Source organism: Heterocephalus glaber, unplaced genomic scaffold, assembly GCF_053883595.1.
Source record: "Heterocephalus glaber isolate CG9 unplaced genomic scaffold, H.glaber_assembly_v1.0 deba00001732, whole genome shotgun sequence".
Lineage (NCBI taxonomy): Eukaryota > Metazoa > Chordata > Mammalia > Rodentia > Bathyergidae > Heterocephalus > Heterocephalus glaber.
In genome coordinates this window covers 725,854-870,032 of record NW_028258443.1, presented here as the reverse complement: position 1 = coordinate 870,032, position 144,179 = coordinate 725,854, and the positions used below count along the sequence as shown (strand labels likewise).

Sequence of the window (144,179 nt, the reverse complement as noted above, 5' to 3'; positions counted from 1 at the left end):
GCTCATGGCCAAGCCAGGCTCTGTCATTGTGATCTAGGACCGCATTCCAAAGTTGCCTTTGCTGGGTACCACACAGCATGCCTGTAACTCCAGTTACTTGAGCGGCTGAGGCAGAAGGACTACAAGTTCAGGGAAGCCTGGGCAACTTAGTGAAATTAAAAAAAAAAAAAAAAAAAGCTGAGGATATAGATCAGTGACAGAGCGCTCCTAATCCCCAGTACCACATAAAGGTCTCTTTTTCTAAATCACATGAAGGCACTATACAGATGAGCAGCAGCTCTATTCTAGGGGTATAAGCAGGGTGTGACTTGATATAATTGGTTAAAATAATAAGGAAAAGAATCTCTGAATTAGATGAGAAAGAGAGTAATTTGAAGCAGTCATCCTTAGAGAAAATGACTATCTTCTTATTTCCTATTATAAATATGTAATGATGTGTGAAAACACAAGGTTGGTGTGAAAATAGTTTAACTGATCTAAATGTTGTAGGTAGTGAGCTCCAGAAGGATTGTAAAGAATGGAGTTGGGGGATGGAGATGTAGCTCAGCTGTAGAGCACACACCTAGCATGTACAAGGCCCTAGTTACAATCTCTAGTACCACAAAATAAACCAACAGATAAATAAAAAATAAAATGGAAGTTTGAGATTCATGTAAAAATAGGAGGGTTGGCTTTGCCAAATGGAGATATATGTAAGTGGTGGTTTACTTGAGCCTGATGGGAACCAAATCCAAACTTGGCTTCCAGGAATGCTCCACATTGGATGACTTTGTGTTACAGAAATGTGCAGCTTTTTACTGATACATTTTCATTGTTTATTTAGTTATGTTCTATATTAAAGAAACACACACATGATTTTCTAATTTTACACAGTAGACTAATGATTCCTAGCAACACAGTTCCCCAGGCAATGCTGGTGTGCAAAACTTGGTTAAGATCCAGAGAGTTTAAGGAGTATGTCAGTTGTCCTGCATGGGGAGTCAACCCCAAACCATTATAAACCAGTTTCCTAATTTACTAGATAAGACTGTTCACCCCTCACCTGGGGCCAAGAGCTCTAGCTCAAGAGTAGAGTGCTTACCTAGCACGCATGAGGCCCTGGGTTGGATCCCCAGTATACAAAAAAATATAAGAATACATCCAGCACTTGGGAGGCTAAGGTGGGAACCTGAACCCATGAGCTCAAGACTATCCTGGGCAACACTGTGAGATGTTTCTCTAAAAAATAAAAATTAAAAAACAAGGGCTACTAAATGAAGGTATGTGGGACTGAGGACATTTCAACGGGATGAATTTAGAGAAAATGGAAGAGCCAAACTTCAGCCCAACTCTGAGGCCACATGTATGCTCTGGCAAGATACCAGCACCAAAATCAGGCAGCCACCCAACTCCTGGATAAGGCTTACCTGTAGCCAGTTGCATTAAGAAGACTTATCCTTTTACGTGTATAGCTTATCCTTGGCCTTGCTTTCTGTTCCCTTCATCATGGGAGTTGCTTTTCTTGGGATCCTCTCCAGCTCTTATTATCCTGTCTTGTACACAGACTACAACTTTAAAATTTAAAAAAAAGGGGGGGGGCACAGGTGGATAGCTCAATGATTTACAAAAATACAGGATAACTGTTTACTGTCTTTCCCTCCTAGTTTTCTTTTCCTCTTCTCTTCTTTTCTCCTTTCTTTCCTTCTTTTCTTTTCTTTTCTTTTCTTTTCTTTCTTTCTTTCTTTCCTTCTTTCTTCCTTTCTTCCTTTCTCTCTCTCTTTCTTTCTTTCTTTCTTTCTTTCTTTCTTTCCTTCCTCCCCAGGCTGGCCTTAACTCCTGGACTCAAGCAATCTTCCTGCTTCAACTTTCGAAGTAGATGTTATGACAGGCACATGCCCCTACACTCAGCCCAGTTCTTCTACTTTTTTTTCTTTTCTTTTTGTTTTTTTGAGACATGGTCTCATTAAGTTCCCCAGGATGCCCTCGAACTTGAGATACTCCTTCTTCTGTAGCCTCTAGAGGGCTGGGATTATAGGTGTACACCATCATGCTCAGCTTCTTCTATTTTTCATAATGAAATTCCACATTTTTCTATTTTTCGTCAAAGAAATACTCTAGCATCTGTCTTCAGGAGAAGGTCTATAGGGACTTTCGGCTCCTTTTCCAGGAATGTAACACTTCAGAACTCATCATTGTAAAATATGATTGAAGAAATGAAGTGAGGAGATTTCACAGGTGGAAACACATGTGATCTGAAAAGACAATTTGAATAGTGATGTTATTAGGTTGAGCTTTAAGACAGAACAAAGAATGGGGGTAAATATTTATAACTGAGGAATAATTTTGTCTAGCTAGAATGTAATATGAGTAAAGTCATGATGGAAGATAGGGATACAAATATGAGTTGTATTTAGTCTTAGTAACTTTATGTCACTAATCTGGAAGCATCTGGCAACTTTATAATGTGTTCATGTACTTTTTCTTCAAATATAATTTATGAAAATGATAATTTAGGCCAATCCGAGGGCTAATTCTTAGAAGATTTTGCCATCAGCAATTGAAATGTCTGTCAACTGGCATAATAAAAGTTATGCTATTTTCCTCACAAGAATGTTATGATAACCAAATAGTACAAGGAGTGTGGAAGACCTTGGATAACTGACATGTTACATACAACTGCAGATTGATGGTATTGCCTACAAAATACTCTGTCACCTATTCATCAACAAGCTTTTATATTACATTTCCTACAATATTATATTGACTATAATTAAACACTCCTTGGCTTAGAAAATTTCAAAGACATTTCATCAGAGTTTAAAGTCTTTCTATTTACAACTCCTACTCTTGTATCTACTTTCTACTATCTTGTGCTCTAGAATATTATATAGCATAATTTCATGTTATAGAAATCAATCAGGTTTTTACCCCTCACATTCTGTAATAAGCAAGCGCTCTTCAAGTGAGCTACACCCAAGCGCTTACTCTCTGTTTAGCCAGATTACTTAGTAGAACATGAAATTATCTGGAGTCCATAGTTTCCAAGAGTCTCCAGTAGTACTAATCTTGCATTTACTCTGAACAATGCTCCCCTAGAAATATTTCTTTTAATTGATTGACAACAGATTGTCAAGAGTGTTGGAAGCAACCAGTATATGCCTCAGTCACACCTGTGGGGAGGCTGAGGCAAGAAGATCACTTGACCTGGGAGGCCACCCTGGGCAACATAGTGAGACCCTGTCTGGAAAGAAAGAGGGAAAGAGGGAAAGAGAGACAGGGATAGGGAGAGAGACACAGAGAGAGAAAGGAAGGAGAGAGGGGGAAAGAGAGGAAGGAAAGAAAGAAAGAAAAGAAAAGAAGAGAAGAGAGGGGGGAAGGGAGGAAGGTAAAAAGGTGAAGTCCAATGGCTAAAAGAAGGGTCAGATTGATTTGATCGGGAGCTATTGGGCTGGGGATTTAGCTCAGTGGTTCTGCCACCTGCCTCGCAAGCACAAGGACCTGAGTTTGATCCCTAGTACCAAAAAAAAAAAAAGATCGGGAGCTATAGCTCTGTGTTTGGGGGTTTTTTGGGGGGGTTTTGGTTTTTTTTTGGTACCGGGGATCGAACTCGGGGCCTTGTGCTTGCGAGGCAGGCAGCAGAACCAATGAGCTAAATCCCTGACCCAAGGAGCTGTGTTTTTACCTGTATCCTCTCTATGACAGTAATAATAATAACAAACTCATAGGGATTTTCCAATGATTGCATTAGGTATACAGGGAAATGGGTTGGCATCAGGCATTTTAATTAAGGTTACTTATGGGCTGGGGTGTAGCTCAGTGACAGATCAACTGCGCAGCACACAGGAGACCCTGGAGTCTATCCTCAGCACTGCAAAAGAAAAAATTAGTTACATACTACCTTTATTATAGAAGGTATATTATTATACATTCATATAGCATATGAACTATAGGTATGTTATTATTGTATTTATTATTATAAAGTTGACTCTTTACTTTTAAGTATTTTATATGAAAATATATTTAATATTATTTAAATCTAATAAAGAAGCACAAGGCTACCCTGTGTTACCTATGTGTAGTCCCATTACATATGTTCAAGGCTCACACTTCAGAAAACTGAAAACCCACAATATTCATTGTAGTCACTGTTTGGAGAAAATACCTCATATTTACATAATCCTTTATGGTTTAAGAGTGTCTTTCACATATGTTTACACTTAACCCTGACAGTAACTCTACACAGAAAGGTAATGGATGATTCCAATACTATACTGTAATTATGTAATGAAACTAGTAGTACAAACTGTCTGGATCCTTATTTTGTGATAGGCTGCTCTATTATTATTAGACTATTTCGGACCAATATGACATCACAAAACAAGTATTTTAGACAAGTTTTTGTTTCAAAAAATAAAATCTAAAAGTTTGTACATAAATATGTAAACAAATTCATGAGACTTAAGGTTACCAATGGAGAAGGCATAATAGAAAGACCTTTGTTCACAAAGCCTGAAGAGAATGTAGGGCTCTTTGTGCTATGGTAAATTTAATAGTGATTCAGGCTCTAAAACATCAGTGGTCAGAGATGCTACAAAGGATTTGAGGGGAATTTTATTTAAGATCGTCAACTGTAAAATGCAGCTAAAAATGCAGGAATTTTATAATTCAACTTCATTTTTGATGAAAGATGATTTCACTTCATGCTGGGAGCTGTTCTTTTTCCATCACTCAGATTACTTTATGAGCCATTTGCTTTCCCTGTAAGTATTTTTTTCTCTTTTAATGGAATGAAATGGTACAAGATTCAGCCTTGTTACCAAATTGGAATGCAGAAGCAACATCAGCCAAACTTAAATTTGCCACTCTAAAATTGTAAAAAAAGAATATGTGTATATATTATATAAAATGACTTCCATATATATATACATATCAACTTTAGTAAATTATTCACTCACTGAAACTTGCAAATGAAGCAAGACATTTTGTATTTCCTGAAATTTTAACGGTCCAAAACAATTGCAAAACATTGTAAGGACAATCTCCCTATCTGTGTGTGAATATGAAATTATCTAACAAACTGAATATAAAGAAATCTTTATTATTGGATGTGAATAGGTAAACAGATCAAATTAATTGACTGGAGTGTATGAAAAAAAGAAAAGGAAGGATAATTGTGTAGCACATCACCTTGTCTAACATTCCTATTTTATATGGAATAGCACATGTTATATCACTTTTTGTTCTTTTGCTGAACAGTAAAGGTGTCAAAGGAGTAAAAGATTAATGATTTTAGGCTATAACAACTCAGTGGGCTAATGAAAGAATCGTAGGGAAATAAAACTAACATTGTTGGTAAGGCGTGTACACTGGCAATTTGGTTATTTAACTTGGTTAAGTATAAGGCTATAAGTCTCCTCAAAATAGGGCTCAAATGTTTAGCATAAAAATAAAACTGCAGGTACTTAAAAATACTACTTTAAAGACCTTTTACAATTTTGGAATCTGCCCTGTCAATGCCTCAATGTCTAAATCAGAAGACTATAAAAACCAGCTTTTTCCTTACTCTGCAGTGGAACGGATGGAACCCAGGGCGTCACTGATGCTAGGCAAGTGCTCTACAATTGAACTCTGCCTCCAGCCCCCAAAGCCCACTCCTGTTTGAATTTATGAAGCATTTCATTCTGCTCTTCATCGTTCAAGTTGCAGCAGTGAGAGTGTGCTCGGTGCTGACAAAGTGAATGTAAAAGTCTCTATGTGTCATAAATAACAAATATTAGACATAGAACAGGAGTAGGAGTGATCATCTATTAATCACCTCATTTCCTCAGTGAAGGTACTGACACCCACAGAGTTGAAGTGTATTCTCCAAGATCATGAAAATAAATGCAGGCAAAGTGAAATACAAGTCTTCACTTTGTTGGTCTAGTGTACTTCTGACTTCAAAAAACTATCTCAAGTTTTAATTGGTGTGACATTTATGCCTAATTGTCCACTTGACTGAATTGGAAGTTACCTATGGATTAATAAAACACACTTCTGGGTGTGTCTGAATGGGTCATGGAGGTGCAACCTTGGGGTCTACACCTGGTCCCTCTTCCATTCCTCACGGCACTGTTCCCCTGTTGTGCTTCCCAGCCTCCATGAATTGAGCAGCTTTGCTACACCACAACCTTCTGCCTTGGAGCCAGCTGACCATGAAACCATGAGCCAAATAAACCAATCCTTTAAGTGGTGGGTATCAGGTAATTTGTTTCAATAATGAAAAAGTTAACCAATAAAATTGGTTACTGCCAATTGTAATAGAATTTTCTGATTTAAAAATGATAATAAGAACAATTTCTCGAAATTGCAGTAGATAATCTCTCTGTACTAGCTATCTTATACTACTGAGAATAATTGACAGTATAGCAAGTTTCCAACCAATAGAAATGTGTATCTCTCCATATACTATTTTAAACAATATTTGGGCTCTTTTGCCAGCTAAATCAAGTCAAATATCTCTGTTAACATCATTTCCTTGGCCTTAAATTATTCCATGTTTTCAGAAGTTATGTGTTAGCTTTTGGTCACTATGACAAAAAATAAGTTGAGGTAATCAACTTATAAGAAGGAAAGGTTTGCTGCGAGTGGTGGTGCAACCTGTAACCCCGGAACTCGGGAGGCTGAGGCAGGAGGATCACCATGAGTTCAAGGACAGCCTGGACTACATAGTGAGACCCTGTCTCAAAAAAAAAAAAAGAAAAAGAAAGAAAAGAAAAGAAGGTAAGGTTGATTTTGGCTCAGGGTTTTAGAGGTTCCAGTCCATGGTGAGACTGTTGCTCCTGGGTCTGTGGCAAGAGAGTACATCATGGCACAGAGCCATGGTGTGTGGTGGAGAAAGCTGCCCACCTCCTAGTAGCCAGGAAACAAAGAGAGAAACGAAGGAGTTGAGGTCCCAATTATATAGAAGATATAACTATTTTTCTGATGAAAAATATTGAGATTAGAGACATTAAGTATTTTGCAGGAATATAAACAATAATATCTATCTGAGCTGCCTCTAGAAATCACTTTCACATATAATACCATACTGTATCTGCCTTCTCAGAAATCATTCTAATGGAAAAACATTCCTTTTGTAGAGTTGGTACATGTATTCACAGCCAGGGCTTTTGGAATGTGATTGGATCATGGGGGCGCTATACTCATCAGTGGATTAGTTCATTGATGAGTTCCTAGCTGAATGTGCTGGTAGCAAGTGGGGCCTTCATGGGAAAAGGCAGGTTACTGGAGGCCTGAACTGGAAGGGTATGTTCTTGCCTCTGGCTTCTCCCCAGGCCCCCATCCTACTTACTAGCTGCCATGGGTTGGCACTTTTTCCTCTACCACGCCACTCTACCATCATGTTTCTGCCTTGAAGCCAGCCAACCATGACTAAAATTGTGAGTCAAAATAAACCTTTCCTCCTTTAAGTAGTGGGTGTTGAGTACTTTGTTTCAGCCACCAGAAAGTGACTAAGACAGGCATGCTAGGCAAATGCTCTGCCCCTGAGCTGCATCCTGAGCCCTCACTTCATATGTTCTTAAAAAAAATAACATATAGACATTAATGATTCAAGCACCAAAAAAAGAGCGTGTATAAATCATATTATTTTTAGACAGGGGCCCCCTGTGTAGTTCATGCCGGCCTTAAATTCACTGTGTAACCCAAGCTGGCCTTGAACTCACAGAAATCCTCCTGTCTCAGCCTCCTGAGTGCTGGGATTACAGGTATGTGTTGCTACATCCAGCTCATAAATCATATTTTAAATTAAAATGTTAAACCATTCTAATATTTGAAAAGTAATAATTTTTAAATAGAAAATGACATTTTTATAGGAAAAACAGCACACAAAATTTATTACATGCCTAAGGCATGGGAGTATTTAACTCCTAAAACAGAGTTCAACTTAAAAATTATTTCATCCCATATATTTGCCCTAATAGAGATAAACTTTAATGACATGATGTTTCAGTGTATCATAAAAACGTTTTCTCATGACACAATAAAACAAATGCTGAAAATTAGTAATATTTCTCATAAATTTCTTTTTGCATAATTCAATTCCTCTACCAAAATTGCTGTAAGTTTAGATAACAGACAAAATTATTCACATTCACTGGTACTATTTGTCATACTTACAATCTGCCTTCACGGAAAGCCTGGTGGGGAGGGAACTAAATTTTCTTTTGAGATAAGGAGTAAGGAAAGTGATTGGGCAGGCCGACATCAAACTATTTGAATGTGAAAAACATGCATTTCTTCTTCTAAAATTGCTAAGAATAAGTGCATCAATTTCTCATACACTTTTGAACCCTCTGACAGAAGTGTGAATTGAATGTTCATAAAAATGATCAGAACAGGTAAAGCAACTGAATTATATTTGAGAAGGTGAGATTCTTTAACTATAAGAAACTGCAAGAAACAAGAAAGTTAACTACAAGAAACTGTGTGGTCTACATAACTATTTTTGGTGCTCCCTAAATTCTCATTTAAAATAATTCTAATTTTTTATTTTATGAAAAAATAAAACTAAATTTCATACCAAACTAATAAGAGAATAACAATATTTAATACATTATATATCATTATCTTCAGAGTACCATAGTTACTCACAGTAGAAGACACAGACCAAAAAAATTCTTACAAAGAAAAAACAAATACATAATACCACAAAAATTTATTTTCCATGAACTAAGATAAACTAGTAATAGAAATGAAACAAATTAGCATATATTAAAATATTTTTATTTAATAATAACATATGCTGGCAAGGATATAGAGAAAAAAGAACTCATATATTATTGGTGGGAATATAACCTAGTAATTCTATTTTTTTGACTCATTTTCATGATCCAAATGATCTTGGATCTTTGCTCTAAGCCCCTCCCTATTCTGGCCTATAATTCATACTAAGAGCAGGAGAGAGTTAAAGCATTTAGGGTCCAAGCACTTGTCGAATGAGTAAACCCAGATCGACAAGTGAAGAACAATTGGGATAGCACAAAAAGGGGATCAGCGGGGCTTTTTATTTATTTTTTTCTTGCAGAGGGGTTCAGGGCTTGAAAATAATTCCTTTATGAAATGAATGGTCTTCTCCACAGAAATATTTTCTATTCATTCAAAAAAAAATTATTGTATACTGAGGAAACATGCAGAAATGAGAACCAAAAGCAAACTTGCCTCTTAAAAGTTAACCAGCCCAATCTGAAATGAACAGACATTTCTCAGACAAAGAAGTAGAAATAGCAAATAAATACATGAAAAAATGTTCAACATCACTGGTCATTCAAGAGATGCAGATGAAAACAACGCTGAGATTCCACCTCACCCCACAAAGAATGGCTGCTATCAAGAAATCAATCAATAACAAATGCTGGTGGGGATGTGGGGAGAAAGGAACCCTTCTCCATTGTTGGTGGGAGAATAGACTGGTGCAACCACTGTGGAAATCAGTATGGAGATACCTCAAAGAACTAGGACTGGAAGTCCCATTTGACCCAGCTATTCCCCTGCTGGGTATCTTCCCAAAAGAATTAAAAGAATCATACTACAGTGATCTATGTGCACCCATGTTCATAGCGGCACAGTTTGTAATAGCTAAAACTTGGAAACAGCCCAAATGCCCATCAACTGGAGACTGGATAAAGAAAATGTGGTTTTTTTATAAAATGGAGTACTACTCAGCCATAAAGAACAAGAAATTAGAGATATTTATAGCTAAGTGGATGCACATTGAGGCCATACTCTTAAGTGAAATAAATAGGACACACATGTGTAAATACCGAATAGTTTCTCTAGTGTGAGAAAGTGAAAGTGTAAATAAGGACCAAAAGGTATAATAGATAATGTGAAATAGGAAGAAAAGGGGCAAAGGGGAAGGGGAAGTGGGAAGGGTAGGGGAAAGGAAAGAAGGGAATGGAATTAATATGGGAAAAGGAAAAAATGGAAACAAAGTCTTTGTCAATAGGGAGGGATCGAGGGGTTGGAGGGCAGGGGAATGGGGAACAAATGAGAACCAAGAGAGATTATGTAAAGGTGCAAATTTCCAATGATGAATGTCATTATACTGTATACCTAAAATGTACCAATAAAATTAATAATTTAAAAAGTTAACCAGCCCACTGGAACATTATATAATCAATCACACAATGTTTTCTAAGGTTGAACCAACCAGATATTGCATAATACTAAAGTATTATTTGTCATATACTTCAAATTCAGATTTAACTGGGTCAGGCTGAGGACTTAGCTCAGAGCTAGAGTGCTGGTCAAGCTTGTGAAGAGCCTGAGTTCGATCCTAGACATTACAAAAAAAAATTAACTGGGTACTATGTAATTTTACTTGCTAAATCGGCGAGACTAGAAAGGTGTCAGAGCATCATATCTGTGACATTTAAATTTTAGAGTCAAGCGTCGTAATTTAACATTCTTTAAAGAACAGAGTTTTTACACTGTTATGTGGAGAAAAATGTTTTTCCTTGATTATAAAAAAATGGAAACTTTAATCTTCCACTATTCTAAAAGTTTAGGATGGTTATACTTTTATTTACAAAATTTACATTCTATGTTGCTGCTTAATATCGATATCAGTGTAAGAATAAGTCCTAGGATGGCTAAATTTTCTAGCTATCCGTGATTCTTTGCCTTCTCAATCAGGGCCCTGTATTTATTACCAGATTTTCTATTTCAGTTAGTTTGAAGAAAGGGGGAAAAGTCTGAAATATGACTTTGCTCTTGGCTCTGGTACAGTGAGCACAGTATGGGCTCTGTATCTGCTTCACACTTCCTAAGCAACAGAGGGTTAACATCTTTTACAATATTGCCACTCAAATTGCTGTTTACCATCTAAAGTACAGGGTACAGAGGGAAGAGAAAGGCCACAGGGTCATTATGCTTTGGTGGCAAAAGACCTATCATTATTTTCATTCTATTCAATGCCAACAAGCCATTTATTAAAAGACAAAATTGGAAATTTTCCACTTTACTCTTTTTGAGGACCGTCTTATTTCATCTCCATAACCTGAAAAAAAGAAAGAAGGCTTTACAGATAGTGCGCTGCAATTGTCAGAGCCTTTAGGTGCCCACAGGCTGCTGCTGTCCAGTGACACTATGCCCGTTGTTAAGACAATTGAATCACATTTCTTCTCTGTAGTGAGTTGAAATATTTTAAAATCTTGTTGCTGGGGCTGGCTTCATGAAATTGACATATCATTTGGTGAGTTACTGGAAGAAACTCATTACATGAATTTTTCTGCCTGGAGGAATTTCTTCCTTTTTCTGAAAATGCATTCTATTTCATTTGTACTATTCATTCATCCTTTATGCTGCATACTATAGTTGTCTATGTGCATGGCATATTTCCCTTATTCAACCATAATGTCCATGAGACCAGTCCCCATAGTTAACTCATTTATTTATTTTTTTTGTTTAAAGATGCTGTAGATGGAACCCAGGACCTCCCACATGCTAGACAATCATTCTATCACTGAGATACAGCCCCGATGCATATTCATCTTAATGTGCTCACTGAAAACTTTAACTTGGACATCACAGGTCTTTTGATAGATATTTTTCAGTGACTGAATATATGTGTGAGCTGTTTTTATTTTGTGCTTACTATAGCATGGTCAGAGGCATACTCAGATGAGTGTAAGCAAATAACTCAGAGATCTTCTCTTTCATAGCTGGAAATACAAGGCTTTGGAGTTCTGTTATCCAGGATTACTTGAATGCAAAAAGAAAGAGAAGAAAGGTTTCGACATTTTTCCCCTGACAAAAATCTAAAAAACCCAGCAACTTAAAAGAGGTTTTGGATCCTTGTGTGTAAGTAGAGAGGTTTAATTAAATTAATTAAAATCAAATAAGAGGGGTAAGAAATGACTATCAGGAATGTCGCCCAGGGTAGCACACTTGCCTAGCATGTAATAAGTCCTGGGTTCCATCCTCAGCACAAAGAAGAGAGAGAGAGAGAGAGAGAGAGAGAGAGAGAGAGAGAGAGAGGGGCAATGACTTTCAACCAAAAAGTACAGTTTATTCTAGGGTCTTAAAACACATTTCTTGGGCTAGGGATGTAGCTCAGTGGGAGAACACTTGCTTAGTATATCATATGCAAGGTTCTAGGTTTAATCCCCAGCACCATAAAAACAAAACACAACACAACAAAAGGCAGGTCTTTATCTACTTAAAGTCAGGTGGTAAAAACTCCAGCCTAGTTGGGACATCTTCCGTCATTAGTCAGATTGTAGGCCAGTGTATTTTTCATAGCTGCAGGACAACCTGATTGTGGCCAGGAGATGACACACTCCAGAGGGCTAGAAAAGTTGCTAGGGAATGAAGGGAGAGAGATGTGAAAAACCTTCAATGCAACAGCAGGAAGAATCTACTAAGAAAGATTAGGAGGGGCCACTAAACAAAAGTGGAAGGCTAGTTTAGATGGATTCCTCTGAGTAGAAGACTAAGGAATTTACATTTACTTTTCAGGAAGCTGAAGACAGTATTTTTAGACTACATAGAAATGGTCCTAGATTCCAGATCAAAGGGACTCTCTTTCCTTAGAAATAACGATGAAAGGAAGGGAATGAACATGAAAGAGAGAAAAAAAGGAAGAGATAGATGGTGAGATGAATAAAGCTAAAACTAGCTGGGAGTGGTGGTGCACACCTGTAATCCCAGCACTCTGGGAGGTTGAGGCAAGAGAATCATAAATTCAAGCCCCGCCTGGACAATTTAGCAACTTAGCAAGACCCTGTCTCAAAATAAAAGGTAAAAAAATAAACAAAGTCTAGGGATGCTTCTCAGTACAAAGGTGCTGGGTTTAATCCCTAGTGCTGCAAATAAACAAATGAAAAAAAGGTGGGGAGTGGAAGGCTAAAACTAGTGAGGAAGAACTGAGGATCCCACATGATCAGGGCTAAAGCAATGAGTACAAGAATGATATTAGGAAATCATAAAAATGATTAACATATGATTAATCAATTTTAAAAGAATGCCAGGCACTCACTATGTATTATTAATTATACTGAGTTCTTTTTCTTTTTTATTCATTAAGTTTATTGATACATTTTAGGTGTACAATATGATGACATTAATCATTGGAATTTGTACCTTTACATGATATATCTTGGTTCTTATTTCTGAGTTCTTTTTCTACTATAGTTTATTCAATCTTTCAACAACTATTCAAGTAAAAATGTTTAACCCCAGGTCTGGGGGTGTATCTCAGGGGATTTAGCTCAGTGGTTCTGCAGCCTGCCTTGCTAGCGCAAGGTCCCGAGTTCAATCCCCAGTACCAAAAAATAAAATTTAAAAAAAAGAATGTGCAAAGCCCTGGGTTTTATGCCTAGCATCTCCCCTCAAATATTTATCTTCATTTTCCAAATTTCAAAGATGAAAGCTCATACACATCATATAGACAGAAAGAAATTAAGAGGGAATTCCAATTTAGGAATAATTGAGGCAGTTCCTTTCAGACTTTAGGCCCATGTTATTTCCACTATACTTAATGAATACAGCTTGCATCAGACTGGCTTATAGAACTATATATATGCTATACAATTTGTTACCCCATGATGCTTGATAACACTGTGATAAATAAAAGCAACTGACATCCTGTAGAGAAGGGACGTTGAAAGGGAAATTACACTGTTTAGAAGACCTGGTTCCCATTTTCGAAACTTGTGACAACAGAAAAATCATACATACTTAAACTCCTTCCACCTTCTCTCAAGCCATATATCTCTCAATCTTTTAATTCTAGGATTTTTGTTTGTTTATTTGTTTTGTATTGTTTGGAGACAGGGTCTCACTATGTAGCCCAGGCTAGCTTTGAACTCACAGCAATCCTCCTGCATCAGCCTGCCAAGTGCTGGGTTCACAGGCATGTGCCACCATGTCCGACTTCAATCTGCTAATTCTAGGAATTCATTTTATTTAGCCACCTCAGGCCAGCCTCAAATTTGCTGTCTTCCTGCCTCAGCCTCCTGAGTAGCTGGGACCAAAGGCATGTACCACTGTGTCACTTTACAGACATGCTCTCACCATATTCCTCAATCCAATGGATTCTAAATGGTTGAGAATGGTTTTTCACATCACTCAGTTTATGTCACATCACATCACATGACTCAGACAGAGACCACTGCAAAAGCCTCCCAGCTTTGTCCCTTCTGAGTTGCAGGTCGCTCAATAACTTGTGCCGGTTCTAACCTGAAAATAGCACTTCACTTGAAGGGGCTCCTTCTCCTTCCTCTCTCCACCCTACTTTTCGTCCTTCCAGGGACTAGACCATTTTGGCCCTAAACTCTACACTTGTGTCACTGAGTGCACGGCGCCCTGTGCCCCATCTAGATGCTGACCGCCATCAGCGTTTCCCTTGATTCTATTCTCAGTAATAAAACTGAGGAAGTTTACAGAGCACTGTTCCATTCCATATTTCAGTCAATCCTTGCAATCTTGTAAACTTGGGTACATATATTCCTTTGTATATTTTTTTCAGTTCATATATCTAAGAAGATTTCACATTTCATTAACTGTGTTAATTCATTAAGCCCAATTAGACATGTAAAACACAAAGTTAATGACCAAAGTAAAAAAGTGAGATCTGGATTCTAGAGAGTCTTTATTTGCAATACAGAGCATTAAGTTCTAGAGAAATGGCTTGTTTATTCCTGAAGATTCTTTCTCTGAGTTAAGAAAAACCCTATAGAATTCCTTGGCATAGAATCAGACCTTCCAGAGTCTTCTCGTTCAGGTACCTTTTTTTTTGTTTAGAGGAACTTTTTTCCTTGACGCTGGGCATAAGACTCAGGTCCTCACTCATGCTAGGCAAGTGCTCTACCACTGAGCTCCATTTTAAAGTCAAGAAGCCTAAAGGAGGCTGGGCATTGACCCACAGGTCTGTAATCCCACCACTCAGGAGGCCAAGGCCAGAGGATCTCCAGGAGTTCAATGCCAGCCTGGGCTACATACTGAGTTCAAGGTCAGCCTGGACTACAGAGAGAGACCCTGCCTCAAAAAATAAAAACAAAAACAAACAACCTTCCCAAAAAAGAAACCTAAAGGACTGAGGCTTGTTCTAAGACACAAGGATATTAAGTTTGCAAAGCTCCTTTTTCTGATTTATAGACCAGTGCTCTTTCACCTATGCATTTTTGCATTCTGACCATCCTTCTGGCTATTGACTGCTTTCAGATATATCTTTGATTTCAAGTCCTCAGATCCTTGTTGTTTTTGTCTTTTGCCTCCATGGTTCCATTTTTGTTTTTGTTGTTGTTATTTGGTTTCCTTTTGTGATACTGGAGTTTGATCGGACCTTTGACTTAGCTACATCCTCAGCTTTTAAAAACAATTCTTTTCATTTTGGGACGAGGTCTTGCTAAGTTACTAAGTTGCCCAGGATGGGCTTGCATTTGTGATCCCCTGCCTCAGCCTCCCAGAGTTCTGTGACTACAAGAGTGCACCACCACACCCAACTTATGATCCATTTCTTAAACTACTGTGCTTCCTTACCCCAGAGAGTCTCAAACATTGGGTGAACCAAAATCATCCAGGATGTTTGTTAAATTGTAGAATCTGGGACCTCAACCCCAAAGGATCTGATTTAGTTAGTGTATTTAAAGAAGGAAACTCGGGAATCTCCATTTGAACAAGTAATCCAGGTGGCTATGATGCAAAGAGTCCAAAGACTGCTCTCCAAGAAAAGCTGTTTTAAGTATCTCGAAATAAGGCTACAATTAGATAATTCTCAAAGTGAAAATGGAGGATTCTTTGGTTTGAGTGTTGTGTTGTCTTTAGGGCTTTTACACAATGTGAAATGAATAATGTGGAACATTGAATCAATACAGTTTTCACTGCAATAAAATGTCAGCATTTCAAGTCTGCTTTTTAAGGGCTTCTTAAGAAATCACTTTTTCCACATACAGTCCCATTTAAAAGGAATTATAGCTGCTCCTACTTTAATAACTAACACTTCCAAATATGTCTAAAAATATTTAAAATGAAAGGGCAGCTATATCTATATTTGCAGTTGTGTAGAACAAATCAATTGCCTTCATAATTATAAGCCTGACTCATTAAAACTAGCAAAAAAACCTCTACCGAATAAGAATGGAACTTTTAAGCATGTAAGCAATGGAATAAATCACACATGGAAAAATCAATAGATTTGGACTACACAGAAGTGGAAAAATTTGAAGCTCAAAAGCCATTATTAAACAAGAAAAGCTAAGAGACAAGCCACAAACTGGGAAAATACTTGCAACAACATGAAAAATGGATGATTGATCTTAAACATAAAAAGCACACAAGTTGAAATGGAAAATAAGTAACAAAGAACAGAGAAATATATAGGAGACAAGTTCAAGAAAAATGGATTTGTTTTGAAATGTTCAGCATTTTAAAACACCAGTGATATATACCATTTTGTCAAGAAAATTAAGAACATTTAAGTAATTAAATTGAGAGACAGTTCAGTGAAATGGATGGGAACATTCAAACACTGCTGGTAGTTGAATAAATTGATACAAACTTTTTTGAATTCAAACTTTCTTATAATATTTCTTAGTATAATATTTTAAAAATAGTATATTTGGACCCAGTAAGTTCCTTTCTAGTATTCTAAGTCTAATTAAATAATGAACAGTTCAAAGGAATAAGTAGAGAATTATTGTAAGACAGAAAACTTAGAATCCAACAAACTGCCCGGCAATAAAAGCATATTTTAAAATAAACAACTATGGTATATACACATGCCAAATTGTTATATAGTAATTTAAAGTGGTGTTTTCAAAGGCACTTAAGACGTTTCATATGTAAGGACAGTGAGAAAGCAAGATATAGCATTTTGTACATAATATGATCTGTTTTCTTTTTAAATATTTTAATGTAGCTCAAAAAACTGTAAATATTATGAACTGTGCCACTATAAACATAAGTGCACATATATCGCTGGGGTATGATTCTTTTAAGTCTTTCAGGAAGATACCCAGCAGGGGAATAGTTGGGTCAAATGGGACCTCTAAGCCTAGTTCTTTGAGGTATCTCCATACTGATTTCCACAGTGGTTGCACCAGTTTGCACTCCCACCAGCAATGGAGAAGGGTTCCTTTCTCCTTAAACCCCGCCAGCATTTGTTATTGGTTGAATTCTTGATAGCAGCCATTCTTTCTGGGGTGAAGTAGAATCTCAGAGTTGTTTTCATCTGCATCTCTCGAAAGACCAGTGACATTGAACATTTCTTCATATGTTTATTTGCTGCTTTTACTTCTTTGTCTGAGAAATGTCTGTTCATTTCAGGTGCCCATTTTTGAATTGGGTCTTTGAATTTTTGCCCATCAACTGGAAACTGGATAAAGAAGATGTGGTATTTTTATAAAATGGAGTACTACTCAGCCATAAAGAACGAGAAACTAGAGACATTTACAGCTAAATGGATGCATATTGAGGCCATACTCTTAGGTGAAATAAATAAGACACACGTGTAAATACCAAATAGTTTCTCTAGTGTGAGAAACTGAAAGTGTAAATAAGGATTAAAACAAGTAATTGATAATTTGAAAGAGGAAGAAAAGGTCCAAAAGGGTAGGGGAAGTGGGAGGGGAAGGGGAAAGGAAAGAAGGGAAAGGAAAAATTATGAGAAAAGAAAAAAAATGGAAACAAAGTCTATGCAAATAGGGAAGGGTGGAGGGGGTGAAGGGTGCACAGGGAATGGGGAAAAAATAAGAACCAAGATACATCATGTACATGTACAAGCACACAATGATAAATGTAAATGTATTATATACCTAAAATGTACCAATAAAAGAATTTACGCAAAAAAAACTATACATAAATACAAATACATGAAAAGGCTAACATTTCTTATCTCTGGGTGTTGAGATTTTTGTTTAGTCTTTTCTGTGCTAACAATTCTCTACAATTACCATATGTTACTTTTATAATCAGAAAATGCAATAAAGGGTATTTTGAAAGTCCCCCTGAAAACATAACATAAAAAGGAGAAGTTGTCTATTTAATTAATAGTTTGCAAGTGACAGAACACTCACCAGGTGTTTCTGTAGCAGGCACTGAAATCCATGTATGGAGTGCCAGTGCCCTTCTAGTCTCAAGATAACTGCTTATCTGTCTCTCTAATTGAAAGAGGAGGATATGGAGAAAAGGCAACAGTCTCTCAGAACAGATGTTTGAGGAGAGATAAAATAATTATCAGGATAAAGTAAAAGGAAAATTTTACTAACAATCCTTACTCTAACTCTATTCCAATTTAATACTCTTAGATCAAGACATTTTTCCTTGTAAAAACTGGTACACCAATGGAACACCCTAACTCATGGTGTTAATATTTATGAGTGTTTTTGATTTAAGAAGGAAGACTTTTCTACAAAATTTAAAATTGTAATCATGTGAGAAATGTCTTACTTCTTCCTTGAGGCCTGGTTAGGGAAGGGTTAATTTTGATAAAAGATTGAAAAGGAAAATGACACATTCTGAGTTATATATCCACCCCATTAAAAACCAACCTTGTATGAAAAGTACCAAAGAATCCTAGTGAAGCATTAATATTAATTTGGTATGAGAATGGTTGGTAGACAGACCAAGGGAACCGAAATAATTCTAGTATACTATTTGCTAACTGGATACTGAACTAGAACTCAAGTTACTTCCCATTAAATTCAGTACAAAAGATAGTCTCTTCTTGGTTGCTGGGCAAATGAAACCAGAATGAGGTTCACGTTGGGTGATTTGGAAGGGAGGCAGAACCAAAATTTTCTCCCATATCCATAGCACATCAAGAATTGAGCATTCCCAAACTCAAAGGGGGAAATTTTCTTGGTTAGTTTAATTCTCCATACTTAAGAATACAGGTTCAACCTTCTTCATTGTTGGTGGGAGTGCAGACTGGTGCAACCACTGTGGAAATCAATATGGAGATACCTCAAAAAACTAGGATTAGACATCCCATTTGACCCAGCTATTCCTCTGCTGGGTATCTTCCCCAAAGAATTAAAAGAATCATACCACAGTGATATATGTGCACCCATGTTTATGGCAGCACAGTTTGTAATAGCTAAAATTTGGAAACAGCCCAATTGCCCATCAACTGGAAACTGGATAAAGAAGATATGGGTTTTTTTATAAAATAGAGTACTATTCAGCCATAAAGAATGAGAAACTAGAGACATTTATAGCTAAATAGGTGCACATTGAGGCCATACTCTTAAGTGAAATAAATAGGACACACATGTGTAAATACCAAATAGTTTCTCTGGTGTGAGAAACTAAAAGTGTAAATAAGGTTCAAAATGTATAATTGATAATGTGAAATGGGAAGAAAAGATCTAAAGGAGTAGGAGAAGTGGGAGGGGTAGGGGAAAGGAAAGAAGGAAAAAGAAAAAATATGAGAAGAGGAAAAAATGTAAACAAAGTTTTTGTAAATAGGGAAGAGTGGAGGGGGTAAAGGGAGGGCAGGGGATTGGGGAAAAAATAAGAACCAAGATACATCATGTAAAGGTACAAGATTCCAATGATGAATGTAACTGTATTGTGTACCAAAATGTACCAATAAACTTAATGGAAAAAAAAGAAAAAAAATACTGGTTCAAAACTGCTGGATTCTTATCATTTGTACTAGAATACCCAAAAAATTATGTAATATATAATATATAATATGTAATATATATATGTCCCAGAGCTTTCTGTCTTTCTTTGTGGTGGCCGGATAGAAATGCTGGCCCATTTGTAGAAAAGAAAAAAAGGGATTTCACAGGCTGATGCACTGTATCTAATTTGTCACACCCCTTCCCAGGCTAAATAAGTTGAAAGACACACTGGACTGCTACTGCACACAATTGATCTAGTAACTGAATTGAGGCACTGATTGGGAGAGATAAGCAAGGAATTAGTTAAAAATACATTTCCATAATTCAGATTTATCCTTTGCTTTTTTCTCTTTGTACTGAGTATCAAACCCATGGGGACTCTACCACTGAGCTACCTCCCAGTCCTTTTTCTGTTTCTTATTTTGAGACAGAATCTCCCTAAGTCACTAAATTGCCCAGGCTAGGCTCAAACCTGGGATCCTCCTGCCTCAGCCTCCCAGAGTGCTAGGATTACAGGCATGTGCTACCAAGCCAGGCTCTTTCATTTGATTTTTGAGACAAGGTCTTGCTAAATTGCAAAGTCTGGACTCCAAGTTCTGATCCTCTTGCCTCCACCTCCTGAGTACTTGGAATTATAGGCCCATGCCACCACACCAGGCTCTTGCCTTGGAATTTGGCAAAAGAAAACAGAAACTGAGAGCACCCAGGGAAAAGCAGACAGTATAAGCGTCATGTGAAGAAGGGGAGAAGAGTTACTCAAATAACAAAAAAGAAGTGGTGAAAACACCCTAAAGACAGATTTTTGTCTATTTTAATTCAAAAAACATCTATTGAGCTAGGCGCTCTGTTGGCATTGCAAATACACAGGAAGTGGTGTATTTTCTTAAAAATGTTCTGGTTCTGAGGGAATAGATGTGCGAATGAAAAGGTATAGTGAAACCAGGTATGGTGACACAGTCCTGGAGTCCTAGCTACCCAAGAGACTAAGACAGGACGTTGGCATGAACCCAGGAGTTAAGGCCAAGCTGGGCAACATATTGAGACCCTGTCCCAAAAAAACAAAAAAAACATAATCACATCCTACATTCTAGTCAAGGTTCTGGCAGACAATTCAGTCTCTTCATGTTTCATCAAATACTTGTTTGCTCTAACGCATACCTGGGACTTAGAAACTACGAGGTGTGTTTGGGAGCTGTGGTGCTCTTTGTGCTGTGGTTGTCTCTATGTCCTGAGCCAACTCAAAATGTCCACCTTCCATGGTAATTTTGACTTGGGGGAAGAGCCCAAAGTTACACAGTGCCAGATCCAGTGAATTAGGTGCATGAGGACACACTGTAATGCTATTATGAGCCTGCCTTTCTGTTGGACGCACTCAGTAGCGGCATTCACCATTATTTTTGAACATGCATCATTGTAAAGAGGCTCACAAAAGAAGACTTCCAGAATTGCTTCAAAAAGTGACAGGAATGATAGAGTAAGTGTGTCTGAAGCGAGTAGGAGTATATTGAAGGTGACTAATGGTACTGTGCTTTAACTATAATACAATATTTTAATTTAAACATTTACCTTTTATTGTGATCACACCTTGTGCTAGACTACAATAAGCTCCTTCAGGTAGTGACTCTTTACATATTGGTCTTTGCATCTGCACAAATCTACAATGACAATGGCGATGAGAGCTAGATGGAAGATGTCATGTGCATGGCATAGAAGCATCAGCTCCCCTGGAGGGGCTGGAGTGTTCATCACCAAAGACATGCCATTTGATGTGGGACTTGAAAGAGGGTTACTAAATTAAAAAGAAACATAAAGGCAGACCTCACAGAGGGGCAGAGGGTAAATGATAAGAGGTAAAATTTACCAATAACATGTACCAGGCACCATACTAGGTATGTCATTTAAGTTATATTTGGTCTTCCACTCAGTAACAATTTATTGTCCACATGCTATACTTACAAGACCGTGCTGAAGTGTTAATCCTCCAAATTTTCTCATGATAATACCAAGGTGCACAGAAACAAAAGTGATTTGCCCAAAGCTACACAGATAGTAAGAGACAGAGACAGATTTAAATTCTGACTCTCGGCCAGGCATGGTGGCACACTCTTGCAATTCCAGCTTCTTGGGAGGCTGAGGCAGGAGAATCACAAGTTTGAGACCAGCCTGGACAACTTAAGGAGACCCTGTCTCAAAATGACAAAAAAACGGGGGCTATAGGTTCAATTTTCAATGTCACAAATATAAATAAAAGAATAAATATTCTGACACTCTCCTAAACATGTTTTTACATTCTACCCTTCAAACTGGATTGTAGAGGTATACAAGCATATTTGGTAAATGATGGAGTATCTGGTTTAGCTGGAATATATAAGGGAATGTGGGAGGTGGGGGGTTGGTAGAGAAGTGGCAGAAGAAAGTCTGTGGAATGTTCCACTGTTTTGCATGTTAAGGCTTAAATATCCGATCATTTGCATTTGATTTTTGAAAAGGAGAATAATTCCTTTTTTGTATCTTTCCAAGAAGATCCTGGAACAGGTAGAGTAATTTTTTTAAAACTTTTGGCTCCCACAAAGTTGAGAGGGAAAAAGAAAAAGAAAGAAAATTGATTCTCGATGCAACCATGGTTTTGCAATTTATTTAAAACATGAATCATGGATATTTATCACCCAGCTCTCCAGATTATATAACAGGATCTGACCAATGATAAGAGAGCAGCTTTTTGAAGGAAATGTGGAGAAAAGTACAATTAAAAAAAATAACTAGCCAGGTGTGGTGGCGCACAGCTGTAATCTCGGCAGTCTGGCTGACTGAAGGCAGGAGGATCCAAAGTTTGAGCCTAGCCTGGGCAACTTGACTACTTAGGGAGACCCTGTCTCAAAATAAAAAATTTAAAAAGGACTAGGGAAAAGCTCAGTGCAAAGGACTTGAGTTCAATCCCCGGGGGGAGGGGGGCGCTGAGGGGCTGGTGGGGAGGTCATTGAGTACTAAAGACAGTCATTTTGGGGGATTTGTATTATGCCTTCGTACATGAAATGACTTACCTTACAGTTACTGAGAAAGAATTGTACTCTGTATTGAGATTAAAAATTCTACTTTAAATTGATAAATGCTAATGTGTAAGCAATTACTTAATTTCTACCTAGTATCAAGGCATCCCAATTAATTTAATGACTTTTAATAGAAATAACTGAAAACAAAAATTAGCTATGAAATGGCAGTATCAATTTATATTACTTTTAAATAGCTAAAAAACTAGTAATGGTTATACATTTCCTGAACTTATATAATATTTTATGCTTCCAGGCATGTTATGTCATGTATTAATTTCCCTTTTAGAAATGAAATTTGTTTCTAATTATTAGTAAAACACAGTGAGACATTTGGAAAACATCACAGTATTACTGATCAGCAACTAGCCCAGTTTTCTGACCCTGCACAATGGAGGCTGAGTTCTTGCAAGCCTTCAGAGGATTTTCTTTCCTCCACAAAAATATTCAGTTGATATAAATATTAATCTTCATTAATGTGAAGGTACTGATTAATTTTTGAAAAATTTATATTTAATTTTAAATGGACAATAAGACATAGGAAAGGCCTTAGTGTTCCAAAACATTTCTGGTATAAAAAAATGTTATGTATTACTATCTTAATATTGGAAGTCAAATGTAAAAGAAGAAAGAATCCTAGACAACTGTTTCTAGTCTTGCTCATCATTCTTTGCATCGGGGAGCTCCACCTAGAGCTTCCAGCTGCGGGTTGGGAGAGGCTATAAATCACATCAGATTTACAGGTATTACATGCTGGGGGCACAGGCCAGTGGTAGAGTGTTTGTTCCACATGCATAAGGCCCTGAGTTCCATCCCCAGAACCAAAATAAAGTAAATAAAAAATAAAAGAAATACCACCAATTATTTGCAGTCTGTTACCTATGCTTCTCCTCTTGGTGGATTTTCTGCTTGAAATTTACACTAATTCAGAGATTCTACCATTTTAATGAGCTGCATCAACCAAAGGAAACAAAGAAATCAGAAAGGACAAATAAGGTTGGAATTTATTTCTCAGATTGTATAAAGAGAAAGAGCTTCCTGCTCTTTTAACAGAAAAGAAAGCATCTTGTTACTCAAAGATAAGGTAGGGGAGAAAGGGAATGAAAGAAGCAAAGCAAATGAAGTCTGCTCCTTTGTGTAGCAGAATGACCCACAAGAGACCTCTGCAGGCACACTGAATTGTTTCTAATGATGTGAATCATTCACACCAGCCTCCCAAGGAACAATGTGGTGAATTTCACAGCTGCTTAGTACCAGAGTTATTAGTTACAGAACAGACTCCAAGAGCCATTCAAGTAAAAGATCTTTGCATTGTGTCACAGGGCAGGGGCACTGTCTCAGAACTAACAATCTCTCTGTTTATGTGCTTTTCAGATTTCCTTCCCTTATCCGGGTTCCTTCTCAAACTCTCATCTTGGATTAGATCCTTAAAGCTTGGATTTTGCATTTCCTTTGGTAATAGCTTATCTGCTATTTGGACACAGCCAATCTCTTATTATTTTTCTTTTTTTTGGGGGGGGGGTCTCTCTTTGTTGCCCAGGCTGGCCTTGAACTCCTAGGCTCAAGGGATCCTCCTGCCTTATCCTCCCTAGAAGCTGGGACTGCCAGTCTTCTACTGTTCACTTTTACATGAAACTGACAGCTAGAAGTAACTTCAACCTTCAACTTGCCATGAGTTATGACAGTGTCATGGGAATGGATCCTTATCTATCATATTTGCAAAGCCACACTTAAAATTGAAACAGAAAGAAAATTACAATCCCCAAAGTGCCACCTCTTAAAGTAACTTTGTAAGAATCATTTTGTTCCTGCAAAATGAAGGAGATGATTTATGATATTCCCTCTAATGTAACAACTTTATAATTTTAATTATCAAACTATTTTACTTTTTTAATTTGATATTTCAGGAGGCTATATATTAAATAAAATTAAAGGAAATGTCAATTATATATGTTGGGTGTTTTTTCTTATAGATATCTATTCTATAATTATTTAATTTGCTTAAAATTTCCCTTCTATAATGATTTATGTGATCTGTGGTTCACAGTTCATTGGATAGGACAAATTGGGCTGTAATAATGTTTTTCCTGGAAAATTTGATAAATTATATCTGTGTATATTCTGCTTGGTGAATAACTGGTAATCTGTTATTCTATATTGCTAACAAATAACTGATTTGATGAGCCATTCGCTTAAATTATCCTAAATTTTAATATCTTCTAGAATACAACTTCACAATAAGTCACTCTTTCCTTCTAGTCTTCAGAGTACTGGGCCATCTGTATTATTATTCCTGAGCACCATCTAAAAATATTACTAAACAATAAGGTAGAACTATATTCTTCCTGTGGCCAATGGCATAAATTGCTATTACACGGATCTATTAAATTATTTTTCATAATCAACAGTTTCATTTGGTGAAAAGAAAATATTATGGGTAGAATTATGAGAAAAGAAATACATGCTATTATACACAGCTAACATAGATCAGCCATGAGTGTAACAGCCTACTTGTGTTCTTACAACAAAACACCTTAGAGTGGGTAATTTATGAACAACAGATTTGTCACTCACCATTCAAGAGGTTAGAAAGTCCAAGATCAAAGCTCTGGCACATTCTGTGTCAAGTGAGGGCTCTCTGCCTTCAAGGATCCTCACGTAGCAGAAAGGCAAGGCAACTCTCTGGGGCCTCTTTTTTATAAGGTCACTAATCCCATGCACCCTCATGACCTAATCACCTCTCAAAGACCCCACATTCTAGTATCAGCACTTTGGTGATTAGGTTTCAACATATGAATTTATTGAGGGAGGCATAGACATTCACATCATAGCATGAAATACATGTGCCTGCCTATCTAAGAAATGTACTGCCATTGGGCTAATTTTCAATGGAAATGAGAAGAAAAAGTGAACTCATGAGCATTGTTTCATCTGTGCTTTATTTCTTGGGGAAAGCACAGTACATATTTCCTGTAAAATCCTATAGCTATAATCACAGGCTACAGAGTCAGGCATGAGATGCAGTCATCCCCCAACACACCCCAGCTCCTGCACCACTGGCCAAAATGAGCTTGGGGGGAAAGTGACTTATTCTGTAAGCACGCTTTCTCTTGTGTGAACATGGAATTAATGTTTCTATTCATTGGAGACGTATTAGCATTAAATGGGATAATATATATGACTAGTATAAGGAGATCTGCTACATAGAAGCAACTTAATAAGCAGTACTTGCACAGCTGCTATTTTTGTGCCCCTTTCCCAGTGGAATTTTGTCATTATGATTACATGTCAAAAGGTGAGAAAGAAAAGTGAATAGATAATCATCTGTTAGTTGTTTGGTATGAAGATTGTGAAGAACTAAGTTAGCAATAAGGGAAGCATGCTAATTTCTATTTTGTTTTCATACTTTCAGTCATGAACCAGCTCCTTAAAAACACAGGTCTTGGCCAGGGATTTAGCTCAGTGGTGTTGCCACCTGCCTCACAAGCGCAAGGTCCCGAATTCAATCTCCGTAACCAAAAAAAAAAACCAACCTCACAGGTCCATTGGACATAGTAGTGCACACCTGTAATTCCTACTCAGGAGGCTGAGGTGGGTAGATTGCAATGTCTAGGCCATCCTAGGAGTAGAGCTCAGTGGTTATGCACTTGTCTGGGATATTTGAGGTTCAATCCCCAATACTCAAAAAAAAAAAAAATAAACAAACTAACAGCAAATAAAAAAACACCACACAACTTCATCCAGATTCCAGGAGCATACTGGAATCTAGACAGTGGTTAGCAAAGCACATCCTACAGACCACATCTGTTGTTGCCTATTCTTGTAAATAAAGTTATAGTGGCACACCACCATGCCTATTTGTTTATTTTCTATAGCTGTTTCCATTCTACAACAGCGGAGTTGTATGATTGCAAAGGAGACTGTATAGCCCATATGCAAAAAAACTTTTTACTATCCATGGGCTGGAGGTATGGCTCACTGGTAAAGCACTTGCCTAGCATGTGTGAGAGTTTCATCCCCAGCACGGTATGAAAAGGAAAAAATGTTTGCTATTCAGTTCTTTACAGACAATAATTGCTGAGTCATGACTTAAAAATAGTACTTAGTAGTTTGGTCTCATTTCACATAATGTTCTTTCCAGAAGACTTTCAAATCTCTAAAAAGAATTTTTAAAAATCTTTATTAAGCTTAGTTACAGTCTTACTCCATTCCATCCTCTAAATGGTTCATTATTGAACCATAATGCTGCTCCATGTGTGAAAGGGAATGCTTTTCTGATCGTCGCTTTACATTCTAGTTGCACCCTGTTCAGGTGATACTGTGACACTGACAAACTAGTGAATTATTGAAGACATTTGTTAATTCAAAAGGAAATTTCCTATCCTCAACTTTTAATGCTTCCTAAAGAACTTCTTTGTGATTTAGACCAAATATCCAGTATTTTTTGCCTTTGAATATATTCAACTTATTATTAGTAGTAGTAGTAGTAGTAGTAGCAGTAGTATGTGTTGGCAGTACATGTTTCCATTCCTCGTGTGGAGTTGGCACATGTACATAACACATCCCAATTCTATTTTTCATCTCCTCCTTCTCTCCTCCCCTCCATCTCTTGATGCCCTTCCCACTTGAGAGAGATCTCCCCACTTCTATTATGTAACTTTCAATTTGCTCTTTATAATTAAACCATGCCATGATTTAAATACTGAGATCAATTGTCATATGATAATTCAAACCTTTCTGAAAGTATCAAAGAAGAAATATATCATCATTTAATATCCCAGTCCTGTTTCTGGCTTATACAATTTAAAGTGCTATTGTTACATTTCATTTACATTTTTGTGGTAAATTGAAGTGTTTTGTCCTTCTTTCAAAAATGATAGCAAAGAAGGGATCATGCTGACCTAGAGAGAGATTATTTCATCTTTCGAGGCCCTTTTGAAATCTATTAGATTAGTTTGTCTCCTGCAATTGCAGACACTTTCTCTACTTGTTTTCTACCATCACAAATAATATCCCAATTAGTGTGGTTTTCCTTGTGCTTAAGCAGCCTAATAATCAGTTTTGCTTTTTGAATAACAGCTTTAATGAGATATAATTCTCATACCATACAGTTTACTTAATTAAATGGCAAAATTCAATGGTCTTTAGTCAATTCATAAAGCTATGCAGCCAGCACAATTGATTTTAGGAGATTTTCATCACCCTTAAAAGGAACTTCATTGCCATTACCAATACCAACCTATTTTCCTCCAACTCCCGTTCTTCCCGGCTACTGGCAAGTGGTAATCCACTTTCTATCTCTTTGGATTTTCCTTTTTCATACATTTTATATAAATGGATTCATACACTATATGATCATTTGTAACTAGCTTTCATTTAGCAAAATGTTTTAAAGATTCATCTGTGTTGTAGCACTGTCAATCTCTTTTTAAAGTCACATTTTGCATATTTAGTAGACACAGACTCAAATATTTAACTGAACATTCTTTTTTTTAGTACCAGGGATTGAACTCGGGTCCTTGAGCTTGTGCAGCAAGCAGCGAAACCACTGAGCTAAATCCCTGGCATAACTGAGCATTCTTGAAAGAATGGTGATAGCATTTTAAGATGTGATCATATGACTTCTCATTGTCTTCTCTCTTTCTCTCCGTGTGTGTAACACACGCACGTGTATGCATGCTCAAACATGCATGCTCAAGCACACACTCCTAAATTCACCAAAATCTTGTCTAACGCAGTTTAGAGTTAAACAATCAAAACTGGTAAATTGGACACATCTGTTTCTATAGGAGTCCGATTAGTGGTATGGAGAATAATAAATAATTCTTATAAATTTTGGAATGTACTCTACAATTTATTCCAAATAATTTTAGCATATCTTTAGCTGATCCTTCTCATCAGAAAATTCCAATATTTAGAGGCCGGGGATTTAGCTCAGTGGTGCCGCTGCCTGCCTCGCAAGCGCAAAGTTCCAAGTTCGATCCCCAGTACCAAAAAAAAAAAAAAAAAAGAAAACAAAAGAAAATTCCAATATTTGAAATTACATTCTGATGTAGATTTAAGTTGGATATTTCACCGGAAAGAATTCTTTATCACCCAGACATAGAAAATGATAAAATCAAGATGTGTGTATAAGCTAGTGCATTCACCTACCTTAACATTCCCATAAGTTACATTACTAATTAATCATGTTGACTTCATGGGCATTAGGGGAGTGGGGTGAGGAGAGGATTAGTAAGGATATATCTAAAGTAACTGTCAAAATTTAGGCAACCAAAAGCAAGACTTCCTATAAGTTGTAGTTCAATTTTTATGACAAGAGTCATAAGTCTTTTTAATCTCTAAAGTGAGCATGAGAAACATAGAGTCTTCCCTCAATATCCACAAGAAATTGACACTAGAACCTCTGTGGGTACCAAAATCTATGGCTGCTCTAGGCCCTTAGGTAAATCATAGCGTTTGCATTTAACCTGTGAACATACGCCTGCGTACTTTAAACCATTGTCAGATGACTTACAACACTATGTAAATGTAGATAAACAGCAGTTCGATTGTATTGTTTAGGAAATAGTGATAAGAAAACAGTGTACATATTCAAGAGAAACACAACTTTTTGTATTAAATTCTTTTATTGGTACATTGTAGGTATACAACACAATTACATTTCTCATTGGGAATTGTACCTTTATATAATGCATCTTGGTTCTTTTTTCCAGATTCCTAACCCTCCCTTCACGCCCTCCACCCTTCCCTATTTACAAAGACTTTATTTCCATTTTTTCCATCTCTCATCATTTTTTCCTTTCCCTTCTTTCCTTTCCCCTGCCCCTCCCACTACCTCTAGCCCTTTGGATCTTTTCTACCTATTTTACATTATCGATTATTCATTCTAATCATTGGTATATTTTAGGTATACAATATACTGACATTCATCATTGGAAATGTGCACCTTTACATAGTTTCTCTTGGTTCTTATTTTTCACCCTTGCCCAGCCCTCCCTTCAACCCCTCCAGCCCTCCCTATTTACAAAGATTTTGTTCCTATTTTTCCATTTTCTCATATTAATCCCATTCCCTTCTATCCTTTCCCCTAGCCCTTCCACTTCCTTCCCCTTTGCCCCTTTTCTTCCTATTTCACATTACCTATCATACATTTAGTCCTTATTTACACTTTCAGTTTCTCACACCAGAGAAACTATTCGGTATTTACACATGTGTGTCCTATTTATTCCACTTAAGAGTATTGCCTCAATGTGCATCCACTTAGCTATAAATGTCTCTAATTTCTCATTTTTTATGGCTGAGTAGTACTCCATTTTATAAAAAAAACCCCACATTTTCATTATCCAGTCTCCAGTTGATGGGCATTTGGGCTGTTTCCAAGTTTTAGCTATTATAAACTGTGCTGCTATGAACATGGGTGCACATATATCACTGTGGTATGATCCTTTTAATTCTTTGGGGAAGATCCCCAGCAGTGGAATAGCGGGGTCAAATGGGACTTCCAGTCCTAGTTCTTTGAGGTATCTCCATACTGATTTCCACAGTGGTTGCACCAGTCTACACCCCCACCAGCAGTGGAGCAGGGTTCCTCTTTCCCCACAGCCCCGCCAGCATTTGTTATTGGTTGATTTCATGATAGCAGCCATTCTTTTTGGAGTGAAGTGGAATCTCAGCATTGTTTTCATTTGCATCTCTCGAATGACCAGTGATGTTGAACATTTTTTCATGCATTTATTTGCTATTCTACTTCTTTGTCTGAGAAATGTCTGTTCATTTCAGATGCCCATTTTCGGGTTGGGTCTTTAAATTTGGGAGGTCTGATCTTTTTAAGTTCTTTATAGATTCGAGATAGTAGACCTTTGTCTGAGGAAGAGCAGGTGAAGACTTTTTCCCACATTGTGGGTTGTCTCTTCACACTGCTGGTGGTATCTCTTGCTGTGGAGAAGCTTTTTAATAAGAAGAGATCCCATTTGTTGATTGTTTGTGCTAGTTCACAGGCAACTGAGGTTTTGTTCATAAAATCTTTTCCTCCACCGATGTCTTCAAGGGTTCTACCTAACCTCTGTTCCAACTGGTTCAGAGTTTCTATTTTAATATTTAGATCTTTAATTCATTTTGATTTTAGTTTAGTGCATGGTGAGAGATATAGGTCTAGTTTTAATCTTTGGCAAATTGAAGCCCAAGTTTTCCAGCACCATTTATTAAAGAGGCTATCTTTCCTCCAGTGAGGGTGTTTGGCTCCTTTGTCGAAGATGAGATGGCTGAGTGTGTCTGGCGTTGTTTCTGCATCTTCTAATCTGTTCCACTGGTCCTCAGGTCTGTTTCTTTGCCAGTACCATGCTGTTTTTATCACAGTAGCTTTGTAGTACAGTTGCAGGTTGGGGATTGTGATACCCCCTGCCATATCTCTGTTACCTAGAATTGCTTTTGCTCTTCTGGGTCTCTTCTTGCTCCAAATGAATTTTTGGATAGTTTTCTCGAGGTCTATGAAGTATGCTGCTGGGATCTCAATTGGAATTGCATTAAATCTATATAATAGTTTTGGAAGTATGGCCATTTTCACTATATTAATCCTTCCTACCCAGGAGCAGGGGATGTCTGTCCATTTTCTGATATCATCTTCAATCTCTCTTTTCAGAGTGCCATAGTTTTCAGAGAAGAGGTCTTTGATTTCTTTCATTAGGATGATTCCTAGGTATTTCAGTTTTTTGGATGCTATTGTGAAAGGAATTATTTGCCCTATTTCTCTCTCAGTGAGTCTGTCATTGGTGTAGAGGAAAGCTATTGATTTTTGTGTGTTGACCTTGTAACCAGCTACTTGACTGAATTTGCTTATTAAGTCTAGAAGACTTTTGGTGGAGTTTTTGGGGTCTTCTGTATAGAGTATCATGTCATCTGCAAATAATGACAATTTGACTTCTTCATTACCTATCTTTATTCCTTTTATTTCTTTCTCTTGTCTAATTGCCCTGGCTAATGTTTCCAGAACTATATTGAACAAGAGTGGTGATAGTGGACATCCTTGTCTTGTTCCTGATTTGAGTGTGAAGGATTTCAGTTTTTGACCATTTAGTATGATATTGGCTGTTGGTTTTTCATAGATGGCTTCTATCAGTTTGAGGTAGAGACCATCTATTCCAATTTATTGTAGAGGTTTTAATCATAAATGCATGTTGGATTTTGTCAAATGCTTTTTCTGCATCTATGGAGATAATCATATGGTTTTTGTCCTTGGCTCTATTGATATAGTGTATTACATTGATTGATTTTTGTATATTGAACCATCCCTGCATCCCTGGGATGAATCCCACTTGATCAGGGTGTATGATCTTCTTGAGGATCTTCTGCATTCTATTTGCCAGTATCTTATTAAGGATTTTTGCATCTATGTTCATTAGTGAGATTGGCCTATAGTTCTCTTTTTCAGTTGGGTCTTTCTCTGCTTTGGGGATCAAGGTGATGCTTGCTTCCAGGAATGAATTTGGGAGTATTGCTTCCCTTTCAATTTCATTGAAGAGTTTAAACAGTAGTGGCAGCAGTTCCTCTCTAAATGTCTTGTAGAATTCAGCAGTGAAGTCATCAGGGCCCGGGCTTTTCTTAGTTGATAAGTTTTTAATTACATTTTCAATTTCATTGGCTGATATTGGGTTGTTCAGAATTTTTAGGTCTTCTTAGTTCAACTTTGGTAATTCATATGTATCTAAGAATCTGTCCATTTCTTCTGTGTTGTCCATCTTATTGGCGTATAGGTTGTGGAAGTAGGTATTGATGATCCTCTGGATTTCTGCTGGGTCTGTTGTAATTTCACCCTTTTCATTCCTAATTGCATGGATTTGGGCCTTTTCTTTCCTTTTTCTGACAAGGTTGGCTAAAGGTTTATCAATTTTGTTGATTCTTTCAAAGAACTAACTCTTGGCTTCATTGATTTTTTGTATCATTCTCTTAGTCTCCATTGCATTGATTTCTCCTCTGATCTTTATAATTTCCTGCCTTGTATGAGCTTTGGGGTTGTCCTGCTCTTTTTTTTCTAGAAGCTTGAGGTTCAGCATCAGGTTGTTTAATTGGGCTCATTCTGTTTTCCTAATATCCATATTCACTGCTATGAATTTCCCTCATAAGACTGCTTTCATTGTGTCCCATAGATTCTGATATGTTGTACTGTCATTGTGATTTAATTGAAGGAACTGTCTGATTTCTTCTTTAATTTCCTCTGTGACCCATTGGTTATTCAGAAGTGTGTTGTTCAATTTCCACATGTTTATGAAATTTTTTGAGTTTCTTTTGCTATGGATCTCCAATTTCATTGCACTATGGTCTGATAATATACAGGGGATAACTTCAATTCTTTTGCACTTACTTAAATATGTTCTATGTGTGAGTATGTGGTCTATTTTGGAGAATGACCCATGTGCAGCTGAGAAGAATGTGTATTCTGATTTTGTGGGGTGGAAGACACTGTAAACATCTGTTAAGTTCATTTGTTCAAGAGTTCGATTGAGTTCTAGTATTTCATTACTTACTTTTAGTCTAGTTGATCTATCTATTTGTGACAGTGAGGTGTTGAGGTCCCCCACTACAATTGTATTAGTGCATATATGACTTTTCATGTCTGTTAGTATTTGTTTTATATAGTTGGGTGCACTAGTGTTTGGTGCATAGATATTTATGATTGTCATCTCTTCCTCTTGGATTGTTCCCTTTACAAGGATGTAGTGTCCTTCTTCGTCTCTCTTAATCAGTGTTGGTTTGAAATCTACTTGATCTGCCAAGAGGATAGCTACTCCTGCTTTTTTGGGGGTTCCTGTCACATGCAGTATTGTTTTTCACCCTTTAACTTTCAGTCTATGAGTTTCCTTTTGAATTAAGTGTGTTTCTTGTATGCAGCATATTGTTGGATTTTGCTTCTTGACCCATTCTGCCAGTCTATTTCTTTTGATTGGTGAATTGAGACCATTAACATTGATGGTTATAACTGAAACGTATTGACTTGTCATTGCCATGACTTTTTCTTTTTGTTGGGTTCTCCCCCTTTACATTTAATTTCTTGTCATGCCAGATGGGTTCATTCTGCTTTGCTTCCTGGGGTTGTGATCCTCAATGTCTGTTCCTAGGCTATTGTGTAAAATTCTTTGGAGTGCTGGTTTGGTATTCACGAAGTTCCTAAAGTGTTCTTTGTCATGAAAGTATCTTATTTCTCCATCCATTTTGAAAGATAGTTTTGCAGGGTACATCAATCTCGGCTGAAGGCTGTTTTCTTTTAGGGCTTGGAATATGTCACTCCAAGCTCTTCTTGCCTTGATGGTTTGTGTTGACAAGTCTGCTGTGTTTCTGATGGGCTTTCCTTTGTATGTGATTTGTTTCTTTTCTCTGACTTCTTGGAGAACTTTGTTCTTCTTTTGTGTGAGAGACACAATTTTTTTTAAAAAAAATTCTATCCACGATTGATTGAATCTGGCAGATGAGAAGGGCCTGATTTTTCCTGTTTTGTTTTAGTTCAGGTTTTTTTGTTTTGTTTTTTGTTTTTGTTTTTGTTTTTTGGTGGTTCTGGGGATGGAAACCAGGGACTCTCACATGCTAGGCAGGTGCTCTGCTATCGAGCTGCATTCCTAGTCTGTATTTTATCTTTAAATGGATTAAGTAGAGGAAGTCTCAGGCAACACTCTTTCCTGTTAATGTTATCACTGGCCTTGATTTTAGGCAAATTCTGTGCTGTTTTTTTCAGATGATGAAATAGAACCCCCGAAAAGAAGCCCAATCCCATAAACTCACCTGGAAAGTTTCCTTTTTGTTTTCTGCCAGGATTGGAATGCTCTCCATCTCTATTTAGTCTTTCAAAGTTTTACCCATCTTTCCAAGGCCCCTGGAGTCCCACTGCCTAAAAAACAAGGACTGCTTCAGCCCCATCATTCTCTTTCTTCTCAAACCCTGCAGCACTAGTCTATCTTGAATTGTTTGCTCATTATTTCACTTATGCTGATTTTGCCATTGAATTAGTATTAGACTGAATTTCTTGTGTTCACGGACCATACTTTTCTATGTTGCTTATAATAATTCAAGGCTACAACCTAACAGGCATTTAAAAGAACGTTGTTAATTGTGTATTTGACAGACAGCAAACCCAGGGAAAACATTTTAATTTTAAGAATTTCTAGTGATGATAGTGACCTTCATTGAATCTACAAAATAGAAAGTTAATGTTGATTAAATATCTCCTAATTCTATTAAATACATTTCAATTGACTCTTTGCCTTTCATTCTTTTTAACATATGCAAATCTGAAATAACCTTGGACATGCACAATAATTTATGACATGTTTGTAAAATAACTGGCCTGACTTATAAGACATTCTGACTCATAGTCTGAGTCTCTGAAACTTGAAAAATATTTCACAAGTTGGTATTCAAGGGATTAGCCTTTGTGTGTTACATATGTGTATGTTTTAAGACGGAAACATAAAAAACATTCTTCATTTAGTAAATGATGGTAATAACTGTTCAAATTTTTATATTCTAGTTCAAAAATTTTTAAAGAATTTCCCAGGTCTACCAAGATTTCCTCCATGCCTGATATCTTAAGGATAAAAGAACCCTGTAAAATCACAATTGATTTTAATGAAAATTTCATGGCATAATATGCTGAATAAAAACAAGAATCAAGGGCCAGGGATGTAGCTCAGCTGCACAGTGCCTGCCTGCCAAGCATATGGTCCTCAGTTTGACCACTGGTACCAAAAAAACAAAACAAAACAAGAATCAATGATCAATCCAAGAGCTGGGCATGGGAGTACATGCCTGTAATCCCAGGACTCTTGGAGGCTGAAGCAAGAACATCACAAATTCAAGCCCTGCCTAGGCAATTAACAACTTAGTAACTAAATTTAGCAATTTAGTGAGGCCCTGCCTCCAAATAAAAATGTTGGGGATGTGTAGCTCAGTGTGAAGGTCCTGGATTCAGTACCCAGTACTAGAAAAAGTATCAATCCAATATAATAAATTAGCATAACATAGAACATAATTATGATATAGACTATAAGATGAAAGAAAAATAAAAGAATTCCTGGAAATAAACTGACAAAATAAGAAATATTTATGGGCATCATGGTGAATGTCTATAATCCTAGCACTCTGGAGGCTAAGGCAGAAAAATGGTGAGTTTAGGCCACCTAGGGCTACATAGTGAGATCCTGTCTCAAACAAAATAAAACAATTAAAACAGAGCCGCACACAATTGTACATTTGCAGACTGACAAAGGAACTGGTTGAGTTAGAAAATGATTTAATATTAAATTGATCAAGACTTTTAAGGTAAAATAGTAGTGTTTGCATACAACCTATTCATTTCTTCTTTGGTTATATAAAGTTTGTATAACAAAATTGCACTTTAATAAACTATAAAAAGGACATTTTAAAAAGTAGATAAAAAGGAAACTGACGACTTTCACTAGAAAAATTTCTTAGACTATCTACCTATCATAAACTATGGGCAGGACTGGTGAGAGTGTTGATAAAAGCAATAGGAAAAATATTCAAAGAAAGGAGCATGTGCATGTGGAAAGGACAAAGAAAGGTAAGTAGGACAGAGGGGAAGTTGGGAAATGGGAGCCTCCACTGATGTTCAAGGAGGATAGGAATAAGAGATGATTTCAAAATTTTGAGATATTGCATCAGAAAAACAGATTGAGTTCAAATAAATAACATAATAATGGACCTCAAGGTCCTAGAAAAACAAGAATAATCTAAACCAAAGCTGGCATGAGGAAGGAAATTATAGATCAGAGCAGAAATGAATGAAATTGGGTCTAAAAAACAATAAAAAAGAATCAATGAATCTAAGAGTGTGTTCTTTGAAAGAACAAGCAAAATAGACGAACCCTTAGCCAACCTTACCAAAATAAGGAAAGAAAAGATGAAATCCATGCAATTAGAAATAAAAAAAGATGAAATCACAACAGATCTGCCAAAATCTAGAAGATCATTGGTAACTGCTTTGAGAACCTGTATTCTAATGAAATGGGAAATTCAGAAGAAATGGATAAATTTTATATACATATGAACTAACAAAGCTGAGCCAAGAGGAAATAAAAAATCTGAATAATCCAATATCAGTAACTGAAATTGAAGAAGTAATGGAAAAAAAAACCTACCAAGAAAAGACGAGGTCCCTATAAATTCAATGTGGAATTCTGCAAGGACTTTAGAGAAGATCTAAAGCCAATACTCTTCAAACTCTTTAATGAAATCAAAAGGGAAGCAGTACTCCCAAAGTCATTCCTGGAAGCAAGCATTACCCTGATTCCAAAACCAAAAAAGGACCCAATCAAAGAAAGAAAACTATAGGCCAAACTCTTTGATGAACATAGATGCAAAAATCCTCAATAAGACACTGGCAAACAGGGTGCAGAAAATCACCAAAATGATCATACGTCATGACCAAGTAGGAGTTTTTCCAGGGATGCAGGGATGGCTCCACATATACAAATCAATAAATGTAATACACCATACAAACTGAAGTAAGGACAAAAACCACACAATTATCTCAATAGATGCAGAAAAAGCATTTGATAAAATCTAATATTCATTTATGATTTTAAAAACCCTGAAGAAAATAGGTATAGAAGGTCTTCATCTCAATATGATAAAAGTCATCTATGACAAACCAACAGCCAACATTACTAAATGGTGAGAAGCCAAAAGCTTTCTCTCTAAAATCAGGAACGAGACAAGATGTCCACTATTAGCATTCCTGTTCAATATAGTTCTTGAAACATTAGCCAGAGCAATTAGACAAGAGAAAGAAATCAAAGAGATATGGATAGGAAATGAAGACATTAAATTATCATTATTTGCATATAACATGATCCTCTACATAGAAGATCCCCCAAACTCCACCAAAACACTCCTAGAGCTAATAATTAAAAGGTGAGTTGTGGATTTAGCTCAGTGATTCTGCTGCCTGCCTCGAAAGCACAAGGTCCAGAGTTCAATCCCCAGTACCAAAAAAAAAACAACAAAAAACAACAAAAGGGCCAGGGATTTAGCTCAGTAGTTCCACTGCTTGCCTTGCAAGCACAAGCACCCGAGTTCGATCCCTGGTACCAAAAATAATAACAATAATAATAATAATAAAATTCACCAACACAGCATGATACAAAGTCAACACTCAAAACTCAATAGTATTTCTGTACACCAGTAATAAACTCACAGAAAGAGAAATTAGGGAAATGATACCTTTCACAATAACATCGACAAATAAAATACTTATGAATTAACCTACCCAAGGAAGTGAAAGACTTCTACAATGAAAACTACATTACTCTAAAAAAGGAGATTGAAGAGGACATCAGAAAATGGAAAGATACCCCCTGTTCTTGGATAGGCAGAACTGATTTAGTCAAAATGACCATACTCCCAAAATTGTTATACAGATTTGACCTAATACCAGTCAAAACACTAGAGAAAGCAATCTAAAATTCACATGGAACTAGAAGAGACCTAGAATAGCAAAAGCAATTCTGGGCAACAAGGGCAAGGAATGGAGGCATCACAATCCCAGGCTTTAAGTTATACTACAAAGGTGCAGTAATAAAAACAGGATGGCGGCAAAAAACAAAACAAACAAACAAACAAAAAACAGATTTGTGGATTAATGGAATAAAATAGAGGACATAGAAACAACTCCAAGCACCATCAGTAACCTTGTCTTTGACAAAGGGGCCCAATACTTACACTGCAGGAAAGAGCCTCTTTAAGCAACTTGCTGAAAAAACTGACTTTCCACAAGCTGAAGAGTGAAGCTAGACCCATATCTCTCACCATACACTAAATTAAAATCAAAATGTATCAAAGATAAACATTAAAATAAAAACACGTAATCCGCTGGAAGAAAAAAATAGGTAAAACTCTTGAAGACATAGGTGTAGGCAAGGACTTTCTGAACGAAACCGCAGTTGCACAAGAAATAATACCAAGAATCAACAAAAGGGATTGCATCAAATTAAACAGCTTCTGCACAGCAAAGGAAACAACTAACAGCATGGGGCAGATATGCCTACTCTTCATCTGTCCATTAAACTTTGAAACATAGGACTAATCCAAAATATTCTGGCAATAAAATGATACAATTAGGATAGGATTGGCAAGGTAGAAGCAAAATCTTTATATGTAGATGAAATGATCATCTACAGAGAAAATACTAAGAAATCTCTAGGAGTCTCTAGAACTTGTATTTGAATTTAGCAGGATTAGAAAATACAAGGTACATATGAAAATTCAGGTCTATGTATACTTGCTATAAATGAAGAATTAGATATTGAAATTTAAAAGTTATGTAGGAGTACAAAGGACCTAAAAAAGTAAAAAGAAAAAAAACAGTGTTGGAAGACGTTTAGTACCTAAATTTAAGACTTCTTCTAAAGCTACAGTAATCAAGGCAGTGTTGGTGTAAGGAAAGACATATAGATCATTTGAATAAAACAGAGAATCTAGAAATAGAATCACACATATATGGTCCACTGAGTTTTGAAAGATTATTTAACATTAACATTTTATAGAATATAAACTCAATTCAAGAGCAGAGGAAAAGAGTGTTTTCAGCAAATGGCACTAGAACACCTGGTATCTGTATATAAAAAATTAACCTCAACCCTTTATTTCCATACATAAAAATAACTTGAAAGGATCTATGAACCTAAATATGAAAGACTAAAACTATAAAACTTCAAGAAGAAGTTGTAAGGGAAAATGTTTCTGAATTTAAGGTAGGCAAAAACTTCCTAGGATACAAAAAACATAATGTATAAAAGAAAAAAATCGATAAATGAGATTCCATCAAAATTTAGAACTTTAAATGACATCTTTAAAATGGAAAGTAGTCCTTAAACAGACCATATTTAGAATGCATATAACCTATGACCAGAATATATAAAGAACTCTTACAGCTCATTAATAGAAATCCCAATTAAAAAGAAGACACAAGAAGATGATAAATAGCCAGTGTAGCACAAGGAAGGGTGTGCAACACTGGAATCAGAAAAATACTAATCAGCACAAGAAGATTGAATTATACACTCATTAGGGAGATGAGGTCAAAAGTTTTTAAAGCCTTGTCATGACTTTTTCTTTTTGTTGGATTCTCCCCCTTTGCGTTTAATTTGTCATGCCCAAAGGATTCATTCTGCTGGGCTTCCTTGGGTTGTGATCCTCATTGTCTTTTCCTAGGATATTGTCCAAAATTTTTTGGAGTGCTGGTTTGGTATTCATGTATTTCCTAAGGTGCTCTTTACCATGAAAGTATCTTATTTCTCCATCAATTTTGAAAGAGGTTGCTGGGTACATCAACCTGGGTTGGAGGCTGTTTTCCTTTAGGGCTTGAAATACATCACTCCAAGCTCTTCTTGCCTTGAGCGTTTGCACTGAGAAGTCTGCTGTGATTCTGATGGGCTTTCCTTCGTATGTGATTTGTTTCTTTTCTCTCACTGCTTGTAGAATTTTGTTCTTCTGTTGGGTTTCTGGAATCCTAACAATTATATTCCTATGTGTAGACTTTTTTTTGATCAAGGCAAGTTAGAGTCCTATATGCCTCACTTATCTGTATGTCAGGTTCTTTTCCCCTCCTTGGGAAGTTTTCTGCCATCACTTCTGTGAACAGGTTTTTAATGTCATCTGGACTCTCTCCTGTTTCTTCATTGACTCCAATCAGTCATATGTTATTCTTCTTTGCATTGTCTATCAGCTGCTGCATTGATTTCTTGTGGTCCCTTATAATTTTAAAGCAATTTTTCTTTTTCCTGGTCACTAATTGCAATCTTGTCTTCTATGTCTGAAGTTCTGCCCTCACATTGGTTCATTCTGCTGTGTAGACTTTCAATTGAGTTTTTAATCTCCTGGAAATTTGTTTGCATCTCTTTTATGGATTCCATTTGTTTCCTACGTTGGGATTCCATCATGTTCCTCAGATCCTCTATTTTTTTATCTGTGTCCTCTCTAGATTAATTAATCATGTCTTACACTATGGGCACAATCTCTGCTGTTATCTGAGAAATATTTCTGATTTCATTTTTCCCAGATCCTCTTTTGTTGCCAGTTCAGGGAGTCCAGGTGGTTGAGTATCAGATTGTTCCATCTGGTTTCCTTTTGAGGTTGCTGTAGGTGATCTGGAAGTCTGTTTTTGAGGTTTGTTTACATGTCTTCTCATTTCCACAGGCGGGGTGTGTGTGTGTGAGTGTGTGTGTGTGTGTGTGTGTGCTGGTGCCCACAAGGCTCATCTCCTCTATCCTGGGAGCAGTGGAATGGCAGCTGGGGAGCCTCTTCCTGGGTGCTGGGATTGGCTCACCTCCTCTGGGCTGGGAGTGGTAGAATGGTGACTGGGGAGCCTCCTCCTGGGCGCTGGGATTGGCTCACCTCCTCTGCCCTGGGAGTGGTGGAATGGTGGCTGGGCAAATAAAAACCTTTTAAAAGGGGAGATGGAGAAGGGAATAAACAATGTGATGTGTTATGTACATGTACCAATTTCCTACAGTGAATATACTCATATACTGCAAATATATCCTAATAAACATAAAGTTTAAAATTTTTGGATAGTGATTTAAAGTTATTTACTACAAAGGTTGTGTGGGATTAAAAATTGGAGATGGAAGGAAAAGATGTAAACTCTTAGAGTCTGTGAGAGACATATATATATATATATAGAGAGAGAGAGAGAGAGAGAGAGAGAAAGAGAGAGAGATGTTGCTATTGTTTCACAATAATAGATCCATAAAATAACCATTACTTCAACAAACATTTACTGAACTCCTAGGTGCTGGGCATTATACATGGTGTAGTTAAGACAAATTAGAGCCTATAATCTGTCTCTAAAGAGCCAGAAGGGATTCTGATGACTATCTGTGCAATTTTTTATGTAAATAAGAAATCTATCAATCTTGGTGGTTTTTTTATTCTAAATGAATTAAACTGATGGTGTGAGAGATCATAAAGAAATGCAGTCTAGGATCCCCGGTACCAAAAAACAAAAAAACTAAAAAACAAAAGCAGAAAAAAGAAATGCAGTCTAGGGCTTTGACAGACGTTTTTTTTTTTAAGAGCAAAGTGCTAAACCGTGAGTCTTTAGCTTTTGGGCAACACAAAGGTAGCTTAGTTACATCAAATTGGCTATCTTAATAATGCTTATTAAAAAAGGATTTCTACCTAGATTATATTGTTGGGCTTGTTAAACAGGAATCTCAACCAAAATTCAAATACGTGCTTCTGTGCCTAAGGTACACTTTATCTGCTGTCAAGTTACTGAGACAATAAGTAGTTCTTTCCCCTTAGTACCCCATAGGTTTGAAACAATGGACTCCAACATTTACTATTAAAATAGAATTTGAATTCTAACATCTTCAGTGTTAGTGATGATGGAAGAGTTTTATTAAAGTAAACCTTCCAGGTAAGCTTTTCTGAATAAGAAACAGGAACATGTAAATAGCATGTGCATAGAATTTTTATATTTTGACTTATTTTAAATGCTAAAACTTTAGAAGCAAACCAAAATCAAATACTAAGTTAAATCAGACAAAGAAGTCTGCACTGGGAGACAAGCAGTCCCTTCAGGCTACTGCTACTGTAATTTACATTTAAAAGCAGGTAGAAGTTCTCCAAGGGTGGCTGGCAGACACCATAAAAGGTGAAACCTTGGAGTATGCTATTCAATGTAACTAAAAATTTTGTGTAAAGAATTCCCAAAACCATGCCAAGCCTTGGTCCAATTCCTGAAAAACTAGAAATCTCATTTTAGAGCCTATTGTTGAGGTTGGTATTTTTGTACTGTCTCAAACCTGATCCAGTACAAAACCTCTCAAACAGAAATTTAATGTTTCTGAAAGCATGATTGCCCTTTCATTTCTTTTTCACCTTCCTGTGCCCTTCATAAGTTCATCCAGCGGGTTAATCATTAATTAATATTTAACAAGGCTTTTTCCCACTGCCCAAACCCTCTCTGCTAGTCTGGCCTTTCCGAAGTGTGTGAATTAATGTTCCTCGTGTGAAAAGCCCTAACACTCACTGCAGGTTCATTTCTCTAAGGAGACTCATAATAGCAGATCAAGTAGGGGTTTCCTTTACAAGAGCGTTCAGTTTTTAAGTTTCTCTTAATTTAGGATTTTCCTGCTGTATGTAAAATGGGTCTTAACTGAAACGATTTTAAAAATTTACAGAACTTCACAAGTGCATATTTCCTGAACAAAAATGGTTGTGACTGAAACAGGAAAGAGCTTAGACTTCTGTACTACAGCTGTCCCACAAGCCAGCTTCTTGACCTGACCCTGCAGAATGCCTCAAACTCTGACCCTCCAGAGCTGATTTTGGAACTGGGATGAGCCAAAGGATTGGAATGCAGATAAGGAGGGAAAAACCTCTGCATGCATTAATGAAAGAGGTCAGTTCTGAGGAGGAGGCAATCAATTGGTTAGGCAGAAATAGAAGAAATGGTATGCTGGGACCCTGGAGCAGTCTCCAGGTTTTCTCTGGTGAAAGGAGATTTATGAAAATAGAGTGGAATGAAGGAGCTAGCGGAACCAATGAGCGGAACCAAGTTACTTCCACCACCTCCTCTCACCCCTCGCTGGACAAACCAGACAGGTGATTTTGGTCAACAATTTCCTAAGCAGGAGAGCCCTGCCCTGCCTATTGAGCTCTCTCCACTTCTCAAAGAAAGGGACGGTTGCTGAGGTTTCCCTAGGCGTCCTTTGGCACCTAGGCAGATCAAGGCAAATGAAACAGCATTGTCCATTCCCACGCGAGATTCTCTTCACGATTCCAGGAGCAACTGTGTTTCCCCTCCTCCATAGACATAACTAGGCAGTGTTAAAATTCGAGTACCGACGTTTCCATCTTTTCATTTCTTCCAAAGATTTCTTGAATATGTACTCCAACCCAAGCACTGTGAACTTCTTTTACTTACCCCAAGCAGACAGGGGAGAATTAGGTGCGGAGAACCAGTACATATCTGCTCCCCACCTCAGAGTTACAGATCCCATCCCTCGCGGGTGCCCATCCTGGTGCTTATTCTCCCAGCGCCCCACCCTGTTGATGTGACAGGCTCGAGGCCCAATCCCCTTCCCGGTTCCCAGGCCGACTGCTAGCTCCACCCGAGCCAATGGCGGCAGCCAGAGGGCGGAGGGGCTGGCAGGAGGGGAGGGAGCGCTGGCTTCAGAGCCACAGCCGCAAAGAATCTAAGGGGCAGAAGTTGTCTGAGTGCGTTGGTCGGAGGTTGTCTAGCCAGACCGGGGACTCTGCGACTTTACGTAAGTGCTTTGCAGGCCCGGGCGGGCACGAGGGGAGCGAGTTTTCTTGGTACGGGCAGGGGTGGATCCTGGGGAGAGCATCTCCGAGAAACTCGGCAGGAACGTACCTCGCACCGGGGAACCGGTGCCCGGGACCGGCAGAGGTAGGAGACTTTGCAGTCGGAGCCCTTGGACGCTCCGGCGGTCTCTCGCTACGGGGATGGGTGGAAGTGACCGAGGGCTCCCCACGCCCCCCACCCCCCGCCGCAAGCACTTCCCCACTCTAGAGGACGGTGCTTTCTCTCAAGTTGTTCTTAACGTGTTATCCATCTCGGTCTGGGTTCCTTGACGCCAACCCTTGCCCAGATTACCTTCCGCCGCCGCGGTCCCGAAGTGGAAAACGAGAGCCTAACTTCCCTCTGCTGTCCTTTTCCAGCCACTGCTATCTCCCTCCCTCCCTCCCCGACTCAGGAAATCCCGGAGCTGGCAGCCCGCGACGCCCCCGTTCCCCGCTAGCCCGCTCGGGTGACCTGGAGGGTCTCAGCCGACACTGAGGCTCGGAACGGGGCGGGGGTGGAGTGCCGTGGCCGGGGAAGGAACTTAGTTTAAGTCGCCTGCCTTCTGCCTTCTTCCCTCCCTTGCCAATACCCAGAGCGTCGCGATCGCCCCGCGTCTCCCTATGAGTAAGCATTTTTTTTCTTTCAGTAGCACAACATCCCCGGGCCACCGGGGCAGCCCCTTTCCGTTCTTCTGTCTCCGGACTCTTTCCCGCGTGTGTGCTCCCTGCCCAGCTCCTTTGGCTCTGCAGCCCTGAGCGCGTGGTCGCGGCTACAGCAGCCCGCGACCTATCGGGGCTCCTGGGAAACAGAACAGGGAGAGGGGTTAAGTCGCCCCTTCCCCCGCACAGCTGCACTTGGCCCGTGTTTACTTTTCTCCACCCACAGTACTTAAGCGCTCTAACTAGGGGCTGGGGGGGCGGGTGCGCCGACCACCCCCGCCCTGGCTTTTCTCCAGTCCCAAAGTTGCCGCCGCCACCGCCTCAGCTACCATAGAATGCTGGCAGCTCCTACTGCCCGCCTGGCTCCCGGCGAGAGCTGGCCCTAATCGGGGAGGTGGAGTGGGTTTAACACCAGCTGGCACTTCCGTCCGAGATGCTTCTTCCTTCTCTCCTAAGCAGTTAACATCCCCAGTGATGCAGAGGTCCGGCGTGGAACTGAGTTGGGGGGCCTCCCCATTTAGGGTCAGACAAGGGATGCTGGGGGTGCTTGGCCTGCTAGGACGGATGCAGGGGGGAAAGGGAACGCGGCTGACCACAGTAAGTAGGAAACGCAGATGAAATTAAAAACTACTGAGGAATAAGCACTTACACCACATGGTTGTCAAAATGTAATGTATTTAGGAGCCTAAACTTGATGCCTGAGATGCAGTTTAGAGTGAATTCCAACTAAGTGGACACAGACCCACACAGCCCAATTGGCATCACACGCCCCAAGTCCCTGATGCCCCTAGAGTAATGATCATATGACGTCTTTTGACTTTAAAAATGGAATGTAATGGCTGAGGCCCATATTCCAAAAACTCTGCCACAAGGCGGGGGGGTGGGGGGGTGGGGGGGTGACCTAGCCTCCACTCAATGGAATTTTTGCATTTAGATGAGGGCAACAGAAAGGGAATTTGATGCTCCAATTTATCCAAAATGAAAACAGGAGCTATTTTTAAAATAAAGTCTTGAGTTTTTTTTGTAGTGGTACATATTTCTCTCCAGTTCCCTTTAAAGCTCATTATGTCTTTTTGAAATTTTAAGAATATCTTTTTAATTATTTTCTAGTAAAGTCGTCCTTTTACTCTGGCCCATTGCATTGCTAAATCCTAGATTTGAAGTTACAGTCCATGAGACAATGTTTTCTTTTTTAAAGGATCTACCCAGATTCCTTGGTCTGGCCTATATTTTAGCTGAACCATTCTATATATTGGGCATCTGCTTAAAGGTGGTGGATAATTCATCAACTAAAATTAACCATCAATTATTTGTGGTTTGGAATGAATCAAATCAGAAATCATACTCAAAAACAGTTCACACTAAATTTGTCAAATAGAGTTGGTTAGGTTTTCGCCCATCCATGGTTTGGTTAGAATAATGAGAGGACCTGAAACAACATTCCCATGTTGTCCTATACCCATCCATGTGGCCCAAGTTAAGATTACTGCTGGAAAAGTGTGACAGTTTTGTTATTTAGATTATATATTGCACAGTACAGAAACAGGCAGAGGAATCTCCAAGGTCAGGAGTTTAAAAGCTTTAATTATTTGCAAAAAGTGGATCCATTTAATACACAGTCTTGAAAACAACTAGGGCAGAAACTATAAAAATGAAACTAGGAATATTTAAGAGGGTTTGGCTTTGTTTTTTTTTTTTTTTTGGCCCCAAGTCCTTTTTATTTACAACAGTTACCTCTGAATGACTTAAGGACTCCATTTTCTTGCTGTACATAGGTTTCTGAGCCTGAAAGCAAGAAGTACCTGAAAACACATAGTTCTGACCCCCAGGCTAACCTTGTGACACAGATTGGCTGGAAATGGATTTAAACTGTACCCAAATGACTAGAGTTAACTACACTGGTAGATAGACCACCTCTAGTGGATGTGAGGTGACAACATAATTTTAAATTGAACTCTTAATAAATGCTTAACCTAAAAAAAAAAAGCAAATTCTACTATCCAACTAGGTTACAGTACTAAAGAAATAAATTCCCTTCTTTCTTTTGTTTTTTCTTTCTTTCTTTCCTTTTTTTTTGGTACAGGGGATCGAACTCGGGACCTTACACTTGCGAGGCAGGCAGTGGAACCACTGAGCTAAATCCCCAGGCCCCTCTTTCCTTTTCTTTTTACTTTTTTTGGTACTGGGGATGAAACTTGAGGCCTTCCACATGCAGGCAAGCACTCTACCACTGAACTACACCCCCAGTCCCATGAGATAAGTTATTCTTTCAATGTTATGAAATCATATCAAAACAGAATCATCACTAGGCTCTAGTCCACAATGTTTCATTGTCTTGGGGTGATCATGGATTTAAAACCACCTTCAAGGGCTGGGAGCATAGCTCAGTGGTAGAGCACCTGCCTGGCATGTGTTGAGGTACTGGGTTCAATCCCTAGCACTATCAAAAAACCAAAGACCAAACAAAAATTAAAAATACCTTCAATATTCCTGACTTTATTTTATAGTGGTATGATTTAATGAATTCACATTTTTTAGTAAATTTAGTGAGTTGTGAATCTAATTCTTAATTTCTACTGTTAGATACAGCCAGATACCAACCCCTTTCTTTACCTGGGATGGGGAGCTGAATACATTATGTTCTGCCTTGATTTAATATAATCAGTGTAAAAGTCCTAAGTCTTTAGCCTGATGCTCTTTAGATTTAATTGCCAAAAAATACCAAGCTTATGGCATTTTGGGTAGAAAGATTAATTATAACTGCTGAGTAATAGTGTGAGATTAAATGTCTTCTACAAATGGTTACATGCACATTAAACTTGACCATGACTATTTATACTGGCAAAATGTCAGTATCCAGGGCACTATCAGAAACCCAATGAAATGTTGCTCCTAGACAAACAGTTTGACTATTACTGAAAAGGGCAGCTTGGCCGTGGTGCTCTAAGCACTGAAGTGATTCTCTTTGGTGAAACTAACAGGGAAAAAGAAGAAAGTCCACTAACTGTTATTGCATAATTCGGTTTTAGGCATTATTTCTGCTTGGCTTTCCACAGAATTTATTGACACAATATTCTTAGCACATATGATAAAGGTATGAATTATTCGATCTGGCATGATCTGGGTGGAATGTATATTCCATACCGTATCTTGATTTTGTTCTTTGGTACAGATTCTAAAAATAATTGTTATAAAATAAAATTTGAAAATGAACATCTATCAATAACAGGACAATCTGTTTTTAGAATCATTTCGGACTTCCTCATGACAGTTTTTCTTTTGTTGAACAGTGATCTAGAGGAGAAAATTTTTGATCTGTGAAAATAATAAAACTCAGGTTAGAAGAAAATATCTGGGTCATGTTTTGAGTCTGCATAATTATTCAAGAGAGCAATATACCATGTAATGTACGTTCAATGTGTTTGAGGCTTCAAAAGCATTTTGGATGCATTACAATGTTGGAAGCCCACTTGTTTCTTTATTTTTTGGTTTTTTGAGACAGAGTCTCCGTATGTAGTTCAGGCTAGCCTGGAATGCATTATATAACCCAGGTAGGCCTCCCACTCCTGGTGATCCTCCTGCCTCAGCCTCCCAGGCATGCGCTACCATGCCTGGCTGGAAGCTCGTTTAGATACCTGTGGTTACAACTGGCTGTGTTTAGTTATGACGGAGCTTTAGTTAAGGTTATGGAAACTATCTAATCATTAAATGTCAGTCTTATGACTCTTTACATGGATTGATTTATTTTACTTATGAAGGAGAGACAAGTTTTTAAAATTCACAATAAATTTAATTTAATTCACAATGAATTTTGCCATATTCTTAAAGAACTTGAAAGAAAAATGTGAGTATAAACTGTTTTAGGGATGGAGTACCATTGGTGGTCATGTGAAAATATTAAGGGAGAAGTATGTTGGACTTGGTTTCAGAGGAACTGGATTTTATACATAGCTCTGGCACTGAATTAGAGTTTGCCCTTGAGAAAATCATTTAAAATTGTTATATTGATAACTTGCATTGAATATATATGTGTGCCAGATACCAAACATATTCTCATTTATAAAATAAGGAATGGCTCAAGGATTTTGGTTGGCTAGGATTGCTTTCCAAAAATACTTCTAATCTGGCTTCTTTCAGTTATATTTATCAGTTGATTTGCCAATTGTTTTTTCCTTTGCAGTACTAAGGATGTAACCAGGGCCTTGGCTCTTGCTAGGCAGGTGCTTTACCACTGAGCTACATCCCCAGACCCTGGTTCTCCATATTTTGATGCAACTGTATTGAACCAAGCTAAATAGCTTGTTGACAAATTGATGACTATTCAGGAAGGTGACAGCCAGAGACTTCTCCATGACTGATGTTAGTTCTATAAAATATGGACATGCCATTTATATCATTCTTTATCAGAGGTTTTTTGTGCAATAAATTTACTGATTTTTATAATATGAAAAAGCTTAAATTTTCTTAAAAGCTTAGAAATGTGATTGATGATAAGAAGGTAGTGCTGTTAATTGGAAAAGACATTGGGCATGGAATCTGGGATCTTTTAGGCTTCTGTAGCCTGGACAGACAGGTCATCTTCAGTAAATCACTGAGGATCTCTGTGGTTGTATCTGGATTTTACTTAATTTTGAAGCCACCTGTTTCCAATCTACACACTTCACAGGCATGCTGAAAGGATAAGTGAGCTATGTGAAGTCTTGGCTCTTCAGCAGACGGGTGCTATAGAAATTTAAAGTACTGTAGTAGTATATCATCCCAATACTGAGGCCTTAACAAGAGTTTTCAGAGAGGCAGGGGTATGGCCTAATGCTCTAGCACAGGCAAGCCCTGGGTTCAATTCCCAACACTACAAGAAAAAAGATGAGGAAGAAGAAGAGGAGGAGGAAGAGGAGGAAAGAAGTTGTTTTCAGAAATGGCAGAGTTGTCATTATGTCTTTCCTTTTTTTTTTTTTTTTGGTACTGGGGATCGAACTCAGGACCTTGTTCTTTGGAGGCAGGCGGCTGCACCACTGAGCTAAATACCCAGCCCCTATTTTGCCACAATTTTACATCTCTGTAATAAGTCTCCAGCCATCGAATTTTAAAAGGAAAGGCAAAATAGTGCCAGATATAATGTAATTTAAAAATAAGAGAAATAGATGATGACAAAAGAATAAAAATCTGCATGTTCTTAACATTTCTTCCATCAAATATTGTGCAGAGTAGCCTGTTGAAGCCATTAATTTGTTGATTTTTGTCCTTTTTAATTAACTACTAAGCGGTATTTTGTCCTCCACTGGTAAGCATTACAGTGTTAGCTTATCATACTTCATTCTTAGTTTCATAATTGCCCATAACAGGAAGTTTGGTGCAAAGTGCTCATGAAAAATTAAGAGTTTCTTCTCATAATTGCATTTGTAAAAGGATAAGAGGTAAGCATGGAAAAGCACATAAGGAGGAGCTAGTCTATATTTAAATGGTACACCATCAATAACAGAAAATGTGACAAGTTAATGTGGATTTTCTCTTTTTTAAAAAAAATATAGAAGATCACTTCTGATCACTTCTGAGGTTATTTTCAACCTCCACCCTCGAAACTGTTAACTTGGAATTAATTTGCAATATTCTCATTTTGCAAATTATATGATGGTTCTATAACTATCATTCTTTGAATTATTGTGCTTTTTGTTTTATCAGTTAAAATTATATTTAACATTTGTGAAAGTGTCATTTGTCAAGTGAGAGTACTTAATTAAAATGAAATAAGCAAGAGACTCTGTGTTAAATGACTAGAAAATAACTGGGTATCTTATAAGTAGTTCTGAAGAGTGGGTTCATTTTTCTACTAGAAATTGTTTTCTTTTGTAAAGTCTAGTCTCTTATTTTTGCTATCTCTGGTTTAAAAGATTCAGTACAAAACTTATTTATAATCTTTTAACCCATTCATTGAAAATAGAATTTTGAATATCTTAACCTATAATACACACATAGACATGAATGTATATGTGTGTATATTTTACTATCTATAAAATAAAATGCTAAGGCAACGTAATAGCTTTTAATATTCATATTATTGTGTTCTACATTATATGTCCTATTTACATAAGTGTTGCATTTATACATTCTGCTATTCGCACTGGATAATACACTGTCTTTCATAGATGAGTGTAATTTTTAATGTTGGTGATTGAAACCAGGGCCTCATGCTTGCTAAACACATGCTCTACTACTAAGCTACAACTTCAGCAAAGATGAGTATAATTTTAAACTTTTCTGTGTCTTACTTTGCTTGTGTGTACCCATTTTTGCCACTGATGATTCTTTTTGGGCTGGTATATCAAGTCAGGGAGAATTACTCTTACAGGTTGCAAAGTGTTTGCCCAGAGGTGAAAATGATATGAAATTTTTCCTAGGGCGCATTCTATTGCTATAATATATGATATGTAGGAATTAATCTGCTAGCAAAGTATCATAAGTAGTCCAGGCTTAAGAAGTTTTGGTTGTTTTTTTCTGTGGGGGTTTTGGGTGTTTTTCTTTTCTATTTTTTTGAGACAGGGTCTCACTATGTAGCCCAGGCCAGGCAAGACCATTATAAAAATTAGAGGAAAACATGAATTTATAATGAGGAAACTGAAAATACTCACAATTGTACATGTGCTTATATTTTTATTTATTCATTTCATATAGGAAGAGATATTTTTAAAAATTGAAGGCTGGGCATGTCACTCAGTGGTATCAATACGTGCCTAACATGAATGAGGCCCTGTTCAACTCCCACCCTAGCCCCAAAAAACAAAGAGAAAAGAAAAATACAAGTATACAAGCTGTATATTCATTATGGGTTTTTGAGTTTTGTGTGTGTGTGTGTGTGTGTGTGTGTGTTTTGCAGAGCTGGGGCTCACACCCAGGGCCTCACACATGCTAGGCAAGTGCATGGTCCTGTAAACATTTTTTCAAGTAATTAAGTATTTTTGAAAATATTATAAAATTACCATATGATATACTATAAATGGACACTTAATAATTTTATTCAATTAATTCTTTGTTTAGGACCTGTAAGTTGTTTCCAGTTCCTATTGATAATATTTTGGGCAAAAATAATTTTACAGCTCTTTGATTATTTTATAAAAGAGAAATTGCCAAGATCATTTTAAAGATGAATTCTTTTGATGGTATTTAAAAATTAAACATTGGCTTAAACAAAAAGATAGCATTGGGCTGGGGATGTAGCTCAGTGGTAGAGCACTTGCCTAGTATATGTGACAACCTGGGTTCAATCTCCAGCACTAGAAGAAAAAGGGCTAGGGCTGGGGATTTAGCTCAGTAGCACCGTGCCTGCCTCACAAGTGCAAGGTCCTGAGTTTGATCCCTGGTACCAAAAAAAAAAAAATAATAATAATAATAATAATAAAGGGGCTGTTCTTCATATAGTATGCTCTATGATATGTGACTCTAAACTGGGCCTGGTTTAAGTAAAATATATGTCTTTGGAATATTTTAGTTTCCTCTGAACCAATTAACAGGTGCATAGCAAAATGAAGTAGGATCCTGTAGAGTGTACAATTATAGGAAATTCTATTTTTGGAAAGGAACTGTTAATGGAGGAAGAAAGACAGATTTGTTTTTAAGTAGTCTTCATATATCAGGTTGCTATAAAACTCAGTCCAGTATCCTAGAGACAATTTTTATTCTGGAATTGATTGGGTGACTGCTGTGGTTGGGTGACTGCTGATAGGCCCTTTTAGCTCAGGCAGTTGATCTCTCAAATTACTTTTTTTTTTACACTTTACCTTAGCCAAAAGGCTGAGAAGTGATAAATTACTTTTTTTTTCTGGTACCAGGAATCGAACTCAGGACCTTGTGCTTGCCAGGCAGGCATGGCACCACTGAGCTACATCCCCAGCCCTCTCAAATTACCTTGATATTACTCAATATGTTTTATTCGGGTTGCTTAAATAATATAACAAGACCGATAATGGTAGAAATTCTGATGCTGCCACTTGCTTTGTGCCTGGTTTCAGTACATATGGTGACTCCCTCAATTACAAACAAGTGAATTAACAAACATCTTGTGTATTTGAATCATTCCTTGTAGACTGCATATCAACACCCCAGCTTATCCCAGTTGGTCCCCAGACCTTTCTCTGGTGTTTCCTTCCTGTAGTTCATCAACCTCACCAAGGACCTTATTGGTTTGGGCATTCCATGATGACCCAGAAGAAGATTTGCCTGACCCAGTAACACATTCTTGCTGCCATTTTTTGGTTTTGTTCTTGTTAGGGGTATTGTGTATATGTGATGTTGTGTAAAATGGATTTTAGCATAAAATATTGGTTCCAATGGCTTTGCCACCTCATACCTCTTTGGCATAGGGGAGGTTTTGTAACTCCTCTAAACCTCAGTTTCCCTACCAATAAAATGGAGATAATACAACTTGATTTTCAGTGTTTTTCTTACAATTAAATGGAACATGTAAAAAGCAATTAAAATTTAGTAGGAGCTCAATAATGGTCACATTTACAGGCCAGGTACGTTGTCTTAGATGATCCTTGTCAGATATCTCTATTCCTCTGCATTTTCCTCTAATTTGATCCCTTTTTCCTCAAATATCAAATCCAAGATAAAGAAAAGAGTTACTTACCTGTTTTAGTTTATAACATCATGAAAATAATGCTTTCTACTGCTTTTCATTGTGAATATAGAGGATATTAGCAGTGTTCTAGGTTAAAAGAGCTACATTGCCTAACTCAGAAAACTGTTTATCATTTAATTCATCTTTTCGTGAGGATATGCCACCCAACAGTTTAAAGAACTAGTCTTCAAGGGAAAATTGGAAACATGATTCTTAATAAGTTACAGACACCATTATAAACTCATTGCCACTAACAAATATAGTTTAAATAAGTATGAAAGGTATAGGTAGTGTCGATGCTTGATTTGGGGGGAGAGGGAAAAAGCTTTGAGTGTTTCAGTATTTTCACAAGAGAAATAGTAGAAATGTGAATGTTAGAAATTTTTCTTTTGAAAAGCTAGAAGAAAAGGGAAAATAGTGAAAATATAAAATACTGGGGAAGGCAGATGGTTATAAATTAGATCAGTATCATTCCAAGATGACGTGTAGCCTTTAGAAACGGGTGAATCTAAAACATGTAAATCTTAAATTTATTATTCCCACTATTTCCTGTAATGGATGCTTTCAAAAGCAAAAACCAGGAAATGAACCATATTGACACATTCAACAAATATTTTAAGCAGCTTGTAGGTCTCCAGTTTAAAGCTAAAATTGAGTCATTTTTGCAAGTTGTTATGAATAACTTTTATATTATATAATAATTCAGAAAAAAATAGAGCCAAATTGTCATTAAATGTAGATAACAAACAAAAAATTATATTAACAGATGTACAAACTCAAAAGTACAAGCCAACCAATGCATTTGGTATCTTGTCCTAAATCAAAGTGTTCCAGCTTTAGTTTGTTCTTAGAAGAAAAGCAGGCTAGAATATATTTGTAGGTTCTAACAGAAGGGAAAAAGTTTCCTTAACTAAGAGATTTGTATAAGGGTGAAGGGAACATTAATATGGTGGGTTGAGTACCTCTTGAAATACGTATTATATAAAAGACGCCCTATAAGCCTTTGATCAAATAGATATAAAACTCAGGAAAATTTTTTAAAGTGCCTACAGTTCTCAAGTACATATTGAGATAGTACTTAATACACACAGAATAATAGTTAAGCAAGGGGTAACACAGGCAATACCTTAGTCTATATGTAAATGGTTTCATCGTTCATTCAACTGTGTGTGTGTGTGTGTGTGTGCGCACGTGTGTGTTACTGAGGATTGAACCCAAGACCTTCCCATTGAGATATATCCCAGCCCTTACTATTTTTTTTCATTTTAGGTGGAGGCTCACTAAGTTGCGTAGGCTGGCCTCAAACTTCTTGGGATCTCCTCCTTCAAACTCTAGAATAGCAAGGATTACAGGATTGTTAGGTTGTAAAGCTGCAAAGATAGATAATGTACTCCTGCAGTCTACTGGAAGGGAAAGGCACAAAAGTAATATCGGTTCTCATGAAACCTAAAAATATTTTTACATGTAGAAAATGAACTTAAATATGACCTTTTTCTCTTAACATAAAATAATTTCTAAATTTAAAACATGTGCAAAGACATTCACTTATAACCCAACATAATCAAATCTAAAACAAGAACAAATCACATTTAAACATGGTTATTTCTTTGCAATAATTATTGTATCCTTTTAAAAAAAATAGCCCACTGTGAGTTAATTTTACTTAAATAGGACACTGCTCAGCCTATAAATGAAGGTCAGCAGACATCAGTGTCTTGGAATAAAAAACCCCTTTGGCAAGAAAATGAGCCACACCCCATTTAGTTTTTACAAAAATAAAATTCTTTCCAGCTTTACTAAATTGTAGATGTTGTGCACAGCATGACTTCTGCAGTAGTTGGTTCTGCAGCTGTGGAAATATCCATGTATGCAGAAGCCCTAAAAAACAATTCTACTCTGCGTTACTTGCTCAGCAGATCTCAGACTTTGTGGTGTGCTATTCCATTCAATTTTATCTGCTTCATGGATAACAGCAAGTAACTATACGGATAGCTGATGCCTTAATTTCCTGCCTTGAACTTCATGATGGCCATAAACATTAAATGGGACAGGAAAACCTAGGATTTCAAGTCTGATGATTGTTTCATCTGGTAAGAGAGGATCAAAGCAATGTCTTCTCTCTGCTGAATATGGTTTTCTTTAAGGGGAGTAATAAATTCCTGCCATATACTATGGAAGAAATCTGTACATCTAAGGATTAAGGAAAGAAACCCTGAAGAAAAACTCTATTCTATTAGCTCCTTCATAGAGGCCTGGCACATAGCAAATACCCATAAGGGATTAGTTCCAAGGACCCCTTCGGATAACAAAATCCTCAAATGTGATGACAGTTGAGCTTCATTGTCAATTTGATTGCCTTGGGAGCTATCCAGGGAATTAGTAAAGCACACATCTAGGTCTATCTGGGTGGGGCATGGAGGTCTGACCTTGGGTAGTATGATACCTAGCCCCTTCTTCTCTTCCCTTCTCCCCTGCTGTGCTTCCTATGAACTAAGCATCTTCGTCTGGCCACACCTTTCTGTCATGATATTCCTGCCTTGCTGGAGCCAGCCGACCATGGACTGAATCCTCTGAAACCATGAGCCAAATAAACTTCTCTTTAAGTTGTGGGTGTTGGGTATTTTATCTTAGCAGTGGAAAAGCTGACAAAAACAGATACCAAGTCCCTTATATGAAATGGTGCCACTGAGTGTGGTGGCACACATGCCTGTAATCTCATCTCTCTGGGAGCCTGAGACAGGAAGATCATGAATTTAAGCCTAGTCTGGACAGTTTAGAAACTTAGTATTATGGCTCACCAAAGCCTCATGTGGTCATAGGTGGGGCTTTTTCAGAGCTAGCTGGATCTAGAATGTGTAATGCTGAGACTGATCCATGGTGCAATGCTAGGCTGAAGGGTGCTAGGATTAAGGGTGTGAGTGCTATCCACCCTAAGTAGTCTGGATATTGGTTTGGGTTTTTTTTTGATACCGGGGATCGTCCTTGTGCTTGCAAGGCAGGCAGCAGAACCACTGAGCTAAATCCCCGGCCCCCTAAGTAGCCTGGATATGATACAAGGCACAGAAAGATGCTGTTAAGGTCCCTAGTTGTTTTTGCTACCTTCTGCCTGTCATAAACTGTTTCCCCTCTGTGAAGCCACTCTAACTTGGAGCCAGGTGATTATGGACTGAAACCTCTACAAACTGTGAGCTAAATAAATCTTTTCCCCTTTAGCTTTGGGTGTCAGGTATTTTGTCTCAGTAACGAGAAAAGTAACTAAGACAGAATTTGGTACCAGAGAAGTGGGGTTGATGCTGTGACTGTACCTGTGCGTGTGGTTTAAGAACCTTTGGAGCTGGCTTGTGGGAGGGGAAGAGTTAGGAAAGGTTTGGAGATGCTGGCTGAAAAAGTAGAGCTGGAATGCCTGAGCCTGTACTTGATGGGAAATTCTGGTCAGAAATCAGAAGACCAGAAGGCTGATAGAAATCCTGCTGGTAAAGACCAGGCTCAGCAGGTTTCTCCTGGGAAGAAGAACTGGATTGCTGTTGGACTCCAGACAATGGGTGTTATACTTTGGCAGAAAGTTTGTCTGTATTTTTGCTGGTGTTCAGACACTTTGCCTGAGACTGAGATTAAGGGTGGAGGACTAATTAATATTGCAGAAGAAATTTCAAGGCAGCCAAATGTTGAGGCCGTGGCATGGCTGCTTTTGGGGGCTTTTAGCCAGGTTTGTGTTGAGAATCAAGAGCAAAGAGGCCATTGGAATGATTTAAAACTTTGTGAGTTTGGCAAGAAAGGAAACTTTAGTTAAAGCTGTGGACTGCAAAGTTAGAGCAGAGGAGACCTTGTTTGCTGAGAAAGAATAGGAGAACAGAAAAGATGGCATGAGGGCATCACCAGAAGCAGCAGGACTCCAAATTGCAGCCTCAAAATTGCAAAAGTGAAAGACTTGCTTTGAGAAGAGAGCCCCAGAGCACCATGTTCAGGAATGGTGGTGGCCTAGGGAAGTTGTTCCTCAGGATTTGGTTTATAGGCACTTGACCTCCTTAGTAATAATTTTACTTGAATGATGGTATATATATTTGAAAGAGTTAGAATTAGCTGGGCAGGATGGTACATGCCTGTAATTCTAGCACATGGGAGGCTGAGGCAGGAGGATCTTGAATTTGAAGCCAGCCTGGGCTACATAGAAACTTCTTGTCTCCAAAAATAAAAAAAGAGTGAAAAATAGATGGCCATGGATTGTCCTTATGGATAATGGTTAAATTAGGGATCTGGGGTGTAGATTGCATGCTGGAGTCCCTGGCTTCCACCCCTAGCACCAAAGAGAGAGAGAGGAGAGAGAGAGAGAGAGAGAGAGAGAGAGAGAGAGAGAGAGAGAGAGAGAATATTAAAGTGAGAATGCCTAGCCAAATGGCTTTCTTTACTTTTTAGCTGTTTTAAATGAAAGAATATTATGGATAGCAAAGAACCGCTTAACTTTAGAATCAAAAAGGAAATTGGGATATATTAATATTTTCACACTTTTTACCAGCTTTATTGAGATGCAATTCACATAACATACTATTGACTTAAAGGTAGAGAGTTTGATAGATTTTAGTATATTCCAAGATATGTGCAACCATCACTATGGTTAGTTTTCAAGCTTTTTCATCAACTCACAAAGGAACCTCATCTCCTTCCATAGCTCCCCATCCCCCAAAATCAAGCAACTACTAATCTACTTTCTTTCTCTATAAATTCTCTATTCTTTGTTTTTTTGTATGGTACTGGAGTTGAATCCAGGGAGTCCAGAGCTATATTCTCATTCTTTATTGCTTTTAATTTGAGGCCAGGTGATCCTCCTACCTCAGATTCGTGTAGCTGGGATTATAGGCATGTGTCACCATACTTAGCTCCTGTCCTAGACAGTTTTATGAATGGAAGTATATAATATGTGGTCTTTTGTGTATGACTTTTTCATGTAGCATAATGGTTTCAAGATTCACTCACATTGTAGCTGTATATCAATACTTCATTCCTTTTTATGACTGAACGATATTTGAATATAGACCACATTTTGTTTGGTTTTTCACTCATTGATGGACGTTTTGCTTGTTTCCTACATTTTAGCTATTATGAATAATAGTACAAGTCAATATTAAATGTTTAACTACAGGTTAGCTAATGAGGTGGTACTGACAAGATAACATTTATTACTCATCTGCTGTTAATGTAAATCCTTGCTTCGACTGACATTGAGCACTACTTACTTTCCCACCTATGTTTAGCTACATCTTTTGTTTCCTGATGCTTACTGGCTTATTATCATAGGCTTCTTCCCAATAACTTTTTCCTTAGTAATAATTTTGCTTTAATAATGGTAAGTCTGTAAAAGCTGCAGAATCACCTTTTCTGAAACTTATTATATATCAGATATTTACAAAATTCTGTTCAACACATTTTTAATCTCATTTTTTTGAACACTAAAGACAAAGGTATGTAGTATTAAGGGTGCAGAAACAACTAATAAACCCTTGTAAACACTGTGGTTACAGTCAACTGCAAATATAAAATATATTCACATAGAACAGAATTCAAAACCCATAAAAGAACATAATGAAAAATAGATAAGCCACTAAGCTGTGATGTTTTCAGAACAATTTGGTGCTTTGCGTTTAAAAAATACATTTGAGGGAATTTTTCTTTACTTTTTGACTTTTAGGAATACAAAAGTGATGCATTTTCAAAGGACCATAAAAAGAGTCACATTGGAATTTATCTTTTAAGCACCCTTGACCTCAGATCCACCTAAATGGCATCAAGTGAAAATAGCTAATGCTTCCTAGAAATCTACTCTGCTGTTATCTTTCAGATTCAACCCACAGAATAGGACCCAAAGTGGAGCTTAGTGGTAGAGCACTTGCCTAGCATGCACAAGACCCTGGATTCAATCCCCAGCACTGAAAAATAAATAAAGGTACACATTTCCTGGAAATCTATTTAGAACTTCCTATGTAATTAGTTCTTTTAACAAGGCCTTGTTAATTCTTAACAATGGAACTCACTATGTAGGCCAGGCTGGCCTTGAACTCAGGACAATCCTCCTGTCTCAGCCTCCCGAGTGCTGGGATTCCAGGCATGTGACAGCAGGCTTGGCCTGTTCTCAATTTCTATAATTTTATCATTTCCATTATATGATATGATATAACCTTTGGAGATTGCATTTTTCACTGAGCATGATTCTCTGTAGATTCATCCAAATTTTGTTTGTGTCTATACCTAACTGTTCACTGCTTAACAGCATTCCATAGTGTGAATATACCGCAGTTTATTTTACCACTCACCCATTAAAGGACGTCTGAGTCATTTCATTTTTTGTGGTACTAGGGATTCAATCAAGGCCCTTGTATATGCAAAGCACATTCTCCCACCAAGCTATGAGGCATGACTGAAAAATGGTGAATGTTTAAATTTTAAAATTATTACTGTGAAAGACATATTGTCATTAATCCCCCACAAAAATATTCTTCCTCACTTGGAAAACACTTATCCCAACATTTTTGCCACCTTCTGAAGCAGTTCTGGGAGTCCTCTTTCATGAGTGTCTTTAGTTGCACTGTCATGGCTGCCTCGATGTTCTGAATCAATTCAAAACGTTTACTCTTTGTGGTTATTTTGACTTTGAGGAAGAGCTAGAAGTTGCAGGGTGTCAGATCCCTGAATAGGGTGAATGAAGACGACACTATAATGTTTTTATAAGCTGACCTTTCCCATTGAATGGCATTCCGCAGCAGCATTCACTGTATATTTTGGGTATACCAGTATACCCCCAGTCCATTTCCAGTTTTTTAGCAGTCACAAATACAATTACTATAAACATTTTAAACAAGTGTTTGTGTGAATGTAAATTTTCATTGGTTTGGGATTAATGCCCAATGAATACAGTTACTGGATTGTATTGTAATTGCATGTTACTTTTTTTTATAAGAAACTGCCAAAATGTTATGCCACAGCAACTGTACCATTGTGTGTTTCCACAAGTAATGTTTGAATGATCCAAATTCTCCACATCTTTGCCAGCCTTTGGTGGTGTTGTTTAGTCATTCCAACAGGTGTGTAGGAATATTTCACTGAGCTTCAGTTTTCATTTCCCTAATGGCTCATGATGCTGACCATCTTTTCATTTGCTTATTTCCCACCTCTATATCCTCTTTAGTGAAACATCTGTTCATGTCTTTTGTCTGTTTTCTAGTTGGACTTTTATGTTGAATTTTGAGAGATCATTATACATACTAGATACTAGTCCTTTGTCAGATATGTGATATACAAATATTTTATCTTACTCCGGATAAACAAGGTATTTCACAGAACAAAAGTATTTTGATGAGGCTGAATTTATCAATATTTTCTTTTTTGTGTTGTCTTTTTGGGGTCATGTCTAAGAACTGTTCTTGAAGTCTGATTCCTGAAGAATTTTCTTTTCTAAAATTTTATGGTACTAAGTTTTACATTTAGGCTTTTGATCCATTTTAATTTCATTTTTGTGTGAAATGTAAAAGTTCGGGTTGAGGTTCTTTTTTTGTTTATTTTAATTTTTATTTGCCTGTGCTGTTCAGCTACCCTACCCTACCCTACTGATGGGCTCTTGTAAAGTTAGTTAAACATGGGGCTGGTGGTAGAGTGCTTGCCTAACATGTACCAAGCCCTGGGTTCAGTCCCGTGAACACACATGCACGCATGCGTGCACACACAAACACATACACACACACACACAATCTTTTGAACATACTATTTCTGAATTCTAGTGTTTCATGTGTCTGTTGCTCTGCCAACATCACACTATCTGATTACTGTAGCTGCATGGTATAACTTAACATTAGGTAGAATGATTCCACCCACCTTCTTTAACAATATGTTTTAGTTATTCTTAGGCATGTTTAGTTATTCTTAGGCCCTTCTACATAAATTTTTAGAAAAAGCCTATCTATAACTACAAAAAACTTGTTCTACGATTTTGTTGTTGTTGTTGTTCTAGTACTTTTAAAAATATATTTTATTTTATCCCATTTGCCCCCTCAAGCCCACTCCCCTCCCTATGTATAAAATCTTTGTTTCCATTTTTTTCTTGTAATTTCATGTTTTTCCTTGGCCCCTCCTTCCTTTCTTAAGAGGAATTTCATTAATGAATTTGATTTTTGAGATTACATATGTAATGCTAATAAAGCTTAAAATGGTAATTCCATTAAGGAAGACAATGTAATTTCTTCTCTAGTCTAATGATAGTTTTATTAATTTTTTACTGATACATGGAAACAAACTTGTACATATGTATGAGGTATCATGGAATTTTGTTTTGTTTTGTTTTGTTAGGGTTTTTTGTTTTGTTCTGTTTTGTGTTTTTTTGAGACAGAGTCTGTGTTCCAGACCAACCTCGAACTCACCGTACTCCTGCTTTAGGCTTTCAGAGTGCTAGGATTAATAGGCACTTAGGAATGTTTTAATACATATGTACATTGTGTGATGTTCAAAGCAGAGTAAACATCTCAAACGTTCAACACACAAAATCTGTTTTTATAATTTTGAAATTGTTGAATGAATATTAATTGGCAGCTTTCTTTCAGGTATAACTTGAATGCCTTTTATATATTGATAAAATTAAAGTTTTAAAAAAATGCATTCTTAGGTATGTAACGATCACATTTAAATCACTGATTTGTTTTTACACTTTAAAATTTTTTCAAGATTTACTTCTGAAATTTTTAAAGACCACTTGTTATAAGACTCCCAAACTGCTTAAAGAAAATATCCTTTACTCTTTCTGTTGTCTAAAGCAAGTTCATTTTCAAAAGCAGCAAAATGGAATATAATATTATAACATTGGGATTTAGGATATTAGAGTTTGGGCTGTGTTTGCTATCTCTGAACAGTAAATCAACAGTTTTTACATGAAAACACTTATATATTCTTTTGTTTCAATTATTGATTCTACAAAATAAAATCTTTAATATTACAAAAACCATCAGGTAAACCTCTTGACTTAAAAAAAAAAACACTTGGAAAATGTTCTGTCAGGTTTAAAAAAAAGGGGGAAAGGGGGGCTGTCAACCTGACTATGACTGAGGAAGAACTGAACAGAAAATGTTACCTTGTTGCTTTTGAGTGAGGGAAAATAAAATGACATCGTGCTTTCATTCCTATCCTGCTTTCTCAAGATAAAGCTTTTCCACTCTTTTTGTTTAGTGATTCAGGATGGGAAGCACAAAAGAAAACGTTCTGGTTCTTTTTCCCATCTTGTTTATATTCTAGATTGGCTTTTATTGCTTTAATAAAACATACAACTGTTGGCCTATAACATTATGAATATGGAACTAAGTGGCTAGGCTTAGCAGGAGTAGGAAAAGCACAATCCAGATGTACTTCCCTAAATACAGTTAGCAGAAGTCCTTTTCTATAATGATAATTTCCCTAAGTTATAGCACATGACTCACAGTATTATCAGTGATTTGTTTCTTCCCCCACTTACTCCTAACTCTATTTAGGTAATAGCTACAGCTACAGGAAAGCCTATCCTATAATTGAAAAAAAAATGCAGTATAAAGAAGCATGTGGGCAGGAGGGTAGTGCAGTGGTAGAGTGCTTAGTCTTGTGCAGGGCCTTGGTTCAACCCCAGTACCACAAAAGATGAGAAGGAAAGAAAAAAGATGATATAATGGTACTTATCATAAACAGATATCCAAATTTATTTATTAATTATTTTTGAGATAGGATCTTTCTTTGTAACTTAGGTTGGCCTCAAACTCACAATCCTCCTGCCTCAGCCTCCTGAATCTGAATACTAGAGTGCTAGGATTACAGATGTGTGCCACCAAGCCCTGACTTTCTTTCTTCATATATAATTTATTTGCATTTTTGTGTTGATTTTTTTTCTGAAACCAGAGCCTCTACCACTGAGCCACACCTCCAGCCCTTCAACTTGATCTTCTCATTCTCAAAAGCAGTGAATTCTCAGAGCCAGTGAGTCTACAACAGTCTATCCCATCCAAAGAACTCTGTCTGCTAGTGGCTTTAGCCAATTTCTGAGCTAATAAGATGGTAGAGAGAATATGTTGGTTACTCTTTATTTATTTATTTTTTGCTAATGATATGATTTTTAGCAAGTGAAGACCATGAAAGTTTTTTTTTTTTTTTTTTTTTTTGGTACCGGGGATCAAACTCGGGTCCTTGTGCTTGCAAGGCAAGCAGCAGAACCACTGAGCTAAATCCCCAGCCCGCATGAAAGCCTTTTGACTTGTGGCAAAATTCATTATGATGAGGTCTTTTGGCTGTACCAAGTAACAGGTTGCCAAATAAAATACCAAACAAGCATGACTGGCCAGTTACAATTCAGTCGTCAATAATCTGAGGCAGCATCGGATTATGTTTATGGTTTCTACTCTAGTCTCAAAGAAATATAATGAAGTATCTCATCAGCAATGTCATAAATAAAATGTGTAAGACATCTCCCATACATTTGAATGGTAAGGTCATATAGCAACTTTGAGATCATAGTATTTGTGCAGCCACTCTAAGAATAAATCCACATTGTGTTCGCCACTCTGTGTTGAGCCAAATTTAACAATGACTATTATGTGTAGAAAATAACAACCATTGTTGTTGAGTGAAACTCTCTGGAGATTTAAAAACATAAATTAAGCTAATAAAACCTTAGTGGGAACATGAGCAAAAAAACATTAACGAGAGAAGAGTGGTTAGAAACAGCAGAGGGATATTGTTGAATTATACCTGGCAAAACAGCCCTGAATTATATATAAGGCATAAGGCTGGGTTCTATTTACTTGTCTAAAAGAGTACAGTAATTCCAAAAATACACACAACACATTTTGGATCTTTCAACTAGACATTCTTGTGAAAGAACACACACACACACACACACACACACACATATTCAAAAGAGATACTACAAAGCAGGCTGTTGATGACCAACTCCAGCAAAATGGAATTTATTTATATTGTGTTTTGAAAGTTTATATATGTTTGCAAGAAGTACACAAGAGAAGTCTGGGGCTGTAGCTCAGTAGTAGAGGGTTTCCTTGGCATGTGCAGGGCCCTGAATTCAATCCTCAGTACCTGAGGGGGACCAAAGGAAACAATTACATGAGAGAATTAGACTGACGTGGTACTTGGTGGTCCTTGAAGTGAATATTAACAATCTTCAGGACCTTTTATTAGACAGTGAGGCAATAATTTTTCTCTGTGAACATTTCTCCAGAGTAGTAGCATTAAGTCAGGAAATATTTTACATGCAAATATATCTAAAACACTTCATTGGGTGCATTTAACACTTTGAAGTAATGGCAACATCTGGTAACAAGTAGAAACCAGCATTTTAGAATCTATGGCTTCATGTTACCACTTCATCTGAATTAGTCATTTAAAGGGGATTTTATGTGTCTCTCTAAAAACTGACAAGGTTAATCTTGGACTAGGGAAGGCTGGCAGGAAATGCTAAAGCGGCTTTTTCTTTTGAAGATTTCTTACGTTATTCCTGATGAGGTAAAAAAAGTAGTCATTTTAAAGTTTGGAAAGATAAAGCAGCCTTTCCAAGATATTGACAGCTAAACAAGATTTTTATTTTTGTGTGTGGCAAGTTTGATTGATTTGTTGAGCGCTCAATATATTCTAGGCACTGCATTAGATGCTAAATGAAACAGACATAAAAATCACTGCCCTCATAGAGTGTAATATATATTAAAGCTATAGAGCATTTTCAAATCATTTCATGCTGTCACTCAACTTTTAAAGACTTCACTGAGAGAGTTTTGAGACCTTTTGCACATGTTATCTGAGGTTTTAATAGGGAAAAACAGACTATATGTTTGGAATGAAAGGCAAGAAGCTAGAAACTGATAACTAAAGTAAATATTTTCTTTTTGAATTCTTACTGTTCTGTTTCTCTTAGACTGCTTGAGTAACTGAGGAATGTTACTAGTTTAATTTGTAGATTTATTCTTTCGGGTGTGCTTACTTAGCATGAGGGGGTATGAAATGACATGGTGGCTTCCAACTTAATCAAAAGCCATGGCACTTGTGAGTGAGTCTTCTGCTGTTTGAAGAACTACAGAGCACTTAAGTGTTTTGCATGCCCACCCTGGAGAATGAATGTGTTGCTCAGTTATTTTTGCCTAGATGAGTAGTAGGGAGCTGACTCAGAGGAGATGACAGGATGGTTCCTGTCCTGAAGTGAAATGAGATGACGGCTTGTGGTGGAAGTGATGTGGTCCTGCCCTTATTTGCTGACATCTCTTGTTCATTTTCTTTCATAGAGGAAAACCAGGGAGAGTTTCATTTCTTTATTTTTGTTTCCTTTCTATATTTTCTTTCTCTTGCCATATTTTCTTTCCTTTTTCCTTAAAATTCCATTATGATTTGCAATTCAGTTGGCTCACGTGCTTTGTAATAGAGTAAGTGCCTCTAAGAATGGTCACAGTGGAGGTATCGTGCCCATTTTGGGGAATTAATATTAATATCACTAATATCAAATGTCCATATAATCCTAATATGGACACAGCTACTCTATGCTGCTTGAAAATCTGAAAGGTGGCATGTTTCGTAAATCCTTAGATTTCCTGATGTCTAGTGGACGATAAAGCAGTATTTGTCTGTTGAATGAATATGAGCCAGGAATTTTAGTTTTGCTTTCCAAAATACTATATATTTTTATATAAGAATTTTTTAAAATTTAATTTTATGGAAATGTTCAAACACAAAATAAAATAGCATAATGAATTCCTAACTTTAACAGTTATTGATGTTTTATTCTTTTAAATTTTTATTTGCTTGCTTGTTTGTTTATCTTTGCAGTGCTGGGGATGGAACCTACAGCCTCACCCATGCTGGGCAAGTGCTCTACCACTGAGCTACATCCCCAGCCCTTGATGTTCCTATTTCATTTGTTTTTCTCTCATTCTTTTGGTTTGATATTCACTTCAGAATAATATATATATTATTTTACCTGTAAATACCATAGTATACTTAGTTTTCGATATTTTAAGATAGTCATAACTTTTGCGTTGCACATGGAGTTTCACTTTCAGACATTTCTGTGCTACTTTATGCTAGAGAAGGACATTCTTACTGCTCATCAGAAGGAAAACCTGATATGCCACATATGAAGTGGGTGTTACTTTGTAACAAGTATAATTCCTTCCTTAGTCTTTTAAAGAATTAGTAAAAGTTTCTAAACTACACTTCATATGGATACGTGATGGGCATGTCTTTTGGACATGAATCCAATTCAGGAAAATGTGCCTGGACTAGATAAGCTGTAGATTGGCCCTCCGAATTGACACTAATCACATGGTTTTGCTTTTTGAAGTTTATCAGCACAGAACTCATGTTAAAACCTAGACATGTAATTTTGATAGTTTTAGTCCTGATTTTAAAATTCTTTTTAAAACTTGTTTTTGTGTCTAAAATTGGATGGCTCTATGATAAATATCATTAATAAAGCACCAGTTCTCAAAAATTGTAGTGCATGGGCTCTGGGGAGTCAGAATTACCTTTGTCAGAACACTAAGATATTAGTTGCTTTTTCACTGTCTTGACATTTGCACTGATGGTACAACAATTGCTAGAGCTTCCACAAAAATCAAGGTGAGGCATCACACTGTATTAATGGTGATTGTGTTTCTTAACACCCTATCTTCACTATTAATAGATAAAACCTACAACATGTGTTGTGTTTATGAATATACTTGATGAATCAGGAAAAACTTAGTTTTATTAAGTCCCAACTCTTGGGTATGTATCTTTTTAATATTCTGTATGAGAAGACGAACAGACCCATAAAATATGTTGGCTGCATATGGATATATGATGGCTGTCTTGAGGAAAAGTACTGTACAGTTGATGGAGTTGTGAGCTAAAATAGCTACCTTTCCAAAATCAAAACCTAAAGCTGAATTTTTGACATATTTTACCAAAAGTGAATCAAGTGACTCTCACTACAAGCAAAAAACTAAGAGTATTTGGTGCTGATGATAAAATTAGAGCCTTCAGGGACTGGGAGTATAGCTCAGGGGTTGAACACATGCCTAGCTGTTCTAGGCCCCAGGGTTCCATGCCCAGGACCACAGGTAGGGATGGAGATTGAAAGTTTTGGAAATTTGCATTGGTCACCATGAAGTATTTTCAATACTTGGATATCTCTCCCCTACCCCTTCCTGGGGATGGACCCAGGACCTCACACCTGCTAGCAAAGTACTCCATCATTAAGTTATGTCCCTAGCCCCATCAATACTTAGACTTTTTCGAAGGAGATCTAGAAAACCAATGAATATGATTTGTTAGCTATTGTATGATGAAGTGTGTTGAAGATCTGTGTAACCGAGTGAAACAGTATTTTTCCAAGTGACCAATGCATAATATAACAAAACCAAGCATGGGTAAGAGGCCCATTCAAATTACAACATAAGCTGAGCATGGTAGCACACAGCTGTTATCCCAGCATTTGGGAGGCTGAGACAGGAGGTTTATGCTGTGACTTCGAAGCCAACTTGAGCTACATAGTGACTTCAAGGCCAGCCTGAACTACATAATGAGACACTGTCTCAAAAAAAAGTGTAACACAGACCAAAGGATTTTTATTTTTGTTTTTTTTGTAGGGAAATCCAACAAGGGTCTCCTGCTTACCAGGCAGTCACTGTGCCGCTGAGCTCCATCTCCAACCCCAAAGAATTTTTAAAGTAACAGAATACAAAAAAAAACCGATTGAAACATATCAGATTCCACATTGTAACCAATCTTTAAGAAACCATCTCTTCTAAAGTTTTGGTATAGTAGTAGTAGTAAAGAAAAATATCTGTAGTTATCTGCAAAGGCTTTTAAAATATTTCTTCCTTTTAAACAGTGTATTTGTGGGAGGCCAAATTTTCTTCATATACCCCAGCCAGACCACATATTATTGTAACAGACTGCATGCAGAAGCAGATAGGAAAATCCAATTGTCTTGTGTTAAGTTAAATAATGTAAACAATGTTCAACAGATGTCAAACTCAGTGCAGCAGTGTAAACAATGCTCCTTTGCTCACTAAATTTCTGGGGGTTTTTTTCCTTTTGTTTTTCTTCTTGTGGTACTGAGGATTGAACATAAGGCATACTGCCTGCTAGGCCAAGTGCTCTACTACTAAGCTACATCTCCAGCTTAGTGGGAAGTTTTTAAATTTTTCATTTTAAAAATTTTAACTTTTAAAATTTTCATTTTTTGTTTTTTTAAATTTTCATTTTGAAACTAGGCACCGTGGCACATGCCTGTAATCCCAGTACTCAGCAGGCTGAGGCAGGAGAATCGCTGGGCTACATAAGAAGCTCAATGGCAGCCTGAATTACATAGTGAGACCCTGTCTCAAAAAAAAAAAAAAAGAAATACAAATTTTAAAAGAATAAAATTTTTATTTTGAATCAGGGTCTCACTAAGTTTTCCCAGGTTGGCCTCAAAGTTTCTATCTTCCTGCCTCAGTGTCCCCAATGCTGTAATTGCAGGTGTGTGCCACCATGCCTACCTTAAATTTGTTTTTGAAAATAACTATTTTTCATTTAAAATGTTATCTTTGTTAACATGTAATGGGCTTCCTGTGATTTTTAAATAAATAACTATCTTGAAAATTTCCAAGATGTAATTTCTAATAAGATATATTGGTAGGGTTAACTCATGTATCAGAAAGTTCTTTGGGCTCTTCAGGTCCTGATGCCAAAAAGTTTAGGAGCTGCTAAGTTATTTGGGGTTTTTATTGTTTCCTTCTCCACCTCTCCCTATTCCAGTTCCCTCATCCCTTTCCTTGTTTTTTTGAGTAAGAGACCCTCAGGATAGAAAGATGTAGAGCGTATGTGTTGTTTCTTTGTATATTTTCATTAGCTATGAGCAGAATATACATGCCTTTTAAATTAGTCCCTGCCCCATGTGTACTGCGTTAAAGGTTTTTGGAGAACACATACTAAAAATTATCTTCAATTTATTTCACCTTTTTCTTTTCCATGCATTAGGTGAAAGTATATACTTTAATGTACAATAAATCTCATTTAAAATTTCAATTACTTTGTTACACAAAGCTAATAAATATATATTGTCGGGGAGACATCACTTGCAAGACTGAAATGAAGACTTTTTTGGTGATGTATTTTTTTCCATAGTGTGAAAAAAAAAAAAAGATTACAGGAAGTGTAGCTCAGCGGCAAAGTGCTTATGTAACAAGTGCAAGGCCCTGAGTTTTCTCCCCAGCACTGCCCCAAAAGATTACAGAAACCAAGTCTGCTTGATTATTAAAATTGAGACATCTGTGCAACAAGGAGTTTGTATACCTACTACTGCTTCCAGTAAAAATTTTCTAAACTCTCCAGTATGGTTCAAAATTATAGTAGCCATTTCCTGCATGTTTGTTTGGTACCTGTTTTATGTTAGATTTCTTTGTTTTGAAGCTTCATTCACTGTGGGTGTTACTTGTTTGTTTGCTTTGGGTTTTTTGTTTAATTCTTGTTTTTATCTATTTGTTTGAGATGCTGGGGGTGGAACCCAGGGCCTCCTGCGTACCAAACACACTCTGTACCACTGAGCTACACATTAACCCCAGCCGTTGCTTTGTTTTTAACTCACAAAGATGGGAAAAATACTATCTCACGAAAGGAAAATAGATGGTGTTTGTGAGGTATGTCATTAAACACAGCAGGAGTGCCCTCCGATGTAGATATCACACAGGAAAAGAGTATGCCTAGTGCTGGGTGTGGTGGAGAGTGTGACTTTGGATGAAAGTTTGAAGAGACCTTAAAACTACTATGTCTAGATCTTGTGTTCTCACTGCATATTACATTGATACATCTGTGAAACTCTCACGTGGCCTCTTGAGTGTGCCACTTTCCTTTCCACCCTGAGAGGTGTGTGTGTCCGCAGGTGTGCATGTGTGGCATTTATGGTTTTGTTTGTAACATCTAAGAGACAGAGAGCTTGGTTTCCACTGGCTTTCCTTAGCATTCATTATGATGACTTTGGAGAGCAATGTGAAAGTTGCTTTCCTTATCTGGCCTGCTTGTAAAACTGTAAAACTTATTAAACAAGCCTTCCCATCACATTCTATTCCCAAGGCAATTTTCATAACCCGTAGTACAGATTCTCTTCACACAGTCACACTCACACAAATATACAAACACAGACCCTTCTCCCCTTTTCTACACACCCCCCCACACACCTCAGTTAGTGAGTGAGATAGAAGTAGTTTACAAAAAGAGCCACAGACAAAAATTGGTTGTACTCTGATATGGTAAAGCTATTATTTAGGAAATGTTCTACCCAGCATTTGCTAAGTAAAAGATTTTTTCCCAGTTCTGGGGATCAAACCCAGGAACTTGCACATGCTAGGCAAGTGCTCTACATCTGAGCTATACCCCCAGCAAATAGTGGTGCATTTTTAAAAGAAATATCCATTCCTAGAACATTGACTAAAATGTTCTGTAGTTGAAATCAATTCTATAATGTTATGGTGAATAAATAAAATCAGTAACTTGATGATGACTGATTTTACTCTGGTCTAAGACTAGCCTTTGAGTTTGGAAAGCTGAAAAGCATATACATTCCAGGTGATCAAGAAAGGTGAAACCATAGGGAGAATTTAAAATAGAGAAGTAGACAACAGCAGCAAAATATAGCCTCTCTGGGATCTGGAACCAAGATACCTAGGAAACAATAACTTGGTGGTGAGAAAAAATGAAGTAGATCTCCAGGGATTGGGAGGGAGCTGCAAGGAAAACTAGAAACTACAAAGAAGATTGAAAAACAGAGCACAGTGCAGAGAAAAGAGGAGAACAGCATGGAATGCTAATCACACTTCCTGGGATTGGGAACCTGTCTCCCCTGACAAAAGTAAGTCCAATGAGGGTCAGCAGCTCCAGGGAGAAGCAGCAGCTATAGCCTCAAGAAAATCCAACAGTTATTATAAACTGCAAAAATAACATGAGATTTTACTCTCCAAGTGAGTCTTTCCACAAGACGGGTTAGAGATAGAGAAGAAATCCAGTTCAGTGCCTACCATATTCAAGTGTTTAATCGAGAGTTTGGGAAGGAGTTAATCGCTTAAGAGTCAGCCACAGAGCAACTATACTACAGAGTTTCTGGTGTTACCATACTGTAAGTGCCTGGGTGGGAGACAGCTACAGGAGACAGTTGAAGAGAGGATGTGGGCTATACATAGATACTCTGAGAAGTTTAAGCTCAGGCCCAAAAGGATGCAGGAACCCTACCCTCCCTGGTGAGAAGTCATGCCAGTCTTGTATGGCTTTCAGAGAAGGCTAGGTCTGAAACTACTGGCATAAAATCCAGTGCTCTGCTTGAACTTGAGCCACACTGGCTATATCTGGCACAAAGCTCAGTGGTCTGTGTGCTTTTCCAATCTACCAACATGAACAAGGATACACAGGGGCTTGGATGGTTGCCACAGCCTGGGGTGTATGGACGGTGGGGGGGCTCTGGGAGGAGGACAGCTCACAAACCCACAGGCCAAAAACTAGGCAGAGAAAGCCATGACATGGGGCGCATAGAAGGACATATAACAGAGGAGCTGCCAGAGAGACTGCAGCCTTAGGGTGGACACCACTGACCAATAATGCCCAACAGGAAAGAAAGGGGAGGATTCAGCATTCACACACGAAGATGTCAGTGTGGAAATAAAATAGGTCATAACAGCAATTCACTATCCTTCCCCAATATCTGCTGGATTATAAGACTGCAGATCTTGGAAAGAAACCATTAAAAACCATAGAGGAATTTGGGGGGGGGGGTACTTTTCTTTTTCCTTCATTGCTTTTTTAAGGATTTGGGTTTCTTCTTTTTTTTTTCTTTTGATTTTTTTCATCTTTTACTTCTCTCTTTTTGTTCTTTATTTTGCTGTTTTTTCCTTTTCTTGCTTGTTCTTTTCTATTGTTTATCTAATTATATTAATTTCCTTTTAGTCCTTAAGAGAACCCTTCATCTCACATGTCTATCTTCATTTTCCATTTCTTTATTTTTCAAATTTTACTTCTTTCATTCTCTTGTTCCTAACCCCCTCTATCTTTACTAGGATAATGATTAAGCCTTAATAATATTTAGATATTTAATTAACTATAATGTTACTATTGAATTCTTTTTCTATTGTTAGTGGTGGTGTGATTGTTGTATTTAGTAGGTATTTATTCTATCAATATTTGGTTTCTTTTTGTGTGTGTACTATAGATATAGAAATCTTTTCTATGGTTAACAGTGGTACATTATTCATATGGTATGTCAATATGCACTTTGTCTTTAATACTATTATTGTTGCTGATTTTGTATTGCCATGTTGATACAGTTCTTGCTATTAATTGGATTTTCTGTATGCCAATATCTGGATTGTTTTTATGGCATTAACAAAACTGCAATCTATTCCTGGAGAAATTGACTGCTTTGACAATTAAACAGAGCTCTCCCCTCCGAAACTAATGGTAGGGGTTGGACCTTGGGACAGAGACAAAGGCCAATCATTAACCATGCCCAGAATACATCAATGAAAAGCAAGCACTAACTACAGAGATTTCTATATTAGCATCAAAATCTTTCCACTATAGTTGACCTGCAAAACCTGAGTAAAATAAATGAATAGAAACATGAGAACACATAGCAACAAAATACCTCCAATAACTTGCAACTACCATAAAGATGATTCATAGGGACACCATAGACAGGGAATCAAAACCTACACAGCTGAATTACTCAAAATGATGAAAGAAGACAGATTTTTTAATGTCAATAAGGTGCTCCATGAGTTCAAAGAAGTTATAATTAAACAGATACTAGACTTAATTAACAAAATAATTGGTGAGTTTACAGAAGAGACTAATAAAAAGCTAGCTGACCTAAATAAAATGATACAAAACATGAATGACAATTTTAGAAAATATTAGAGTCCATGAAAAGGTACCAAACAGAAATCTAGGAGATTAAAAGTTTATTGATGTGCCAAGGAGCAGAGCTGCCCCAAGTGGAGAGGAGGTAAACGTTCCACACCACCATACCACAACGCCCAGGGCCTGGGAGGTGAGCTGCATGGGAGCCAGCAGAACAAATTGCACCCCCCCACCACTGAAATGAGAAGACACCTAAACAAGTCTCAAAACCATACTTCCAGATCACCTAAAGCAACCATAAAGGGAAAATAGATGGAACAATCTGATACTCAAACACCTGGACACCCTGAACTGGCAACAAAAGAGCATTTGGAAAAATTAAATCAGAAATAATTTCTCAGATAACAGCAGAGATTGTGCCCATAGTGCAAGACATGATTAATAAATCTAGAGAGGACACAGATAAAAAAATAGAGGAAGTGAGGAACATGATGGAATCCCAACATAGGAAACAAAAGGAATGCATAAAACAGATGCAAATAGATTTCCAGGAGATTAAAAACTCAACTGAAAATTTACCCAGCAGAATGAGCCAATGTGAGGAGAGAATTTCAGATATACAAGATAAGATTGCAATTAGTGACCAAGAAAAGAAAAATTTCTTAAAAATAGTAAGGGACCATGAGAAATCAATCCAGCAGCTGCTAGATGATGCTAAGAAGAATAACATAAGACTGATCAGAGTCAATGAAGAAACAGGAGAGAGTGCAGACAACATACAAAAGCTGTTCACAAAAATGATGGCAGCAAACTTCCCAAGCAGGGGAAAAGAACTTGCCATACAGATAAGTGAGGCATATAGGACTCCAAATAGCCTTGATCAAAAACAATCTACACATAGGCATATAATAGTTAAGGGTCCAGAGACCCAACAGAAGAACAAAGTTCTACAAGCAGTTACAGAAAAGAAACAAATCACATACAAAGGAAAACCCTTCAAAATCTCAGCAGACTTCTCAATGGAAACCCTCAAGGCAAAAACACTGTGGAGTGACATATTTCAAGCCCTAAAGGAAAACAGCCTCCACCCCAGACAGATGTACCCCGCAAAACTATCTTTCAAAATTGATGGAGAAATAAGATACTTTCATGACAAAGAGCACCTTAGGAACTTCATGAATACCAAACCAGCCCTCCAAAAAATTTCAGACAATGTCCTAGGAACAGACAATGAGGATCACAACCCAAGGAAGCCCACCAGGATAAATCCATTGGACATGACAAGAAATTAAAGCAAAGGGGGAGAAACCAACAAAAAGAAAAAGTCATGACAATGATAAGTCAATACATATCAGTTATAACCATCAATGTTAATGGTCTCAATTCACCAATCCAAAGAAATAGGCAGAATGGGTCAAGAAGCAAGATTCAACAATATAATGCATGCAAGAAGACCACTTAATTCAAAATGAAACTCATAGACTGAAAGTTAAAGGGTGGAAAACAATACCCCATGTGACAGGAACCTGAAAAAAAGCAGGAGTAACTATCCTCTTTGCAGATCAAGTGGATTTCAAACCAACACTGATTAAGAGAGACAAAGAAAGACACTACATCCTTATAAAGGGAACAGTCCAACAGGAAGAGATGACAATCATAAATATCTATGCACCGAACACTAGTGTGCCCAACTATATAAAACAAATACTAACGGACAAGAAAAATCAAATAAGCACTAATACAATAGTACTGGGGGGCCTCAATACCCCACTGTCACAAATAGAGTAACTACACAAAAAATACACAACAAAATACTAGAAATCAATCAAACTCTTGAACAAATGGACTCAACAGATGTTTACAGAGTGTTCCACCCCACAAAATCAGAACACACATTCTTTTCAACTGTATGCAGGTTGTTCTCCAAAATAAACCACATACTCACTCATAGAACATGTTTAAGTAAGTGCAAAAGAATTGAAGTTATCCCGTGTATATTATCAGACCACAGTGCGATGACATTGGAGATTAATAGCAAAAGAAATCACAACAATTTCATAAACACATAGAAATTGAACAGCACACTTCTGAATAACCAATGGGTCACAGAGGAAATTAAAGAACAAATCAGACAGTTCCTACAATTAAATGACAATGACAATACAACATACCAAAATCTATGGGATAAAATGAAAGCAGTCTTAGGAAGGAAATTCATAGCAGTAAATATTCATATAAGGAAAATAGAGTGAGCCCAATTAAACAACGTGATCCTGAACCTCAAGCTTCTAGAAAAAGAAGAGCAGGACAAACCCAAAGGCGATGCAAGGGAGGAAATTATAAAGATCAGGGCAGAAATCAATGCAATGGAGACTAAGAGAGCAATACAAAAAAATCAATGAAGCCAAGAGTTGGTTCTTCAAAAGAATAAACGAAATTGACAAACGCTTAGCCAACCTTATCAGAAAAAGGAAAGAAAAGGCTCAAATCCATGCAATTAGGAGTGAAAAGGGTGAAATTACAACAGACCCAGTAGAAATCCAGAAGATCATCAATACCTACTTTGAGAACCAATATAACAATAAGATGGAAAACACAGAATGGACAGATTCCTAGACACTTATGAATTACCAAAGTTGAACAAAGAAGACCTAAAATTTCTAAACAACCCAATATCAACCAATGAAATTGAAAACGTAATTAAACACTTACCAACTAAGAAAAGCCCAGGTCCTGATGGCTTCACTGCTGAATTCTACAAGACATTTAGAGAGAAACTACTGCAACTACTGTTTAAACTCTTCAATGAAAGTGAAAGGAAAGCAATACTCCCAAATTCATTCCTGGAAGCAAGGATCACCTTGATCCCCAAAGCAGAGAAAGACCCAACTGAAAAGAGAACTATAGGCCAAGCTCACTAATGAACATAGAGGCAAAAATCTTTAATAAGATACTGGAAAATAGAATGAAGAAGATTATCTAGAAGATCATACACCCTGACCAAGTGGGATTCGTCCCAGGGATGCAGGCATGGTTTAACATATGCAAATCAATCAATGTAATACACTATATTAATAGAGCCAAGGACAAAAACCATGTGATTATCTCCATAGATGCAGAAAAATCATTTGACAAAATCCAACACATATTTATGATAAAAACCCTACAAAAAGTTGGAATAGATGGTCTGTACCTCAATCTGATAAAGCCATCTATGAAAAACAAACAGCCAATATCATACTAAATGGTCAAAAACTGAAATCTTTCACACTAAAATCACAAACACGATAAGGATGTCCACTATGACCACTCCTGTTCAGTATAGTTTTGGAAACATTAGCCACAGCAGTTAGACAAGAGAAAGAAATAAAAGGAATAAAGGTGGGAAAGGAAGAAATCAAATTGTCATTAGTTGCAGATGACATGATACTCTATATAGAAGACCCCAAGAACTCCACCAAAAGTCTTCTAGACTTAATAACCAAATTCAGTCAAGTAGCTGGATACAAGGTCAACACGCAAAAATCAATAACATTCCTCAACAGGAACAATAGACTCACTAAGACAGAAATAGGGCAAACAATTCCTTTCACAATAGCATCCAAAAAACCGAAATACTTAGGAATCAACCTAACGAAAGAAATCAAAGACCTCTTCTCTGAAAACTATATCACTCTGAAAAGGGAGATTGAAGATGATATCAGAAAATGGAAAGACATCCCCTGCTCCTGGGTAGGAAGGATCAATATAATGAAAATGGCCATACTTCCAAAACTGTTATATAGATTCAATGCAATCCCAATTGAAATCCCAGCAGCATACTTCACGGACCTTGAGAAAACAATCCAAAAATTCATTTGGAACAAGAACAGACCCAGAATAGCAAAAGCCATTCTAGGTAACAGAGACATGGCAGGGGTATCACAACCCCCAACTTGAAACTACAGTATCGAAACAGCATGGTACTGGCAAAGAAATAGACTTGAGGACCAGTGGAACAGATTAGAAGATGCAGAAACAACTCCAGACACACTCAGTCATCTCATCTTCAATAAAGGAGCCAAGCACCCTCACTGGAGGAAAGATACCCTCTTTAAGAAATGGTGCTGGAAAAATTGGGTTTCAACTTGCCAAAGATTAAAACTAGACCTATATCTCTCACCATGCACTAAACTAAAATCAAAATAGATTAAGGATCTAAATATTAAAATAGAAACGCTGAATCGCCTGGAACAGAGATTAGGTAGAACTCTTGAAGACATTGGTGCAGGAAAAGATTTTATGAACAAAACCTCAGTTGCCTGTGAACTAGCACCAAAAATCAACAAGTGGGATCTCTTCTTATTAAAATGCTTCTGCACAGCAAGAGAAACCACCAACAGTGTGAAGAGACAACCCACAATGTGGGAAAAAATCTTCACCTGCTGTTGCTCAGACAAAGGTCTACTATTTCAAATCTATAAAGAATTTAAAAAATCAGACCTCCCAAATTTAAAGTCCCAATCCAAAAATGAGCATCTGAAATGAACAGACATTTCTTAGACAAAGAAGTAGAAATAGCAAATAAATACATGAAAAAATGTTGAACATCACTGCTCATTCAAGAGATGCAAATGAAAACAATGCTGAGATTCCACTTCACTCCACACAGAATGGCTGCTATCATGAAATCAACCAATAACAAATGCTGGCAAGGCTGTGGGGAAAGAGGAACCCTGCTCCACTGCTGGTGGGAGTGTAGACTGGTGCAAGCACTGTGGAAATCAGTATGCAGATACCTCAAAGAACTAGGACTGGAAGTCCCATTTGACCCCACTATTCCACTGCTGGGTATCTTTCCTAAAGAATTAAAAGAATCGTACCACAGTCCATGTTCATAGCAGCACAATTTGTAATAGCTAAAACTTGAAAGCAGCTCAGTTGCCCATCATCTGGTGACTGGATATCGAAAATGTGGTTTTTTTAAAAAAATAAAAAGTATTTTTATTCAGCCATGAAAAATGAGAAGGTAGAGACATTTGTAGCTAAATGGATGCACATACAGGCCATACTCTTAAGTGAAATAAATAGGACACACATATGTACATACCAAATAGCTTCTCTAGTGTGAGAAACTGAAAGTGTAAATAAGAACTAAAAGGTATAATAGATAATGTGAAATAGGAAGAAAAGGGGCAAAGGGGAAGTGGAAGTGGGAAGGTTAGGGGGAAGTGGAAGTGGGAAGGTTAGGGGAAAGGAAAAAAGGGAATGGGATTAATATGGGAAAAGGAAAAAATGGGAACAAAGTCTTTGTAAACAGGAAGGGATGGAAGGTTTGAAGGGAAGGCAGGGGAATGGGGAAAAAATAAGAACCTAGAGAGATTATGTAAAGGTTCAAATTTCCAGTGATTAATGTCATTATATTGTATACCTACAATGTACCAATAAAATTAATTTTAAAAAATTCTATTGCAAGTATGGGCAAGAGAAATGACCAGTGTGAACAGAGTGTCTAAATTAGAAGACAGGGCTGATGCCAGGGACTATATACTCAGAGATACACAGAAGCAAGGACAATAACCATATGATCATCTCAATAGATGCAGAAAGCTTTGGACAAAATCCAACATTCATTCATGATAAAAAAGAACATTTGAAGAAAATAGATATAAATAAATAGGTATATCTCAAGTATAATAATATTATCTCAATCAGATAAAAGCCACTTATGACAAACCTCCTGCCAACAGCATTAGTAAATTGGTCAAAGCTGAAAACTTTCCCCCTGAAATCGGGAACAAGGTAAGGCTATCCACTATCACTACTCCTATTTGATATAGTACACAAAACATTAGCCCGAAGAATCAAGAAAGAAAGCAAGAAAAGGAATACGTATAGGAAATGAGAAAAGTCAAATTATTATTTGCAGATGACATGATCCTAGAAGACCCCCAAATATCCATCAATGTCAGGAGCAATCCTACATAATTTTAGGGAAAAATCCTAGTTCTCCTGCCTATAGGCCAACTATGGCATTTTGAGACATAATTCCATTTTGGCCCCCGGTCACAACTGAGACCTCAACGATCCCGTGATGCTGTGATGCTCCAGGACAAGATTACACCACCTGAAGACATCCTTGGAGGAGCAAAATCTTCATCTACTCAGTTCCTCATTGTTCTTGGATTGTTACATTGTTTATCCCTATGTACTGAACTATCTGCAAGTCATTTGTTACATCTGTTTCTCCTGATGTACTGAATAAAAGGTGAGGTAAGCTGGGAGCTTTCGTCTTTGCCGCCCAGAGCAGCACTGATCAGACCCAATGCTCAGCTTCTTCTCAAAGTCTCATTTTTCTACCTTTCCTGTGTAATAAGTTAATCCGCCTTGTGTTGCCATGGCTCACAGGAGACTAGGACTTACTGGAGAGGTTCTAGTAATGTCCCCTTTCCATGTTCCCTACACATCAAAAGACTTCTGGAATTAATAACCAAATTTAGCAACTTAGCATGATATAAATCAATACACAAAAATCCTTAGTGTTCCTTTGGGCCAGGGATTTAGATCAGTGGCACCACACCTGCCTTGCAAGGGCAAGGTCCTGAGTTTGATCCCCCATAATAAAAAATTTATTTTTAAATAGTGTTCCTGTATAACAATAATGAACTCATCGAGAAAGAAATTAAGAAAACAATATCATTCACAATAGCATCAAGAAAAATTCATACTTAGAAATTAACTAAACCAAGGAAGTGAAAGACTTCTGTGAAATAAACTACAGCACTCTGCAAAAAAGATCAAAGAAGAAAGACATCAGAAAATGGAAAGATATTCCCTGTTGCTGGATGATAAGCAGAACCAATATAGTAAAAATGGCCATACTTCCAAAACTGATATGCACGTTTAATGCAATCACAATCAAAATACCAATAGAACTAGAGAAAACAGTCCTAAAACTAATGTGGAGCCAGAAGAGACCCAGAATAGGAAAAGCAGTACTGGACAACAAGAGCAAACCAGGAGGCATCATAATCCTGGATTTTAAGTTATATTACAAAGCTATAGTGATATAAAAGGAATAATACTGGCACATAACAGACATGTGGATCAGTGGAGCAGAATACAGGATGCAGAAACAACCCTAGGCACATTCAACTATGTAATTTTTGACAAAGGGGAGAAAAACATACCTTGGAGAAAAGATAACCTATTTAACAAATGGTGCTGGAAAAATTGGCTGTCCACATGCAGAAGATTCAATCTATACCCATATCTCTCATCATGTACTAAAGTAAAATCAGAATGGATTAAAGATCTAAATGTTAAAAGACTTAATCTCTAGAAGATAAAACAGGTAAAAGTCTTGAAGACGTAGGCATAAAGTAAGGACTTTCTGAACAGAACCCCAATTTCACAGGAAATTACATCAAGAATCAACAAGTATGTTCCTATAACATGAAAAAGCTGCACCACAAAAAAATAACCAACAGAGTAAAGAACAACCTACAGAATGAGAAAAAATTTTGCCAGCTATTCCTCAAACAGAGGACTACTATCTAGACTGTATAATGAACTAAAAAAATGACCCCCCAATATGAAAGACCCAATCCAAAAATGTGCAATTTGAATGAATAAATACTTTTCAGAAAAAGAAGTACAAGTGGCCAATAAATACATATATGAAAAAAATGTTCAACCTCTGTGTCCATTACAGAAATGCAAATGAAAACAACACTAGAAAGAATGGCATCAAGACATCAAATTATAACAAATGCTGGCGAGAGCCAAGGATTTAGCTCAGTGGTTCCGCCGCCTGCCTCGCCAGCACACGGTCCCGAGTTTGATCCCTGGTACCAAAAAAATAAATTAAATAGAATAAAGAAATCCATGTGAGAACAAATGCTGGCAAGACTGTGGGGAAAAAAGGAACACTTCTCCATTGTTGCTGGGAATGTAAACTTCTACAACCACTATGGAAGTCAGTATGGAGATTCCTTAAAAAACTAAAAATATAAATGTTATTGGACCCAGGTATCTCCCTTCTAGATACCTTCAGGAAAGAGTTAAAGATATCATATTACAGGTTCTGCAGCCTGCCTCACAAGCACAAGGACCCAAGTTCGATCCCCGGTACCAAAAAAAAAAAAAAATCTCATATTACAGTGACAAATGCATCCCATGTTTACAGCAGCACAGGTCATAATAGCTAAATCTTGGAAGCAGCCTCTATGTCCATCAACAGATAAATGGATAAAGAAAATGTGATATTTATACACAATGGAATACTAGTCTGTCATAAAGAAGGATAAACTTGAGTCATTTGTAGGGAGATGGGTGTACCTTGAGACCATAAGGGTAAGTGAAATAAATCAGACACACAAGCTTAACTATCACAAGTTTTCTCTTATATGAGAAACCCAAAGTATAATTAAATAACAAAATAAAAGATAGATAATGGGAAATAAGATAAATCTTCCGCAAAAGGAAAGTCTAACATGAGATGGAGGGAGTCAATGGCAAGGAGAAAAATTAAGAAAAAAGTTAAGATCTGTTATGTATGCATATGAACCAACTCCCCACAATATATGTAATCATTATATACTCAATATGCACTAACAAAAATTAAAAAAAAATTTTTAAGAAAACGACAGAAAAAGAAAGAGGAAGTCAAGGAAACAGTTCATTAGTTGCTTTTTTAAAAATATTTATGGGACTTGAACCTAGGACCTTTAATGTGTTGGGCAAGCACTCCGCCCCAGCATTTTTTTTTTTTGAGAAATTATCTCACTGAATTACCAAGACTGGTCTCAAACTTTTGACTTCCTGTCTCAGCCTCTGCCACAGCTGGAACTACAGGTGTGTGCCACCATGTTCTGGTTAGCAAGTAGTTTTTAAATAGCCTGCTATAATGACCTGTAAAACTTGTGCCTGAAGTAGAATATTATATTTTTAAATATTAATTTTTTCACTGATAATGCTTTGAATCTGAAAAAGATTATTACCCAGCATTTTGGGATAGACCCATCTGAGTGGTTTGAGGCAAAAGGTGTGGCTGAAGAAAAGATCCAGCTGAGAAAAAACAGCCAACATTTGTGGTCTAACACTGATACTGCCTTCTTACCTTCGGCAATCACCTGTGTTCCAGTTCTGTAAAATGTATGCTAATGAATACATGTATATTCTTCCTTCCAGTTAGCTCAGAGTGCTTGGTAGTTCCTTATTCCTGCCTGTATTCCCTGACAGCCACAGGCAGAGAGTGCTATACTTGTTTAACAAAGGGAGAAACAAAGTTGAAGAGGCTTCATTCACGTAGTGAGTCAGCAACAAAGACAGATGAAAAAATGTGTCTTCTGCCTCCTTTTACTCTGTTCCTTCTGTTCAGGGTTGAGTCGACTTTGAGATTTGGTGCAAAAAATTAAAGCACTTCCATTAAGGCAACAAAATGTAATCCAGTGTCTGCTGGTCATGGCTAATGATGAGTACAGAACACTGTCTGCTTCCTAATGAGGACCGCCGGCCAATGAGGGCTGCTTTTCATAAGTGAACTCACTGTGAGTTGCCTCCATGTACTGAGAAGTCAGTATACCATAAGACGCATCACCTTGTTTTATTTATAAAATTTTTTTTCTTTTCTTATGAAGCAGATAGAGCAGATGGTAATATGCATGTTTAATCCCAGGCAAATGATAATGCCTGTCACTTACTGAGCACCTTGCTAGGCTCAGATACTCTTATGTACTTATATCTTTCCATTAAGCCATCCTGTCAGCTTTCTAAAGTTATGTGGAATTTGCTCCATTGTAACAGATTTGAACCTGGGCACCAGGGAAGCTAAGTAATTGGTTAAAGGTCACATAGACTTCAAGTCTGTCTGAGTTGTAAGACCCTGATGCTTCTATTGTATCCCATTTCCTGTCAGATTATTAGCTTGTCCTCTGTCATTATAGACACAGTGTCCAGAGCCTAATCCAGTATACCTATTGATTTTCTGTTTGTTTCCATAAACAGCACTCACAACCAACCAGTTACTTAATTTAACAATTCAGTAATTAGATTGCTAGGCCAGTTAAAAAACAAATTTTAATAATCAGGAGGGCAGTTATCATATCTAGTGCTTACCATATGCCAGGCGATGATCTAAATGTGTGGCACATATTATTAAGTCATTTAAGCCTCCCAACAGTATAGAAGGTAGTATCTGTTGCCTGAATATTGTCATCATTTTGTCAACAAGCCACTTGCCCAAGATACACACAACTACTAAATTGTGCAGCCAGGATTTGAACCTCATCTGGCTCAGGAGCTCTTTACTATGTGGTGCTGCCTCAGTAGAAAATTAACTGAGTTCAAACATTGGCCTAGTTTCTAGGTTCTGTGCCAGTAGAAAAGGCAGTTCTTACAAGGAGGAGCTTACATTTTCAACAGAAGCCAAATTTATGTAATTGAAATAAAGGCTACAACCAGTAGAATGCAGAGTGTAAATGTTGTATATGGATCGAAAAATAATAATAGAGAATATAAGTGCTCTAAGACAGTTAATTTGCCTTTCCGAGTAATGTACCTGACTATGGATGAGCAGCACTGGGGAGAAGCTGTTCTGTGTTCTAAAATAAGCAGGTTACTTGGCCACTGTTCAGATTCTAAATAGGTGTAAGGGCTGTAAGTATTTGACCTGAACCAACTTTAAATTCCCTTGAGTCCTTGTATGATTTTAAAAGTAAGGCTAAAATGAAAAACAAAATAATAAGGCTTTTCTCTCAATGTTGTGTTTAAATTAGAATTTATTAAACCTCTGGCAAAGGACCACAAGGTTGACAGGAAGGGATTCGTAAGTATTATATCATTCTTTTGTCGGGCGTTCTCTTTTGCTAGCAGGAAGTGTTGTGACTTGCTCTCTAAAGATGCAATTGTTAGAAGAATGTTGGGTTTCCAGATTGCCAGTTCTGGGTGTGGGAGAAGGTTCTTTCTATTGGTGCAGCGAGAAAGGAAAGAAACAAGAAACAGGTTTGCTCTCGCCACAGAAAGGTAACTATTTTAATGTTATTTTATTAGGCTCTAGCTTCTAGGTTACTAAATGTTTAAGAAGAAATTTATTTTCGAAAGCTTGGAATGCTTAATTATTTGGGTGAGCATTTGGAGTTACTTTCTCAATAGTATTTCTTCAAGTAGAATCAAGTTTAAGAGAAAATTTTCAAGTTTAGAATCTAACTTATTCTGTGTCTATTTTGAGTTTTTTTCTTCATTTTGGGAATGTTCTAAAGACTTTGTATTTTTAAAATTGGTTTTAAAGTCCTAGTTATGTAGGTGTATTTGTCAAGTTAGGTGCCCAACAGTTGAAATGATAGAAATTATTATTTATATTTGAGGGGAGGAGGAGGTATATTTAAAAATGCTTTTGATCGTCATTAAATGGTTTTTCCAAATTCCGTGAAATAGAAATTGAGGTATCTGTCATGACAGAACACACCGTGATTAGATTACTATTCTCTCTTACTCGGTAACTTATATTAAGCAGTTGTCCTACTGCTTATAAATGAAATTATTCATAGGTGATAAAATTTAGGTGGTATTACTATAATATAGTAGTGATTTCCAGTGTTCATAGATTCACCAGGATTTTCCATCCTATAAAGTAGATGATTATACTGTAGGACTTTCATTTCTCCAAGTTTCCAGCAAAGGGAAGTACAATTAGTTATATAGTAAATTCTGAGTCTGAGTGAAGCATTACTTGTCAGATTGGTTGTATATAGTATACCTGTATGATGTAAAGAGTGAAATCTGAAACACAAGAATGTAGTTTTTCAATTAACAAATGCAGTATTTGAGAGCATATAAGCAAAATACAACACCACAGGAGGCACTTTCAGTGACAAAAAGCTTGAAGTAGAAGCTGAAATTGTGTATCTATTTGATAGGTCATAATATTTCATGGTATTTTTAATTGTATTTTTATTTTGAGTTGAAGTGCACTGACTAGTCTGATCTTGCATATACACTCATTCACACACACACACACACACACCTGAAGATTACCTTTGGCTTCACTCAAACATGTTAATTTTTGAAGGAGAAGAGACTGGAAATACCCCTCAGGTATGAAGGTTAATTAATTTCGTTAGCACCAGATTTATTTTTCCATAATTTATTCAGATTTGTTTTGGAGGGTGTTAAAATTTACTTGGAAAATTTGGAAAAGATTAAAGGTTTCAAAAGGAGTGTGGCATACTTCAATTCACAGAGTTAATAGAAGCTTTAGCTTAGTAAAGATGGGGGAAGGAGAGATATCTTTCTGTTGTCTTTGAGTTTGACATATTTAGACCATTATTAAAACTTGCATTAAATAACTACAAAATTCTTGTCTAGCCAGTGTTTAAAGAATATCTTTAAGCTGGGTGTGGTGGCTCACACCTGTAATGGCAGGTATGGATTGGCAGGAGGATTGCCATGAGTTCAAGGCCAGCCTGGGCTACATAGTAAGTTCAAGGCCAGCCTGAGCTACATAGCAAGACTGTCTCATAACAAATTAATAAAAATTTAAAATATTGCAAACTAGGATTACAAAGGCACCGATTCTACAACATAGGCTTCAATTGAATATATTTGCACAGCATTATAATAAAGAAAAATTCTCAAAAATAAAAAGGACATTTACAATCCTAAAAAAATAATAATTAAGGAAGAGAAAAGGGGAAAAGTAGAGGACAGGAAGCAAGAATAGAAGTAGTTGTGGGTAATCTTGATTAGTGCAAACTCTGATGAGTTTATGGACATTGGTTGTACTATTTTCATAAAACTGGAATTATTCATAATATAATACTGAAGTTTATCTTTAGCTTGGGACATTTTATATTTGTTTGTAAACATTAACTTATCTATAAATTGCAGCCTGTCAAAATGTGATCCATCTATTATGTGCATTATTATAAAGGCAAAATGTGCTGCTTGTGTGCCAAAATTGTTGCCAGTAAAAATTCTTTCTTAAAAAAACCTCTTTGTGTTTGACTTTCAGCTAAATTCAAAGATCAGATTGCAAACATCTTGAGTTTTGTAGTGTCTTGAAGTATTTAAGGAGAGTAGCTAGCTAAACTATGATAACAGACCAATTGCATGTAAGGAATGTGAGCACATTATTGTCTTGATGATTTTGTTCACAGTTTTCTCTAATAGATGCAATTGTATTTATTTCATTTTTAGTGCTAGGGAGGGAACCCAGGGCCTCACTCATGCTAGGCAAGCACTCTACCTTGGAGCTAAACCTCTAGCCTAGCACATGCATTTTTTCAAACACATGAGATGGCAAGATAGCCTGCCTATTGTGTAGGTCTGCTCACTTACTTATTTTTTCAACCAACCAACATTTAGTAGGCACTTGTTGTGAGCCAAGATAAAAGTCAAAGAAGATACCAGCCCTGCTTTCAAGGAGCTCACAGAAAGGTAGAAGAGACAGAGAAGGAAGTAGATTATCATCACACTGAAAGAGGAAAAGGAGCTACTGATTAGCAACTGTGGCAAACAAAATCTGGGATGGCTTCATCGGCTGATTTATACAAGTAGAAAGAAGGCTAAGAGTTTAATTCTGTATGTGACTTTGCAAATAATGCCATTTGTGCTCCTTGTCCTTCCTAATAAATCTTTTTTATTTGTTTCACAACAGGGGATCGGACCCAGGGGCACTGTACTACTGAGTTACATCCCCAGCACCCCACAAGTAGCTGGGATTACGGGAGTGGGATACTGCATCCAGCTTTCTTAATAAACCTTTATAGGTTTCTTGTGTATATCTTCAGGAGTTAAGAGGTAACCTACATGCAGGAGAGAGGAATCTCTTTTTCACATTCAATACCCAACTGATGTTTAAGTCTCCTTAAAGGTTTTGGATATATCCAAGGCAAAATTGCAGTTATAGGTAGCAGCTACTTGAGGTTGCAAAAGGATAGGTTAGTCTTCAGTAACAGCCTTCTAAAGTTTTTCAGTTGGCTTGGAATTGGAAGCATATTTTGTCATGGAAATAGTAGGCAAGGTACTTCAGGTTATCTCCCAAATGTCTCTGAAATCTTATACTAAGTTAATGGAAATGATACGTTTTTGTGTTTGTATATTTTAATTAAAATGAATTATAGAAACATAGTTGGTAAATATGCCCAGATTGATGTTCCATTAGCTAGTTGCTTTATTCTCTAGTTCCTACTGCTGTATAACCCAATCAGTGTCTACATTAATACCTAATGAGAAAATATCATCAGTTTTATTTGGAGTATCTGAAGATGTCCTCTGGGGTTGGGAATGTAGCTCAGTGGTAGAGGACTCACCTAGTGAATGTGAAGCCCTGAGTTCCATCCCCGGCATGGGGGTGGAGAGTGCTTTGTTTAATTTTACAACTTGTGGCTGAAATGTCAAGTATAATTACCAGAAGGTCTAAGCCTGAAACATTGTTAAGCGAAGCCTGATGTATGTGTTTCATACAAGTTTGTTCTCCACATTAACTACAATAGGCAATTTTTAATAATGCTGATGTGCTAGAATTAGTGAACAGTGAGTGGAATTCTTCACCATCTCTTCTTTATACTTCAACCTTTCCTAAACTTTCACACTGGGAACCTAGGACAGGTATGAGGGCATTTAGGGTTTGATCTCCTTGTTTCAACTTTGAAAGCATTAAATGAGAATGATGCATACTGACTCTTAAGCTATTCCAGCTGCTACTTTACCAAGATTCCATGAAAGTTTTCTAAAAGGAAGCAAACAAAAAACTCCAAACCTCTTGTTCCTTGAGAAAAGTCCTATGAGAAAAAGAATCCTAAAATAAAAAGTAAATCACATAAATACTTGAATGTTAGCTATGTTTATAATAAGACTTACTAGCACTGATACCGTGGGAGTGGTTGTTCACAGTACTTAGCATTCAAGAGGCTGAAATTAAGCAATGTTAAATACGATGACAAAGATAGGAATAAATGTGCCACAAGGGAAGGGAAGCATTTGTGTGCTTTTTTTATTACTGGTGCTCACATTGGAACCCAGGGCCTTGCACATGCTAAGCATATGCTCTATGACTGAGCTACACTCCCAGCCCCTGCAGGCTTATTTTCTAAGAGTATGGACTGTGTCTCCCGTAGGCTGTTCTAGGCATGAGCCTTCTTTCAGCAAAGCATGTATCATCTCTTTGCTTTCCTGGTAAGAGTAGTTAATTACCTTCCCTCACATACATTGTTTAATTTTACATTTGCTGCACAACTCTGTGTCTTGGGCAAAGTCATTTAACCACCCCAGATACTTGTTTCTTCCCCAATATAATTTAGGCAATGAAGTTATAGAATCCTACAGATTTAGCTTTCCAATTATAATTTCTGTGATCACTGGATATTAGACATACTGAGAGTTACTACTATTGAAACACTGCAATTGAGCAAGGTATGGTGGGAATATCCAAGAGAAAGAAGTTTCTAGAAACTCTGTTATCCAGAAACACATTTTTTTCCTCTACTGTATTGGGGATTGAACCCAGGGGCACTCTACCACTGAGCTATAGCTCCTGCCACCACCCCTTTTAAGCAGGGTCTCCCTAAGTTGTCCAGGCTGGCCTTGACCCTGCAATCCTGCTACCTCAGCCTTGCCAAGTAGTTGGGATTACAGGCATGAACCATTGCACCCTACTCAAATTATCTTGAAATAAGATTTGCAGAGCGAGCAGTTAGACAGAATTTGTGGACTGTCAATGAAAGAATGGTTCTCTTTTCATAAAGAAGATATTCTCTTTGCCAGTGTTTGAGGTTCTGTGTAGAGGAGGCAGATGAACTGAGTCAAGTAGGATAATAGAGGTCCCAGCTCGACTGTTTTTCATTTACATAACTATAGGACAAAGTCTGTAATTAAATCAGTAAATTTTGTGGCAAAATTCTAAATTCTGTAGGAGTTGAAGAAAAATATCTGAAGCAAGAGGTTGAGTAGTTGGGAAACGGGGTTTAGGAGAAGAGGCGGATACTGCCAAACCTTAAAGGGCGTGGGGAACTGGGATGGGCAGAGAAGGAAAGTAAAGAGGAGGCCTTGATGAGTGTGAAGGGACCATACAGAGAGAGGAAGTCACAGTGAGAGAGAGGAAAGAGGAAGAAGACAGGATAAAACCAAATGTACCAATGTGGAAGTTAACAGGATTTGTTTAGGATGAAAGTTGTGATCAAAAAGCCCTTCTGAGTGTTGTTGAAAGAAAGGTAAAGCTGACTACGTGTGACTCCTTGGACCACTGGAGGACCAAGACTGTTGGAAGAGATCAGGCAATTAATTCAGGCATAAGCAATTATAGCTTCCTCAAGGCAGACTGGCATGATCAAAGGATTGTGGGTGTTAATTTGGGGCCATTTTTAATTCAAAGGGTAATTATTAAGAATTCACCATGTATCTATGGAGAATATGGCAATGAGTAAGCTATATTTGTACTCTAGTAAGTCTTGTTGGGCAAGTAAATTTATTCAGTAAGCTGTTGAGGAAGCCATCTAGGTTAATGGTTGAGTATACTGACTTTGGTGTCAGATAGGCTTACGATTGAGACCCGGTCTGCTCTTTTTTGCTGTGCGACTTTGGGCATGTTACTCAACTTCTCTAAGCTTGTTAGTTCTTCTGTAAAATGGTAATAACAATATTACCAGGCTTATAGTTTTCCTGAGAAATAACTTACATAAAATATATATAGCAGTTATTCTAATGCATAGTAAATAAGTCCTCCACAACTGTTAGATGCTGTAATAAAAAGACTTGTAAGTGGGGCTGGCGCTGTAGCTCAGTGATACAACATTTGTCCACCATGCACAAGGCAAATAAAACCTGCACTGCAAATAAAACAAAACTTATTTACTGTAAGTATTATTATTACCTACTCTGAGCAGGAACTGTGTTGGAGGGGGGATGGAAAATGAGGACGAATGAGGTGTGCTCCTTCCCATTGACAAGCTTTGTGTAAGAGTATTAAATCCTATTCTTGTGGTGACTCTATTTTCCAAGTCAAGAAAAAGGTATATGTGGCCTGACAATGAAACAAGATGTTTAAAATTGGAACTGTGGGAGAGAATCCAGGGCTGGATGCAATGAGAGAAAACACATTCTTCCATGAAACTCCTGGGAAGAAAGCTTCTCTGTGGCTTGATCTGAAGAGAACTTCTGAGAGAGTGCTTGTGGATGGGAAATGGGTAGAGACAACCACAGAGCAGGAGACCTCCAAGGGGGAAAGGACATGACATGTTTCATGTATGGGGTATCTTTTGAGTGTAGGATTCAAGGGTGAATACATGTAATGTGGGAAGGAACATTGGAAAGGTAAGCAGGTATCAACTCAGCAGAGTTTAGCATCTTCAGTACTGTGCTGTTAAGCTGGGGAACAGATCTGCTCTTCAGGAAGTGAGCAGTGGAATGATTACACTAGGTCGAGGCAGGACTGCAGACAGATCACCTAAAAGGCTTTTGGAGTAGACCAGAGGGCTTGTTGATTAACACACCCTCCTTCTGTTCTTTCTGTGCAAACTGTGGTCTCAGTGAGAACTGAAAAGATTGGAAAACTGAGGAAAACAGGAAAATTGAAGATGAGACTTGTTTTGGCCAAAGGGAAGATGAGGAAATAAAGGGACTGAGGATGTACTTCAGTGGTGGAGTATTGAGTCACTGGGTTCCATCCCCAACACCGCACACACACACACACACACACACACACACACACAGGGGCGACAGAAGTGTGGCAAAAATTTCAGTTGAATCACCTATGATGACTTTTGGTCACTTCTGAGTTGCACTCTGACGTGCTGTAATCGTGTCTGTCTCTAACCCCAAGCACAAATCCCCAGCTACCCTTTGTTTCCGTAGCTCCAGATGCCATCTTCTCTTTCTGTATCTGGGCTTAAACCACCTTCACCAGTGATGTCCAATCTGAGAAATTCCTGAGAACTGCTCAAAGACAAAATTCAAAAAGTCACCTTCTAGGAGAACATTCTTTGATACCTACCACTCAGTATATGATTACAGTACCACTGATGTCTGTTTTTCCATCTATTTCCCCTAATAAATAGTAGTTCTTCCAGAAAAAAGGAGACTTGGGGTCCTATTTGTCTGTATCTGTAGCACCCAACACAGTGCCTGGTACATATTAAGCCCTCAGAGAGACTTGATGAATATACATGACTAAGTGGGTGAATGTGCAGGACATTAGGAAACATGGCACTGGAGGATGAGTAAGAGTAAAACAAGTAGGTGAGCTTTAACTCACAGAATGTCACATGCCCATCTAACCTGGAGACAAGTTCTGTTGATTTATCTAACTAGGGAGGAGGCAGGGTGGCAGTTTCTACTGGTACAGGTAGGTGTGTAAAGTGTGGGTGTCCCAAAGCAGTACCTGTTTTGTATGGAAGAAGGTGACAAATAATAGCTCGTTTTTGTTGCTCACTCTTAAATTTTTCACACATCATATAATGGTGGCTATATTGTTGGGTTTTTTCTCTGTTTTATAGTGAAATAATTTATTCTTTCATGTCTTGTTCACCCTTTTGTTGCTTTCTTTACAATAGGAGTTTTAAGTATGTGTTGCCCAATCTTTAAGTAATCAACTTCTCTTTCCCAATTCTATTTACCTAGCATACTAGTGGCTGGGATAAGTCTATAGTGAATATTCCCTGGGTGTTTTTTCTTGTTCTATGGTGCTGGGGATTGAACCCAAGGCCTAGCACATGCTAGGCAAGCTCTACCACTGAGGCACATCCGCAGCAGATCCCACATTTCTATCCTTTAGCTGCCTTTCAGTTTCGGGGGTGGAGGAGGATGTAAAGTCCACAATCAAAGTTGACCATCCATGGATGAGTATCTGAATGTGTGAGCCCTGCCTCCCGACCCTGACTTGGTACCGAGTGACACCCACTAGTCCCTACCTCGTTCAGGGAGCTGCATTCCTCAGAGTGAGTGCCTCAGGAGATGTAAACGGGCACCCCTCCCTTTCTCCCTCAAATACCTTTCAGAATTTGAGTAATAGTTTCAGGTAGTTGTAGATACACCTTTCCCAGCAAAGATTTGTGTGCAGGGTTTACGTATAGTTAAAAGCGCCAGCAGAGTGGTTTCATAATTGTTGTATTGTTAATCAAACTCTGTAATTAGGGATGACTTCATAGGCATAAGATTCTTCTATGGGTGACGCCCTGAATTCATACCCAGTTGTACACGATATCCTTTTGTGAAGAAAAAAACAAACAAACTAACAAACAAGGTTTCGTTTGCTTTTGTTTTAGTCCCTTGGTCGAAAAATCTGTTTTCCTGCGTCTTAGATGTTTAGGGAGAGAGAGCTTGCTTTTTTCCTGCTGCTTTCCCTGTACAGAGGAGGCAGGCATAGGAGCTAGGGGAAAAAAACAGAACTGTGGACAGATCAAAGCGCTTTATGGATGAGAAAATTCAGAAAAATCTAGAGACCCTGGGAGGTTTTATTTTTGGTTAGTATTTCATTTGCTGAATTGAAATGGAAGGAAAATATATTTCTGTTTCTTTGAATATCAGTTCTTTCTCATGTCTTGTAAGTAGAGTTTTTTGTGGGAAGTCAAGATTGGGGAAAAAGAAAGACATTTCAAAGTCAGCCTTTCCTTTTGCCTGCCAATCACATATTGGGAAATTGGGGTTAAATATCAACAAGTGATATTTACTTTTTAACTCTTTACCTTTTGTTTTACATTGCTTATGAAAAAATGTGCAAATTAGGAGAAATGTGGCAATAGTGATAGACTGTGAGCTATTTTGAAAAGAAATCCGGAAAAAAAGTTTTGGTTTCTTTATTTTTAATGCATAATTTTTCTGTTCTTCAAGTTGTGATTAGAAACTGGCCATGTGTAGGAGCCAAATTGAGTCATGGGTTAAAAAGTGGCTGATGGATTTTCTTTAGCCCCATCCTTCTTAAATTACTTTGACTACAGGCTTATAATTTTTATATATGAGAGAGACCTATTATACTCTGTAGTCAATAATTATAGATGAGATGAGAAAAAGTTTTCATATGCTCTATTTAAAATGCTCTTAGTGAAATTAATGCCTAATATTTATATAGCCTCTCACAATTACTTGGGTAGTTATTCCCCATTTTCTTTCATTGAGGATTTGTAGTTGCTGTATAATATTTTATAGTTTACAGTGTGCCTTCACAATGCGCCATCTTTAATCTTCATGAGAACCTGGGGGAGTAATGTATTATTATGGCTATTTTCAATTGAGGAAACTGAGGATCAGAGATTAAGTAAACTTGCTCATGGACGCACTGTTAGGAAATAGTAGAACAAAGGCACTAATTGATGCCTTGTGATTCCACAGGCAAGACTCTTTCCATTAGAACATACTACATCTTTGGGTGGGGAACCACAGCTTGGTACAAGTACTCTGAATTAAATGAAATGTCCATAGGGCAGTAATGATGTCAGATCTTCCTTTTCATTTTGTGAGCTGGTCTAAGGTATTTTCACTGCTTTGGGAAAAAAGGACCTATACTGCAATGAATGGCCCATGAAGAGGAATAGATCCTCTGTTATTTTTACTTATAGAATTTTAATGTTTTGCAACCTGCAGCCACATCCAAGTTACTTAATTGGTGCTTTTTTCCAAGATTTTTCTTTATTGCTCGATTTCCTTAAAGATACCATTAAGTAACCATGAGTAATCCTAATGATAAACCTTGCTTTAATTTGTGGTGAGAAAAAAATCTAAGTGAAATAACTTTATTAAGATTTAAACAACAAAGTGAAATAAATAGGACATACATGTGTAAATACCAAATAGTTTCAGTAGTGTGAGAAACTGATAATGTAAACAAGGGTTAAAATGATTAAAATGAATAATTGATAATTTGAAATAGGAAAAAAGGTCCAAAGATGGAGTGAAGGGAGAGGAAGGGGAGAGGAAAAGAGGGAAAGGAAAAACTATGAGAAAAGGAAAAAAAATGGAAATGAAATCTATGTAAATAGGGAAGGGTGGAGGGGGTGAAGGGAGCACAGGTAATGGGGGAAAAAAATAAGAACCAAGATACATCATGTACAGGTACAAACACCTAATGATAAATGTAAATGAATTGTATACCTAAAATGTACCAATAAAAGAACTTAAAAAAAAAAAAAAAGATTTAAACTACAGCCAGATGTGATGGCACATGCCTGTAATCTCAGCACTCCAGTGGCCGAGGCAGAAAGATTGCCATTAGTTCAAGATCAGCCTGGGCTACATAATGAGTTCAAGGCCTGCCTGAACTACATAGCAAGACCTTGCCACCAAAAAAAAAGAAAAAATGACTCAAACAATAAATTTAGGAATTGTTATTCTTAGCACGTAAAGTTAGATTGTAAGCCCTTTAAATTTGACTTGGTAGGGATGGGGGTATGGCTCAATGGTAGAGCTTGTGCTTAGCATGTGTGGGGCCCTGGGTTCCATCTCCAGCACCAATAAAAAAAAAATGAAATGAAATGAAAGAAATTTGAATTTCCAAATTTCAGTTTTCACTCAGATATTTCCCAGTAGCATTCCTTTATTTACTTTCAAATAACTAGAAATAAATGAGTATGGGATTATTTACATGGTAAAGTGCTGTGTTAAACTACATATTGTACTAGCCTTGCCTGGAAATGTTATCTTGGGATGTGTGCACATTCCATTTTTTTTAAATTCTTATTCAAATGCACCTCTTAACGTTTCCTCTGGATGAAAAATCTGAGTTAAAAGCCTAAAATAAATCACTTTCAGCTTTTATTAAGACAATTAGACACACGAAGTTAGAAAACGTAAAAGTATATATTTTTAGTACATTTGATTAATTTTTTGGCGTAAACTGATGCCTTAAGCATTTCCTAATTTTGTAGGAAGAACAAAAGAAGTGCCTTCCTAGTTTTCCTGAGGAGTTGATAATCCTTAAAGTCTCAAGGGCTTTTTCCCCTCTAGAAAATGGATATTTGTACCTTTTATTGCAGCCACTTGTTTACTTTGTGCCCTATGGTAATTATTCACGTTTGCCTCCCCAGACTGTAAATTCCTCGCAGGCAGGAACGAGCCATATAACAGATGCTTGAAATATGGCAAGACTATAGAAGTGAGGGTGGGAGGTATGTTGGGAAGACTTTTCAACCCCATTCAGTCCTGCTGCCTGTAGAGGTGAGAAATCAGAAAGATTTAGTCAGATTGGAGATAAAACAAGCCACATGTTTGGGGTTTTCTCACTTTCAAACTTTCCGTGCCATTCTTCTAATATATATATATATATATATATATATATATATATAAAATTCAATTTTGTATTGAAAAGATAATTTCTTAATTTATAAAGAAAGTTAAAATAAGACTTAACCAAGTATTTTTGTAATCAAAAGTACTGATCATCATCTTCGTGAAATCTTACTTTTAGAATTACTATTATGAAATTTCAGTTTAAATTATGAAAAATTTCTTCTTATGCTTAATCTTTTTTTTTTTTTTTTTTGGTGCCGGGGATCAAACTCAGATCCTTCCGCTTGCGCAGCAGGTGGCGAAACCACTGAGCCAAATCCTCAACCCCCTTATGCTTAATCTTTAAAATGACCAAATTTATATCTGATTGAAGATCTTTCTGTACTGAGACTCCTGAAAGATGTTTTTGCCTCTGAAAGGTCTACCTATTGACAAGTTATCAGTCTTTAGTGGCATATTAATATTATAGGTAAGAAACATTTATGAGCAGAAAAGTTGTGACATATAAATATATTTTTTTCTTCATGTCAGACTAGTAATCTGATGATGTCATAACAAAGTTTGAGGAAGACAAATCTCATACAGTACATGGAAACCCTATTTAATTTTTTTTAATACCTGTCACTATATATGTGTTGTCTTATGGTGAAAGCTTGTAGTACCGTAATGTCATTTTAAAATTTCCCTAGGATTTGAGAAATCTGAGTTTGAATTCCAGTTCCATGGTATTGCTGGGCTGAAGTCGTCTAAACAAAAAAAAGATGAGAATATTTACCTCATGTGGCTACTCTGAGGGCTCAGGAAATTAACATGTACATGAACTTATCCAACATAGTACTTGGCACAGTCGTTGATTGAATGAGTTGAATTAAAGTATTATTTTATTGAATGCCTTACCGTGTGTCTGTGCTAAGTTCTAGAAACAACAACTATGCTATGTAAAAGATGGAAGTGGCCTGGCTGTCTTAGAGTCCCTCCCTCCCCCATCCACCCTGGCTTACTGAGTATTGTGCTCATTGGCAAAAAAAGGTTAGGGAATAGTTTGTTGCCTTTTAATAAAATATCTAAAAGGGATCAATACAAGATCTCAAAGTATTTCTATTCTCTTTTCTTTTTTTATTTTCTGAGACACCATGTGGCCCAGGCTGGTTTCTAACTACTGCCACAGACCTAGGCCTTGAGATTACAGGCTTGTCTCACCATGCCTGCCCTTTACATGGTGAGAGAAAGTGAGTTGGGGATGAAACCCAGACCTCACACATCTAGGCAAGTTCTCTACTGCTTAGCTATGCCCAGAGCCCCCCAAATTGTGGTTTTTATACTTTGTGAAATTTAACATTTGAAATATCTTTTTGAAAAGGCAACACATTTAAGTCAGTGAAACTACTCTATAATATTCTAGTGGAAGACCCATCTGTTCAGACCTATAGACTGTATAACACCAAGAGTGAACCCTGACATACATTAAGGATTCTGAGTGATCATCATGTGTTGTTGTAGATTCATGAATTATAACAAATGCATGGCCCAGTGTGGAATGTTAATAAGGGGGAGGCTGTGCATGTGTGGGGTTGGGGAAGTGGGGGCTCTCTGTGCCGTCTGCTTAATATTACTGTGAACCTTAAATTGCTCTAAAAGTCTGTTAAAATCAAGAGAGAAAAAAAGAACATGAGATAGCAACATATATTCATTTTCTTTTTCCTTTGTCCAAAAATTGCTAATTGGTTTGTATCTGGAGATTACCAATTGTGATACAGACATCTCTTCTCTATTACAGGAGTCAGCAAAGTTTTTCTTTAAAGGTTCAGATCATAAATATTATATGTCAGGAGACAAAGTCAAGTATACTAAATAATATGTCCATAAATTTTTATTGACACAATTCAAAGTATAAGAATAATGGGGTATGATTTTTGTAATGCAAGTCTGATAAGAATAACATTTTCCCTGGGATATCATTTAATTGGGGTTCAAAGTTAATGTGCTCTGTGATCAAAATTGACTGCAACATTTCTGTAAAAACCTTATTTAGGTTGGGAACCATACAGAAATGAGTGGTGATCCACATCTGGCCTGTAGCCTATTCTATTGGTTAAACTCCTGCTTTACTGGTTAAATATATCAAATAAGGTCTAAGTGGAAAAGGTAGAAACTCAGATAATAGAAGTTAAGTGCATAAAAATAAGTGCATCAACACAGTTATGTGGTTTCTATATCAAAAGCGAATACAGGGCCGGGGATTTAGCTCAGTGGTTTCACTGCCTGCTAGGCAAGCCCAAGGACCGGAGTTCAATCCCCGGTACCAAAAAAAAAAAAAAAAAAAAGCGAATACATTTGTTTTATTTTATTCCTTTTTACCCCTTCTTAAATGAGTGACTGATAGGTATCAGTATCTTATTTCAAAATTACTGTTTTCAGAGAATGACTGTAAAAGTGGCTCAATAGGAAAATGACATTTTACATGCATCACTGGAGAAGTAATTTTGATCTTTAGCTTTGGTGTGCATAACCAAGGATTTCTATCATGTTTCTATTTCCTGTCATTGCTGGGTACCTTGACCCTCCTGACACTCTGCACATAGTTTAAGATTTTTGTCCTTAAAAGGGAAATTTGGAAATATTTTTCTGATAACTTTTGGTAAATGAGGGCTTCACATTTGTTTGTCTTTATTATGGATGTAGCTACAGATGTCCTAACCTGTTCAGATTGTTTCGGTAGTTTGCAATTCTGTTCAGAATATTCCTCAGTGAGAAGTTAGCAAGAGTGTTTATAATATACTCAACACAAACTGTTTTTAAATCTGAAAACTTTGACTTGCCTTTAGATCTTTAAATGGATGAGATGGCTGCCACTCAGATTTCCAAAGATGAGCTTGATGAACTTAAAGAGGCCTTCGCAAAAGTTGGTGAGTATGTTTTATAGTATTACTATAGGAAGGCAATCATTTGTTTTGTCTCAATCACAGTTATTTCTCCAAAAAAATTGCATGAACTGTGAATCACAAGTCATGGGACAAGATAGTTAAAATGGATAGGAACAAGTTCTGGAAGCTACATTTAAAATTGTATTATTTCTAATTATATCAAGTGTTTAATATGGTCAAGAATTTGTAGCCCTAGGGCCGGGGATTTAGCTCAGTGGTTCCAACGCAAGGTCCCGAGTTTGATCCCCTGTATCAAAAACATAAAAGAATTTGTAGCCCAGGGTTCCAGTTATTAACTGGGTCTTGCTGTGGCTCCTGAAATTTTTATGACACATGTTATTTTATTTTAGGTGTCATGGTTTTCTGAGCAGAGAATTTGACTCTTTTGCCATATTCTTAAAGGGATATGTGATCCCTGAAAATATCTGATAGTATTTTATCCTTCCCTAATACTGTTTTTCTCTTGGATCTTCCATGCCTTTGGATAATGCAGATTATGCTACCTTTTCATATTACATTATAGCCTTAACATAAGTTGAAGGCATAGTGTGGCATTTGGTTTATCTTTTAACATCATATGTCTTACAATTGAGCAGCTATGGAAACAGTCCGTAGAAGATAGAAAACAGGGTTTCTGTAAAGAACTATTGATGCATATACTTACATGAATCACTATGTGCTTAAACAGGTAGACTATTGCTACTCGATGTCTCCTTCAGTAAAGGATGTAAAGTTAGATCATAAAGATTTGTTATTTAAATCAGAATTTATTCTTACACTTGTACTAAAAATCTCATTAGTGAAAACAGAGGAAGAATACATCTCTATTGCTGTATACTTATGCTCAACATTTTCTGTAAAGGCATTTATTAGTAACAACATGGCTTAGGAAGAACAATAACTCCCAGCCAGAGTGACTGTCAACGATCCCATCAGAATTCTAACTAGAAAAACTGAATAGTCCAATTTTGCTTGTATTTTTAATGAGCAGTATATTAGTAGATAGGAATTACTGTAAGAAGGGTGCTATGTAGTCTGATATTAGATTGATTGTGAAAAACAGCAAGTGAGTTCTTGCTTACAAGAGGTATTTTCTTTCTAATTCTTTTTTGTTTTTTCTTTCTCTGTTTTTCTTACCAGAGTCTTAAAATTGTTTTTAGAAATGTATTTCTTTTGATCATCCTGTTTTATTTATATTCATCTTTCAGTGTTAAGAACAGATTAATTTGTTTCTTTATGAATAAAATGTTGGGGTAGGGACTTTGCCTTATTAATGTTGTAATTGTTTAATGTACAGTGCCTGGCCTATGGAGACAAATGTTTGTTGCTTACTGAATAGACCTGGTCCTCATGGGCAGCATCCTGGAAATACTTGTATGCAATACTTCTTAAAGTTAACTCCAATATTACTTTACCTGATGGGACTTGGGATACTTTTATCAGTAAAAGAGTTTAATTGCTCCTTAGAAGCTTAATGGTATAAAGAGAGTTGACCAGTTATCCTCATGGAGGGAACAGGGTTAAATTGCAGTAAGAGTGTTCAATTAGCTGTTTGATTGCAAAGAAAGGTCATTATGGAACTATTGTTAAGCAGTTTAGGGTGGGCAGCAGTCAGCTTCCCAAAGACAGGAGATTGAGCTGTGAGTCTTACTGAATTGTCTACTGGATGTATGTTCCTATGTACATATCCTTATTAACATATATCCTAAATAAAAATTCCAGAGTCCATAATTGTGGCATTTTCTGAATAGTCCTCTTTTATATTCTCTCCTTAGTATTTAGCACAATGGCACACACATGTTAGGTTCTCAATAAATATTAAATTGATTGAATCCTAAGGAATTTTACATAGTCTTGATGTATTGGGATTTTGTCACATCAACTATACATTCAAAAGACCCTTTGTTATGAAGGTTTTCATTATAGTGAAATTTATTATTAAAGTTTTGGTCATTACACTGTAGCACATTATATATATGGTTAAATCTATATATGTTTAAATGTATATATGTATGTATACACACACATATATAAAGGCTTGTATATAGTCTTTTAGAAACTCATCAAAAGCCCAGCAGAATCTTTTGATTTTCCTTTAAAATCTTTGTAGTTTTTAGTTGTTGTTAGTTATAGAGCCTTTGGGCAAATGTCAAAGGTGTTATGGAAATTTATTTTTTCATCCAGGGAAACTTTATTTTTAAAACAGACTCTATATCTTATTTTCCTGTCAAGGAGGATTGTTTCCTATTGGGAGGAGGTGTGGAGAGGATCACTTGTCTTAGTTCAATTGTGACAAAATATGGAAATCATTATATGATTTTCCCCATCCATTAACAATAATAGCCTTGATTATCTCCTTGGAAATTTGGCAAAATCATAGCGTGTGGAGAAAATCTCTGTAATTACCACTAATCACAGGTTTTGTTCAATCAATTAATAGTGCTTTGAAATTCTCTTTACTAGCAATACATGGAGTATTAAGATTTAAAGGTCTCCTTTCACTCACTTTCTGCACCTGCTTAGTTTTAAGTTCCAGTCTTGTGTAATTATTTTAATTTTCCCAACAATTGTTTCCAGTATTTCCTACTTTAAAGCAGAAACCTTAACTCTCGTTTCTCCCTTACTTTTTAATGTTTCTGTTTTAATTGAAATGCTGCTATTCTATATAACTTCTTTCTAAGGAGGTAAAGCTAAAACTTTGCAGAATATTTAGGAAGTGAATATTTTACCAAATACAAAATGCCTTTACATTCTAAGACTGTAGTCTTGCTGTAGAAGCTAATGGTCATTTGGGTTATTACTTGCCACGGGGACAAATTCAGGCAACACAAATCTTTTCAGTTTTGCTTTATTCCTACAAACACTTCCTTTCAAGTTGATTCTTTTCTCTCCTAAACACTCTCTACTGAATTTTTTTTAAACATGAAATTTAGCCCTTTTGACATACAAGAATAATGGGGTTCTTAAATGACTAGGCATAGCGTAGGTGTATTCCTTTGAGAATTCTCACCAAACTAAGTCAGAAATTTTTGGTTGTGATGATTTTAGCTGTACCAGATTTCTCACATCCCAGAAAGTTGAGGTTTTTTTCCAATTATTTGATATTCTCTAGTATATAAAAACTACATCAAGGTGATGCCACCAAAAAAAACCACGGTGGTTTAGTTAAATTTACTTTTAGTGTTGAACAAAACTACACCAGTGCACATTTAATTATGCCTTAAAAATAAAAGCTATAGCCCAACTAAAAAAAAATAAACAGTGGTCTTTCAATGTGCCATTGGGTTAATTATCTCCGGAGTATTAGAAGTGGATGTATTGGAGCCAGGTATGGTAGTGCGTGTCTATAAATCCATCATTTGGGAGGCTGAGGCAGGAGGATTGCAAGTTCGAGGCTTGCCTGGACAACTTAGTGAGACCTTGTCTCAAAATAAAAGGGGTTAGAGATGTAGCTCAGTCATAGAGTGCTTGCCCAGCATATGTAAGGCCCTGTGTTTGATCCCCAGTTCTTCAAAAACAACAAAATAGATATACTGGGACAGTCTGAAAACCATGCATTGACAGTGTTGAAGACAGAAGTACATATGTGTGGGAGACAGCAAGAGCAAACATGTTGTGTGAGAACAAGCTCATGCAAGCATGTAGGTATTTTTAAAAGTAGCAGCAAGTGAAAAATGATGTCTGAGGGCCAGGGATTTAGCTCAGTGGTTCTGCTACCTGCCTCGAAAGCACAAAGTCCAGAGTTCGATCCCTGGTACCTAAACAAAACAAAACAAAACAAAAAGAATTAAGACATGTTATGTGCATGCTTCAGCTCCCCACAGTGAATGTACTGTAAATATGTACTATTAAAAAATTTTTAAATGATGTCTGCTGGAAATATTTGCAGAAAGGACTGATAGGCAACATTTTTGATTGCCTGGTGCCACCCCTCTAAACTGATGCAGTCTTTAGCTGTACTTGACCTCCATCTTTGGCAATCAACGATTGAACTCTTAATGTAGCAAGCTTTAGCGTACCTTTGGCTGGGACTCATTAAACTGCCTCTCGTATTTGCTGCACTAAACTACCTCAAAAGGTAGAAGCTGTGAAAGGCCAACCCCGAATTTAGCTAAGCATCTGGAGATGATTAGTGCTGCCTTTTCTAGTTTTAATGCCTAATGAAAGCTTTACTTCACTGTTTAGATCTTAGGATGGAATATAAATTCTTCTGCAGAAATCTTTTGCCTGAGTCTTTTAAATCAGTATTTTGTGAACTTTCATCAGCATTCAGGATCGTGTGTGTGTACAAATCCATTATTAGACATTTAGATTCCTATTGTCATTTTTTGGTGCAAAAAATTTGTGAAATATATAAACTTAACTTTTAAATCCAGCTTTTCTGAAGGGATGTACATCTGCACTGGATTGCTTTTCTTCTTTAAGTCTTAAATGAGCACTGTCCAGAGTTAAGTTAATAAAGTTGCCGCATGTGTGTCACAGATGAGGGCACACAATATGCAACTTCTTTATAACTAACAACATCAGATTTAGATAGATACTAGGATGGTTAAAGTAGTGTGCGTGCACGCACACACACACACAACCTGAGGGTTAAAGGAAGTCCTAGTCTTTCTTACTGTCAGATTTATAGGACAAAGTTGCACCCCAAAAGATGTGTTTGAAGTGATAGATTGCAGCACACACCACCTGGATAAGAGCAATGTAAAACAGCAGCTAAAATCAAAACCACTTGAATTCTGGCTCAGCTTTCTCCAGACAAGTCCTTAAAATAGCTTAAATAACAGGATGCAAGGGGAGGGAAAACATTTCCTTTTAAGGATATGCATTCTTGGTGTGATTCAAACTTCTGCAGGAACATGGCTGTATAATAAGTTTATTTACTCTGAGGTTACTTGAGGGAGGGTGTCGGGGAGAGGTAACTGGCATTTATAATAATACTTTGTAAGAGAAAATGAGATTTCCTTTAAAACAAAATGCAGATGTGCGTCTACATGTGTCATCTGAGAAAGACAGAGACAGAAAATTCCTTGTAGCAAACGGTTCTTTTCTGATGAATTCAGTAACCAATATGAAAGATGGGGCAGTCTGGTGCCGTATTGGGAGCTCTTAGTGAATTTTTAAACTATAGTGGGGTTTTTTTCATCTTTTTATTAAAAGATGCTGGGTCTTTTTATTAAAAGTTAGCCATTTCTGCCAGCACTTTGTCCAGTGGTTAAGTGGTGTTTCTTTTTCCTGCTGCTTGTCAATGTCTGCCCATACTGACCATATTTTCAGAACCCCAAAATTTGAGACTTATGCTAGCAGAAACATTGAGACTTCCCTGGATAATACAGGCTGAGTGATCATTCATATCTGCTTTTATCAGTTGGTTGAAAATAAAATGCTAGAACAGAGGAATCTTCCAAATGCCTTTTCCACGCCATGCCAGGGTGCACTTAGAGGCGGGAAATGAGCCAGAAAGCGTTTCCAGAATTCTGACAGTTTTGATGAGAAAATAAAGGGCCACCATCATGCATGATGATTGTGACTTTAGTTTCCAGTTGTTAAAACTGCTTTCAATCTAGGTCTGTATTTTCTGAGTGAGTTCATTATTAAATTCTCATGTTTATGACAAAGCTTCCAATAGGAAAAGTTTGCCTTCTAATGAAAATTTGAGCTCCTGGTTAATGTCACTGATGAGAGGGACACTTTCTGAAATGCCATTATGCTACCTCGTTTTCTGACCTTTCAAAGCACATCAGATCCCTGATAGTGCTTAGGGATGCATTTTGTTTTATTTTGTTTTGTTTTTTTAAACTGGAGATTGGAAATAAAATTAACATAAAACTCTTTTAAAATAATTGCATGCTATTTTGTCTTTCAAGTACTTTGACCAGCTGGGAGAGGGGATTTTGTAAAATTAATTGCTAGCTGCCGTTTTAGGCTCCCTCTGCCTTCTTATTGAAATTTAAATTATTTTCTTCAAAATATGTGATTTAGGAGCTCTAAGAATGGCTTGATATAATTTACAAGTATTAATACTAAAACGCCTTTGATCATAGGAGATACTATAAAGTGGATTAACATCTGCTGATGAAATACAAGAAAACAGAAGAGTAGGTAGAACTTTTGAAAGCTGTCACATGTCCTTCTCATCTCAGGAAATATAAAAGATAGATCTTTCAAATGACTCAAAAATTTTACAAGGATTTAGAAGCCACAGGTTAAAGTGAGACCCAGGGGTTTTGTCTAATTCATTTCTACATCTTTGGGGTCCATCTCAGTGCCTGTGACCAAATAAACAGATACTCAGTATGCCCTGAAAGGTGATTTAAGCTAAACAAATTCACAGCATATTTAGTATTTCTTTCTTCCATTTTATTTTATTTTATAATTTTGGTGAGACAGGGTCTTGCTATGTTGCCCGGGCTGGCCTTGAACTCCTGGGCTCAAGCAGTCCTACCTCAGCCTCCTGAGTAGTTAGGACTGGAATTGTCCCCCACCCTGGTCAGCTACATGGTATTTTTAATAATGTCAAAGCAAGTTTCTACATACGGAAAGAAACCCAACCTGACAGCCATCCCTGCTAGCCTACTTGGGCCCTCCTTGGTGGGTGTGTTCACTTAGAAAACCAAATTACAGATCTGAAGGCTGCTGGGTGGGGACAGGATTAGAACAAAGGGAATGAGATTGAATGTTATTTAAGGGATATTTCTGTCAAGTTTTGGTTTCCTGATGAATTGCCAGTCAGTCTTTTTAGTACTATTTCTGTATATTTTGTCAGTTGTTTAGTTTTGTTTTTAAAGCTCTCATCCAGGATTAGAGGATTTTTTTTCCCCTGCAGTCAATGCCTGGAAACCAGTGATTCTACAAACGTAACTTCTTTCCCATTGCTTACTATCTGCAAGGCTAAATCTAAATCAAGATATGTGCAACCTAATAAGAAAGACTGTCATGTAATAACAAATTCTCATTTTTCTAATCCCTTTTCGTGTTTTTCGGTCCCTTATTTAAAAGCATCTGTTTTTCCTACCTAACTTCGAAATGGAGTTTCCGCATGTGGTTATTTTATGTTAGTTATATTTTTGGGTGGCTATTTCCTGGCATCTTTTAATCACATCAGTGAGCTGTCTTCTAGTTAATGCTCAAGAGAGGTTATTGTAGAAAGAGTTCATGCAAACGGTAGTTCTCCCTGTTCCCAACCTTTGATTTCCATCTAATACAAATAAACTGCCAGATAGAGGCTAGTGCCTTGGTCACTTTTGTATAGTTTTCAGTCCTTTGTGGTTTTCCAGTATTTAGCTTAATGTATTTCTACCTCCCACTTCTATTATTAAGAACAATTATTGACTACCTGTTTTATGCCAGGTCTAAAATAGAATCCATAACGAAAGGTTATTGATTCAGCTATGCCGTTTCAGAAGTCAGAATGAAAAAAAATATTTTTCCATCAAAATTCACTAAAGTTTTGATAGTTAAAAGGAGTAAGCTGTTTCTTTCTCTAAAGGAAGTTGAAATGAAATGATATTATATTTAGGTAATGATGTATAGTAGTGCTCAGAATATTATCACTATATTTGTTTTTGATATGTGTTATTATTCTATCTCTAGTATTCAAAAATATGTGTGTGGGAGGAGGAGATTGTAAAAGCCTGCAAGTTCTGATTTAGAATCAGTGTGAGTCTAAAGGGACATTGGAGACTGTTCGATCCAAAGCACTCCATTTACAGCTGGGAACACTGAGGCCTAGAGAGATGACTTGCACAAATTAGTAGCCAAGTTGAAATTATGTCCTGTATCACACTGCTCCCATTGTTTGCTCCCATTGTCCCTTCAACTATGCTATGTACCTTTCATTTATGTTACACTCAGTTCCTAGTATTGAGATCCATGTTAACTTTATAAAGAAAATAGGAGGAACAGATCGGCATTACATGGGATTGGGTATATCTAAACCCAAGATTTTCATATATTGAGAGTTGCTCACCTGCAGTCAAGTCAAATTCAGCACTCATTCATGCTGGGGTCTGGCCCAGATGGCTGCCACGGCAAGCTCTGCTGTTCATGGATTCTGTCTGAGTCCTCTGCCTGGGACCTGGGGATAAATTTGGCTGCAGACATTGAAGAAAGAAAAAAATCAGAGTTGCTCAAATTCTGCCACAATGCTGTGTGGATTACTTTGTTCTGTTTAGTGACTGCAGATATTGTTTGATTTCTACATCTAAATAGTTTATATGTAGAAGAGTATTATATATGACCTTTTATAAACTAAAAGCAAAGAAAATGAAGATGTGCCCTGGGGAAATCAAGTACTTTACCTTGAAGGAAATATAAATAATTTTCCGAAGTATTGAGTAGCTTACAATTGAGATTTCCAAAGTACATATTTTTTCAAATTTTAAATAACTTTATTATCAAACACACACACATACAAAAAATTAAAACCATTCAAAGAAGAACAATGCAAGGGGAAAAAATCTACAATAAATTTCAAATACAGTAGAACTCAACCAAAACAAAACTGAAAAGCACTTAAACATTTTTCCATATAACTTAAAAAAGCATCTCAAGCACCAACAAGACACCAGAGGATGTGATTTGTTTCAGAAAGATCCCCAAAACCAACATTGAACAAATAATGATCTGGAAAAAAACTCCAGTTAGTTAGCAGACTCCACATAAGCCAAACTTCTCCCTAATTTAAAAAAGTACGTATTTTTAATTGATAGTTTTTCTTTGTTACTATTTTTTTGTTTTATTTTGTGATACTGGGGATTGAATCCAGATATTGAATATCTCACATACTAGGCAAGCCACTGAGCTACATGCCCAGCACCATCCACCCTTTTTTAGGAGTTTAAGGTCAGCCTGCTGGACTCTGGATTACTACATATGGGCGGGGGGAGAGAAGGAGGAAGCAGGGAAGGAAGGAAGGAAGGAAGGAAGGAAGGAAGGAAGGAAGGAAGGAAGGAAGGAAGGGAAATAGGAAGATTTAACTCTAGGTAGTAGGGGTATAGCTCAGTGGTGGAGCATGAGGCTCTTCACATGCATGAGGCCGTGCATTCAGTTTCAGGCAGTGGAAAAAAAAGACTATTTGACCCTAGAAGAATACTGCATTGCAAGTAAATATAGAATTTTATCAGCTTTTGGGCTGGAGATATAGTTCAGAAGTTAAGCACTTGTCTAGTATATTCCAGGCTCTGAGTTTGATCCCCTGAACCGCAAAAGCAAAACAAAACAGAACAGGACAAAAATGCACAAATAAAAACACACAAAGAATTTCATCAGCCTTCAAAGTAGTGGTGAAATAGTTTCATATAGGATGTTTACTATTTAGTAATTGACAAAAATTGGCTAATATGATTGCATTTAATATGATTACACTTAAAAATCTAAAATATGTACTATGGTCTAGAAATCTGTACAATCTGCCTCTCACTTTCCCTTTTGCTCACTCTGCTCAAGGCATGCTGGATCTCTGGTATTCCCAGAAATCACCAGAAGCACTTCCGCATCTCAGACTTTGCATTTGCCATTTCCTCTACCTTACGTAGCCACATGTTTTGCTTCTTTACCTCATGCAAGTCTGTACTCAAATATAACATCATCAAAGTGACCTTTCTTGACCATTCTGTCTAGCATTCCTCCACATCCTCACTATGACCCAGGGTTACTTAACTTAATCACTCTTGACCTTTCAGGGGAACATACACATTGTAGGATATTTAGCAGCATCCCTGGCCTGTACCCGCTGGATGCCAGGAACATTTTTTCCCTGCCCAGTTGCAGCAATCAAAAATGTCTCTACTCATTTTTGAATGTCTCTAGGGTTCAGGGAGGCAAGGTAGCCCCTGCTCTAACCCTTTATTCTGCTTTATTTTTCTTGTTATTTTATATTCATGTCTTCTGTGTACCTTATTTATGCATTGTGGTTAGAGTGTGAGATCTAGTGCAAGACTGTCTTTTGTCTATCTTTTATATCCTCAATCTCAACAGTAGAACCTGGTAGTTTTTAAGTAATGTGTCAAATAGATTACTGAGTCACAGGAGCTTTCCTTGAAGGATGTTGTGGTCATCTTGAGTCATTTCTCTGTTCAGAATTCAGATTATATCTTTCTGTTATAATTTTTCTTTCAGTACTAGGATTGAACCCAGGGCCTTGGCCATTCACTTTACCACTGAGCTACATCCTCAGCCTTTTTTTATTTTTTTAAGACAAGCTCTTCCTAAATTTCCCAGACTGGCCTGGAATTCATGATTCTCTTGCTTCCAGCATGTGTGACAGCACCTGAGTTCACCTATTAGAATTTAATTTCTATATTTCATATTACTGGTGAAAGTAAAAATCTCTTCACTAAACATATATACTAGCCAGATGTAGTAGTGCACATCTGTAAGTAATCCCAGCACTCAGGAGGCTGAGACAGGAGGATTGCCATGAGTTTGAGCCCAGCCTGGGCTACATTGTAAGTTCAAGGCCAGCCTGAACTTCATAGTGAGACTCTGTCTCAAAAAACAAAAACAAAACAAGCAAACAAATATACTTGAGTGCTTACAACCCTTAGAACATTAGCCCTCTTTTTCAATAAATCAACTTTTGGTCATTGGTCAGGGGTTATTTTTGTTTTGTTTTTTTGCAGTGCTAGAGCTTCATACATACCCAGGGCCTCATACACACTAGGCAAGCACACTACCACTGAGCTGTACTCCAGCCCAGGTTTTTTTCCCCCTTCATTTCTAACATGTTCAGAATAAGCAACACTCATTTAATCAGTACTTCTATACATACTCTGCTAAAACTGCCGTTGCACAAAAATAAAGAAGATTATTTATAGAGACATATCGAACATCTGCTTTACTGAGTACTGCATTTACTTTTATGAACTCTGTATTTGTCTTGGATTAATGTTTGTTTACATTAACTCTTGAAAAAAGAAGTGGCCTTGGAGGTGGTTTCTTCATTTCAGGTATACTTTGGAACAGAATCAGTACTAATTCATAAAACTTATTTTAGATTAATGAAATAGGAACATAAAGTTCCTAAATATTCACAGTAGAAATTGCTTTGTAGCAGGCCAGTGTTTTGTTGGTGTACAATGTATTGCTTTTGTAACGTCCTCTTACCTCTGTGATTTAATAATAGCTGTGTTAACTAACAATTCTTTCCTAAAATTAGGGATGCTATTTTTAAGTAATGCTTCTTATATAGCATTTGAAGTATAGGCTACATGATGTAAAATTTTGCTCTTTCACTTAAAATTTGCATTTCCCTTTCAAACATCTTTAGGCTCCAAAAATAAAAGATTGAAATTAGGTGAGCTTAAGAACTGAGCCAAAAATGAAGAAGAGATACTTTTAATTGGTTAACTTATTTCTTCTACTTCTTTCCTTTTTTATTCCTTACCCTTCTTACAAAGATCTCAACAGCAATGGATTCATTTGTGACTATGAACTTCATGAACTTTTCAAGGAAGCTAATATGCCATTGCCTGGATATAAAGTGAGAGAAATTATTCAAAAACTCATGCTGGATGGTGACAGAAATAAAGATGGGAAGATAAGTTTTGATGAATTTGTTTATGTAAGTATGTGAAAGTCCACAGTTACTAAAAGTAATTAATTATTCCTTTGCCTAGTGGGATCTTATACTATAAGTAATATTGTATAAAGTCGCTAAATAGGTCATGTTAATACTCATATTAACTAATAACATCTCTGTTGTCCTGCTCACTCAATTTGATTAGTTCTTTCAGACACTAAATATAGTAAAAGAATTGAGGAAAAGAACAAAGATAACAACACAATGCTTGCTGTGGAAGGTGAACAGACCTCAGGGGCATCACTACAGGGCATCCTTGAAGGTGCTAAATGACATCCTTGAAGCGTCCTTCTCTCTCCTACAGTGAACGCTGTGCTCCACAATTTTAATGACACACTCTGACTCACAGTTTTAGAAGCTTCCTAAGTTGAACCTTCTGATTAAAAAGATGCTTTCTACTCCTGTGGTAGTGGTATTTAAGTCTACCATTTTCTCTAGGGCGATCATTTTGATAATTAAATGTTAGAAGCATATCTTTTTAGTCCATTGGAAGAGGCATTTAAATTTTGGGGGTTTTTTTCTCTAGTATCATCAAATGTGCCTCTGGATTCCTCTCCTAACCCCTCTTTCTAGCACTTGGTTTAGTGTTCTGTGCTCAGTGCTTAAAGAGTCTATGTGTAGCTGGCACTTGATTCTTTATCAAAGTCTACATCTTTCAGCTGCTAGCAGTTGAAGACTAGATTTTTCTAGACTTCTGCCATTTTCAGTTTATATTTACTGACAAGCTATTTGAGATATAAAGAATAGTTACTGTTTCTTCTCTCAATTAAGAACATCATTAAGATTTTATGCATTTATTATTAACTTAAAACTGACTTTGACTACTTATTAGACATTCCTTTCAATATATTGCAAGCTAGAAATTAGTGCCAAATATTTGTCACAAACTTCCTAGCTCTTCTATCCTCCTCTTCCATGCTTTATTTTTTGGCCCAGGATAGTTGCAACTATAACCTATTCTTCTATTTGTTACTGTGGCTCATCATGGAAAATGAAATTTTAGTGTGTTCTCTCAGATTGAGAGTTAACTGCTTCAAAAAACCTGTAGGTCAAGATGAAAATTGACTTAAGTAATGATGTCTAGGCAGCTGTCAGAATTTCGTGCTCATGTTATTGTCTTAAAAATGTAGACTTTTGTCATAATTATAATAATATAGTTCTTGACATTTTTCTTTTGAAATACTGATTTCCTCCCACTATTTTTGTCTCCAGTTATGGCCAAAGCCTTTTGTTTTGAATTCTATGTTCAATAGTAAGTTGCAGTTGATTTGCAATTTGAGCACTTGCATGTCCTCTGATGTATAACTTGCTCCCTTTGTAACTGCATGTTTAATTGTAAATTTAAAGCAGCTCCAAGTAGCAGTGAACTCTGATTGATTAGTTTTGATACCAACAAAGTATGAGTAGAGTTTAGTTAGCCAAGAAACAAAGTGTGTTATTCTTGGTAGATACTAGTTTGAGGAAAGAGAAATAAACATGTTCTTCTTGCATGACAGATTTCGGCTTTTTTATTTGAATTGTAACTTAAGCAGTGTTACTTGTAAACCAAGCTACAAACAAAATCGGTTTATATTAATAAACACATATAGCAGAAAAGACTACCACAATTAAATGTAAACTTCAAATGCAAAAATTTAACAGCTTGTTTTTGTCTCTTCTAAGCATTTCAAAACTGAATTACTAAGTTTTTATGCTTACAAGATAATAGCCATATTTTTCTTCAGTTGTGAAGAAAATGTGAAATGCTGATATGGCAATAAGTTCTTTGGAAAGAAATGACTGTGTTAAATTCTTATTTTCACAATGAGAAACTTGCTCTTGAATAATGATTCTAAGTTTTTTACCTTTTTCAGGATTTTCACTAATAGTACTGGCTTCACAGTTTGAAGTAACTTAATACACGCACAGTATAAGTAAAGTGCTTAGAACAGTGCTAAGTGTTAGAACAGTTACATAGGTGTTAGCTGTTGGGGTGGTTGTTTGATTTTTAAATTTATTTATTTAGAGATGAGAGTCTCGCTACATTGCCCAGGGTTGACTCAAACTCCTGGGCTAAAGTGACCCTCCTGCCCAGCCTCCTGAGTAGCTGGCACTATATGCCTGTGCTATCATGCCCCGCTATTATTTTTATTTTTTGAGAGTTTGGGCCTTGAACTCAAAATCCTCCTGCCTCAGCCTCCAAAGTGCTGGGATTACAAGCATGCACCACCATGCCTGGCTCTGGCTACTATTTTTTTTTTTTAAGCAGTGTTCTTTTTCAAGTTTAGACTTAAAACAAATTCCAAAAAAAGGAAAAACCTGCTCCTTTGGAAATAAGCCCCAAACAGTGGCAACCAGTTGATGCTTTTTCTTTTTCTTTAAGTTTGGCTGAAATCTTTCCTTCTTAAGTCATATGTTTCTGGATTGGTTTGGTTTTACCACTAGGCCTGTGCCATCTAACTTTGGGGTCACAAGGAGTTAGCTGTTTGCTGCTGAAAGTCTTTGAGAGAAGGGCAATAAAACTTATAAAAGGAATAAGAAATATATATTCCTCAAAAGAGACTGAAAAAGGTGTCTGGAGTGAGGGTGGATGTTGCTGCCTGCAGAGGACTCCAGGAGTTTGTTCACAGATGATAAAGCAAGTGCTTCCTCAGAACGGAAACAGCACACAACAGTGAACTCATTAGGATCACCGAGGCAGCCTTTGAAAAGATTCATTGAGAAGGCTGCAGCACAGTGGTCCGCCTTGTGCTGTCAACGGTTTCTGAGATTCTTGTTAAGCCAAAGCTTATACTCAAATAGCTTTATCATCCATTCTACCAATGTACTTACTACAGTAGAAAGGAAAATGAAGATTCTCAATTCCTTCTTAACCTTTGAAAAGAAAATTTAAATCCCAAAAGCAGGGGAAGAGACTATGAAACTAAAAATTTGAGCTTAGGTGAAGAAATTTATGAGTATTTAAAAACATGTAGAGCCAGATGTGGTGGTGTATGCTTGTAATATGAGTTACTCAGGAAGCTGAGACAGGAGGATTTGAAGTTTGAGGCTAGCCTGAGCAATTTAAAAAGAGCCTGTCTCATAAAAAAGTCTTTTACTGAGTTCGATCTCTGGTACCAAAAAAAATAGTCTTTTAAGGGCTGGGGATGTATCAGTTACAGAGCATCACTGGCTTCGATCCCCAGTATCATTTAATTTTTTAAAAATGTATTAGGTAGGAATGCAGCTCAGTGACAGGGCATATACTTAATATGCATGAGGCCCAAGGTTCAATTCCTGGCACATGCACACACACACACACACACACACACACACACACTGCAGATCATGTAACTTTGGAAAGACAATTGAAAATTAACAAATTTAATTATAATTTTGTTCATCAGTGCTAAGCATGAAGAGTTTATTGCATTAGGATATTGTATAAGAGAGACATTTCTTTAGGTTTGTTTTTCATTTGAATTATTCCACTTTTCCATGACGTATACAAATTGGATTTATCTTTCAACTGAATTTCTTATCGTTGAAACCATCTAATTTTCAGAAGTCAGTGATGCTTGAAGCAAAAATACTCATAATAAGAAAAGTAACTTTTTATGTCTCATTCTGAGACAATAACTTTTTTGTAATTGCAGTGATTTTGTGGTACATCAGGAATGAGGAAATGCATACCTATCAGATTTTAACTTACTTGATAATGTTTTACTAAACAAAGTAGAGTTCAGAATGAGATAGACTAGAAAAGACTGTCTTTTCCCTGAACAGATACATTCTTATCAAAGGGGAAATTGTGGGGTTAAAATACATTACAGTTAAGGTTTTTCTACACTCCCACGTAGCTGTTTGGTTTTATAATCTTGGCTTGGAAGTTTAAGACAAATCAAATGAAATGAAGGTTGGACTGAAAAAAAATTAGATTGTAAATAAAAATTTTAATAATTGTAAAATTACCTGGACTGCGTGATACTTATTACCGTAAGTAATGGTTGGTATAATGGCCATAGTGGAGGAAAGGTGATTTTTATTGGTTGTATGCAATATTTAGAGGAGTTAATATGTGTGTATGTATATATAGACATAGGTACATATACATACATCAATTCTACAATATTGCTTCTAAAATTACAGGTATAGCACAAAATTTCAGCTCTAAACATTTGATAAGCTTGATTGTATAAAAATTATTGTTTACTATTTTCCTAAATAAAAGTATATTTATAGGCCAGGCTTACTGGTGTATGCCTATAATCTCAGTACTGCAGGAAGCTCAGGCAAGAGGATCTCAAGTTCAAGCCCAGGCTGTACAACTTTGCAAGACCCTATCTAAAATAAAGGCTGGGCTATAGCTCAGTCCAAAGGCCCTGAGTTCGATCCCCAGTACCAGACATGTAAACACACACACACGTTTATAAATCCAAGAAAACTCATGATTTAAAAAATCATTTTGCGCTAGGGCCACTGACCACATACAGCATCTTTTCTACCAGTTATAAAAGGTCACTTTCTCTAGTAGATTAATTACAAAAAGATGCCCTCCTGGAAAGACTAAATATTTAAAGACCTGACACAGTGCTGTGTGAGACTTAGTTGTGTCATGTGATTCAGGTTAGATTTTTCCAACCGGAACTACTCTGTACTGTGACTCCCTTCTGTGAGCATCAGACAAAGGCTATGATGTTCTAGGAGGAGTGTGAGTATGTATTTGTCAGCAACACTAAATGTCTTTGAGTTATTTTGCATTTGTTCAACAAGTTTTCCATTATAGTCTTTCAGTGAGTTCCCTTGAATAGGAGTTCTATATAGCATTGAAAGAAAGTTTTATATAGTTGCTACATCTTGCTTCTATTTGCTAGGCACTGGCTAATTTATCTATGCACATTGATATATAAAGAACAAATTTGGGGGCTAGACAAATTCTAGTATTTAGCAAGTATATAGACACCTTTAGAGTGTCCAAACAATCAAGTGGTTATACCAGAATGTGAATTTTGCTTTGTTACCACAGGCTTTTGTATATTTAGAATGTATAAATTAACTTCCTGAGCCAGGTTTCTTACTGTGAGGAAAAACTGGACACATAAATGGCCAAACAAAACAAGACAATTACTGGAAAACCACTTTTTTTACACCTGTTCTCCATAGTCCTTCTCCATTGTTGCTGCTTTGACTCTCTCCTCTCTCTCTCTCCTCTTCCCTTCCCTCCCTCTCTCTTTTTTCTGCCTCTCTCTCTCCCTCTCTTCCTCCCTCTTTTTTTTCTTTCTTCTTGTGTGTGTGTATGGTACTAGGATTGCACCCAGGCCTTCACACTGAGTTATATCCCCAGCCCTTTTTATTTTGAGACAGGAACTCTTAAGTTGTCAACCAGTCTGAGTGCAAACTTGTAATCCTCTTGCCTCAGCCCTCTAAGTGCTGGGATTACAGGTGTGAGCCACCATTTTTACCTCATGATTCTACAACTTTTGATTGAATGAACTCTCAATGAGCTACTCCATCATACCACAAAGTAGTTTTTTGATGGAGCCATAAATTTTTATCTTGCTTTTCATTAAGAGTTGTGGTTAAATAGGGGAATCCTTGAGCCTTCTCTCTGCAAGAAAAGAATAAAACTGTCCTTCATAGAAAATTAACAGATTTACCTGTGCCTTTAAACCACACTAGTTTTTGGCTTAAAGTAGATTTGATGCATGTAGCACTTACTGTTTTTGACAAGTGTGTGCAGTTGACTTGACACTTCCTCATTACCAGCAGTATTGCACTTGTTTAGCACTGCAAAACTGCAAGCCCATTTTTCATCTTAACACATTTCACCTATGGAAAACAATGTAGGTGGTCAAGATATGAAAGAAAATCAACATGCTTATTTTTGTACCTGATTGAAAATGAATTGTAAGTCAACAAAATTATTTTAATTGATAGATTTTCCAAGAGGTAAAAAGCAGTGATATTGCTAAAACTTTCCGCAAAGCAATCAACAGGAAAGAAGGGATTTGTGCTCTGGGAGGAACTTCAGAGTTGTCCAGCGAAGGAACACAGCATTCGTACTCAGGTAATCAGTGCACTTGCTTTAGGCTATTAGAATGGAATAAGTAAGAGAGTTGCTGTCCTATCGTAGAGGGGCTCCAGACATGTTATTGGGACTGGGACTTATACTGCCATAAAGGCATTGTAGGAACTTCTTATATGGCTTTGTTAGCTTGTAAGACATATGATGTAATACACACAATGATAGACTTTATTACCGATCAGTAATACAAATGAAATTTTTTTAATTTAAAATTTTATTTTATTGGTACAATTTGGGGATACAATATAATGACATTCATCATTGGAAATTTTCACCTTTACATAATCTCTCTTGGTTCTTATTTTTCCCCCTTCCCCTGCCCTCTCTTCAACCCCTCCATCCCTGCCTATTTACAAAGACTTTGTTTCCATTTTTTCATTTTCTCATATTAATTCCATTCCCTTCTTTCCTTTCCCCAACTCCTCCCCCTTCCCCTTCTCTTTTGCCCCTTTTCTTCCTATTTCACATTATCTATTACACTGTTTAGTCCTTATTTACACTTTCACTTTCTCACACTAGAGAAACTATTCGGTATTTACACGTGTGTCCTGTTTATTTCACTTAAGAGTATCGCTTTAATGTGCATCCATTTAGCTATAAATGTCTCTAATTTCTCATTTTTTATGGCTCAGTAGTACTCCATCTTGTAAGAAAGAAATACATATTCTTTATCCAGTCTCCAGTTGATGGGATGCTTCCAAGTTTTAGCTATTACAAATTGTGCTGCTCTGAACATGGGTACACATATATCACTGTGGTATGATTCTTTTAATTCTTTGGGGAAGATACCCAGCAGGGTAATAGCTGGGTCAAATGGGACTTCCAGTCCTAGTTCTTTGAGGCATCTCCATACTGATTTCGACAGTAGTTGCACCAGTCTGCACTCTCACCAACAATGGAGAAGGGTTCCTTTCTCCCCACATCCCCGCCAGCATTTGTTATTGATTGATTTCTTGATAGCAGCCATTCTTTCTGGGGTGAGGTGGAATCTCAGCATTGTTTTCATTTGCATCTCCCAAATGACCAGTGATATTGAACACCTTTTCACATGTTTATTTGCTATTTCTACTTCTTTGTCTGAGAAATGTCTGTTCATTTCAGATGCTCATTTTTGGATTGGGACTTTAAATTTGGGAGGTCTGATTTTTTTTAATTCTTTATAGATTTGAAATAGTAGACCTTTGTCTGAGCAACAGCAGGTGAAGATTTTTTCCCACATTGTGGGTTGTCTCTTCACACTGTTGGTGGTTTCTCTTGCTGTGCAGAAGCATTTTAATAAGAAGAGATCCCACTTGTTGATTTTTGGTGCTAGTTCACAGGCAACTGAGGTTTTGTTCATAAAATCTTTTCTGCACCAATGTCTTCAAGAGTTCTACCTAATCTCTGTTCCAGGCGATTCAGCGTTTCTATTTTAATATTTAGATCCTTAATCTATTTTGATTTTAGTTTAGTGCATGGTGAGAGATATAGGTCTAGTTTTAATCTTTGGCAAGTTGAAACCCAATTTTTCCAGCACCATTTATTCAAGAGGCTATCTTTCCTCCAGTGAGGGTGCTTGGCTCCTTTATTGAAGATGAGATGACTGAGTGTGTCTGGAGTTGTTTCTGCATCTTCTAATCTGTTCCACTGGTCCTCAAGTCTATTTCTTTGCCAGTACCATGCTGTTTCGATACTGTAGTTTCAAGTTGGGGGTTGTGATACCCCCTGCCATGTCTCTGTTACCTAGAATGGCTTTTGCTATTCTGGGTCTGTTCTTGTTCCAAATGAATTTTTGGATTGTTTTCTCAAGGTCCGTGAAGTATGCTGCTGGGATTTCAATTGGGATTGCATTGAATCTATATAACAGTTTTGGAAGTATGGCCATTTTCATTATATTGATCCTTCCTACCCAGGAGCAGGGGATGTCTTTCCATTTTCTGATATCATCTTCAATCTCCCTTTTCAGAGTGATATAGTTTTCAGAGAAGAGGTCTTTGATTTCTTTCGTTAGGTTGATTCCTAAGTATTTCGGTTTTTTGGATGCTATTGTGAAAGGAATTGTTTGCCCTATTTCTGTCTTAGTGAGTCTATTGTTCCTGTTGAGGAATGTTATTGATTTTTGCGTGTTGACCTTGTATCCAGCTACTTGACTGAATTTGGTTATTAAGTCTAGAAGACTTTTGGTGGAGTTCTTGGGGTCTTCTATATAGAGTATCATGTCATCTGCAACTAATGACAATTTGATTTCTTCCTTTCCTACCTTTATTCCTTTTATTTCTTTCTCTTGTCTAACTGCTGTGGCTAATGTTTCCAAAACTATACTGAACAGGAGTGGTCATAGTGGACATCCTTATCTTGCTCGTGATTTTAGTATGAAGGATTTCAGTTTTTGACCATTTAGTATGATATTGGCTGTTTGTTTTTCATAGATGGCTTTATCAGATTGAGGTAGAGACCATCTATTCCAATTTTTTGTAGGGCTTTTATCATAAATATGTGTTGGATTTTGTCAAATGATTTTTCTGCATCTATGGAGATAATCATATGGTTTTTGTCCTTGGCTCTATTAATATAGTGTATTACATTGATTGATTTGCATATGTTAAACCATGCCTGCATCCCTGGGACGAATCCCACTTGGTCAGGGTGTATGATCTTCTAGATAATCTTCTGCATTCTATTTTCCAGTATCTTATTAAAGATTTTTGCATCTATGTTCATTAGTGAGATTGGCCTATAGTTCTCTTTTCAGTTGGGTCTTTCTTTGCTTTGGTGATCAAGATGATGCTTGCTTCCAGGAATGAATTTGGGAGTATTGCTTCCCTTTCAATTTCATTGAAGAGTTTAAACAGTAGTTGCAGTAGTTCCTCTCTAAATGTCTTGTAGAATTCAGCAGTGAAGCCATCAGGACCTGGGCTTTTCTTAGTTGGTAAGTGTTTAATTACGTTTTCAATTTCATTGGTTGGTATTGGGTTGTTAGAATTTTTAGGTCTTCTTTGTTCAACTTTGGTAATTCATATGTATCTAGGAATCTGCCCATTTCTTCTGTGTTGTTCATCTTATTGGCATATAGGTTCTGGAAGTAGGTATTGATGATCCTCTGGATTTCTGCTGGGTCTGTTGTAATTTCACCCTTTTCATTCCTAATTGTATGGATTTGGGCCTTTTCTTTCCTTTTTCTGATAAGGTTGGCTAAGGGTTTGTCAATTTTGTTTATTATTTCGAAGAACCAACTCTTGGCTTCATTGATTTTTTTGTATTGTTCTCTTAGTCTCCATTGCATTGATTTCTCCTCTGATCTTTATAATTTCCTCCCTTGTATCACCTTTGGGTTTGTCCTGCTCTTCTTTTTCCAGAAGCTTGAGGTTCAGCATCATGTTGTTTAATTGGGCTTGCTCTGTTTTCCTAATATGTGTATTCACTGCTATGAATTTCCCTCGTAAGACTGCTTTCATTGCGTTCCATAGATTCCAATATGTTGTATTTTCATTGTCATTTAATTGAAGGAACTGTCTGATTTCTTCTTTAATTTCCTCTGTGACCCATTGGTTATTCAGAAGTGTGTTGTTCAATTTCCATGTATTTATGCAATTTTTGTGGTTTCTTTTGCTATTAATCTCCAATGTCATCGCACTGTGGTCTGATAATATACTGGGGATAACTTCAATTCCTTTCCACTTACATAAACATGTTCTACGAGTGAGTATGTGGTCTATTTTGGAAAACGACCATGTGCAGCTGAAAAGAATGTGTATTCTGATTTTGTGGGGTGGAACACTCTGTAAACGTCTGTTAAGTTCATTTGTTCAAGAGTTCAGTTGAGTTCTAGTATTTCATTACTTATGGTTTGTCTAGTTGATCTATCTGTTTGTGACAGTGGGGTATTGAGGTCCCCCACTACAATTGTATTAGTGCATATATGACTTTTCATGTCCGTTAGTATTTGTTTTATATAGTTGGGCACACTAGTGTTTGGTACATAGATATTTATGATTGTCATCTTTTCCTGTTGGATTGTTCCCTTTACAAGAATGTAGTGTCCTTCTTTGTCTCTCTTAATCAGTGTTGTTTTGAAATCCACTTGATCTGCAAAGAGGATAGCTACTCCTGCTTTTTTGGGGGTTCCTGTCACATAGAGTATTGTTTTCCATCCTTTAACTTTCAATCTATGAGTTTCTTTTTGAGTGAAGTGTGTTTCTTGTATCAAGCATATTGTTGGATCTTGCTTCTTGACCCATTCTGCCTATTTCTTTTGATTGGTGAATTGAGACCATTAACATTGATGGATATAACTGATACGTATTGACTTATCCTTGACATGACATTTTCTTTTTGTTAGATTCTCCCCCTTTACATTTAATTTCTTGCTGCACCCAATGGATTCATTCTGCTGTGCTCCATGGGGTTGTGATCCTCATTGTCTGTTCCTAGGATATTATCTAATATTTTTTGGAGTGCTGGTTTGGTTTTCATGAAGTTCCTAAGGTGCTCTTTGTCATGAAAGTATCTTATTTCTCCATCAATTTTGAAAGATAGTTTTTCAGGGTACATCCATGTGGGTTGGAGGCTGTTTTCCTGTAGGGCTTGGAATATGTCACTCCAAGCTCTTCTTGTCTTGAGGGTTTGCGTTGAGAAGTCTGCTATGATCCTGATAGGCTTTCCTTTGTATGTGAGTTGTTTCTTTTCTCTAACTGCTTGTAGAACTTTGTTCTTCTGTTGGGTTTCTGGAACCTTACCAATTATATGCGGATCTGTAGATTTTTTTTGATCAAGGCTATTTGGAGTCCTGTATGCCTCACTTATCTGCATGCCAAGTTCTTTTCTCCTGCTTGGGAAGTTTTCTGCCATTACTTCTCTGAACAATTTTGTTTTTATGTCATCTGCACTCTCTCCTGTTTCTTCATTGACTCCAATCAGTCTTATGTTATTCTTCTTTGCATTGTCTAGCAGCTGCTGGATTGATTTCTTATGGTCCTCTACAATTTTGAAGCAGTTTTTCTTTTCCTGGTCACTAATTGCAATCTTATCTTTTGTATCTGAAATTCTGTCCTCACATTGGCTCATTCTGCTGTGTAGACTTTCAATGGAGTTTTTAATTTCCTGGAAATCTGTTTGTATCTGTTTTGTGGATTCCATTTGTTTCTTAAAGAATTTTGTAAATAACTTCTCTAAGGGTCAGGTAACCTGCTCTATCCATTAATTTTTTGACTCCTAATTGTTGTGTTGTGTCCAGTCCTGTGGGTTTCCAAAGAAAATAACCACATGTTTATGACACATTAGCTTTTAACACTACCATATAAATATTGTAGACTTTGAAGTTAAAAATTATCCTAAAGTATGAGCTAAATTCTTGTTATTTAACATAATTTTAGAGGAAGAAAAATATGCTTTTGTTAACTGGATAAACAAAGCTTTGGAAAACGATCCTGACTGCAGACATGTTATACCGATGAACCCAAATACCGATGACCTGTTCAAAGCTGTTGGTGATGGAATTGTGCTTTGGTAAGATGTTAGCTTGTTTTATATCCAGATTTCTAAAAGTAGCCTTCCATGTAACTGATAGATTTGTTTCTGGATGCTTGACAGCTTCATCTCAGGAAATCGATGGGAAAATTAACAGGTTCTGCTTTTTTGATTTCATCTCTTAAGTCTGTCCATGAATGTAAAACTCTCAGGTGTAGACTGGGGACATTTTTATAGGGTGAAGTTCTCAGCATCCAATTTCTTGTCTCATTTAGCAAGCAGAACATTACAACTTTGTTGAACTTAAGTGTGTCAGTATCTATTTATTCTGAAGTACTATCTCATCTGAAGAAAAAAAGAGACTACCCACCGGTCCTCACTCTCGAGTGACCTATTTCTGAAAAATGCTTTTGTCACTGCAGCTTCCCCAGAGCCAGCAGTACTGTAGCTTGGCAAAAATGATACAAGATTATCAGCACTTTCCTTTGCTGCTCCTTTTTGCAGAGTCAGTGTAGCAGCACAGTGGTTAAGAGTATGCTTCATAGTCTGTAGGCTTGGTCTCTGTAGCTGTGTGGCCGTGGTCCAATAGTTCACCCCTTTGTATTTCAATTGCCATCTATTATGATCCCCATATTGTTGTATAGGTCAAGCATCCCTAATACAAAAATCTGATCTCTGAAATGCTCCAAAATCTGAAACATTGAGCTTTGACATGACACCACAAGTGAATAATTTCATACTTGACCTCATGGGACAGGTCACAATCAAAATGCGGGTCACTAAAAATATTGTATAAAATTACCTTCTGGGCTGGGGATGTAGCTCAGTTGTATAGTGCTTGCCTGTAATGTGAGAGTCCCTGGGTTTGATCCCCAGCACCATAAAGCATTAAAATAAAAATTTCCTTCAGGCTATATGTATGAGATGTATATGATGAATGAAATTAAATTTGTTTAGACTTGAGTCCAATCCCCAAGATATCTCAGTACACACGCACACACACACACACACACACACACACACACATATATGTAAGAGATATGATCCAGTACTTATAATGATGGGCTTTATTACATGGGGTTCTATATTAATATAAATGTAATTTTTAAAGAATTTTGTAAGTATATATATATTCGAAAATCTGAAACATTTCTGGTCCCAAGTATTTCATAAAAGGTTTGCTTGCTTCACAGCATTAAGTTGCTACCTATAGAGTACTTAGAACAGGGCAATAGATATATTTCAGATGATAGTATAAAATTCCTCTGTTTGCAATAAGGTCATTTTGATTGTTGGAAAAGCTGATTTTAAAAATGTAAGATAGGCCCTTTTTGTCTGTCTATATGCAGTAGAAATAATTTGCCATTTGTTTTAATAGAGATAATCATACAGAACTATTTATTTAATATTTAAACTTTGCACATTTTTTTCTATACAGAATAAAATTTGTCAGGGAAGTATTATAAACAACTAAACTGTTAGAGTCTAACTCTAAAGTTTTTCAAATGAGGCTAAGAATGTCGCTCAGTGGTAAAGCACCTGCTTTGCATGTACAAGGCCATAGATTCCATCCCCAGCACTGCAAAAAATGAAATAAAAATAAATAAGTCTTATCAAATGAGAAATTTCTCTCTAATAAGTCACAGGTTATAGCCTAACTAAACTAGCTTTTTCTTTTCCTCCCTAAATGTAGTGGCTAGCACAGGGTTCAGGCACTCTGTAAGCATCTGGTCACTGGGCCTAGAGCATAGCTCAGTGGCGAAGTACATACTTATTGGCATGCATGAGACCTTGGGTTCAATCCCTAGCACAACAAAGAAAAGAAAAATCTCGAGCTCAACTAATTTTATTGCCTTGTGGATAGATGGTAATTTATAATTGTGATTTATATTATCTAAAAGAGATTTCATTTTCATTGTGGGATTTAACCTGCTTTTAACAATTATTTAGTAAAGTTTTTCTCAGTATGTAGGTTATTCATTCTTTTAAGAGATTGTAAAGAATACTGAAACAAGAAAAATGAGAAAATATGTCCCAATTCTGAGACCTAAGTATTGTAAACATTTTGGTTGGGTTTGTTGTTGATGTTATTGGTGATGGTTGTGGTGGGGATCAAATCCAGGTTCCTAGGCATGCTAGAAAATCGCTCTTTTACTAATATATTCCCAACCCAGGTCTTTTCTTTGTTTTTGTTTCTTGTATTTTGTATGTACAGTTTTTTGTGATCAAAATCACCTATTGAAATTATTTTTAGATTACAAGAAAGATGTCTTACAATATTTATGAGTAGTCTCTAAAAAGTAATCAGTTCTTTTTATTTTTATTTCAGTAAAATGATCAATCTTTCCGTTCCTGATACCATTGATGAAAGAGCAATCAACAAAAAGAAGCTTACACCCTTCATCATTCAGGTATGCATTACTTTCCCCCCTCCTAGTGCACAAACTACTGTTCTAAGGCCTGTTTAACAGACCTGGGCTCTGCACTTTGTGTGTTCTCACTTAATCAGTTCTCCTACAACAGCTCTGAATTTGGGATTATTATCCAGATTTCATAAAGTCAGCTGTGACTCAGGTTTGGGAGCTTGCTTAAGGTTAATATTGGAACTGAGATTCAAACACCAAAACCCTATTCTTCTCATCATATAATGTGCTCAAACATTGCAAAATTAAGCAAAAACATTTACACTCTTAATTAACTGGCTTGCTTAGGGAAGGGATTATTTTTCCTTTCTATCAAGTATTAAGACTGTTAGCAAAATTTCCTCAGATAAGAACACCTCTTGGCATGTGGAGATTGATAGCTTTTAGAACTTGGGTATATGCCTTACTGTTAGAGTCTCTTTGGGCATTTTTAGTAGTATGACACTCTGTTCACAAGCATATATTTACTTTGGTTTCAGCCCTTTCCTTTAGTGTCAGCATACTTCAGAAAGGAACAAATAAAAATACTAACTTCCCATGGAATTCTGAAAAAGATAATAGCAACAAGACAGAGATTTGCTTTAGCTATGCTATTTAACACTCAAGTCTGGAATTTGTTTTCTGTGAATTATATAGGGGTGAAATATAGGATGTTCATTTTCTCATTGAGGGCTATTTTCAGTGAAGGGAGAAGTAGACTACAAAAAAATGGAAAGGTCAAGAAGCGAATACATAATTTGCCTGTCTTACAGGAAAACTTGAATTTGGCACTGAACTCTGCTTCTGCCATTGGGTGTCATGTTGTGAATATTGGTGCAGAGGATTTGCGGGCTGGGAAACCTCATCTGGTTTTGGGACTGCTTTGGCAGATCATTAAGATCGGTTTGTTCGCTGACATTGAATTAAGCAGGAATGAAGGTAATAAAGCACAGTCATTATTTCAAAAGTTGTTTATTGGTTATTTTTTCTAGCCATGCAGACTGTTGAACTTTCACTTAATTGAGATGATTAGATGATAACTAGGATTAACATAAGGTAATGCTTTAGAGTTATTCAAGAAAACAGCCTAATTATAATTCTCTTCTTTAGTGGTAATTAACATTTGTCTGGCCCTTTAAATTTTATTTTACATTAAATATACAAAAGCACAGAGAGGTTAATGACTTTTTCTTTTTTTTTTTTTTTTTTTTTGGTTAATGACTTTTTCGAGGTCCCCAAACTTGATATCCTTTGCTACTCTCTCCACACAACCTCTACTCTGTCACCATATTCAGCTCCACCATTGTGTGTTAAATTCTTTTCTTTTGTTTGTTCTTGGGTGTTTTTTTTTTTAGATTAGTGGGTTTCATTTTGGCAGATTCATACATGCACGTAACATACTTTGATCATTTCTCCCCCATAATCCTCCTTGCCCTATCCTTCACTGCCATGAGACATTTTAGGGGGGATTTCAATTCATATATTTTGCTCATATCCATCCACCCTATTACCTGCCCTTGTACCTCTCCTCCTCCCTCTTATTCCCTTCTTGTCTAATAGTAGTCTCCTTTCTACTTCCTTGTCAGTTACTTTTAATACCTTTCCTATTCTATCACAAATTTAGACCTCATCCAAAATTTTCTAACCTACTCTTGATGGTTCTAACCATTCCTGAACCACCAAAAACATTATCCTTTTTATAGCATAGATTTTTGTGTCACACATTGATTTATAGGATGTATACATATATGCAATAAAATTGTTATTGGGTTCTTGGAAGTACTATATCACTCTCTCCCTATAAAGTTTTAAATGTCAACTGGTACCAGGTTTGCCTGGCATATGCAAGACCCTGGATTTGATCCTTGGCACTGTGCAAAAGAAGAAAAAATGTTAAGCACCGCTCTAAATACTCATATTTTATTCCACAGGTCTCTAGCATCACATCTCAATACTCAGTTACTTTTGGGAAAGAGTATATACTTGAGAGTCTCGGTACTTTCAAGATATCATGCCTGCTGAGTATTATTTTGCACCTTTACACATTATAGGGTTTGTGGGGGTTTTTTGCACTTTCAAGCCATTGTTACTTTTACATTTTCAATCCTGTGTTTCTCCTTTGTTCGTGTTTTGCTTTTTGAGACCGGGTCTTGCTATTTTGCCTGGTCTGGTCTTGAACTCTTGGATTCAAGTGATCCTCCAAGTAGTTGGACGGCAGGTGCATACTTCTCACCCTGCACTAATGCCCTACTTGTAAGTGAATAAAATTGTTCTAATTGCTAGCTTTCTTCACAGTGGTGTTAGTCTTGCTTAAATGAGTTAAAGGAAAGGGGAAACAACATAAAATGACATTGACTCATGTAGTAAATCAACTGCATAGGCATTGGGCTATAGGGGCTCTGGGTAAGTGGCCATGTTGTCTCTACTCTAGCTTAAATCCCTGAGCACTACAATAACAGGCATCCACCAGAGATGACATTTTCTTATCTAGGTATTACTTGGACCTCTTCAGAAATTAGACAGGTTCATTCTTGTCCAGTATTAATCCCCCTTCATTTTATAGTCCAATATTCATAAGGACTATACATTTTCTTAAAATTGTGTTTAAATTTAGTTAGTTCTCTATGTGAGTACCCAACAAGCTTTTACCCATTACCTATGGGATGGTTTACAAAATAAAAAAAAGAAGAAGAAGAAAGCAAAGCTCGGCTTTGGAGCCAGGAATATAACTCAGTGCCAGAATGTATGTTTTGCATGTGTGAGACCACCAGTTCAATCCCCAGTGCCATGAAAAGAAAAACTAAAAAAGACTGGTTTCTTCCACACACAGAATTCAACAAAAACAAAATTATCTAGCAACCCTCCTTTTAAAATAGGTTCAACTACCTGCTGCACAAGTGCAAGGACCCAAGTTTAATCCCCAGTACCAAAAGAAAAAAAAAAGAATAAAATAGGTTCAACTTGACTGATTAACTATGCTTAAATATAAATAAGAAAAACTTATGTAAACAGATAACAAGGTAAAAGACATTAAACTTACAGTCTATAGCATTATTTGGTATTCGGAATGTGAAGAATAATAAAAGAAAAAATAAATATATAACTTACATATTTACTGTGCATTCTCATAATACCATGTCTCGGTATCACCTTGTTAAGTAATTATCTACACATCTATTTATCTTTTGATTAGACTGAGTAGCTTGCAACCAGGAAATATGTCATACTAATTCTTGCATCTCTTTTACTTCACACAGTGTCAAAAGACAGTGAACTTGCCATGGCCATTATCATATCATGTATTGATTGTGGGATTTTTTTCCTTTCCAGCATTGGCTGCTTTACTTCGAGATGGTGAGACTTTGGAAGAGCTTATGAAATTGTCTCCAGAGGAGCTTCTGCTTAGATGGGCAAACTTCCATTTGGAAAACTCAGGCTGGCAAAAAATCAACAACTTTAGTGCTGACATTAAGGTAACTAGCAAAGCACAGTGACATCTTTGAGGGGTATAATGGCTTGGGGATTTTATCCCATCATAACACAAAGAAAATCACCAAGCCTGATTGGTCCTTGGCCCTGATGACAGATTTTTTTTCTACTTAGTTGTATTTATTTATGTTGCAAAGGTAGAAATGGAACCCGGGCCTTGTGCATGCTAAGCAAGCACTCTATCACTGAGCTATATCCCCAGCCCTGCCCATAGTAAATTTTAGTATAGAAGTAGAGCCAAGTAAGGAGCAAGAGCACTAGTCTGTCACATTTTGTGGAAAAGGGAAAGTATTGCAGTGCTGATTTTCTATATTCTGACTACTGTTGAAAAGAGAATTTAAAAGAATAGAACATGACTGTCTACTCCTAATTGTCTTTCCAAAGCTTCATTGTGCCTGTTAGTAAAAACCTAGGAGGAGAAGGACCTCAATGTCCCTGTCACACATGCCGCCACCACCACACACGCACCTCCATGGTGCCAGGGATCAAATACGGGGCCTTCACACTGAGCTACATCCCTCGGTCCTTTTTCACTTTTTATTTGACACAGTCTTGCTAAGTCACTAAGTTGCCTGGGCTGAGCTTGAACTTGCGATCATCTTGCCTCAGCCACCGAGAGTGCTAGGATTCCTGTCACCTTTCTTATTTCGTGTCTGTCTTGTCATATATGCCTACTTTTTTTTTTTTTTGGTACCAGGGATCCAACTCAGGACCTTGCGCTTGTGAGGCTGGCAGCGGCACCACTGAGCTAAATCCCTAGCCCAGTATATGCTTACTTTTAATGTTTCATTCCTTGAGGGAGTGCTGAGAGCTTCTTTATGTCTGTTTTTCCTACCTCAGCCCCTGCACTGGTACCTTGCCACTAAAACCTACCTCTAACACAGTACCTGCCACATAAAAGTCCCTCAAGCCAGCTGTCTGCTGTCATTGTGCATGTCTGTAATCCCAGCACTCTGGGAGGCTGAGGCAGGAGGATTACAAGTTTCAGCCCAGCCTAGGCAACTTAGCAACTTAGTAAAACCTTGTCTGAAAATTTTTAAAAGGCTGGGGATGTAACTCAATGCAAAAGCCCTGGGTTCAATCCCCAGTATCATAAAACATTTTTTAAAACCCTTCACATATTTCTTGTGTCAAATTGAATTCTGGCACTCATTACTCATCATAATGCCTTTTGCTTCTCATACAAAAAGAGGCTGAATTGCCATAGGAAATACAGTTGACTCTCTGCATCCTTGAGTTCCGCATCCATTGATTGACTATTGGAGGTGGAGGTTACATCTGTACTAAACATGTAGACATTTTTTCTTGTCGTTATTCCCTAAATAATACAATAGAATAACTACTTGCACTGCATTTGCATTGTATCTAATACATGATTTAAAGTGTATGAGAGCCCAAGCCTAATGGCACACCCTGTAATACCAGCAATCTGGGAGGCTGAGGTAGGAGGATGGCAAGTTCAAGCCCAGCCTGGGAAATTTAATCACTTAGCAAGACCCTGACTCAAAATAAAATAAAAAAAAATAAATGGCTGGAGTGGGGGGTGGATTTAGCTCAGTGGTTCCACCTCCTGCCTCACAAGTGCAAGGTCCCGAGTTTGATCCTTGGTACCAAAAAAAAAAAAATACCTAGGATGTAGGTCAGTGCAAATGCCCTGGGTTCAATCCTCAGTACTTCAATAAATAAAATGAAGTATATGATGTGCTTACTGCACCATTTTACATAAGAGGCCTTCTCAGATTTTTGTGTCCTCAGGACAGGGGGAAGGAGTTGTCCTGGTACCAGCCCCCCACAATGCTAAAAGGGAACTGTGTGGTTCAATTTTCAACTCTTAAAACTCCAGATGTGAAGACACATGGAACTAACTTGAGGTTTTTGTTTTTGTCTTTGGCAGTAGTGAGAATCAAACCCAGGGTTGCTCTACCATTGAGCTACATCCTCCTACATCTGCAGCCCTTCTTTGTGTTTTATTTTAAGACAGGGTCTTGCTGAGTTACCCAGGATGACCTCAAACCTGTGATCCTCTTGCCTCAGACTTGCAAGTAGCTGGGATTCCAGGTGTGCATCATTAGCACAAGGCAACCTTGAGTATCTTTACCAGAGTTCTCTGACCAATAGTGCTATGAAAACAATATCCTATGATCTTATCAACTTGTCCAGTGCTGAGAGGAAGCAATGAGATACTTACTGTACTGATTTTATCAGTGAAAATTAAGGATTCTTCGTATCAACTCTCTTAACTTATCCAACGTGCTTAATGCTTCTTGCATTACATGAACTCCTGAAAACCATTTATAAATGGAATTCATGTGCTGGGGTATATTTTAAATATGCAAGATGAAATCTATTTTTAAAATAAAGCCTGCTTTGAATATTTGTAAAAAGCAAAGAGTGTTTTGATAACGTGAAAATGAATTTCCAATTTATTTATATTCAAATTCAAATTTTCCCCTAAGCGTCAAATGCCTTTCAGGGTAGTAAATACAGACTCTGCTGCATCTGCTCTTCACCTGTTTTTCTCAAATTTATAGGATTAAATTATAAACTGTTCATGTACCTTCAGTGAGTGAGTAGACGTGAAGGCACTGCACAGCTGCAGTGTGCTCTTCCTTAGAGGGGTAACCCCTGTGCCCCCTAATGATAGGATCTGGGCTGGCATTTTATGAATTGCCCTGAAAAGACTTTCACCCAATGATTTTCCCCAATCTTTTTTTTTCTCCTCTATTGAGGACTGAACCCAGGGCTTCACACGTGTTAGGCAAGTGTTCTGCCACTAAGCTACATCCCCAACCCTGTTTTCTGCATCCCACCCCCCTTACCGGGGATCGAACTCAAGACCTTGCACTTGCCAAGCAGGCATGGCACCACTGAGCTACATCCTGGCCTTTTCCTCAGTCTTAAAATCATTTATGGCACCGAATTTCAAACTCTCTTCATAGCGTTGAAAGAGCAGCAGCTTCCTGGGAAGCTGCCAAAAATGTCTAGGGTTAGCTGCAGTAACCCACATACTGAGAGGAACTCCCCAGGGGATTAAGATGCACACAGTCTTTGGACTTTACTGTGAGAAACATTCTTTTATAGCCTATTTGTATTTCAAAGCCCAGTAATAGAAAACTGACACTGCTCTACAGGTGATCTTAGACAGGGCAGGATTACGTCATCCTGTCTTAAGTGCTTGTCCTCTAGTATTTCAGACAGGCAGAATTTTACTTGATGCCTGCATTTGTGCTAATACAATGTATTCAGTGGAATTTCCATGCAGCCTATTTCAACCATCCGACCCCCAATATGAGCTGCTTCACTTTGTCTTATGTATTCAAGAGTCCAGGAACTTAAAAAGAGAGGCCTGATGCTGTGGATACATTGCTCAGTGGTAGAGTTGCCTAGCATGTGTGAGGCCCTAGGTTCCATTCCCCTCACTGCATAGGGTTGGGGCCCAGAGAATGGGGGTGGAGGGCTTGTTTTGTTAAGTATATTCCAGTCTTAAAAGGTTAAATGTTATTTTAACAACTAAAGTGTTTCTCATTTAAGACATATCATTTAAGACAGTTAAGAAATGTCATTTATAATTAAATATACCTTTGAACCTAGCAGATCTCTTCTCCATAGGTTAAGGTATATACTGTGTTCTGTAATGATATAACCTGTTTATTTTCTCTTTTCCTATGCTTCCTGGATTTCTGCTCCACTACTTTTTCATGCTTATTTTATCATTCAAGCTTGTTGACTTCAGTAATTCGGTGAAGGTACAGAAATGTTTATTAGCACTTTTTTGTATCAATGACTTTAATAAGTTGTAAAGTCATGTCAAAATCTAGCTCATCTATACTTGAGACAGAAATACGGCCAAATAGATGGACTTTGCTGGGGAAAAGATGTTACATTAGGAGATAAGGACTTGTGCCTTATATTTTCACCAAATCTGATGCAAATATCCTTCCAACATGACACAATAGGAGACATTGATTCTTTGTAAAGTGATCTCACTGACATTTTCAATTCATTTGTAGGATTCCAAAGCCTATTTCCATCTTTTGAATCAAATTGCACCAAAAGGACAAAAGGAAGGTGAACCACAGATAGATATTAACATGTCAGGTTTCAACGTAAGTATAGATGCTCTTGAATTCTGTAGGCTTACAAAATTATTGTTTATTTCTTAAAAATTTAATAATTTTTTTAACTACATGTAGTGATGTTGAACATTTTAAGCATTATTTTTTTAAAATATTACTGTACATATAACTCAGGAAAAAATAACTTTTTTGATAGTTTATTAGTGAGTTTCATAATTGTGCTATTGATTTATATGGATGACATAAACCAGTCAAAGTCAAGCATGGGGAAATAAGCACTAGAGACTAGCCTTTTTCCATATGGATTATAATAACCAATTTAATGATTATATATTCATATCTGTATCTGTAATATTCCTGTGTTTGAATATGTTTACAAAATCTTGATCCATGTAATCCAATTGGGGAAATTACTGTCTCCTGGTTGTTACTAATTTGTTCTGTGACTTTGGACAAGTTACTTCCTAAAATTGGATCTCACTTTGCCTATCAGTAAAGGAATTGCACTAGACTGTTTAGTCCCAAGGTTTTAGCATTCTTTGTTTCTCTGTACCCATTAGATAAAAAAATGCATTCTACTAATTAACAAAGTGCATACATGTATCTTATCATGATAGAATTAAGTGGATTACATTGACTTAACCATTTTGCTCTGCCCTTACCAAAACTAAATTTGTACCTGACTTATGTGCTTATATTTCTGTCTGTATGTTAAATGGAAAACTCTGGCCTGGGACACTCTTGGTAGGTCAGGTGCTCCTATGCCTGGGTGAACAGCACCAGTATATTAATCGACCCTAATTCTGATGCAACCCTTCTCCTGCCAATGGTCCATAAGTGAGCTGTCTAAAACACCCCTTTCTTTGTGTCTTCTCTCCTCACAGTCCTTTAAAGATTCTTCCACTGACTCTAGAATTCAGTCTAAAATACTCTGCTTAGCTTTAAGGCCCTACACAATCTTGATCCATTTCTCTTAGCTAGTGCTATTTTCCATAAGTTTGTACTCGTCAAACCTCCCTTCCCACCACAATCCGGATGCCTCAGTCTTCTCCAAACATTTCATTTACTTCTGAGCCTCTGTTCATACTTTTCCCTTGTTTTTCAGTGTCTTTTTTCAGTCGTACACCCTCTTTACAACCTAATCTTAAAATGTGAACAGTTTTAACTTTTTTCATTTCTTTCTTCTTTCTAAACACATATTTCTGATCTAGCTTTTTGCTTGATGCAATTTGGTATAAGATGTAATCCTGAGTTAAATGTACTCAGTATTTAGATGTGCTTGGGTGCCATCTATGGTATTTTAAAGGTATTGCACATCCTAATGAGCCTGCTTTTTTTTGCATTCAAAACAATTTTATAAGTACCATGTGTTGGTTCATAGAAGGTCGAATTGTATGTCCAAGACTATGATTGTATGGAAAGCTTCCATATTTTTAGTATGGCCTTTTAAAAATGTCTTCTATTTTACTTCAACAGGAAACAGATGATTTGAAGAGAGCTGAAAGTATGCTTCAACAGGCAGATAAATTAGGTTGCAGGCAGTTTGTTACCCCTGCTGATGTTGTCAGTGGAAACCCTAAACTGAATTTAGCCTTTGTGGCTAACCTGTTTAATAAATACCCAGCGCTAACTAAGCCAGAGAACCAGGATATTGACTGGACTCTATTAGAAGGTAATAAAGATGTTCAAATTCTTTTCTTTTTCTTTTTTTTTTTTCCAGACAGGCCCTCACTATGTAGTTCAGGCTGGCCTTGAACTCACTATGTAGCCCAAGCTGGCCTCGAACTTGCAGCGGTCCTCCTGCCTCAGCCTCCTGATACTAAGATTACAGGCGTGTACCACCACACTTGCTGAGTTTTTCAAATTCTGATATGTGGGCTAAAGAGTAGAAATATAGAGGCCATAATGATGTCATAATTTGACCTGAAGAAATTTCCTCATCCACTTTGCTCTAGCAAGTTTCTACTAGAAGTAAACACAGTGCTGAATGAAAACTGGCAACTGCTGGAAAGAGATGATACAAATGAACTTTTACAATAAAGTAGAGTGGGTTGGGGGAGTAGCTCAGTGATTGAGCACTTACCTACCATGTACAAGCAAGGCCCTGGGTTGAATGCCCAGCACCGCTGAAAAAATAAAACTTAAAAAAGAAAGGTAAAATAGTCTAGGATCACTTAATATAAGGCCATTTGGTAAACCTCTGTTATTGTTTTAATGTTTAGGGTTCGACCTCTTTTTAAACCTCTCACCAGAAAAATCCACATATACATTTCAATTTGACGAGTATGTTTTTAGTATTAATGTTTCATTCATCCACAGTCAAACTGACAAAAAAACAAATGCTAGCCTATGGCAATTATTTAAATTTGAGACAGGCAGAGTTTGCCTATTTCACATTATATTTGCATGAAGTGTAGTATATAAAAATTAACAAATGCAAATTGTAGGTCAGTGAGTGTCTTTATAAAATCTTAAATTTTGTGCTTTTGAAGCTTTTTTTTTTTTTGGTAGTCCTGGGGATGGAACCCACCCTTGCATAAGCTGAGCAAGTGCTCTACCACTGGGCTATACCTTCATCCCCAGAAGCTTCAAGTAATCTGTTACTTTAATATAAACTTGTAGAAGTAGTAATCATGTGTAGCTTGGTATTTTTTAAATGAGTTGAAGAAAAACATACATTAATATAAATATAAATTCATACGATCATAGCAAAGTTTTAAAAATATAAACTAAACTGATAACATCAGTTACTATGAGGTATGCAGATTTGAGGAGATATTGGAAAAAGATTAGAAGAGAGCAGATTATTTAGTTTATAAATGTCTGTGGGGCTGGGGATATACCTTAGGAGTAGAGTGTTTGCCTAGCATTCTCTTGTATAGTTTTTTTTTTTGGAACCGGGGATCAAACTTGAGACCTTGTGCTTGTGTGGCAGGCACTGGAACCACTGAGCTAAATCCCCGGCTTGCCTAGCATTCTCAAGGGCCTAAGTTTGAGCACCACCAAAAAGAAAACGAAAAAAGCACATAAAGCTAAATGGCTTAAGTGTTTAGAATATGATTATATTTTTAAATTTTAATGTAAATGTAGAAAACTTTTTAAAAACATGAATATAGAAAGAATATATCTAGAAGGAATACTTGGGTATTCATACTGGAGAATACTTGTCAATTAGAATAGAGCAGATAAAATAAACATACATAAGTTATATGCACATATGAAAAGTGTTTAGTGAATGAAAACATTTTTTAATATTCTTTATAGGAGAAACTCGTGAAGAAAGAACTTTCCGAAACTGGATGAACTCTCTTGGTGTTAATCCCCACGTAAACCATCTCTATGTGTAAGCCATCCTATTGCTATTATAAATAGTTACCAACATCATGAATGGATGTTATGTAAATAATGCCAGCTCCAAAGATTAAGTGTTCATTTATAGCAATTATTTATATTAGAGAATGTGAGTGGCGGTTTCCATCATCATTTTCCAAATACGCAAAAGCCTAAATTCTTTCTTTACATAGTCACTGACTGTGATAGGATGTATCTCTTTACAGTATACATACACACTCGAATTATATTATCTATTTATCCATGTCCTCAGTTACTGTACTCTGACCCTAATGTAGGGACAGGGATTTTTGTTATGTATGTCCAGGCTTTTAGAACTGTTTTCCTTGTAATTAGCTCTCAATGCATACTTTAAAGTGAATCAGATGATCTTAGCTATTTTCAGCACAAACCAATGGAAAATATGAGTCTTAGGGATTATGGCTTTATATATCTTCTTTGGCAGTATAGTGTTAATGTTTTTAAGGAAAGAAAAGTCCCTACTGTCTGAAAACACTAATCAAATTATTTTAAAATCATTAGTGACCTGCAAGATGCCCTGGTAATCTTACAGTTATATGAAAGAATTAAAGTTCCTGTGGACTGGAGTAAGGTTAACAAACCTCCATACCCGAAACTTGGAGCTAACATGAAAAAGGTAGATAATTAATTTGCTGCATATCTTTGTTCCCAGTTGTTTTTATAATCAATTGGTTTGTTTTGTTTTGAAAACTCTTGATCCTGAGCTTCTTGAGGCTAGAAATTATATCTTATTAGTTTTTGTGTGCAAATGCCTAGCATTACACAACACATGCACAAATGTCTGCAAATTAAACAAATGAAGATCTTTAACCATTCATTTACTTTTGTGTGTTTGCAGCTAGAAAACTGCAACTATGCTGTGGAATTAGGGAAACATCCTGCTAAATTCTCCCTGGTTGGCATTGGAGGACAAGACTTGAATGATGGGAACCAAACCTTGACCTTAGCTTTAGTCTGGCAGCTGATGAGAAGGTATAGGACACAAGTTTAGCTGTTTAAGCTTCACTATAACACATATCTGTGATTTTGTTCTTATTATATTTTTAATAAGTAAACATGTTAATGAGTACACTTTTGAACATTAATGTATTTGGACTCTGAAATGCATTTAAGTCATGAGTACATATTGGATGTTTAGGAAGAGAAACCTTCTTCCTTGTAAGTTAGGCAGCAGAACTGTAGTGATTCCCTTTTCTTCATAGGAACTGATGAGTACTTAAACCTCATTTAGTGACAGTGTATAAACACAGTTGGCAGATGTGCTGAGGAGGTAGCTCAGTGGTAGAGTACATGCTTAACATGTGTGAGGCCCTGGATTCAGTCCCCAGCACCATCAATCAATCAGCAAATGTTCCCAGAAAAAAGTAGGAGCATCCTCGTGTAACCCTTTGAAAAATGAAGATCTCTTAATGACAGTGCTAAAGTGTTCATTTTGAGTAAGTACCAGCCAAAGCATAGGTTGTTTTAAGTCATCATCACTATTGGACTACCATAGTATAAAATGTGCCTGCACATTTAGGCTCCAGAGATCTTTTTAAAATTTTTTAATTTTAATTAGTACATGTTTGCAGTACATAATGATTACATTCATTATGGGGTACATGTCTATAACACATCTTAATTCTTTTTATGACCCCCTTCCCCCTCTCTCCATGTCTTGATCACCTTCGCATTTGTAAAAGATCTATCTTCTATTTTTTTATCATATATCTTTTATTTAAGCACCAGAGATATTGTCCCTACCACTATAAAGTGATAAGCAGCTACTACTTGAAATATTCTTTTCACATAGTGTGAATCTCTTTCCATCAACTCTGTAGTCTTTCAAACCTAAGGAATAAAAGAAATGGGAGATAAAGTATCTTTCTGGTGTTTGTGGTTTTTGTTTGTTTGGGTTTTTTTCGTAAAGTAGATTGTGACCTTTTCTTCTGCTGTTTCTCTTAGGTACACTCTCAATGTTCTGGAGGATCTGGGAGAGGGTCAGAAAGCTAATGATGATATCATTGTAAACTGGGTGAACAGAACATTGCGTGAAGCTGGAAAATTAACTTCTATTCAGAATTTTAAGGTCAGAATCCATATTTGACTGTTAAATATTATGCTTTCTAGAAAATATAATTTGGAAGGACAATCTTTAGTTTATTTGTGATTAGGAATTATTGTTGGGCTAACAACAAAATTCTCTTTTGCGGGGGATTTAGCTCAGTGGTTCTGCTGCCTGCCTTGTAAGCGCAAGGACCCAAGTTCGATCCCCGGTACCAAAAAAAAAAAAACAAGACAAAATTCTCTTTTAATTCACTGGGCTTTGCTTTATGCACTTATAAAAGGAAGCACATGTTAATTTGTACATATTGAAATTCTTAGATTTGTTCTCCCTCTACACTAGGACAAGACAATCAGCTCCAGTTTGGCAGTTGTGGATTTAATTGACGCCATCCAACCAGGCTGCATAAACTATGACCTTGTTAAGAGCGACAATCTAACAGAAGATGACAAGCACAACAATGCCAAGTAAGGGAGGCTGCATAGTGTGGGGAGAATACAGGTTTTTCAGCCCAACCAGTCTAAATTCTTGTTCATGTTCTGCCACATAGGAGTCTTTATCTGGGAGAAAACTACCTTTTAAAAGGTTTTAACACTTTTCTAACAGTTTTACTAAAGTATGATTTAAATATCATACAATTGACCAATTGAAAGTGTGCAATGCAATGGTTTTTAATACAGTTATACAATCATTATCACAATTTATTTTAGAACATTTTCATCACCTAAGAAAGAAGCCCTGAAACCATCAGTAGTTCCTGTCCTCTGTTTCTCATCCCCTGACCCCAGGCAGCCACCAACCTACCTTCTGTCTCCACACATTTGCCTACCCTGGACTCTTTTTCTTCTCTCAACAAACAATAACTACATATATTTTGGCCAACATCTCCTCATGTGCCCTTCCAAACTTCCCAAGCCTCTGTTCCATTCTATTCTGTCCTAAGCTTCTATTCCATTCTAGCAGCTTTTTAGAGTTCACATAAGACAATGGGATGTTATTCAGCCCCTATAAAAGATGAAATCTTCCGTTTTCAACAACATGGGTGACGTGGAGAACATTATTTTACATGAAATAAACCAGACATAGACAAATAATGTATGATCTCAGTCATATGAGAGAAATGTCTTTGAGCCTCAGGTTCCTCATCAGTAAACTGGGGGCAATGATACTTCAGAAGCTTTGTAAAGAGTAAGTGAAAAAAATATGTAAGAATCTAGCAATTGAGAACCACTTCAAGGCTCTCAATTGTTGCTTTAGTGGATTATAGAGATAGGTACACAAATCAGGTACAAACAAAACAAGAAAGAAAATGACCTAAGGATATTCATACTTTAGATGGTACATCTGTCTCATTTTTTTTTTTTTTTGGTGGTGCTGAGGATGAAACCCAGGGCCTTGCACACACTACAGAAATGCCTGAACCACTGAGCCACCGAACTCTTATGTCTCTTGTATTGTACACAGACCACTCTTACTACATATGTTGAGTTTATTTCCTCAATTCCTACATTGGTAGGATTTTTGCAATGGCCCTCAGAAGAAGGCTGCCTTAAAAGTTTCTTGTATTTCAATAGTAGATCTTCAGTAGCAGGTTTTTTCCCTATCTTACTGAAGGCTTAGACTATGACCTGATTTGATTATCTTTAAAGATTCCTATTACAATGCACCTGGAAATGGTTCTGGATTAGTTGATGTATATTCCTGCAAATTTCCCTATGTGGGCATGTCAGTTCTTTCATCTTTCTATTGCCTGCCCTTTTCAGTGCTTGGTCCAGCCACTCTATTCATACCATGTTACCATGTACCTTTCCTCCACTTCCTAGCATATTTTGTGGAAATACTCACTGCATCTACATACAACTGGGCTTTTGCACCTGGCATAATTCCCCACTCCATATCTCTTAGATCATATGAGAGGGTCTGTTACCTTACTCCCTGCCCAAAGAGAATATCAACATTGATAGTGCCACCAACCTAGGTAGTTGATTTTCATAAGAAGTCAGTGCTGCAGACTGAACTCTCACTTCAAAGAGGACATCAGTGCAAAAATAATAGAGTGTAAAACCTGGTATAATTTAAAAGTGAACTCAAAGCCAAAGTAAAACAAAACAAAAAGTGAAATCATTCTGATTAGCACTTTCAGTGTGGAATTTCTTCAACCCTGGCAAATGATTGTAAAAGAGGAAAATGATGTCTCATATCGCGTCCTTGACAAAAATTTCATCTTAATTTTTGTTTCATAAAAAAATAGGTATGCTGTGTCAATGGCTAGAAGAATTGGAGCCAGAGTGTATGCTCTCCCTGAAGACCTCGTGGAAGTAAAGCCCAAGATGGTCATGACTGTGTTCGCATGCTTGATGGGCAGGGGGATGAAGCGAGTGTAAAGTAACCAACCTAAATAAAACCAACCTTGTTCCCAGGTGCATGATTAGCAAGTCCACTATTTCCAGGTGACGTGCTCGTGGCTTAAGGAATTCTTGATCATTTAAAAGACTTTAGTTTTGATTAACAAGACTAGCTCCTCATGAGAGCCCTTGGGGGAAAGAGTTTTAATGAAACAGCTCTTCTTTCCCATAGTCAGAGTTGGATTTGTCAGGCACACCTGAAATGTGCTTGTAGCCAAACTATTTTGCTCTCTCCTCCTAGAATGCTGCCCTTGATATTTCCCATTGCTGTGTGTTATTTCTCTCTACATATCTTTTTCCCTCTTAGAAGGTCCATCTCTTGAGACTCGCTTAGATTGGAAATTAATATTATTAGACAGTCATTTTGCTTTCCATACAGGATGCTAGTTCTTATTCAAGAACTATGGTCAGAAGGTATTTGGATATAAGTATCCTTTGCTTACTTTGTAGTACTGAAAATTTGCCAAAGTAACTGGCCATGCGGAATGTAAGAGCTTTTCTTATTCTTTTATTCTTAAAATCAGTGTCTTTTTACAGTATTCTTTCTACATGATCCTTTTTTTGTACATTTAAGAATATTTTGATTACATTCAATAAGACTGCTGATTTTGCTACTTTTTTAAAGGGGTCTTTAAGTAAGTCAAAAGCATAATTATAGGTAGAGGCACCATGTACCCTAAATTTGCATCTTTCCTCTCACACCCAAGATGTAAACGAATGAAATATTTTGTCTTAAATCACTTGGTTCTATACATGCTTATTTGTTTTACAACCTGTATCATCAAACTCTCTCTTTAAATTTAAAATACTGTTGGACAAGACAGATGGGGAGAGAATGAGGTCAGAGTGTAGATGGGATACGGTAGGCCAAGTATGATAAGTGTACAATATATTTTTTAATTTTACACCCACAACAAGAGGATGTGATCACTAAAAAGTAAAAGTATATATGTAGGACTTAATGTACTCTTGCTTTGTGAAGCTGTTTGCTGTAGTTTTCAAGATCATTATGTTACTCTAACTCTGAAAAGTGATGTAATCTGGTAGAAATGTAGTGGTTCAAATAAAGGCATTTACATAATAACTAGTCTCTTCATGCTTCTATCCATTATTAGCATTCCATTGTTTCGCAAGTTCTTTTTTCTTGTTTCTTTGGTATAATCTATAAAATAGTGTTAAATTTGAGCTTTTGGAGCAGCATTAGAGGTACTGAACTAAGAATAGTACAAATGGGGTAAAAAAATTTTCCAATTTAACCAAAATTTGCCTGGGGGAATGTAGCTTAGTGGGAGAGCACATGGCTAGCATGCCGTGGATGATGTCCTGGGTTAGATCTCCAGCACATAAAAAACTTTACTTATCCATTTCTTCCTTTCTTTCTTTCCCATCTGCCTTAATCTTTCCTGTGTTCTCTGATGTGCAGACACTGAAACAAGGGTAATGGAATAGCCAGGGAGGACAAGTGATTTGGAGCAGGTTTTCTCAACCTCATTGCCATTGACATTTTGGACTGGATAATGCTTTGTGGAGGTGGGAGGAGAGGCTGTCCTGTGCATTATAGGAGGTAAAGTAGCATTGTGTAGCCTCTACCCACTGTGCTGCTGACCAAAAGTATTTCTAGTCATGGTCTATTGTCCCCTGTGGCACAAAATCATCTCTCGCTGACAACCAGTGTTTATGGTATCCTTTTAAGCCTTTGCGTGATAAGTAATACGAAGTTCACTCTTTTGAAGATCAGGTTATATGGTGATATTATAAAATATTTTGTATTTTTAATCTGAAAGTAGAAAAGACACTTCTAAATATGTTACAAATCCCATAGAAACTGAGAAAAGGAGATGAATTACAGGGTTATGCAATTTAAAGCAAATAAGAACTACTCTCTAAAAAAACACTTTATGTTTTAGAGTGGTTGCAGATTCAGAGCAAAACTAAACAGAAGGCACAGAGATTTCCCATATAGCCCTGCCTCTCAGGTGCAGCCTCCACCTCTATCAATGTCTTGCACTGGAGCAGTATTTGTTACAACCAATGAACCTACACTGATACATCATTATCACTCAAAGTCCATACTTTGCATTAGGGTTCACTCTGGTTTGTGGCCTTTTTTTGCAGTAACTGGAATTAAACCCAGGGCCTTATACATGCTACTCAAATGCTCTTACTACATCCATAGCCCTTACTCTTATAGTGTATATTCCATGGGTTTGACAAATGTATGATGACATGCATCCACCATTGTGTAATCATGTAGAATAGTTTCACTGCTGTAAAAATTCTTTGTGTTCTACCCATTCATCCCTCCTCCCCAAACCCTAGCAGCACCTGTCTTCATAGTTTTATCTTTTCTGGAATATAATAGAGTTGGAATCATACAGCATGAAGCCTTTTCAGATGGCTTCTTGCACTTAATAATATGCATTTTTAAAAACAGAACTGCCTTGCAAAGTGCAATGGCACACACCTGATTCCCAGCACTTGGGGAGATAAGGCAGGACCATCACAAGTTCGACCCCACCTGGGCAACTTACCAAGGTCCTGTCTCAAAACACAAAAAGGGGTGGAGGAGACTACCTTTTAAAAAACAATAATGAACTGCATTTAGGGTTTCCTTTTGCTTAGTTTTTTTTTTTTTTTTTTTTAACTTCAGTTCAAACTGCAGAACCATTCTGCTTTGTTTTGTTTTTTGAGATAGGGTCTCACTATGCATTCCAAGATTGGCCTTAAACTCAGGGTCATCCTGATTCAGCCTCCCAAGTGCTGGGATTATAGGTGTGTGTCACAACACCCAGAGCATGTATGTTGCATTTTTTACTGTCAGGTTGGTAAAAATTAAGTGACTGATACTTACCTGATATTGATAAGGGTATGGGTATACAGGTATTCTATAACACCACAGTAGAAGAGTTTACAGTTTGTGGAAAGCAAATTGATAATTGTTATCAAACAAAAAACCAGCATAACCTTCAACACTGCAGCTAGCAAGTATAGCAGTATTCCTTGATACATCTTATATTGTAAGGAACGATTGGTAAAATAAGTTAGGATCCATCCATATATCCACTGCTGTGGCACTCTATATAATGACATAGAAAGACATACCAGGAAATGGTAGCATATACATTGTGTTCACTTTTGTCACTGAATACCTAAGAGGAACTACTTAAAAGTGGAAAGATTTACATTGGTTCCCAATTTCAGAGACTTCAATCCATGGATAGGAGACTCCATTGTTTCTGGGCCGGCCCAAGATGAGGCAATACAACATGGTGGAAGAACATGGTGGAGGAAAGCTGCTCACCTTATGTTGGCCCACAAGCAGACAGAGACAGAGGAAGAGGACAGAGTCCAAACAGAGCCCCCAAGGATCTACTCCCTCCAACTAGTTCCCACCTCCTCAGAATGTACAACCTCCCAACAGTGCAATGAGTTGGGAGCCAAGCCTTTAGCACATCAGCTTCAGGAACATTTAAGATCCAAACTATAATGTACATTTTTAAAAATCTTAAGGACAAAAATCTATCTCTGTGGCTAATACCTAGGGTAGGAGAGGAGGATAAATAATAAAGGCTTATCATTTTTGTCACATTTTTATAATGCTGGGAAAAGAAAGAAAATTTAAAATTAAAATACATTATTACTACCAGACAGTGTGTTGTTGCACACCTGTAATACTGGCACTCTGAGAGGCCAAGCAAAGCAGGAGGATTGCTTGCAAGCTTGAGCCCAGCCTGGGCAATTTAGCAACCTCCCAAGATCCTGTCTTAAAAAAAAAAAAAAAGAAAAGAAAATAGGCTGGGAATGTAGGTCAGTGGCGCTGTGCCTGCCTGGCAAGCTCAAGGTAAGCTCAAGGTCCTGAGTTTGATCCCTGGTACTGGAAAAAAAAACAGGGCTGAGGATATATCTCAGTGCAAAGGCCCAGAGTTCAATCCTCAATACCACCAAAACACACAAAAAATGTGTTCCTACAATCAGCCAAATAATGTACCAGAAATGTTTTAACCATAAAGAATTGAAAGAGTTACACCTATACATTTTTCACCTACATCACCCGTTGTTCACACTTGCACATATTTGCTTTATCTGTGTTTTTGCTGAATTCTTTGAAAAGAAGTGGCAAGCATCTAAACATTTCATTCCTAAATACTTCAGCATCAAATTAGGCATAGAAGCACATGCCTATAATCCCAGAGCTTGGGAGACTGAGGCAGGAGAGTCACAAATTTAGGGCCAATCTGGGCTGCATAGCAAGATCAAAGCCAGCCTGGACTACAGAGCAAAACACTGTCTCAGAAAACAAAATAAACAAAAACTTTTAACATTGATCTCCTGAGAAAAAGAATATTCTACATAAGTACTATAAAATTGTCACATCCCCCAAATAATATACTTAAAATTAGTCAGTTTTCACTACTATAACAAAATACCTGAGATTGATTGGATACTTTATAAAGAAAAGTTTATCTTGCAGTTTTCAGTTTAGGGATAGGGCTGATTCTTGCCAGAATACCCTTGGCTGTATCACATTGTGGTTGATAGCATCACAATGCTGAGAGCACTTGAAAGAGAGAAAGAGATCTCATGGAAGGTAAGATGCTAGAGCAAGAAAATGGTCCAAGTTCACTCTGTAACAGTTCACTCTCATGAGAGGGCAACGCCCCCACAGATCTTCCACTAGGCTCTACCCCTTAAAGGTCTCACCACCTCCTTATAGCCTCAGGAACCAACTCGTGAACTCTTGGGGCACAAGGCACATTCAAACCATAGTTATTTGTTCCGTTTTTTGATATTGAGGATTGAACCCAGGGCCTTCACATTGAGCTACACCCTCGGCCTCTTTAATTTTTTATTCCAAGACAGGGTCTCAGTAAGTCACTAAATTGCCTACGCTTTTTGTGAACTTGGAATCCTCTGGCCTGGCCTCCCAGACTGCTGGGATTGCAGGCATGCCCCATCATATCCAGCTCTTTTTAATCCAGGATACAATAAATATTTATATATTGCATTTGATTGTCAAATTCCTGTTCTGTCCTTTAAGATGTAAAGTACTGGGCTGGATGTGTAGCTCAGTGGTAGAACACTTTTCTAGCATACATGAGGGCCT

The 144,179-nt window shown here is 37.1% G+C and overlaps 1 protein-coding gene and 1 non-coding gene across 12 annotated transcripts; both read left to right on the top strand.

Moving 5' to 3' along the window:
• The first annotated feature begins 43,756 nt into the window (after window positions 1–43,756).
• Window positions 43,757–140,159, top strand: Pls3 (plastin 3). Of its 11 annotated transcripts, XM_004874790.4 has the most exons (18): window positions 83,989–84,104; window positions 86,737–86,879; window positions 98,120–98,200; window positions 109,618–109,781; window positions 115,695–115,824; window positions 121,194–121,326; window positions 123,617–123,698; window positions 124,463–124,628; window positions 127,020–127,162; window positions 130,898–130,924; window positions 131,189–131,284; window positions 132,731–132,926; window positions 134,519–134,597; window positions 135,128–135,242; window positions 135,465–135,598; window positions 136,571–136,694; window positions 137,013–137,137; window positions 138,922–140,159. In XM_004874790.4, the coding sequence occupies exons 3-18, from the start codon at window positions 98,128–98,130 to the stop codon at window positions 139,052–139,054; spliced, it is 1,920 nt and encodes a 639-aa protein (XP_004874847.1). In that variant the 5' UTR covers window positions 83,989–84,104; window positions 86,737–86,879; window positions 98,120–98,127; the 3' UTR covers window positions 139,055–140,159. The 11 variants fall into 11 exon arrangements, with proteins under 11 accessions (XP_004874846.1, XP_004874848.1, XP_087056042.1 ...); XM_004874789.2 differs by lacking the exons at window positions 83,989–84,104; window positions 86,737–86,879 and adding an exon at window positions 43,757–43,923; XM_087199911.1 differs by lacking the exons at window positions 83,989–84,104; window positions 86,737–86,879 and adding an exon at window positions 43,935–44,066.
• Window positions 106,189–106,323, top strand: LOC147821546 (small nucleolar RNA SNORA5). The gene has a single exon (XR_015446865.1). It is a non-coding gene; the product is annotated as a small nucleolar RNA SNORA5 (small nucleolar RNA).
• Window positions 140,160–144,179: the final 4,020 nt, after the last annotated feature.

Bases quoted from the DNA above. Each gene is read 5' to 3' on its own strand.
- Pls3 (XM_004874789.2), top strand. From the start codon at position 98,128: ATGGATGAGATGGCTGCCACTCAGATTTCCAAAGATGAGCTTGATGAA. The intron at 135,243-135,464 runs GTAGATAATTAA...GTGTGTTTGCAG, and splicing joins TTGGAGCTAACATGAAAAAG to CTAGAAAACTGCAACTATGC. The intron at 137,138-138,921 runs GTAAGGGAGGCT...ATAAAAAAATAG, and splicing joins GACAAGCACAACAATGCCAA to GTATGCTGTGTCAATGGCTA.